The following is a 144,179-nucleotide window of genomic DNA, read 5'->3' as shown; positions in this document are numbered from 1 at the left end:
TTCCACAGAAATAAGGCTAGCAAAGAGATCCACGAAATACAGATGTAACTCTGTGAGATGAATTAACAGAACACTAAGCAGTTTCTCAGAAAGCTTCTTTCCAGATTTCATCGGAGGATATTTCCTGTTTCACCATAGCCCTCTATGGGCTTCCAAATATCACTTTGCCAATTCCACAAGAACTGTCTTAGCGAAAGGCTTCCTGAGGGGAAAGCTGTAACTCTGTGAGCTCATTTCACAGAACACAAAGAAGTTTCTCAGAAAGCTTCTTTCTCTTAGTTTTCGGAGGATATTTCCTTTGGCCCTATAGTCTTCAAAGGGATCCGAAATATCTGTTCTCAGATTCCACAGAAATAAGGCTAGCAAAGAGTTCCACGAAATATAGATGTAACTCTGTGAGATGAATTAACAGAACACTAAGCAGTTTCTCAGAAAGCTTCTTTCCAGATTTCATCTGAGGATATTTCCTTTTTCGCCATAGCCCTCTACGGGCTTCCAAATATCACTTTGCCAATTCCACAAGAACTGTCTTAGCGAAAGGCTTCTTGAGGGAAAAGCTGTAACTCTGTGAGCTGATTTGACAGAACACAAAGAAGTTTCTCAGAAAGCTTCTTTCTCTTAGTTTTCGGAAGATATTTCCTTTGGCCCTATAGTCTTCAAAGGGATCCGAAATATCTGTTCTCAGATTCCACAGAAATAAGGCTAGCAAAGAGATCCACGAAATATAGATGTAACTCTGTGAGATGAATTAACAGAACACTAAGCAGTTTCTCAGAAAGCTTCTTTCCAGATTTCATCGGAGGATATTTCCTGTTTCACCATAGCCCTCTATGGGCTTCCAAATATCACTTTGCCAATTCCACAAGAACTGTCTTAGCGAAAGGCTTCTTGAGGGGAAAGCTGTAACTCTGTGAGATGATTTCACAGAACACAAAGAAGTTTCTCAGAAAGCTTCTTTCTCTTAGTTATCGGAGGATATTTCCTTTGGCCCTATAGTCTTCAAAGGGATCCGAAATATCTGTTTTCAGATTCCACAGAAATAAGGCAGGCAAAGAGATCCACGAAATACAGATGTAACTCTGTGAGATGAATTAACAGAACACTAAGCAGTTTCTCAGAAAGCTTCTTTCCAGATTTCATCGGAGGATATTTCCTTTTTCACCATAGCCCTCTACGGGCTTCCAAATATCACTTTGCCAATTCCACAAGAACTGTCTTAGCGAAAGGCTTCTTGAGGGGAAAGCTGTAACTCTGTGAGCTGATTTGACAGAACACAAAGAAGTTTCTCAGAAAGCTTCTTTCTCTTAGTTTTCGGAGGATATTTCCTTTGGCGCTATAGGCTTCAAAGGGATCCGAAATATCTGTTTTCAGATTCCACAGAAATAAGGCAGGCAAAGAGATCCACGAAATACAGATGTAACTCTGTGAGATGAATTAACAGAACACTAAGCAGTTTCTCAGAAAGCTTCTTTCCAGATTTCATCGGAGGATATTTCCTTTTTCACCCTAGCCCTGTATGGGCTTCCAAATATCACTTTGCCAATTCCACAAGAACTGTCTTAGCGAAAGGCTTCTTGAGGGGAAAGCTGTAACTCTGTGAGATGATTTCACAGAACACGAAGAAGTTTCTCAGAAAGCTTCTTTCTCTTGGTTATCGGAGGATATTTCCTTTGGCCCTATAGTCTCCAAAGGGATCCGAAATATCTGTTCTCAGATTCCACAGAAATAAGGCTAGCCAAGTGATCCACGAAATACAGATGTAACTCTGTGAGATGAATTAACAGAACACTAAGCAGTTTCTCAGTAAGCTTCTTTCCAGATTTCATCTGATTATATTGCCTTTTACACCATAGCCCTCTATGGGCTTCCAAATATCACTTTGCCAATTCCACAAGAACTGTCTTAGCGAAAGGCTTCTTGAGGGGAAAGCTGTAACTCTGTGAGTTGATTACATAGAACACAAAGAAATTTCTCACAAAGCTTCTTTCTCTTTGTTATCGGAGGATATTTCCTTTGGCCCTATAGTCTTCAAATGGATCCGAAATATCTGTTCTCAGATTCCACAGAAATAAGGCTAGCCAAGGCATCCACGAAATACAGATGTAACTCTGTGAGATGAATTAACAGAACACTAAGCAGTTTCTCAGAAAGCTTCTTTCCAGATTTCATCTGAGGATATTTCCTTTTTCACCATAGCCCTCTATGGGCTTCCAAATATCACTTTGCCAATTCCACAAGAACTGTCTTAGCGAAAGGCTTCTTGAGGGGAAAGCTGTAACTCTGTCAGCTCATTTCACAGAACACAAAGAAGTTTCTCAGAAAGCTTCTTTCTCTTAGTTTTCGGAGGATATTTAGTTTGGCCCTATAGTCTTCAAAGGGATCCGAAATATCTGTTCTCAGATTCCACAGAAATAAGGCTAGCAAAGAGATCCACGAAATATAGATGTAACTCTGTGAGATGAATTAACAGAACACTAAGCAGTTTCTCAGAAAGCTTCTTTCCAGATTTCATCGGAGGATATTTCCTTTTTCACCATAGCCCTCTATGGGCTTCCAAATATCACTTTGCCAATTCCACAAGAACTGTCTTAGCGAAAGGCTTCTTGAGGGGAAAGCTGTAACTCTGTCAGCTCATTTCACAGAACACAAAGAAGTTTCTCAGAAAGCTTCTTCTCTTAGTTTTCGGAGGATATTTCCTTTGGCCCTATAGTCTTCAAAGGGATCCGAAATATCTGTTCTCACATTCCACAGAAATAAAGCTAGCAAAGAGATCCACGAAATATAGATGTAACTCTGTGAGATGAATTAACAGAACACTAAGCAGTTTCTCAGAAAGCTTCTTTCCAGATTTCATCGGAGGATATTTCCTTTTTCAACATAGCCCTCTAAGGGCTTCCAAATATCACTTTGCCAATTCCACAAGAACTGTCTTAGCGAAAGGCTTCTTGAGGGGAAAGCTGTAACTCTGTGAGCTGATTTGACAGAACACAAAGAAGTTTCTCAGAAAGCTTCTTTCTCTTAGTTATCGGAGGATATTTCCTTTGGCCCTATAGGCTTCAAAGGGATCCGAAATATCTGTTTTCAGATTCCACAGAAATAAGGCAGGCAAAGAGATCCACGAAATACAGATGTAACTCTGTGAGATGAATTAACAGAACACTAAGCAGTTTCTCAGAAAGCTTCTTTCCAGATTTCATCGGAGGATATTTCCTTTTTCACCATAGCCCTCTATGGGCTTCCAAATATCACTTTGCCAATTCCACAAGAACTGTCCTAGCGAAAGGCTTCTTGAGGGGAAAGCTGTAACTCTGTGAGATGATTTCACAGAACACGAAGAAGTTTCTCAGAAAGCTTCTTTCTCTTGGTTATCGGAGGATATTTCCTTTGGCCCTATAGTCTCCAAAGGGATCCGAAATATCTGTTCTCAGATTCCACAGAAATAAGGCTAGCCAAGTGATCCACGAAATACAGATGTAACTCTGTGAGATGAATTAACAGAACACTAAGCAGTTTCTCAGAAAGCTTCTTTCCAGATTTCATCGGAGGATATTTCCTTTTTCACCATAGCCCTCTAGGGGCTTCCAAATATCACTTTGCCAATTCCACAAGAACTGTCTTAGCGAAAGGCTTCTTGAGGGGAAAGCTGTAACTCTGTGAGCTCATTTCACAGAACACAAAGAAGTTTCTCAGAAAGCTTCTTTCTCTTAGTTTTCGGAGGATATTTCCTTTGGCCCTATAGTCTTCAAAGGGATCCGAAATATCTGTTCTCTGATTCCACAGAAATAAGGCTAGCAAAGAGATCCACGATATATAGATGTAATTCTGTGAGATGAATTAACAGAACACTAAGCAGTTTCTCAGAAAGCTTCTTTCCAGATTTCATCGGAGGATATTTCCTTTTTCACCATAGCCCTCTATGGGCTTCCAAATATCACTTTGCCAATTCCACAAGAACAGTCTTAGCGAAAGGCTTCTTGAGGGGAAAGCTGTAACTCTGTGAGATGATTTCACAGAACACAAACAAGTTTCTCAGAAAGCTTCTTTCTCTTAGTTATCGGAGGATATTTCCTTTGGCCCTATAGTCTTCAAAGGGATCCGAAATATCTGTTGTCAGATTCCACAGAAATAAGGCTAGCAAAGAGATCCACGAAATACAGATGTAACTCTGTGAGATGAATTAACAGAACACTAAGCAGTTTCTCAGAAAGCTTCTTTCCAGATTTCATCGGAGGATATTTCCTTTTTCACCCTAGCCCTGTATGGGCTTCCAAATATCACTTTGCCAATTCCACAAGAACTGTCTTAGCGAAAGGCTTCTTGAGGGGAAAGCTGTAACTCTGTGAGATGATTTCACAGAACACAAAGAAGTTTCTCAGAAAGCTTCTTTCTCTTGGTTATCGGAGGATATTTCCTTTGGCCCTATAGTCTACAAAGGGATCCGAAATATCTGTTCTCAGATTCCACAGAAATAAGGCTAGCCAAGTGATCCAAGAAATACAGATGTAACTCTGTGAGATGAATTAACAGAACACTAAGCAGTTTCTCAGAAAGCTTCTTTCCAGATTTCATCTGATTATATTGCCTTTTTCACCATAGCCCTCTATGGGCTTCCAAATATCACTTTGCCAATTCCACAAGAACTGTCTTAGCGAAAGGCTTCTTGAGGGGAAAGCTGTAACTCTGTGAGTTGATTACATAGAACACAAACAAATTTCTCACAAAGCTTCTTTCTCTTTGTTATCGGAGGATATTTCCTTTGGCCCTATAGTCTTCAAAGGGATCCGAAATATCTGTTCTCAGATTCCACAGAAATAAGGCTAGCAAAGGCATCCACGAAATACAGATGTAACCCTGTGAGATGAATTAACAGAACACTAAGCAGTTTCTCAGAAAGCTTCTTTCCAGATTTCATCTGAGGATATTTCCTTTTTCACCATAGCCCTCTATGGGCTTCCAAATATCACTTTGCCAATTCCACAAGAACTGTCTTAGCGAAAGGCTTCTTGAGTTGAAAGCTGTAACTCTGTGAGCTCATTTCACAGAACACAAAGAAGTTTCTCAGAAAGCTTCTTTCTCTTAGTTTTTGGAGGATATTTCCTTTGGCCCTATAGTCTTCAAAGGGATCCGAAATATCTGTTCTCAGATTCCACAGAAATAAGGCTAGCAAAGAGATCCACGAAATATAGATGTAACTCTGTGAGATGAATTAACAGAACACTAAGCAGTTTCTCAGAAACCTTCTTTCCAGATTTCATCGGAGGATATTTCCTTTTTCACCATAGCCCTCTATGGGCTTCCAAATATCACTTTGCCAATTCCACAAGAACTGTCTTAGCGAAAGGCTTCTTGAGGGGAAAGCTGTAACTCTGTCAGCTCATTTCACAGAACACAAAGAAGTTTCTCAGAAAGCTTCTTTCTCTTAGTTTTCGGAGGATATTTAGTTTGGCCCTATAGTCTTCAAAGGGATCCGAAATATCTGTTCTCAGATTCCACAGAAATAAGGCTAGCAAAGAGACCCACGAAATATAGATGTAACTCTGTGAGATGAATTAACAGAACACTAAGCAGTTTCTCAGAAAGCTTCTTTCCAGATTTCATCGGAGGATATTTCCTTTTTCACCATAGCCCTCTATGGGCTTCCAAATATCACTTTGCCAATTCCACAAGAACTGTCTTAGCGAAAGGCTTCTTGAGGGGAAAGCTGTAACTCTGTCAGCTCATTTCACAGAACACAAAGAAGTTTCTCAGAAAGCTTCTTCTCTTAGTTTTCGGAGGATAATTCCTTTGGCCCTATAGTCTTCAAGGGATCCGAAATATCTGTTCTCAGATTCCACAGAAATAAAGCTAGCAAAGAGATCCACGAAATATAGATGTAACTCTGTGAGATGAATTAACAGAACACTAAGCAGTTTCTCAGAAAGCTTCTTTCCAGATTTCATCGGAGGATATTTCCTTTTTCACCATAGCCCTCTATGGGCTTCCAAATATCACTTTGCCAATTCCACAAGAACTGTCTTAGCGAAAGGCTTCTTGAGGGGAAAGCTGTAACTCTGTGAGCTGATTTGACAGAACACAAAGAAGTTTCTCAGAAAGCTTCTTTCTCTTAGTTATCGGAGGATATTTCCTTTGGCCCTCTAGGCTTCAAAGGGATCCGAAATATCTGTTTTCAGATTCCACAGAAATAAGGCAGGCAAAGAGATCCACGAAATACAGATGTAACTCTGTGAGATGAATTAACAGAACACTAAGCAGTTTCTCAGAAAGCTTCTTTCCAGATTTCATCGGAGGATATTTCCTTTTTCACCATAGCCCTCTATGGGCTTCCAAATATCACTTTGCCAATTCCACAAGAACTGTCTTAGCGAAAGGCTTCTTGAGGGGAAAGCTGTAACTCTGTGAGATGATTTCACAGAACACGAAGAAGTTTCTCAGAAAGCTTCTTTCTCTTGGTTATTGGAGGATATTTCCTTTGGCCCTATAGTCTCCAAAGGGATCCGAAATATCTGTTCTCAGATTCCACAGAAATAAGGCTAGCCAAGTGATCCACGAAATACAGATGTAACTCTGTGAGATGAATTAACAGAACACTAAGCAGTTTCTCAGAAAGCTTCTTTCCAGATTTCATCTGATTATATTGCCTTTTTCACCATAGCCCTCTATGGGCTTCCAAATATCACTTTGCCAATTCCACAAGAACTGTCTTAGCGAAAGGCTTCTTGAGGGGAAAGCTGTAACTCTGTGAGTTGATTACATAGAACACAAAGAAATTTCTCACAAAGCTTCTTTCTCTTTGTTATCGGAGGATATTTCCTTTGGCCCTATAGTCTTCAAAGGGATCCGAAATATCTGTTCTCAGATTCCACAGAAATAAGGCTAGCCAAGGCATCCACGAAATACAGATGTAACTCTGTGAGGTGAATTAACAGAACACTAAGCAGTTTCTCAGAAAGCTTCTTTCCAGATTTCATCTGAGGATATTTCCTTTTTCACCATAGCCCTCTAGGGGCTTCCAAATATCACTTTGCCAATTCCACAAGAACTGTCTTAGCGAAAGGCTTCTTGAGGGGAAAGCTGTAACTCTGTGAGCTCATTTCACAGAACACAAAGAAGTTTCTCAGAAAGCTTCTTTCTCTTAGTTTTCGGAGGATATTTCCTTTGGCCCTATAGTCTTCAAAGGGATCCGAAATATCTGTTCTCAGATTCCACAGAAATAAGGCTAGCAAAGAGATCCACGAAATATAGATGTAACTCTGTGAGATGAATTAACAGAACACTAAGCAGTTTCTCAGAAAGCTTCTTTCCAGATTTCATCGGAGGATATTTCCTTTTTCACCATAGCCCTCTATGGGCTTCCAAATATCACTTTGCCAATTCCACAAGAACTGTCTTAGCGAAAGGCTTCTTGAGGGGAAAGCTGTAACTCTGTCAGCTCATTTCACAGAACACAAAGAAGTTTCTCAGAAAGCTTCTTCTCTTAGTTTTCGGAGGATATTTCCTTTGGCCCTATAGTCTTCAAAGGGATCCGAAATATCTGTTCTCACATTCCACAGAAATAAAGCTAGCAAAGAGATCCACGAAATATAGATGAAACTCTGTGAGATGAATTAACAGAACACTAAGCATTTTCTCAGAAAGCTTCTTTCCAGATTTCATCTGAGGATATTTCCTTTTTCACCATAGCCCTCTATGGGCTTCCAAATATCACTTTGCCAATTCCACAAGAACTGTCTTAGCGAAAGGCTTCTTGAGGGGAAAGCTGTAACTCTGTGAGCTCATTTCACAGAACACAAAGAAGTTTCTCAGAAAGCTTCTTTCTCTTAGTTTTCGGAGGATATTTCCTTTGGCCCTATAGTCTTCAAAGGGATCCGAAATATTTGTTCTCAGATTCCACAGAAATTAGGCTAGCAAAGAGATCCACGAAATATAGATGTAACTCTGTGAGATGAATTAACAGAACACTAAGCAGTTTCTCAGAAAGCTTCTTTCCAGATTTCATCTGAGGATATTTCCTTTTTCACCATAGCCCTCTAGGGGCTTCCAAATATCACTTTGCCAATTCCACAAGAACTGTCTTAGCGAAAGGCTTCTTGAGGGGAAAGCTGTAACTCTGTGAGCTCATTTCACAGAACACAAAGAAGTTTCTCAGAAAGCTTCTTTCTCTTAGTTTTCGGAGGATATTTCCTTTGGCCCTATAGTCTTCAAAGGGATCCGAAATATCTGTTCTCTGATTCCACAGAAATAAGGCTAGCAAAGAGATCCACGATATATAGATGTAACTCTGTGAGATGAATTAACAGAACACTAAGCAGTTTCTCAGAAAGCTTCTTTCCAGATTTCATCGGAGGATATTTCCTTTTTCACCATAGCCCTCTATGGGCTTCCAAATATCACTTTGCCAATTCCACAAGAACAGTCTTAGCGAAAGGCTTCTTGAGGGGAAAGCTGTAACTCTGTGAGATGATTTCACAGAACACAAACAAGTTTCTCAGAAAGCTTCTTTCTCTTAGTTATCGGAGGATATTTCCTTTGGCCCTATAGTCTTCAAAGGGATCCGAAATATCTGTTTTCAGATTCCACAGAAATAAGGCTAGCAAAGAGATCCACGAAATACAGATGTAACTCTGTGAGATGAATTAACAGAACACTAAGCAGTTTCTCAGAAAGCTTCTTTCCAGATTTCATCGGAGGATATTTCCTTTTTCACCCTAGCCCTGTATGGGCTTCCAAATATCACTTTGCCAATTCCACAAGAACTGTCTTAGCGAAAGGCTTCTTGAGGGGAAAGCTGTAACTCTGTGAGATGATTTCACAGAACACAAAGAAGTTTCTCAGAAAGCTTCTTTCTCTTGGTTATCGGAGGATATTTCCTTTGGCCCTATAGTCTACAAAGGGATCCGAAATATCTGTTCTCAGATTCCACAGAAATAAGGCTAGCCAAGTGATCCAAGAAATACAGATGTAACTCTGTGAGATGAATTAACAGAACACTAAGCAGTTTCTCAGAAAGCTTCTTTCCAGATTTCATCTGATTATATTGCCTTTTTCACCATAGCCCTGTATGGGCTTCCAAATATCACTTTGCCAATTCCACAAGAACTGTCTTAGCGAAAGGCTTCTTGAGGGGAAAGCTGTAACTCTGTGAGTTGATTACATAGAACACAAACAAATTTCTCACAAAGCTTCTTTCTCTTTGTTATCGGAGGATATTTCCTTTGGCCCTATAGTCTTCAAAGGGATCCGAAATATCTGTTCTCAGATTCCACAGAAATAAGGCTAGCAAAGGCATCCACGAAATACAGATGTAACTCTGTGAGATGAATTAACAGAACACTAAGCAGTTTCTCAGAAACCTTCTTTCCAGATTTCATCGGAGGATATTTCCTTTTTCACCATAGCCCTCTATGGGCTTCCAAATATCACTTTGCCAATTCCACAAGAACTGTCTTAGCGAAAGGCTTCTTGAGGGGAAAGCTGTAACTCTGTCAGCTCATTTCACAGAACACAAAGAAGTTTCTCAGAAAGCTTCTTCTCTTAGTTTTCGGAGGATATTTCCTTTGGCCCTATAGTCTTCAAAGGGATCCGAAATATCTGTTCTCACATTCCACAGAAATAAGGCTAGCAAAGAGATCCACGAAATATAGATGAAACTCTGTGAGATGAATTAACAGAACACTAAGCATTTTCTCAGAAAGCTTCTTTCCAGATTTCATCTGAGGATATTTCCTTTTTCACCATAGCCCTCTATGGGCTTCCAAATATCACTTTGCCAATTCCACAAGAACTGTCTTAGCGAAAGGCTTCTTGAGGGGAAAGCTGTAACTCTGTGAGGTGATTACATAGAACACAAAGAAATTTCTCACAAAGCTTCTTTCTCTTTGTTATCGGAGGATATTTCCTTTGGCCCTATAGTCTTCAAAGGGATCCGAAATATCTGTTCTCAGATTCCACAGAAATAAGGCTAGCAAAGAGAACCACGAAATACAGATGTAACTCTGTGAGATGAATTAACAGAACACTAAGCAGTGTCTCAGAAAGCTTCTTTCCAGATTTCATCGGAGGATATTTCCATTTTCACCATAGCCCCATATGGGCTTCCAAATATCACTTTGCCAATTCCACAAGAACTGTCTTAGCGAAAGGCTTCTTGAGGGGAAAGCTGTAACTCTGTGAGCTCATTTCACAGAACACAAAGAAGTTTCTCAGAAAGCTTCTTTCTCTTAGTTTTCGGAGGATATTTCTTTTGGCCCTATAGTCTTCAAAGGGATCCGAAATATCTGTTCTCAGATTCCACAGAAATAAGGCTAGCAAAGAGATCCACGAAATATAGATGTAACTCTGTGAGATGAATTAACAGAACACTGAGCAGTTTCTCAGAAAGCTTCTTTCCAGATTTCATCTGAGGATATTTCCTTTTTCACCGTAGCCCTCTATGGGCTTCCAAATATCACTTTGCCAATTCCACAAGAACTGTCTTAGCGAAAGGCTTCTTGAGGGGAAAGCTGTAACTCTGTGAGCTCATTTCACAGAACACAAAGAAGTTTCTCAGAAAGCTTCTTTCTCTTAGTTTTCGGAGGATATTTCCTTTGGCCCTATAGTCTTCAAAGGGATCCGAAATATCTGTTCTCAGATTCCACAGAAATAAGGCTAGCAAAGAGATCCACGAAATATAGATGTAACTCTGTGAGATGAATAAGCAGAACACTAAGCAGTTTCTCAGAAAGCTTCTTTCCAGATTTCATCTGAGGATATTTCCTTTTTCACCATAGCCCTCTATGGGCTTCCAAATATCACTTTGCCAATTCCACAAGAACTGTCTTAGCGAAAGGCTTCTTGAGGGGAAAGCTGTAACTCTGTGAGCTGATTTGACAGAACACAAAGAAGTTTCTCAGAAAGCTTCTTTCTCTTAGTTTTCGGAGGATATTTCCTTTGGCCCTATAGTCTTCAAAGGGACCCGAAATATCTGCTCTCAGATTCCACAGAAATAAGGCTAGCAAAGAGATCCAGAAATATAGATGTAACTCTGTGAGATGAATTAACAGAACACTAAGCAGTTTCTCAGAAAGCTTCTTTCCAGATTTCATCGGAGGATATTTCCTTTTTCACCATAGCCCACTATGGGCTTCCAAATATCACTTTGCCAATTCCACAAGAACTGTCTTAGCGAAAGGCTTCTTGAGGGGAAAGCTGTAACTCTGTGAGATGATTTCACAGAACACAAAGAAGTTTCTCAGAAAGCTTCTTTCTCTTAGTTATCGGAGGATATTTCCTTTGGCCCTATAGTCTTCAAAGGGATCCGAAATATCTGTTCTTTGATTCCACAGAAATAAGGCTAGCAAAGAGATCCACGACATACAGATGTAACTCTGTGAGATGAATTAACAGAACACTAAGCAGTTTCTCAGAAAGCTTCTTTCCAGATTTCATCGGAGGATATTTCCTTTTTCACCATAGCCCTCTATGGGCTTCCAAATATCACTTTGCCAATTCCACAAGAACTGTCTTAGCGAAAGGCTTCTTGAGGGGAAAGCTGTAACTCTGTGAGCTCATTTCACATAACACAAAGAAGTTTCTCAGAAAGCTTCTTTCTCTTAGTTTTCGGAGGATATTTCCTTTGGCCCTATAGTCTTCAAAGGGATCCGAAATATCTGTTCTCTGATTCCACAGAAATAAGGCTAGCAAAGAGATCCACGATATATAGATGTAACTCTGTGAGATGAATTAACAGAACACTAAGCAGTTTCTCAGAAAGCTTCTTTCCAGATTTCATCGGAGGATATTTCCTTTTTCACCATAGCCCTCTATGGGCTTCCAAGTATCACTTTGCCAATTCCACAAGAACTGTCTTAGCGAAAGGCTTCTTGAGGGGAAAGCTGTAACTCTGTGAGATGATTTCACAGAACACAAACAAGTTTCTCAGAAAGCTTCTTTCTCTTAGTTATCGGAGGATATTTCCTTTGGCCCTATAGTCTTCAAAGGGATCCGAAATATCTGTTTTCAGATTCCACAGAAATAAGGCTAGCAAAGAGATCCACGAAATACAGATGTAACTCTGTGAGATGAATTAACAGAACACTAAGCAGTTTCTCAGAAAGCTTCTTTCCAGATTTCATCGGAGGATATTTCCTTTTTCACCCTAGCCCTGTATGGGCTTCCAAATATCACTTTGCCAATTCCACAAGAACTGTCTTAGCGAAAGGCTTCTTGAGGGGAAAGCTGTAACTCTGTGAGATGATTTCACAGAACACAAAGAAGTTTCTCAGAAAGCTTCTTTCTCTTGGTTATCGGAGGATATTTCCTTTGGCCCTATAGTCTACAAAGGGATCCGAAATATCTGTTCTCAGATTCCACAGAAATAAGGCTAGCCAAGTGATCCAAGAAATACAGATGTAACTCTGTGAGATGAATTAACAAAACACTAAGCAGTTTCTCAGAAAGCTTCTTTCCAGATTTCATCTGATTATATTGCCTTTTTCACCATAGCCCTCTATAGGCTTCCAAATATCACTTTGCCAATTCCACAAGAACTGTCTTAGAGAAAGGCTTCTTGAGGGGAAAGCTGTAACTCTGTGAGTTGATTACATAGAACACAAACAAATTTCTCACAAAGCTTCTTTCTCTTTGTTATCGGAGGATATTTCCTTTGGCCCTATAGTCTTCAAAGGGATCCGAAATATCTGTTCTCAGATTCCACAGAAATAAGGCTAGCAAAGGCATCCACGAAATACAGATGTAACCCTGTGAGATGAATTAACAGAACACTAAGCAGTTTCTCAGAAAGCTTCTTTCCAGATTTCATCTGAGGATATTTCCTTTTTCACCATAGCCCTCTATGGGCTTCCAAATATCACTTTGCCAATTCCACAAGAACTGTCTTAGCGAAAGGCTTCTTGAGGGGAAAGCTGTAACTCTGTGAGCTCATTTCACAGAACACAAAGAAGTTTCTCAGAAAGGTTCTTTCTCTTAGTTTTCGGAGGATATTTACTTTGGCCCTATAGTCTTCAAAGGGATCCGAAATATCTGTTCTCAGATTCCACAGAAATAAGGCTAGCAAAGAGATCCACGAAATATAGATGTAACTCTGTGAGATGAATTAACAGAACACTAAGCAGTTTCTCAGAAACCTTCTTTCCAGATTTCATCGGAGGATATTTCCTTTTTCACCATAGCCCTCTATGGGCTTCCAAATATCACTTTGCCAATTCCACAAGAACTGTCTTAGCGAAAGGCTTCTTGAGGGGAAAGCTGTAACTCTGTCAGCTCATTTCACAGAACACAAAGAAGTTTCTCAGAAAGCTTCTTCTCTTAGTTTTCGGAGGATATTTCCTTTGGCCCTATAGTCTTCAAAGGGATCCGAAATATCTGTTCTCACATTGCACAGAAATAAGGCTAGCAAAGAGATCCACGAAATATAGATGAAACTCTGTGAGATGAATTAACAGAACACTAAGCATTTTCTCAGAAAGCTTCTTTCCAGATTTCATCTGAGGATATTTCCTTTTTCACCATAGCCCTCTATGGGCTTCCAAATATCACTTTGCCAATTCCACAAGAACTGTCTTAGCGAAAGGCTTCTTGAGGGGAAAGCTGTAACTCTGTGAGGTGATTACATAGAACACAAAGAAATTTCTCACAAAGCTTCTTTCTCTTTGTTATCGGAGGATATTTCCTTTGGCCCTATAGTCTTCAAAGGGATCCGAAATATCTGTTTTCAGATTCCACAGAAATAAGGCTAGCCAAGTGATCCACGATATATAGATGTAACTCTGTGAGATGAATTAACAGAACACTAAGCAGTTTCTCAGAAAGCTTCTTTCCAGATTTCATCGGAGGATATTTCCTTTTTCACCATAGCCCTCTATGGGCTTCCAAATATCACTTTGCCAATTCCACAAGAACAGTCTTAGCGAAAGGCTTCTTGAGGGGAAAGCTGTAACTCTGTGAGATGATTTCACAGAACACAAACAAGTTTCTCAGAAAGCTTCTTTCTCTTAGTTATCGGAGGATATTTCCTTTGGCCCTATAGTCTTCAAAGGGATCCGAAATATCTGTTTTCAGATTCCACAGAAATAAGGCTAGCAAAGAGATCCACGAAATACAGATGTAACTCTCTGAGATGAATTAACAGAACACTAAGCAGTTTCTCAGAAAGCTTCTTTCCAGATTTCAACGGAGGATATTTCCTTTTTCACCCTAGCCCTGTATGGGCTTCCAAATATCACTTTGCCAATTCCACAAGAACTGTCTTAGCGAAAGGCTTCTTGAGGGGAAAGCTGTAACTCTGTGAGATGATTTCACAGAACACAAAGAAGTTTCTCAGAAAGCTTCTTTCTCTTGGTTATCGGAGGATATTTCCTTTGGCCCTATAGTCTACAAAGGGATCCGAAATATCTGTTCTCAGATTCCACAGAAATAAGGCTAGCCAAGTGATCCAAGAAATACAGATGTAACTCTGTGAGATGAATTAACAGAACACTAAGCAGTTTCTCAGAAAGCTTCTTTCCAGATTTCATCTGATTATATTGCCTTTTTCACCATAGCCCTCTATGGGCTTCCAAATATCACTTTGCCAATTCCACAAGAACTGTCTTAGCGAAAGGCTTCTTGAGGGGAAAGCTGTAACTCTGTGAGTTGATTACATAGGACACAAACAAATTTCTCACAAAGCTTCTTTCTCTTTGTTATCGGAGGATATTTCCTTTGGCCCTATAGTCTTCAAAGGGATCCGAAATATCTGTTCTCAGATTCCACAGAAATAAGGCTAGCAAAGGCATCCACGAAATACAGATGTAACCCTGTGAGATGAATTAACAGAACACTAAGCAGTTTCTCAGAAAGCTTCTTTCCAGATTTCATCGGAGGATATTTCCTTTTTCACCATAGCCCTCTAGGGGTTCCAAATATCACTTTGCCAATTCCACAAGAACTGTCTTAGCGAAAGGCTTCTTGAGTTGAAAGCTGTAACTCTGTGAGCTCATTTCACAGAACACAAAGAAGTTTCTCAGAAAGCTTCTTTCTCTTAGTTTTCGGAGGATATTTCCTTTGGCCCTATAGTCTTCAAAGGGATCCGAAATATCTGTTCTCAGATTCCACAGAAATAAGGCTAGCAAAGAGATCCACGAAATATAGATGTAACTCTGTGAGATGAATTAACAGAACACTAAGCAGTTTCTCAGAAACCTTCTTTCCAGATTTCATCGGAGGATATTTCCTTTTTCACCATAGCCCTCTATGGGCTTCCAAATATCACTTTGCCAATTCCACAAGAACTGTCTTAGCGAAAGGCTTCTTGAGGGGAAAGCTGTACCTCTGTCAGCTCATTTCACAGAACACAAAGAAGTTTCTCAGAAAGCTTCTTCTCTTAGTTTTCGGAGGATATTTCCTTTGGCCCTATAGTGTTCAAAGGGATCCGAAATATCTGTTCTCACATTCCACAGAAATAAGGCTAGCAAAGAGATCCACGAAATATAGATGAAACTCTGTGAGATGAATTAACAGAACACTAAGCATTTTCTCAGAAAGCTTCTTTCCAGATTTCATCTGAGGATATTTCCTTTTTCACCATAGCCCTCTATGGGCTTCCAAATATCACTTTGCCAATTCCACAAGAACTGTCTTAGCGAAAGGCTTCTTGAGGGGAAAGCTGTAACTCTGTGAGGTGATTACATAGAACACAAAGAAATTTCTCACAAAGCTTCTTTCTCTTTGTTATCGGAGGATATTTCCTTTGGCCCTATAGTCTTCAAAGGGATCCGAAATATCTGTTTTCAGATTCCATAGAAATAAGGCTAGCGAAGAGATCCACGAAATACAGATGTAACTCTGTGAGATGAATTAACAGAACACTAAGCAGTTTCTCAGAAAGCTTCTTTCCAGATTTCATCTGAGGATATTTCCTTTTTCACCATAGCCCTCTATGGGCTTCCAAATATCACTTTGCCAATTCCACAAGAACTGTCTTAGCGAAAGGCTTTTTGAGTGGAAAGCTGTAACTCTGTGAGATGATTTCACAGAACACAAAAAAGTTTCTCAGAAAGCTTCTTTCTCTTAGTTATCGGAGGATATTTCCTTTGGCCCTATAGTCTACAAAGGGATCCGAAATATCTGTTCTCAGATTCCACAGAAATAAGGCTAGCCAAGTGATCCACGAAATACAGATGTAACTCTGTGAGATGAATTAACAGAACACTAAGCAGTTTGTCAGAAAGCTTCTTTCCAGATTTCATCTGATTATATTGCCTTTTTCACCATAGCCCTCTATGGGATTCCAAATATCACTTTGCCAATTCCACAAGAACTGTCTTAGCGAAAGGCTTCTTGAGGGGAAAGCTGTAACTCTGTGAGATGATTACATAGAACACAAAGAAATTTCTCACAAAGCTTCTTTCTCTTTGTTATCGGAGGATATTTCCTTTGGCCCTATAGTCTTCAAAGGGATCCGAAATATCTGTTCTCAGATTCCACAGAAATAAGGCTAGCAAAGAGATCCACGAAATACAGATGTAACTCTGTGAGATGAATTAACAGAACACTAAGCAGTTTCTCAGAAAGCTTCTTTCCAGATTTCATCGGAGGATATTTCCTGTTTCACCATAGCCCTCTATGGGCTTCCAAATATCACTTTGCCAATTCCACAAGAACTGTCTTAGCGAAAGGCTTCCTGAGGGGAAAGCTGTAACTCTGTGAGCTCATTTCACAGAACACAAAGAAGTTTCTCAGAAAGCTTCTTTCTCTTAGTTTTCGGAGGATATTTCCTTTGGCCCTATAGTCTTCAAAGGGATCCGAAATATCTGTTCTCAGATTCCACAGAAATAAGGCTAGCAAAGAGATCCACGAAATATAGATGTAACTCTGTGAGATGAATTAACAGAACACTAAGCAGTTTCTCAGAAAGCTTCTTTCCAGATTTCATCTGAGGATATTTCCTTTTTCGCCATAGCCCTCTACGGGCTTCCAAATATCACTTTGCCAATTCCACAAGAACTGTCTTAGCGAAAGGCTTCTTGAGGGAAAAGCTGTAACTCTGTGAGCTGATTTGACAGAACACAAAGAAGTTTCTCAGAAAGCTTCTTTCTCTTAGTTTTCGGAAGATATTTCCTTTGGCCCTATAGTCTTCAAAGGGATCCGAAATATCTGTTCTCAGATTCCACAGAAATAAGGCTAGCAAAGAGATCCACGAAATATAGATGTAACTCTGTGAGATGAATTAACAGAACACTAAGCAGTTTCTCAGAAAGCTTCTTTCCAGATTTCATCGGAGGATATTTCCTGTTTCACCATAGCCCTCTATGGGCTTCCAAATATCACTTTGCCAATTCCACAAGAACTGTCTTAGCGAAAGGCTTCTTGAGGGGAAAGCTGTAACTCTGTGAGATGATTTCACAGAACACAAAGAAGTTTCTCAGAAAGCTTCTTTCTCTTAGTTATCGGAGGATATTTCCTTTGGCCCCATAGTCTTCAAAGGGATCCGAAATATCTGTTTTCAGATTCCACAGAAATAAGGCAGACAAAGAGATCCACGAAATACAGATGTAACTCTGTGAGATGAATTAACAGAACACTAAGCAGTTTCTCAGAAAGCTTCTTTCCAGATTTCATCGGAGGATATTTCCTTTTTCACCATAGCCCTCTACGGGCTTCCAAATATCACTTTGCCAATTCCACAAGAACTGTCTTAGCGAAAGGCTTCTAGAGGGGAAAGCTGTAACTCTGTGAGCTGATTTGACAGAACACAAAGAGGTTTCTCAGAAAGCTTCTTTCTCTTAGTTTTCGGAGGATATTTCCTTTGGCGCTATAGGCTTCAAAGGGATCCGAAATATCTGTTTTCAGATTCCACAGAAATAAGGCAGGCAAAGAGATCCACGAAATACAGATGTAACTCTGTGAGATGAATTAACAGAACACTAAGCAGTTTCTCAGAAAGCTTCTTTCCAGATTTCATCGGAGGATATTTCCTTTTTCACCCTAGCCCTGTATGGGCTTCCAAATATCACTTTGCCAATTCCACAAGAACTGTCTTAGCGAAAGGCTTCTTGAGGGGAAAGCTGTAACTCTGTGAGATGATTTCACAGAACACGAAGAAGTTTCTCAGAAAGCTTCTTTCTCTTGGTTATCGGAGGATATTTCCTTTGGCCCTATAGTCTCCAAAGGGATCCGAAATATCTGTTCTCAGATTCCACAGAAATAAGGCTAGCCAAGTGATCCACGAAATACAGATGTAACTCTGTGAGATGAATTAACAGAACACTAAGCAGTTTCTCAGTAAGCTTCTTTCCAGATTTCATCTGATTATATTGCCTTTTACACCATAGCCCTCTATGGGCTTCCAAATATCACTTTGCCAATTCCACAAGAACTGTCTTAGCGAAAGGCTTCTTGAGGGGAAAGCTGAAACCTTGTGAGTTGATTACATAGAACACAAAGAAATTTCTCACAAAGCTTCTTTCTCTTTGTTATCGGAGGATATTTCCTTTGGCCCTATAGTCTTCAAATGGATCCGAAATATCTGTTCTCAGATTCCACAGAAATAAGGCTAGCCAAGGCATCCACGAAATACAGATGTAACTCTGTGAGATGAATTAACAGAACACTAAGCAGTTTCTCAGAAAGCTTCTTTCCAGATTTCATCTGAGGATATTTCCTTTTTCACCATAGCCCTCTATGGGCTTCCAAATATCACTTTGCCAATTCCACAAGAACTGTCTTAGCGAAAGGCTTCTTGAGGGGAAAGCTGTAACTCTGTCAGCTCATTTCACAGAACACAAAGAAGTTTCTCAGAAAGCTTCTTTCTCTTAGTTTTCGGAGGATATTTAGTTTGGCCCTATAGTCTTCAAAGGGATCCGAAATATCTGTTCTCAGATTCCACAGAAATAAGGTTAGCAAAGAGATCCACGAAATATAGATGTAACTCTGTGAGATGAATTAACAGAACACTAAGCAGTTTCTCAGAAAGCTTCTTTCCAGATTTCATCGGAGGATATTTCCTTTTTCACCATAGCCCTCTATGGGCTTCCAAATATCACTTTGCCAATTCCACAAGAACTGTCTTAGCGAAAGGCTTCTTGAGGGGAAAGCTGTAACTCTGTCAGCTCATTTCACAGGACACAAAGAAGTTTCTCAGAAAGCTTCTTCTCTTAGTTTTCGGAGGATATTTCCTTTGGCCCTATAGTCTTCAAAGGGATCCGAAATATCTGTTCTCACATTCCACAGAAATAAAGCTAGCAAAGAGATCCACGAAATATAGATGTAACTCTGTGAGATGAATTAACAGAACACTAAGCAGTTTCTCAGAAAGCTTCTTTCCAGATTTCATCGGAGGATATTTCCTTTTTCAACATAGCCCTCTATGGGCTTCCAAATATCACTTTGCCAATTCCACAAGAACTGTCTTAGCGAAAGGCTTCTTGAGGGGAAAGCTGTAACTCTGTGAGCTGATTTGACAGAACACAAAGAAGTTTCTCAGAAAGCTTCTTTCTCTTAGTTATCGGAGGATATTTCCTTTGGCCCTATAGGCTTCAAAGGGATCCGAAATATCTGTTTTCAGATTCCACAGAAATAAGGCAGGCAAAGAGATCCACGAAATACAGATGTAACTCTGTGAGATGAATTAACAGAACACTAAGCAGTTTCTCAGAAAGCTTCTTTCCAGATTTCATCGGAGGATATTTCCTTTTTCACCATAGCCCTCTATGGGCTTCCAAATATCACTTTGCCAATTCCACAAGAACTGTCCTAGCGAAAGGCTTCTTGAGGGGAAAGCTGTAACTCTGTGAGATGATTTCACAGAACACGAAGAAGTTTCTCAGAAAGCTTCTTTCTCTTGGTTATCGGAGGATATTTCCTTTGGCCCTATAGTCTTCAAAGGGATCCGAAATATCTGTTCTCTGATTCCACAGAAATAAGGCTAGCAAAGAGATCCACGATATATAGATGTAACTCTGTGAGATGAATTAACAGAACACTAAGCAGTTTCTCAGAAAGCTTCTTTCCAGATTTCATCGGAGGATATTTCCTTTTTCACCATAGCCCTCTATGGGCTTCCAAATATCACTTTGCCAATTCCACAAGAACAGTCTTAGCGAAAGGCTTCTTGAGGGGAAAGCTGTAACTCTGTGAGATGATTTCACAGAACACAAACAAGTTTCTCAGAAAGCTTCTTTCTCTTAGTTATCGGAGGATATTTCCTTTGGCCCTATAGTCTTCGAAGGGATCCGAAATATCTGTTCTCAGATTCCACAGAAATAAGGCTAGCAAAGAGATCCACGAAATACAGATGTAACTCTGTGAGATGAATTAACAGAACACTAAGCAGTTTCTCAGAAAGCTTCTTTCCAGATTTCATCGGAGGATATTTCCTTTTTCACCCTAGCCCTGTATGGGCTTCCAAATATCACTTTGCCAATTCCACAAGAACTGTCTTAGCGAAAGGCTTCTTGAGGGGAAAGCTGTAACTCTGTGAGATGATTTCACAGAACACAAAGAAGTTTCTCAGAAAGCTTCTTTCTCTTGGTTATCGGAGGATATTTCCTTTGGCCCTATAGTCTACAAAGGGATCCGAAATATCTGTTCTCAGATTCCACAGAAATAAGGCTAGCCAAGTGATCCAAGAAATACAGATGTAACTCTGTGAGATGAATTAACAGAACACTAAGCAGTTTCTCAGAAAGCTTCTTTCCAGATTTCATCTGATTATATTGCCTTTTTCACCATAGCCCTCTATGGGCTTCCAAATATCACTTTGCCAATTCCACAAGAACTGTCTTAGCGAAAGGCTTCTTGAGGGGAAAGCTGTAACTCTGTGAGTTGATTACATAGAACACAAACAAATTTCTCACAAAGCTTCTTTCTCTTTGTTATCGGAGGATATTTTCTTTGGCCCTATAGTCTTCAAAGGGATCCGAAATATCTGTTCTCAGATTCCACAGAAATAAGGCTAGCAAAGGCATCCACGAAATACAGATGTAACTCTGTGAGATGAATTAACAGAACACTAAGCAGTTTCTCAGAAACCTTCTTTCCAGATTTCATCGGAGGATATTTCCTTTTTCACCATAGCCCTCTATGGGCTTCCAAATATCACTTTGCCAATTCCACAAGAACTGTCTTAGCGAAAGGCTTCTTGAGGGGAAAGCTGTAACTCTGTGAGTTGATTACATAGAACACAAAGAAATTTCTCACAAAGCTTCTTTCTCTTTGTTATCGGAGGATATTTCCTTTGGCCCTATAGTCTTCAAAGGGATCCGAAATATCTGTTCTCAGATTCCACAGAAATAAGGCTAGCCAAGGCATCCACGAAATACAGATGTAACTCTGTGAGGTGAATTAACAGAACACTAAGCAGTTTCTCAGAAAGCTTCTTTCCAGATTTCATCTGAGGATATTTCCTTTTTCACCATAGCCCTCTATGGGCTTCCAAATATCACTTTGCCAATTCCACAAGAACTGTCTTAGCGAAAGGCTTCTTGAGGGGAAAGCTGTAACTCTGTGAGCTCATTTCACAGAACACAAAGAAGTTTCTCAGAAAGCTTCTTTCTCTTAGTTTTCGGAGGATATTTCCTTTGGCCCTATAGTCTTCAAAGGGATCCGAAATATCTGTTCTCAGATTCCACAGAAATAAGGCTAGCAAAGAGATCCACGAAATATAGATGTAACTCTGTGAGATGAATTAACAGAACACTAAGCAGTTTCTCAGAAAGCTTCTTTCCAGATTTCATCGGAGGATATTTCCTTTTTCACCATAGCCCTCTAGGGGCTTCCAAATATCACTTTGCCAATTCCACAAGAACTGTCTTAGCGAAAGGCTTCTTGAGGGGAAAGCTGTAACTCTGTGAGCTCATTTCACAGAACACAAAGAAGTTTCTCAGAAAGCTTCTTTCTCTTAGTTTTCGGAGGATATTTCCTTTGGCCCTATAGTCTTCAAAGGGATCCGAAATATCTGTTCTCTGATTCCACAGAAATAAGGCTAGCAAAGAGATCCACGATATATAGATGTAACTCTGTGAGATGAATTAACAGAACACTAAGCAGTTTCTCAGAAAGCTTCTTTCCAGATTTCATCGGAGGATATTTCCTTTTTCACCATAGCCCTCTATGGGCTTCCAAATATCACTTTGCCAATTCCACAAGAACAGTCTTAGCGAAAGGCTTCTTGAGGGGAAAGCTGTAACTCTGTGAGATGATTTCACAGAACACAAACAAGTTTCTCAGAAAGCTTCTTTCTCTTAGTGATCGGAGGATATTTCCTTTGGCCCTATAGTCTTCAAAGGGATCCGAAATATCTGTTTTCAGATTCCACAGAAATAAGGCTAGCAAAGAGATCCACGAAATACAGATGTAACTCTGTGAGATGAATTAACAGAACACTAAGCAGTTTCTCAGAAAGCTTCTTTCCAGATTTCATCGGAGGATATTTCCTTTTTCACCCTAGCCCTGTATGGGCTTCCAAATATCACTTTGCCAATTCCACAAGAACTGTCTTAGCGAAAGGCTTCTTGAGGGGAAAGCTGTAACTCTGTGAGATGATTTCACAGAACACAAAGAAGTTTCTCAGAAAGCTTCTTTCTCTTGGTTATCGGAGGATATTTCCTTTGGCCCTATAGTCTACAAAGGGATCCGAAATATCTGTTCTCAGATTCCACAGAAATAAGGCTAGCCAAGTGATCCAAGAAATACAGATGTAACTCTGTGAGATGAATTAACAGAACACTAAGCAGTTTCTCAGAAAGCTTCTTTCCAGATTTCATCTGATTATATTGCCTTTTTCACCATAGCCCTGTATGGGCTTCCAAATATCACTTTGCCAATTCCACAAGAACTGTCTTAGCGAAAGGCTTCTTGAGGGGAAAGCTGTAACTCTGTGAGTTGATTACATAGAACACAAACAAATTTCTCACAAAGCTTCTTTCTCTTTGTTATCGGAGGATATTTCCTTTGGCCCTATAGTCTTCAAAGGGATCCGAAATATCTGTTCTCAGATTCCACAGAAATAAGGCTAGCAAAGAGATCCACGAAATACAGATGTAACCCTGTGAGATGAATTAACAGAACACTAAGCAGTTTCTCAGAAAGCTTCTTTCCAGATTTCATCTGAGGATATTTCCTTTTTCACCATAGCCCTCTATGGGCTTCCAAATATCACTTTGCCAATTCTACAAGAACTGTCTTAGCGAAAGGCTTCTTGAGTTGAAAGCTGTAACTCTGTGAGCTCATTTCACAGAACACAAAGAAGTTTCTCAGAAAGCTTCTTTCTCTTAGTTTTCGGAGGATATTTCCTTTGGCCCTATAGTCTTCAAAGGGATCCGAAATATCTGTTCTCAGATTCCACAGAAATAAGGCTAGCAAAGAGATCCACGAAATATAGATGTAACTCTGTGAGATGAATTAACAGAACACTAAGCAGTTTCTCAGAAACCTTCTTTCCAGATTTCATCGGAGGATATTTCCTTTTTCACCATAGCCCTCTATGGGCTTCCAAATATCACTTTGCCAATTCCACAAGAACTGTCTTAGCGAAAGGCTTCTTGAGGGGAAAGCTGTAACTCTGTCAGCTCATTTCACAGAACACAAAGAAGTTTCTCAGAAAGCTTCTTCTCTTAGTTTTCGGAGGATATTTCCTTTGGCCCTATAGTCTTCAAAGGGATCCGAAATATCTGTTCTCACATTCCACAGAAATAAGGCTAGCAAAGAGATCCACGAAATATAGATGAAACTCTGTGAGATGAATTAACAGAACACTAAGCATTTTCTCAGAAAGCTTCTTTCCAGATTTCATCTGAGGATATTTCCTTTTTCACCATAGCCCTCTATGGGCTTCCAAATATCACTTTGCCAATTCCACAAGAACTGTCTTAGCGAAAGGCTTCTTGAGGGGAAAGCTGTAACTCTGTGAGGTGATTACATAGAACACAAAGAAATTTCTCACAAAGCTTCTTTCTCTTAGTTATCGGAGGATATTTCCTTTGGCCCTATAGTCTTCAAAGGGATCCGAAATATCTGTTCTCAGATTCCACAGAAATAAGGCTAGCAAAGAGAACCACGAAATACAGATGTAACTCTGTGAGATGAATTAACAGAACACTAAGCAGTGTCTCAGAAAGCTTCTTTCCAGATTTCATCGGAGGATATTTCCATTTTCACCATAGCCCCATATGGGCTTCCAAATATCACTTTGCCAATTCCACAAGAACTGTCTTAGCGAAAGGCTTCTTGAGGGGAAAGCTGTAACTCTGTGAGCTCATTTCACAGAACACAAAGAATTTTCTCAGAAAGCTTCTTTCTCTTAGTTTTCGGAGGATATTTCTTTTGGCCCTATAGTCTTCAAAGGGATCCGAAATATCTGTTCTCAGATTCCACAGAAATAAGGCTAGCAAAGAGATCCACGAAATATAGATGTAACTCTGTGAGATGAATTAACAGAACACTGAGCAGTTTCTCAGAAAGCTTCTTTCCAGATTTCATCTGAGGATATTTCCTTTTTCACCGTAGCCCTCTATGGGCTTCCAAATATCACTTTGCCAATTCCACAAGAACTGTCTTAGCGAAAGGCTTCTTGAGGGGAAAGCTGTAACTCTGTGAGCTCATTTCACAGAACACAAAGAAGTTTCTCAGAAAGCTTCTTTCTCTTAGTTTTCGGAGGATATTTCCTTTGGCCCTATAGTCTTCAAAGGGATCCGAAATATCTGTTCTCAGATTCCACAGAAATAAGGCTAGCAAAGAGATCCACGAAATATAGATGTAACTCTGTGAGATGAATAAGCAGAACACTAAGCAGTTTCTCAGAAAGCTTCTTTCCAGATTTCATCTGAGGATATTTCCTTTTTCACCATAGCCCTCTATGGGCTTCCAAATATCACTTTGCCAATTCCACAAGAACTGTCTTAGCGAAAGGCTTCTTGAGGGGAAAGCTGTAACTCTGTGAGCTGATTTGACAGAACACAAAGAAGTTTCTCAGAAAGCTTCTTTCTCTTAGTTTTCGGAGGATATTTCCTTTGGCCCTATAGTCTTCAAAGGGACCCGAAATATCTGCTCTCAGATTCCACAGAAATAAGGCTAGCAAAGAGATCCAGAAATATAGATGTAACTCTGTGAGATGAATTAACAGAACACTAAGCAGTTTCTCAGAAAGCTTCTTTCCAGATTTCATCGGAGGATATTTCCTTTTTCACCATAGCCCACTATGGGCTTCCAAATATCACTTTGCCAATTCCACAAGAACTGTCTTAGCGAAAGGCTTCTTGAGGGGAAAGCTGTAACTCTGTGAGATGATTTCACAGAACACAAAGAAGTTTCTCAGAAAGCTTCTTTCTCTTAGTTATCGGAGGATATTTCCTTTGGCCCTATAGTCTTCAAAGGGATCCGAAATATCTGTTCTTTGATTCCACAGAAATAAGGCTAGCAAAGAGATCCACGACATACAGATGTAACTCTGTGAGATGAATTAACAGAACACTAAGCAGTTTCTCAGAAAGCTTCTTTCCAGATTTCATCGGAGGATATTTCCTTTTTCACCATAGCCCTCTATGGGCTTCCAAATATCACTTTGCCAATTCCACAAGAACTGTCTTAGCGAAAGGCTTCTTGAGGGGAAAGCTGTAACTCTGTGAGCTCATTTCACATAACACAAAGAAGTTTCTCAGAAAGCTTCTTTCTCTTAGTTTTCGGAGGATATTTCCTTTGGCCCTATAGTCTTCAAAGGGATCCGAAATATCTGTTCTCTGATTCCACAGAAATAAGGCTAGCAAAGAGATCCACGATATATAGATGTAACTCTGTGAGATGAATTAACAGAACACTAAGCAGTTTCTCAGAAAGCTTCTTTCCAGATTTCATCGGAGGATATTTCCTTTTTCACCATAGCCCTCTATGGGCTTCCAAGTATCACTTTGCCAATTCCACAAGAACTGTCTTAGCGAAAGGCTTCTTGAGGGGAAAGCTGTAACTCTGTGAGATGATTTCACAGAACACAAACAAGTTTCTCAGAAAGCTTCTTTCTCTTAGTTATCGGAGGATATTTCCTTTGGCCCTATAGTCTTCAAAGGGATCCGAAATATCTGTTTTCAGATTCCACAGAAATAAGGCTAGCAAAGAGATCCACGAAATACAGATGTAACTCTGTGAGATGAATTAACAGAACACTAAGCAGTTTCTCAGAAAGCTTCTTTCCAGATTTCATCGGAGGATATTTCCTTTTTCACCCTAGCCCTGTATGGGCTTCCAAATATCACTTTGCCAATTCCACAAGAACTGTCTTAGCGAAAGGCTTCTTGAGGGGAAAGCTGTAACTCTGTGAGATGATTTCACAGAACACAAAGAAGTTTCTCAGAAAGCTTCTTTCTCTTGGTTATCGGAGGATATTTCCTTTGGCCCTATAGTCTACAAAGGGATCCGAAATATCTGTTCTCAGATTCCACAGAAATAAGGCTAGCCAAGTGATCCAAGAAATACAGATGTAACTCTGTGAGATGAATTAACAAAACACTAAGCAGTTTCTCAGAAAGCTTCTTTCCAGATTTCATCTGATTATATTGCCTTTTTCACCATAGCCCTCTATAGGCTTCCAAATATCACTTTGCCAATTCCACAAGAACTGTCTTAGAGAAAGGCTTCTTGAGGGGAAAGCTGTAACTCTGTGAGTTGATTACATAGAACACAAACAAATTTCTCACAAAGCTTCTTTCTCTTTGTTATCGGAGGATATTTCCTTTGGCCCTATAGTCTTCAAAGGGATCCGAAATATCTGTTCTCAGATTCCACAGAAATAAGGCTAGCAAAGGCATCCACGAAATACAGATGTAACCCTGTGAGATGAATTAACAGAACACTAAGCAGTTTCTCAGAAAGCTTCTTTCCAGATTTCATCTGAGGATATTTCCTTTTTCACCATAGCCCTCTATGGGCTTCCAAATATCACTTTGCCAATTCCACAAGAACTGTCTTAGCGAAAGGCTTCTTGAGGGGAAAGCTGTAACTCTGTGAGCTCATTTCACAGAACACAAAGAAGTTTCTCAGAAAGGTTCTTTCTCTTAGTTTTCGGAGGATATTTACTTTGGCCCTATAGTCTTCAAAGGGATCCGAAATATCTGTTCTCAGATTCCACAGAAATAAGGCTAGCAAAGAGATCCACGAAATATAGATGTAACTCTGTGAGATGAATTAACAGAACACTAAGCAGTTTCTCAGAAACCTTCTTTCCAGATTTCATCGGAGGATATTTCCTTTTTCAACATAGCCCTCTATGGGCTTCCAAATATCACTTTGCCAATTCCACAAGAACTGTCTTAGCGAAAGGCTTCTTGAGGGGAAAGCTGTAACTCTGTCAGCTCATTTCACAGAACACAAAGAAGTTTCTCAGAAAGCTTCTTCTCTTAGTTTTCGGAGGATATTTCCTTTGGCCCTATAGTCTTCAAAGGGATCCGAAATATCTGTTCTCACATTGCACAGAAATAAGGCTAGCAAAGAGATCCACGAAATATAGATGAAACTCTGTGAGATGAATTAACAGAACACTAAGCATTTTCTCAGAAAGCTTCTTTCCAGATTTCATCTGAGGATATTTCCTTTTTCACCATAGCCCTCTATGGGCTTCCAAATATCACTTTGCCAATTCCACAAGAACTGTCTTAGCGAAAGGCTTCTTGAGGGGAAAGCTGTAACTCTGTGAGGTGATTACATAGAACACAAAGAAATTTCTCACAAAGCTTCTTTCTCTTTGTTATCGGAGGATATTTCCTTTGGCCCTATAGTCTTCAAAGGGATCCGAAATATCTGTTTTCAGATTCCACAGAAATAAGGCTAGCCAAGTGATCCACGATATATAGATGTAACTCTGTGAGATGAATTAACAGAACACTAAGCAGTTTCTCAGAAAGCTTCTTTCCAGATTTCATCGGAGGATATTTCCTTTTTCACCATAGCCCTCTATGGGCTTCCAAATATCACTTTGCCAATTCCACAAGAACAGTCTTAGCGAAAGGCTTCTTGAGGGGAAAGCTGTAACTCTGTGAGATGATTTCACAGAACACAAACAAGTTTCTCAGAAAGCTTCTTTCTCTTAGTTATCGGAGGATATTTCCTTTGGCCCTATAGTCTTCAAAGGGATCCGAAATATCTGTTTTCAGATTCCACAGAAATAAGGCTAGCAAAGAGATCCACGAAATACAGATGTAACTCTCTGAGATGAATTAACAGAACACTAAGCAGTTTCTCAGAAAGCTTCTTTCCAGATTTCAACGGAGGATATTTCCTTTTTCACCCTAGCCCTGTATGGGCTTCCAAATATCACTTTGCCAATTCCACAAGAACTGTCTTAGCGAAAGGCTTCTTGAGGGGAAAGCTGTAACTCTGTGAGATGATTTCACAGAACACAAAGAAGTTTCTCAGAAAGCTTCTTTCTCTTGGTTATCGGAGGATATTTCCTTTGGCCCTATAGTCTACAAAGGGATCCGAAATATCTGTTCTCAGATTCCACAGAAATAAGGCTAGCCAAGTGATCCAAGAAATACAGATGTAACTCTGTGAGATGAATTAACAGAACACTAAGCAGTTTCTCAGAAAGCTTCTTTCCAGATTTCATCTGATTATATTGCCTTTTTCACCATAGCCCTCTATGGGCTTCCAAATATCACTTTGCCAATTCCACAAGAACTGTCTTAGCGAAAGGCTTCTTGAGGGGAAAGCTGTAACTCTGTGAGTTGATTACATAGGACACAAACAAATTTCTCACAAAGCTTCTTTCTCTTTGTTATCGGAGGATATTTCCTTTGGCCCTATAGTCTTCAAAGGGATCCGAAATATCTGTTCTCAGATTCCACAGAAATAAGGCTAGCAAAGGCATCCACGAAATACAGATGTAACCCTGTGAGATGAATTAACAGAACACTAAGCAGTTTCTCAGAAAGCTTCTTTCCAGATTTCATCGGAGGATATTTCCTTTTTCACCATAGCCCTCTAGGGGTTCCAAATATCACTTTGCCAATTCCACAAGAACTGTCTTAGCGAAAGGCTTCTTGAGTTGAAAGCTGTAACTCTGTGAGCTCATTTCACAGAACACAAAGAAGTTTCTCAGAAAGCTTCTTTCTCTTAGTTTTCGGAGGATATTTCCTTTGGCCCTATAGTCTTCAAAGGGATCCGAAATATCTGTTCTCAGATTCCACAGAAATAAGGCTAGCAAAGAGATCCACGAAATATAGATGTAACTCTGTGAGATGAATTAACAGAACACTAAGCAGTTTCTCAGAAACCTTCTTTCCAGATTTCATCGGAGGATATTTCCTTTTTCACCATAGCCCTCTATGGGCTTCCAAATATCACTTTGCCAATTCCACAAGAACTGTCTTAGCGAAAGGCTTCTTGAGGGGAAAGCTGTACCTCTGTCAGCTCATTTCACAGAACACAAAGAAGTTTCTCAGAAAGCTTCTTCTCTTAGTTTTCGGAGGATATTTCCTTTGGCCCTATAGTGTTCAAAGGGATCCGAAATATCTGTTCTCACATTCCACAGAAATAAGGCTAGCAAAGAGATCCACGAAATATAGATGAAACTCTGTGAGATGAATTAACAGAACACTAAGCATTTTCTCAGAAAGCTTCTTTCCAGATTTCATCTGAGGATATTTCCTTTTTCACCATAGCCCTCTATGGGCTTCCAAATATCACTTTGCCAATTCCACAAGAACTGTCTTAGCGAAAGGCTTCTTGAGGGGAAAGCTGTAACTCTGTGAGGTGATTACATAGAACACAAAGAAATTTCTCACAAAGCTTCTTTCTCTTTGTTATCGGAGGATATTTCCTTTGGCCCTATAGTCTTCAAAGGGATCCGAAATATCTGTTTTCAGATTCCATAGAAATAAGGCTAGCGAAGAGATCCACGAAATACAGATGTAACTCTGTGAGATGAATTAACAGAACACTAAGCAGTTTCTCAGAAAGCTTCTTTCCAGATTTCATCTGAGGATATTTCCTTTTTCACCATAGCCCTCTATGGGCTTCCAAATATCACTTTGCCAATTCCACAAGAACTGTCTTAGCGAAAGGCTTTTTGAGTGGAAAGCTGTAACTCTGTGAGATGATTTCACAGAACACAAAAAAGTTTCTCAGAAAGCTTCTTTCTCTTAGTTATCGGAGGATATTTCCTTTGGCCCTATAGTCTACAAAGGGATCCGAAATATCTGTTCGCAGATTCCACAGAAATAAGGCTAGCCAAGTGATCCACGAAATACAGATGTAACTCTGTGAGATGAATTAACAGAACACTAAGCAGTTTGTCAGAAAGCTTCTTTCCAGATTTCATCTGATTATATTGCCTTTTTCACCATAGCCCTCTATGGGATTCCAAATATCACTTTGCCAATTCCACAAGAACTGTCTTAGCGAAAGGCTTCTTGAGGGGAAAGCTGTAACTCTGTGAGATGATTACATAGAACACAAAGAAATTTCTCACAAAGCTTCTTTCTCTTTGTTATCGGAGGATATTTCCTTTGGCCCTATAGTCTTCAAAGGGATCCGAAATATCTGTTCTCAGATTCCACAGAAATAAGGCTAGCAAAGAGATCCACGAAATACAGATGTAACTCTGTGAGATGAATTAACAGAACACTAAGCAGTTTCTCAGAAAGCTTCTTTCCAGATTTCATCGGAGGATATTTCCTGTTTCACCATAGCCCTCTATGGGCTTCCAAATATCACTTTGCCAATTCCACAAGAACTGTCTTAGCGAAAGGCTTCCTGAGGGGAAAGCTGTAACTCTGTGAGCTCATTTCACAGAACACAAAGAAGTTTCTCAGAAAGCTTCTTTCTCTTAGTTTTCGGAGGATATTTCCTTTGGCCCTATAGTCTTCAAAGGGATCCGAAATATCTGTTCTCAGATTCCACAGAAATAAGGCTAGCAAAGAGATCCACGAAATATAGATGTAACTCTGTGAGATGAATTAACAGAACACTAAGCAGTTTCTCAGAAAGCTTCTTTCCAGATTTCATCTGAGGATATTTCCTTTTTCGCCATAGCCCTCTACGGGCTTCCAAATATCACTTTGCCAATTCCACAAGAACTGTCTTAGCGAAAGGCTTCTTGAGGGAAAAGCTGTAACTCTGTGAGCTGATTTGACAGAACACAAAGAAGTTTCTCAGAAAGCTTCTTTCTCTTAGTTTTCGGAAGATATTTCCTTTGGCCCTATAGTCTTCAAAGGGATCCGAAATATCTGTTCTCAGATTCCACAGAAATAAGGCTAGCAAAGAGATCCACGAAATATAGATGTAACTCTGTGAGATGAATTAACAGAACACTAAGCAGTTTCTCAGAAAGCTTCTTTCCAGATTTCATCGGAGGATATTTCCTGTTTCACCATAGCCCTCTATGGGCTTCCAAATATCACTTTGCCAATTCCACAAGAACTGTCTTAGCGAAAGGCTTCTTGAGGGGAAAGCTGTAACTCTGTGAGATGATTTCACAGAACACAAAGAAGTTTCTCAGAAAGCTTCTTTCTCTTAGTTATCGGAGGATATTTCCTTTGGCCCTATAGTCTTCAAAGGGATCCGAAATATCTGTTTTCAGATTCCACAGAAATAAGGCAGACAAAGAGATCCACGAAATACAGATGTAACTCTGTGAGATGAATTAACAGAACACTAAGCAGTTTCTCAGAAAGCTTCTTTCCAGATTTCATCGGAGGATATTTCCTTTTTCACCATAGCCCTCTACGGGCTTCCAAATATCACTTTGCCAATTCCACAAGAACTGTCTTAGCGAAAGGCTTCTAGAGGGGAAAGCTGTAACTCTGTGAGCTGATTTGACAGAACACAAAGAAGTTTCTCAGAAAGCTTCTTTCTCTTAGTTTTCGGAGGATATTTCCTTTGGCGCTATAGGCTTCAAAGGGATCCGAAATATCTGTTTTCAGATTCCACAGAAATAAGGCAGGCAAAGAGATCCACGAAATACAGATGTAACTCTGTGAGATGAATTAACAGAACACTAAGCAGTTTCTCAGAAAGCTTCTTTCCAGATTTCATCGGAGGATATTTCCTTTTTCACCCTAGCCCTGTATGGGCTTCCAAATATCACTTTGCCAATTCCACAAGAACTGTCTTAGCGAAAGGCTTCTTGAGGGGAAAGCTGTAACTCTGTGAGATGATTTCACAGAACACGAAGAAGTTTCTCAGAAAGCTTCTTTCTCTTGGTTATCGGAGGATATTTCCTTTGGCCCTATAGTCTCCAAAGGGATCCGAAATATCTGTTCTCAGATTCCACAGAAATAAGGCTAGCCAAGTGATCCACGAAATACAGATGTAACTCTGTGAGATGAATTAACAGAACACTAAGCAGTTTCTCAGTAAGCTTCTTTCCAGATTTCATCTGATTATATTGCCTTTTACACCATAGCCCTCTATGGGCTTCCAAATATCACTTTGCCAATTCCACAAGAACTGTCTTAGCGAAAGGCTTCTTGAGGGGAAAGCTGAAACTCTGTGAGTTGATTACATAGAACACAAAGAAATTTCTCACAAAGCTTCTTTCTCTTTGTTATCGGAGGATATTTCCTTTGGCCCTATAGTCTTCAAATGGATCCGAAATATCTGTTCTCAGATTCCACAGAAATAAGGCTAGCCAAGGCATCCACGAAATACAGATGTAACTCTGTGAGATGAATTAACAGAACACTAAGCAGTTTCTCAGAAAGCTTCTTTCCAGATTTCATCTGAGGATATTTCCTTTTTCACCATAGCCCTCTATGGGCTTCCAAATATCACTTTGCCAATTCCACAAGAACTGTCTTAGCGAAAGGCTTCTTGAGGGGAAAGCTGTAACTCTGTCAGCTCATTTCACAGAACACAAAGAAGTTTCTCAGAAAGCTTCTTTCTCTTAGTTTTCGGAGGATATTTAGTTTGGCCCTATAGTCTTCAAAGGGATCCGAAATATCTGTTCTCAGATTCCACAGAAATAAGGTTAGCAAAGAGATCCACGAAATATAGATGTAACTCTGTGAGATGAATTAACAGAACACTAAGCAGTTTCTCAGAAAGCTTCTTTCCAGATTTCATCGGAGGATATTTCCTTTTTCACCATAGCCCTCTATGGGCTTCCAAATATCACTTTGCCAATTCCACAAGAACTGTCTTAGCGAAAGGCTTCTTGAGGGGAAAGCTGTAACTCTGTCAGCTCATTTCACAGGACACAAAGAAGTTTCTCAGAAAGCTTCTTCTCTTAGTTTTCGGAGGATATTTCCTTTGGCCCTATAGTCTTCAAAGGGATCCGAAATATCTGTTCTCACATTCCACAGAAATAAAGCTAGCAAAGAGATCCACGAAATATAGATGTAACTCTGTGAGATGAATTAACAGAACACTAAGCAGTTTCTCAGAAAGCTTCTTTCCAGATTTCATCGGAGGATATTTCCTTTTTCAACATAGCCCTCTATGGGCTTCCAAATATCACTTTGCCAATTCCACAAGAACTGTCTTAGCGAAAGGCTTCTTGAGGGGAAAGCTGTAACTCTGTGAGCTGATTTGACAGAACACAAAGAAGTTTCTCAGAAAGCTTCTTTCTCTTAGTTATCGGAGGATATTTCCTTTGGCCCTATAGGCTTCAAAGGGATCCGAAATATCTGTTTTCAGATTCCACAGAAATAAGGCAGGCAAAGAGATCCACGAAATACAGATGTAACTCTGTGAGATGAATTAACAGAACACTAAGCAGTTTCTCAGAAAGCTTCTTTCCAGATTTCATCGGAGGATATTTCCTTTTTCACCATAGCCCTCTATGGGCTTCCAAATATCACTTTGCCAATTCCACAAGAACTGTCCTAGCGAAAGGCTTCTTGAGGGGAAAGCTGTAACTCTGTGAGATGATTTCACAGAACACGAAGAAGTTTCTCAGAAAGCTTCTTTCTCTTGGTTATCGGAGGATATTTCCTTTGGCCCTATAGTCTCCAAAGGGATCCGAAATATCTGTTCTCAGATTCCACAGAAATAAGGCTAGCCAAGTGATCCACGAAATACAGATGTAACTCTGTGAGATGAATTAACAGAACACTAAGCAGTTTCTCAGAAAGCTTCTTTCCAGATTTCATCGGAGGATATTTCCTTTTTCACCATAGCCCTCTAGGGGCTTCCAAATATCACTTTGCCAATTCCACAAGAACTGTCTTAGCGAAAGGCTTCTTGAGGGGAAAGCTGTAACTCTGTGAGCTCATTTCACAGAACACAAAGAAGTTTCTCAGAAAGCTTCTTTCTCTTAGTTTTCGGAGGATATTTCCTTTGGCCCTATAGTCTTCAAAGGGATCCGAAATATCTGTTCTCTGATTCCACAGAAATAAGGCTAGCAAAGAGATCCACGATATATAGATGTAACTCTGTGAGATGAATTAACAGAACACTAAGCAGTTTCTCAGAAAGCTTCTTTCCAGATTTCATCGGAGGATATTTCCTTTTTCACCATAGCCCTCTATGGGCTTCCAAATATCACTTTGCCAATTCCACAAGAACAGTCTTAGCGAAAGGCTTCTTGAGGGGAAAGCTGTAACTCTGTGAGATGATTTCACAGAACACAAACAAGTTTCTCAGAAAGCTTCTTTCTCTTAGTTATCGGAGGATATTTCCTTTGGCCCTATAGTCTTCGAAGGGATCCGAAATATCTGTTCTCAGATTCCACAGAAATAAGGCTAGCAAAGAGATCCACGAAATACAGATGTAACTCTGTGAGATGAATTAACAGAACACTAAGCAGTTTCTCAGAAAGCTTCTTTCCAGATTTCATCGGAGGATATTTCCTTTTTCACCCTAGCCCTGTATGGGCTTCCAAATATCACTTTGCCAATTCCACAAGAACTGTCTTAGCGAAAGGCTTCTTGAGGGGAAAGCTGTAACTCTGTGAGATGATTTCACAGAACACAAAGAAGTTTCTCAGAAAGCTTCTTTCTCTTGGTTATCGGAGGATATTTCCTTTGGCCCTATAGTCTACAAAGGGATCCGAAATATCTGTTCTCAGATTCCACAGAAATAAGGCTAGCCAAGTGATCCAAGAAATACAGATGTAACTCTGTGAGATGAATTAACAGAACACTAAGCAGTTTCTCAGAAAGCTTCTTTCCAGATTTCATCTGATTATATTGCCTTTTTCACCATAGCCCTCTATGGGCTTCCAAATATCACTTTGCCAATTCCACAAGAACTGTCTTAGCGAAAGGCTTCTTGAGGGGAAAGCTGTAACTCTGTGAGTTGATTACATAGAACACAAACAAATTTCTCACAAAGCTTCTTTCTCTTTGTTATCGGAGGATATTTCCTTTGGCCCTATAGTCTTCAAAGGGATCCGAAATATCTGTTCTCAGATTCCACAGAAATAAGGCTAGCAAAAGCATCCACGAAATACAGATGTAACTCTGTGAGATGAATTAACAGAACACTAAGCAGTTTCTCAGAAACCTTCTTTCCAGATTTCATCGGAGGATATTTCCTTTTTCACCATAGCCCTCTATGGGCTTCCAAATATCACTTTGCCAATTCCACAAGAACTGTCTTAGCGAAAGGCTTCTTGAGGGGAAAGCTGTAACTCTGTGAGCTCATTTCACAGAACACAAAGAAGTTTCTCAGAAAGCTTCTTTCTCTTAGTTTTCGGAGGATATTTAGTTTGGCCCTATAGTCTTCAAAGGGATCCGAAATATCTGTTCTCAGATTCCACAGAAATAAGGCTAGCAAAGAGACCCACGAAATATAGATGTAACTCTGTGAGATGAATTAACAGAACACTAAGCAGTTTCTCAGAAAGCTTCTTTCCAGATTTCATCGGAGGATATTTCCTTTTTCACCATAGCCCTCTATGGGCTTCCAAATATCACTTTGCCAATTCCACAAGAACTGTCTTAGCGAAAGGCTTCTTGAGGGGAAAGCTGTAACTCTGTCAGCTCATTTCACAGAACACAAAGAAGTTTCTCAGAAAGCTTCTTCTCTTAGTTTTCGGAGGATATTTCCTTTGGCCCTATAGTCTTCAAGGGATCCGAAATATCTGTTCTCAGATTCCACAGAAATAAAGCTAGCAAAGAGATCCACGAAATATAGATGTAACTCTGTGAGATGAATTAACAGAACACTAAGCAGTTTCTCAGAAAGCTTCTTTCCAGATTTCATCGGAGGATATTTCCTTTTTCAACATAGCCCTCTATGGGCTTCCAAATATCACTTTGCCAATTCCACAAGAACTGTCTTAGCGAAAGGCTTTTTGAGGGGAAAGCTGTAACTCTGTGAGCTGATTTGACAGAACACAAAGAAGTTTCTCAGAAAGCTTCTTTCTCTTAGTAATCGGAGGATATTTCCTTTGGCCCTCTAGGCTTCAAAGGGATCCGAAATATCTGTTTTCAGATTCCACAGAAATAAGGCAGGCAAAGAGATCCACGAAATACAGATGTAACTCTGTGAGATGAATTAACAGAACACTAAGCAGTTTCTCAGAAAGCTTCTTTCCAGATTTCATCGGAGGATATTTCCTTTTTCACCATAGCCCTCTATGGGCTTCCAAATATCACTTTGCCAATTCCACAAGAACTGTCTTAGCGAAAGGCTTCTTGAGGGGAAAGCTGTAACTCTGTGAGATGATTTGACAGAACACAAAGAAGTTTCTCAGAAAGCTTCTTTCTCTTGGTTATCGGAGGATATTTCCTTTGGCCCTATAGTCTACAAAGGGATCCGAAATATCTGTTCTCAGATTCCACAGAAATAAGGCTAGCCAAGTGATCCAAGAAATACAGATGTAACTCTGTGAGATGAATTAACAGAACACTAAGCAGTTTCTCAGAAAGCTTCTTTCCAGATTTCATCTGATTATATTGCCTTTTTCACCATAGCCCTGTATGGGCTTCCAAATATCACTTTGCCAATTCCACAAGAACTGTCTTAGCGAAAGGCTTCTTGAGGGGAATGCTGTAACTCTGTGAGTTGATTACATAGAACACAAACAAATTTCTCACAAAGCTTCTTTCTCTTTGTTATCGGAGGATATTTCCTTTGGCCCTATAGTCTTCAAAGGGATCCGAAATATCTGTTCTCAGATTCCACAGAAATAAGGCTAGCAAAGGCATCCACGAAATACAGATGTAACCCTGTGAGATGAATTAACAGAACACTAAGCAGTTTCTCAGAAAGCTTCTTTCCAGATTTCATCTGAGGATATTTCCTTTTTCACCATAGCCCTCTATGGGCTTCCAAATATCACTTTGCCAATTCCACAAGAACTGTCTTAGCGAAAGGCTTCTTGAGTTGAAAGCTGTAACTCTGTGAGCTCATTTCACAGAACACAAAGAAGTTTCTCAGAAAGCTTCTTTCTCTTAGTTTTCGGAGGATATTTCCTTTGGCCCTATAGTCTTCAAAGGGATCCGAAATATCTGTTCTCAGATTCCACAGAAATAAGGCTAGCAAAGAGATCCACGAAATATAGATGTAACTCTGTGAGATGAATTAACAGAACACTAAGCAGTTTCTCAGAAACCTTCTTTCCAGATTTCATCGGAGGATATTTCCTTTTTCACCATAGCCCTCTATGGGCTTCCAAATATCACTTTGCCAATTCCACAAGAACTGTCTTAGCGAAAGGCTTCTTGAGGGGAAAGCTGTAACTCTGTCAGCTCATTTCACAGAACACAAAGAAGTTTCTCAGAAAGCTTCTTCTCTTAGTTTTCGGAGGATATTTCCTTTGGCCCTATAGTCTTCAAAGGGATCCGAAATATCTGTTCTCACATTCCACAGAAATAAGGCTAGCAAAGAGATCCACGAAATATAGATGAAACTCTGTGAGATGAATTAACAGAACACTAAGCAGTTTCTCAGAAAGCTTCTTTCCAGATTTCATCTGAGGATATTTCCTTTTTCACCATAGCCCTCTATGGGCTTCCAAATATCACTTTGCCAATTCCACAAGAACTGTCTTAGCGAAAGGCTTCTTGAGGGGAAAGCTGTAACTCTGTGAGGTGATTACATAGAACACAAAGAAATTTCTCACAAAGCTTCTTTCTCTTTGTTATCGGAGGATATTTCCTTTGGCCCTATAGTCTTCAAAGGGATCCGAAATATCTGTTCTCAGATTCCACAGAAATAAGGCTAGCAAAGAGATCCACGAAATATAGATGTAACTCTGTGAGATGAATAAGCAGAACACTAAGCAGTTTCTCAGAAAGCTTCTTTCCAGATTTCATCTGAGGATATTTCCTTTTTCACCATAGCCCTCTATGGGCTTCCAAATATCACTTTGCCAATTCCACAAGAACTGTCTTAGCGAAAGGCTTCTTGAGGGGAAAGCTGTAACTCTGTGAGCTGATTTGACAGAACACAAAGAAGTTTCTCAGAAAGCTTCTTTCTCTTAGTTTTCGGAGGATATTTCCTTTGGCCCTATAGTCTTCAAAGGGACCCGAAATATCTGCTCTCAGATTCCACAGAAATAACGCTAGCAAAGAGATCCAGAAATATAGATGTAACTCTGTGAGATGAATTAACAGAACACTAAGCAGTTTCTCAGAAAGCTTCTTTCCAGATTTCATCGGAGGATATTTCCTTTTTCACCATAGCCCTCTATGGGCTTCCAAATATCACTTTGCCAATTCCACAAGAACTGTCTTAGCGAAAGGCTTCTTGAGGGGAAAGCTGTAACTCTGTGAGATGATTTCACAGAACACAAAGAAGTTTCTCAGAAAGCTTCTTTCTCTTAGTTATCGGAGGATATTTCCTTTGGCCCTATAGTCTTCAAAGGGATCCGAAATATCTGTTCTTTGATTCCACAGAAATAAGGCTAGCAAAGAGATCCACGACATACAGATGTAACTCTGTGAGATGAATTAACAGAACACTAAGCAGTTTCTCAGAAAGCTTCTTTCCAGATTTCATCGGAGGATATTTCCTTTTTCACCATAGCCCTCTATGGGCTTCCAAATATCACTTTGCCAATTCCACAAGAACTGTCTTAGCGAAAGGCTTCTTGAGGGGAAAGCTGTAACTCTGTGAGCTCATTTCACAGAACACAAAGAAGTTTCTCAGAAAGCTTCTTTCTCTTAGTTTTCGGAGGATATTTCCTTTGGCCCTATAGTCTTCAAAGGGATCCGAAATATCTGTTCTCTGATTCCACAGAAATAAGGCTAGCAAAGAGATCCACGATATATAGATGTAACTCTGTGAGATGAATTAACAGAACACTAAGCAGTTTCTCAGAAAGCTTCTTTCCAGATTTCATCGGAGGATATTTCCTTTTTCACCATAGCCCTCTATGGGCTTCCAAGTATCACTTTGCCAATTCCACAAGAACTGTCTTAGCGAAAGGCTTCTTGAGGGGAAAGCTGTAACTCTGTGAGATGATTTCACAGAACACAAACAAGTTTCTCAGAAAGCTTCTTTCTCTTAGTTATCGGAGGATATTTCCTTTGGCCCTATAGTCTTCAAAGGGATCCGAAATATCTGTTTTCAGATTCCACAGAAATAAGGCTAGCAAAGAGATCCACGAAATACAGATGTAACTCTGTGAGATGAATTAACAGAACACTAAGCAGTTTCTCAGAAAGCTTCTTTCCAGATTTCATCGGAGGATATTTCCTTTTTCACCCTAGCCCTGTATGGGCTTCCAAATATCACTTTGCCAATTCCACAAGAACTGTCTTAGCGAAAGGCTTCTTGAGGGGAAAGCTGTAACTCTGTGAGATGATTTCACAGAACACAAAGAAGTTTCTCAGAAAGCTTCTTTCTCTTGGTTATCGGAGGATATTTCCTTTGGCCCTATAGTCTACAAAGGGATCCGAAATATCTGTTCTCAGATTCCACAGAAATAAGGCTAGCCAAGTGATCCAAGAAATACAGATGTAACTCTGTGAGATGAATTAACAAAACACTAAGCAGTTTCTCAGAAAGCTTCTTTCCAGATTTCATCTGATTATATTGCCTTTTTCACCATAGCCCTCTATAGGCTTCCAAATATCACTTTGCCAATTCCACAAGAACTGTCTTAGCGAAAGGCTTCTTGAGGGGAAAGCTGTAACTCTGTGAGTTGATTACATAGAACACAAACAAATTTCTCACAAAGGTTCTTTCTCTTTGTTATCGGAGGATATTTCCTTTGGCCCTATAGTCTTCAAAGGGATCCGAAATATCTGTTCTCAGATTCCACAGAAATAAGGCTAGCAAAGGCATCCACGAAATACAGATGTAACCCTGTGAGATGAATTAACAGAACACTAAGCAGTTTCTCAGAAAGCTTCTTTCCAGATTTCATCTGAGGATATTTCCTTTTTCACCATAGCCCTCTATGGGCTTCCAAATATCACTTTGCCAATTCCACAAGAACTGTCTTAGCGAAAGGCTTCTTGAGGGGAAAGCTGTAACTCTGTGAGCTCATTTCACAGAACACAAAGAAGTTTCTCAGAAAGGTTCTTTCTCTTAGTTTTCGGAGGATATTTACTTTGGCCCTATAGTCTTCAAAGGGATCCGAAATATCTGTTCTCAGATTCCACAGAAATAAGGCTAGCAAAGAGATCCACGAAATATAGATGTAACTCTGTGAGATGAATTAACAGAACACTAAGCAGTTTCTCAGAAACCTTCTTTCCAGATTTCATCGGAGGATATTTCCTTTTTCACCATAGCCCTCTATGGGCTTCCAAATATCACTTTGCCAATTCCACAAGAACTGTCTTAGCGAAAGGCTTCTTGAGGGGAAAGCTGTAACTCTGTCAGCTCATTTCACAGAACACAAAGAAGTTTCTCAGAAAGCTTCTTCTCTTAGTTTTCGGAGGATATTTCCTTTGGCCCTATAGTCTTCAAAGGGATCCGAAATATCTGTTCTCACATTCCACAGAAATAAGGCTAGCAAAGAGATCCACGAAATATAGATGAAACTCTGTGAGATGAATTAACAGAACACTAAGCATTTTCTCAGAAAGCTTCTTTCCAGATTTCATCTGAGGATATTTCCTTTTTCACCATAGCCCTCTATGGGCTTCCAAATATCACTTTGCCAATTCCACAAGAACTGTCTTAGCGAAAGGCTTCTTGAGGGGAAAGCTGTAACTCTGTGAGGTGATTACATAGAACACAAAGAAATTTCTCACAAAGCTTCTTTCTCTTTGTTATCGGAGGATATTTCCTTTGGCCCTATAGTCTTCAAAGGGATCCGAAATATCTGTTCTCAGATTCCACAGAAATAAGGCTAGCAAAGAGATCCACGAAATACAGATGTAACTCTGTGAGATGAATTAACAGAACACTAAGCAGTTTCTCAGAAAGCTTCTTTCCAGATTTCATCGGAGGATATTTCCATTTTCACCATAGCCCCATATGGGCTTCCAAATATCACTTTGCCAATTCCACAAGAACTGTCTTAGCGAAAGGCTTCTTGAGGGGAAAGCTGTAACTCTGTGAGCTCTTTTCACAGAACACAAAGAAGTTTCTCAGAAAGCTTCTTCTCTTAGTTTTCGGAGGATATTTCCTTTGGCCCTATAGTCTTCAAAGGGATCCGAAATATCTGTTCTCACATTCCACAGAAATAAGGCTAGCAAAGAGATCCACGAAATATTGATGAAACTCTGTGAGATGAATTAACAGAACACTAAGCATTTTCTCAGAAAGCTTCTTTCCAGATTTCATCTGAGGATATTTCCTTTTTCACCATAGCCCTCTATGGGCTTCCAAATATCACTTTGCCAATTCCACAAGAACTGTCTTAGCGAAAGGCTTCTTGAGGGGAAAGCTGTAACTCTGTGAGGTGATTACATAGAACACAAAGAAATTTCTCACAAAGCTTCTTTCTCTTTGTTATCGGAGGATATTTCCTTTGGCCCTATAGTCTTCAAAGGGATCCGAAATATCTGTTCTCAGATTCCACAGAAATAAGGCTAGCAAAGAGATCCACGAAATACAGATGTAACTCTGTGAGATGAATTAACAGAACACTAAGCAGTTTCTCAGAAAGCTTCTTTCCAGATTTCATCGGAGGATATTTCCATTTTCACCATAGCCCCATATGGGCTTCCAAATATCACTTTGCCAATTCCACAAGAACTGTCTTAGCGAAAGGCTTCTTGAGGGGAAAGCTGTAACTCTGTGAGCTCTTTTCACAGAACACAAAGAAGTTTCTCAGAAAGCTTCTTTCTCTTAGTTATCGGAGGATATTTCCTTTGGCCCTATAGTCTTCAAAGGGATCCGAAATATCTGTTCTCAGATTCCACAGAAATAAGGCTAGCAAAGAGATCCACGAAATATAGATGTAACTCTGTGCGATGAATTAACAGAACACTAAGCAGTTTCTCAGAAAGCTTCTTTCCAGATTTCATCTGAGGATATTTCCTTTTTCACCGTAGCCCTCTATGGGCTTCCAAATATCACTTTGCCAATTCCACAAGAACTGTCTTAGCGAAAGGCTTCTTGAGGGGAAAGCTGTAACTCTGTGAGCTCATTTCACAGAACACAAAGAAGTTTCTCAGAAAGCTTCTTTCTCTTAGTTTTCGGAGGATATTTCCTTTGGCCCTATAGTCTTCAAAGGGATCCGAAATATCTGTTCTCAGATTCCACAGAAATAAGGCTAGCAAAGAGATCCACGAAATATAGATGTAACTCTGTGAGATGAATTAGCAGAACACTAAGCAGTTTCTCAGAAAGCTTCTTTCCAGATTTCATCTGAGGATATTTCCTTTTTCACCATAGCCCTCTATGGGCTTCCAAATATCACTTTGCCAATTCCACAAGAACTGTCTTAGCGAAAGGCTTCTTGAGGGGAAAGCTGTAACTCTGTGAGCTGATTTGACAGAACACAAAGAAGTTTCTCAGAAAGCTTCTTTCTCTTAGTTTTCGGAGGATATTTCCTTTGGCCCTATAGTCTTCAAAGGGACCCGAAATATCTGCTCTCAGATTACACAGAAATAAGGCTAGCAAAGAGATCCAGAAATATAGATGTAACTCTGTGAGATGAATTAACAGAACACTAAGCAGTTTCTCAGAAAGCTTCTTTCCAGATTTCATCGGAGGATATTTCCTTTTTCACCATAGCCCTCTATGGGCTTCCAAATATCACTTTGCCAATTCCACAAGAACTGTCTTAGCGAAAGGCTTCTTGAGGGGAAAGCTGTAACTCTGTGAGATGATTTCACAGAACACAAAGAAGTTTCTCAGAAAGCTTCTTTCTCTTAGTTATCGGAGGATATTTCCTTTGGCCCTATAGTCTTCAAAGGGATCCGAAATATCTGTTCTTTGATTCCACAGAAATAAGGCTAGCAAAGAGATCCACGAAATACAGATGTAACTCTGTGAGATGAATTAACAGAACACTAAGCAGTTTCTCAGAAAGCTTCTTTCCAGATTTCATCGGAGGATATTTCCTTTTTCACCATAGCCCTCTATGGGCTTCCAAATATCACTTTGCCAATTCCACAAGAACTGTCTTAGCGAAAGGCTTCTTGAGGGGAAAGCTGTAACTCTGTGAGATGATTTCACAGAACACAAAGAAGTTTCTCAGAAAGCTTCTTTCTCTTAGTTATCGGAGGATATTTCCTTTGGCCCTATAGTCTTCAAAGGGATCCGAAATATCTGTTCTTTGATTCCACAGAAATAAGGCTAGCAAAGAGATCCACGAAATACAGATGTAACTGTGTGAGATGAATTAACAGAACACTAAGCAGTTTCTCAGAAAGCTTCTTTCCAGATTTCATCGGAGGATATTTCCTTTTTCACCATAGCCCTCTATGGGCTTCCAAATATCACTTTGCCAATTCCACAAGAACTGTCTTAGCGAAAGGCTTCTTGAGGGGAAAGCTGTAACTCTGTCAGCTCATTTCACAGAACACAAAGAAGTTTCTCAGAAAGCTTCTTTCTCTTAGTTTTCGGAGGATATTTCCTTTGGCCCTATAGTCTTCAAAGGGATCCGAAATATCTGTTCTCACATTCCACAGAAATAAAGCTAGCAAAGAGATCCACGAAATATAGATGAAACTCTGTGGGATGAATTAACAGAACACTAAGCATTTTCTCAGAAAGCTTCTTTCCAGATTTCATCTGAGGATATTTCCTTTTTCACCATAGCCCTCTATGGGCTTCCAAATATCACTTTGCCAATTCCACAAGAACTGTCTTAGCGAAAGGCTTCTTGAGGGGAAAGCTGTAACTCTGTGAGCTCATTTCACAGAACACAAAGAAGTTTCTCAGAAAGCTTCTTTCTCTTAGTTTTCGGAGGATATTTCCTTTGGCCCTATAGTCTTCAAAGGGATCCGAAATATCTGTTCTCAGATTCCACAGAAATAAGGCTAGCAAAGAGATCCACGAAATATAGATGTAACTCTGTGAGATGAATTAACAGAACACTAAGCAGTTCCTCAGAAAGCTTCTTTCCAGATTTCATCGGAGGATATTTCCTTTTTCACCATAGCCCTCTATGGGCTTCCAAATATCACTTTGCCAATTCCACAAGAACTGTCTTAGCGAAAGGCTTCTTGAGGGGAAAGCTGTAACTCTGTGAGCTCATTTCACAGAACACAAAGAAGTTTCTCAGAAAGCTTCTTTCTCTTAGTTTTCGGAGGATATTTCCTTTGGCCCTATAGTCTTCAAAGGGATCCGAAATATCTGTTCTCTGATTCCACAGAAATAAGGCTAGCAAAGAGATCCACGATATATAGATGTAACTCTGTGAGATGAATTAACAGAACACTAAGCAGTTTCTCAGAAAGCTTCTTTCCAGATTTCATCGGAGGATATTTCCTTTTTCACCATAGCCCTCTATGGGCTTCCAAATATCACTTTGCCAATTCCACAAGAACAGTCTTAGCGAAAGGCTTCTTGAGGGGAAAGCTGTAACTCTGTGAGATGATTTCACAGAACACAAAGAAGTTTCTCAGAAAGCTTCTTTCTCTTAGTTATCGGAGGATATTTCCTTTGGCCCTATAGTCTTCAAAGGGATCCGAAATATCTGTTTTCAGATTCCACAGAAATAAGGCTAGCAAAGAGATCCACGAAATACAGATGTAACTCTGTGAGATGAATTAACAGAACACTAAGCAGTTTCTCAGAAAGCTTCTTTCCAGATTTCATCGGAGGATATTTCCTTTTTCACCCTAGCCCTGTATGGGCTTCCAAATATCACTTTGCCAATTCCACAAGAACTGTCTTAGCGAAAGGCTTCTTGAGGGGAAAGCTGTAACTCTGTGAGTTGATTACATAGAACACAAACAAATTTCTCACAAAGCTTCTTTCTCTTTGTTATCGGAGGATATTTCCTTTGGCCCTATAGTCTTCAAAGGGATCCGAAATATCTCTTCTCAGATTCCACAGAAATAAGGCTAGCAAAGGCATCCACGAAATACAGATGTAACCCTGTGAGATGAATTAACAGAACACTAAGCAGTTTCTCAGAAAGCTTCTTTCCAGATTTCATCTGAGGATATTTCCTTTTTCACCATAGCCCTCAATGGGCTTCCAAATATCACTTTGCCAATTCCACAAGAACTGTCTTAGCGAAAGGCTTCTTGAGTTGAAAGCTGTAACTCTGTGAGCTCATTTCACAGAACACAAAGAAGTTTCTCAGAAAGCTTCTTTCTCTTAGTTTTCGGAGGATATTTCCTTTGGCCCTATAGTCTTCAAAGGGATCCGAAATATCTGTTCTCAGATTCCACAGAAATAAGGCTAGCAAAGAGATCCACGAAATATAGATGTAACTCTGTGAGATGAATTAACAGAACACTAAGCAGTTTCTCAGAAACCTTCTTTCCAGATTTCATCGGAGGATATTTCCTTTTTCACCATAGCCCTCTATGGGCTTCCAAATATCACTTTGCCAATTCCACAAGAACTGTCTTAGCGAAAGGCTTCTTGAGGGGAAAGCTGTAACTCTGTCAGCTCATTTCACAGAACACAAAGAAGTTTCTCAGAAAGCTTCTTCTCTTAGTTTTCGGAGGATATTTCCTTTGGCCCTATAGTCTTCAAAGGGATCCGAAATATCTGTTTTCAGATTCCACAGAAATAAGGCTAGCAAAGAGATCCACGAAATACAGATGTAACTCTGTGAGATGAATTAACAGAACACTAAGCAGTTTCTCAGAAAGCTTCTTTCCAGATTTCATCGGAGGATATTTCCTTTTTCACCCTAGCCCTGTATGGGCTTCCAAATATCACTTTGCCAATTCCACAAGAACTGTCTTAGCGAAAGGCTTCTTGAGGGGAAAGCTGTAACTCTGTGAGTTGATTACATAGAACACAAACAAATTTCTCACAAAGCTTCTTTCTCTTTGTTATCGGAGGATATTTCCTTTGGCCCTATAGTCTTCAAAGGGATCCGAAATATCTCTTCTCAGATTCCACAGAAATAAGGCTAGCAAAGGCATCCACGAAATACAGATGTAACCCTGTGAGATGAATTAACAGAACACTAAGCAGTTTCTCAGAAAGCTTCTTTCCAGATTTCATCTGAGGATATTTCCTTTTTCACCATAGCCCTCAATGGGCTTCCAAATATCACTTTGCCAATTCCACAAGAACTGTCTTAGCGAAAGGCTTCTTGAGTTGAAAGCTGTAACTCTGTGAGCTCATTTCACAGAACACAAAGAAGTTTCTCAGAAAGCTTCTTTCTCTTAGTTTTCGGAGGATATTTCCTTTGGCCCTATAGTCTTCAAAGGGATCCGAAATATCTGTTCTCAGATTCCACAGAAATAAGGCTAGCAAAGAGATCCACGAAATATAGATGTAACTCTGTGAGATGAATTAACAGAACACTAAGCAGTTTCTCAGAAACCTTCTTTCCAGATTTCATCGGAGGATATTTCCTTTTTCACCATAGCCCTCTATGGGCTTCCAAATATCACTTTGCCAATTCCACAAGAACTGTCTTAGCGAAAGGCTTCTTGAGGGGAAAGCTGTAACTCTGTCAGCTCATTTCACAGAACACAAAGAAGTTTCTCAGAAAGCTTCTTCTCTTAGTTTTCGGAGGATATTTCCTTTGGCCCTATAGTCTTCAAAGGGATCCGAAATATCTGTTCTCAGATTCCACAGAAATAAGGCTAGCAAAGAGATCCACGAAATATAGAAGTAACTCTGTGAGATGAATTAACAGAACACTAAGCGGTTTCTCAGAAAGCTTCTTTCCAGATTTCATCGGAGGATATTTCCTTTTTCACCATAGCCCTCTATGGGCTTCCAAATATCACTTTGCCAGTTACACAAGAAATGTCTTAGCGAAAGGCTTCTTGAGGGGAAAGCTGTAACTCTGTGAGATGATTTCACAGAACACAAAGAAGTTTCTCAGAAAGCTTCTTTCTCTTAGTTATCGGAGGATATTTCCTTTGGCCCTATAGTCTTCAAAGGGATCCGAAATATCTGTTTTCAGATTCCACAGAAATAAGGCTAGCAAAGAGATCCACGAAATACAGATGTAACTCTGTGAGATGAATTAACAGAACACTAAGCAGTTTCTCAGAAAGCTTCTTTCCAGATTTCATCTGAGGATATTTCCTTTTTCACCATAGCCCTCTATGGGCTTCCAAATATCACTTTGCCAATTCCACAAGAACTGTCTTAGCGAAAGGCTTCTTGAGGGGAAAGCTGTAACTCTGTGAGATGATTTCACAGAACACAAAGAAGTTTCTCAGAAAGCTTCTTTCTCTTAGTTATCGTAGGATATTTCCTTTGGCCCTATAGTCTACAAAGGGATCCGAAATATCTGTTCTCAGATTCCACAGAAATAAGGCTAGCAAAGTGATCCACGAAATACAGCTGTAACTCTGTGAGATGAATTAACAGAACACTAAGCAGTTTCTCAGAAAGCTTCTTTCCAGATTTCATCTGATTATATTGCCTTTTTCACCATAGCCCTCTATGGGCTTCCAAATATCACTTTGCCAATTCCACAAGAACTGTCTTAGCGAAAGGCTTCTTGAGGGGAAAGCTATAACTCTGTGAGGTGATTACATAGAACACAAAGAAGTTTCTCAGAAAGCTTCTTTCTCTTGGTTATCGGAGGATATTTCCTTTGGCCCTATAGTCTCCAAAGGGATCCGAAATATCTGTTCTCAGATTCCACAGAAATAAGGCTAGCCAAGTGATCCACGAAATACAGATGTAACTCTGTGAGATGAATTAACAGAACACTAAGCAGTTTCTCAGAAAGCTTCTTTCCAGATTTCATCTGATTATATTGCCTTTTTCACCATAGCCCTCTATGGGCTTCCAAATATCACTTTGCCAATTCCACAAGAACTGTCTTAGCGAAAGGCTTCTTGAGGGGAAAGCTGTAACTCTGTGAGTTGATTACATAGAACACAAAGAAATTTCTCACAAAGCTTCTTTCTCTTTGTTATCGGAGGATATTTCCTTTGGCCCTATAGTCTTCAAAGGGATCCGAAATATCTGTTCTCAGATTCCACAGAAATAAGGCTAGCCAAGGCATCCACGAAATACAGATGTAACTCTGTGAGATGAATTAACAGAACACTAAGCAGTTTCTCAGAAAGCTTCTTTCCAGATTTCATCGGAGGATATTTCCTGTTTCACCATAGCCCTCTATGGGCTTCCAAATATCACTTTGCCAATTACACAAGAAATGTCTTAGCGAAAGGCTTCATGAGGGGAAAGCTGTAACTCTGTGAGATGATTTCACAGAACACAAAGAAGTTTCTCAGAAAGCTTCTTTCTCTTAGTTATCGGAGGATATTTCCTTTGGCCCTATAGTCTTCAAAGGGATCCGAAATATCTGTTTTCAGATTCCACAGAAATAAGGCTAGCAAAGAGATCCACGAAATACAGATGTAACTCTGTGAGATGAATTAACAGAACACTAAGCAGTTTCTCAGAAAGCTTCTTTCCAGATTTCATCTGAGGATATTTCCTTTTTCACCATAGCCCTCTATGGGCTTCCAAATATCACTTTGCCAATTCCACAAGAACTGTCTTAGCGAAAGGCTTCTTGAGGGGAAAGCTGTAACTCTGTAAGATGATTTCACAGAACACAAAGAAGTTTCTCAGAAAGCTTCTTTCTCTTAGTTATCGTAGGATATTTCCTTTGGCCCTATAGTCTACAAAGGGATCCGAAATATCTGTTCTCAGATTCCACAGAAATAAGGCTAGCAAAGTGATCCACGAAATACAGCTGTAACTCTGTGAGATGAATTAACAGAACACTAAGCAGTTTCTCAGAAAGCTTCTTTCCAGATTTCATCTGATTATATTGCCTTTTTCACCATAGCCCTCTATGGGCTTCCAAATATCACTTTGCCAATTCCACAAGAACTGTCTTAGCGAAAGGCTTCTTGAGGGGAAAGCTGTAACTCTGTGAGGTGATTACATAGAACACAAAGAAGTTTCTCAGAAAGCTTCTTTCTCTTGGTTATCGGAGGATATTTCCTTTGGCCCTATAGTCTCCAAAGGGATCCGAAATATCTGTTCTCAGATTCCACAGAAATAAGGCTAGCCAAGTGATCCACGAAATACAGATGTAACTCTGTGAGATGAATTAACAGAACACTAAGCAGTTTCTCAGAAAGCTTCTTTCCAGATTTCATCTGATTATATTGCCTTTTTCACCATAGCCCTCTATGGGCTTCCAAATATCACTTTGCCAATTCCACAAGAACTGTCTTAGCGAAAGGCTTCTTGAGGGGAAAGCTGTAACTCTGTGAGTTGATTACATAGAACACAAAGAAATTTCTCACAAAGCTTCTTTCTCTTTGTTATCGGAGGATATTTCCTTTGGCCCTATAGTCTTCAAAGGGATCCGAAATATCTGTTCTCAGATTCCACAGAAATAAGGCTAGCCAAGGCATCCACGAAATACAGATGTAACTCTGTGAGATGAATTAACAGAACACTAAGCATTTTCTCAGAAAGCTTCTTTCCAGATTTCATCTGAGGATATTTCCTTTTTCACCATAGCCCTCTATGGGCTTCCAAATATCACTTTGCCAATTCCACAAGAACTGTCTTAGCGAAAGGCTTCTTGAGGGGAAAGCTGTAACTCTGTGAGCTCATTTCACAGAACACAAAGAAGTTTCTCAGAAAGCTTCTTTCTCTTAGTTTTCGGAGGATATTTCCTTTGGCCCTATAGTCTTCAAAGGGATCCGAAATATCTGTTCTCAGATTCCACAGAAATAAGGCTAGCAAAGAGATCCACGAAATATAGATGTAACTCTGTGAGATGAATTAACAGAACACTAAGCAGTTTCTCAGAAAGCTTCTTTCCAGATTTCATCGGAGGATATTTCCTTTTTCACCATAGCCCTCTATGGGCTTCCAAATATCACTTTGCCAATTCCACAAGAACTGTCTTAGCGAAAGGCTTCTTGAGGGGAAAGCTGTAACTCTGTGAGCTCATTTCACAGAACACAAAGAAGTTTCTCAGAAAGCTTCTTTCTCTTAGTTTTCGGAGGATATTTCCTTTGGCCCTATAGTCTTCAAAGGGATCCGAAATATCTGTTCTCTGATTCCACAGAAATAAGGCTAGCAAAGAGATCCACGATATATAGATGTAACTCTGTGAGATGAATTAACAGAACACTAAGCAGTTTCTCAGAAAGCTTCTTTCCAGATTTCATCGGAGGATATTTCCTTTTTCACCATAGCCCTCTATGGGCTTCCAAATATCACTTTGCCAATTCCACAAGAACAGTCTTAGCGAAAGGCTTCTTGAGGGGAAAGCTGTAACTCTGTGAGATGATTTCACAGAACACAAAGAAGTTTCTCAGAAAGCTTCTTTCTCTTAGTTATCGGAGGATATTTCCTTTGGCCCTATAGTCTTCAAAGGGATCCGAAATATCTGTTTTCAGATTCCACAGAAATAAGGCTAGCAAAGAGATCCACGAAATACAGATGTAACTCTGTGAGATGAATTAACAGAACACTAAGCAGTTTCTCAGAAAGCTTCTTTCCAGATTTCATCGGAGGATATTTCCTTTTTCACCCTAGCCCTGTATGGGCTTCCAAATATCACTTTGCCAATTCCACAAGAACTGTCTTAGCGAAAGGCTTCTTGAGGGGAAAGCTGTAACTCTGTGAGTTGATTACATAGAACACAAACAAATTTCTCACAAAGCTTCTTTCTCTTTGTTATCGGAGGATATTTCCTTTGGCCCTATAGTCTTCAAAGGGATCCGAAATATCTGTTCTCAGATTCCACAGAAATAAGGCTAGCAAAGGCATCCACGAAATACAGATGTAACCCTGTGAGATGAATTAACAGAACACTAAGCAGTTTCTCAGAAAGCTTCTTTCCAGATTTCATCTGAGGATATTTCCTTTTTCACCATAGCCCTCAATGGGCTTCCAAATATCACTTTGCCAATTCCACAAGAACTGTCTTAGCGAAAGGCTTCTTGAGTTGAAAGCTGTAACTCTGTGAGCTCATTTCACAGAACACAAAGAAGTTTCTCAGAAAGCTTCTTTCTCTTAGTTTTCGGAGGATATTTCCTTTGGCCCTATAGTCTTCAAAGGGATCCGAAATATCTGTTCTCAGATTCCACAGAAATAAGGCTAGCAAAGAGATCCACGAAATATAGATGTAACTCTGTGAGATGAATTAACAGAACACTAAGCAGTTTCTCAGAAACCTTCTTTCCAGATTTCATCGGAGGATATTTCCTTTTTCACCATAGCCCTCTATGGGCTTCCAAATATCACTTTGCCAATTCCACAAGAACTGTCTTAGCGAAAGGCTTCTTGAGGGGAAAGCTGTAACTCTGTCAGCTCATTTCACAGAACACAAAGAAGTTTCTCAGAAAGCTTCTTCTCTTAGTTTTCGGAGGATATTTCCTTTGGCCCTATAGTCTTCAAAGGGATCCGAAATATCTGTTCTCAGATTCCACAGAAATAAGGCTAGCAAAGAGATCCACGAAATATAGAAGTAACTCTGTGAGATGAATTAACAGAACACTAAGCGGTTTCTCAGAAAGCTTCTTTCCAGATTTCATCGGAGGATATTTCCTTTTTCACCATAGCCCTCTATGGGCTTCCAAATATCACTTTGCCAGTTACACAAGAAATGTCTTAGCGAAAGGCTTCTTGAGGGGAAAGCTGTAACTCTGTGAGATGATTTCACAGAACACAAAGAAGTTTCTCAGAAAGCTTCTTTCTCTTAGTTATCGGAGGATATTTCCTTTGGCCCTATAGTCTTCAAAGGGATCCGAAATATCTGTTTTCAGATTCCACAGAAATAAGGCTAGCAAAGAGATCCACGAAATACAGATGTAACTGTGTGAGATGAATTAACAGAACACTAAGCAGTTTCTCAGAAAGCTTCTTTCCAGATTTCATCTGAGGATATTTCCTTTTTCACCATAGCCCTCTATGGGCTTCCAAATATCACTTTGCCAATTCCACAAGAACTGTCTTAGCGAAAGGCTTCTTGAGGGGAAAGCTGTAACTCTGTGAGATGATTTCACAGAACACAAAGAAGTTTCTCAGAAAGCTTCTTTCTCTTAGTTATCGTAGGATATTTCCTTTGGCCCTATAGTCTACAAAGGGATCCGAAATATCTGTTCTCAGATTCCACAGAAATAAGGCTAGCAAAGTGATCCACGAAATACAGCTGTAACTCTGTGAGATGAATTAACAGAACACTAAGCAGTTTCTCAGAAAGCTTCTTTCCAGATTTCATCTGATTATATTGCCTTTTTCACCATAGCCCTCTATGGGCTTCCAAATATCACTTTGCCAATTCCACAAGAACTGTCTTAGCGAAAGGCTTCTTGAGGGGAAAGCTATAACTCTGTGAGGTGATTACATAGAACACAAAGAAGTTTCTCAGAAAGCTTCTTTCTCTTGGTTATCGGAGGATATTTCCTTTGGCCCTATAGTCTCCAAAGGGATCCGAAATATCTGTTCTCAGATTCCACAGAAATAAGGCTAGCCAAGTGATCCACGAAATACAGATGTAACTCTGTGAGATGAATTAACAGAACACTAAGCAGTTTCTCAGAAAGCTTCTTTCCAGATTTCATCTGATTATATTGCCTTTTTCACCATAGCCCTCTATGGGCTTCCAAATATCACTTTGCCATTTCCACAAGAACTGTCTTAGCGAAAGGCTTCTTGAGGGGAAAGCTGTAACTCTGTGAGTTGATTACATAGAACACAAAGAAATTTCTCACAAAGCTTCTTTCTCTTTGTTATCGGAGGATATTTCCTTTGGCCCTATAGTCTTCAAAGGGATCCGAAATATCTGTTCTCAGATTCCACAGAAATAAGGCTAGCCAAGGCATCCACGAAATACAGATGTAACTCTGTGAGATGAATTAACAGAACACTAAGCAGTTTCTCAGAAAGCTTCTTTCCAGATTTCATCTGAGGATATTTCCTTTTTCACCATAGCCCTCTATGGGCTTCCAAATATCACTTTGCCAATTCCACAAGAACTGTCTTAGCGAAAGGCTTCTTGAGGGGAAAGCTGTAACTCTGTGAGCTCATTTCACAGAACACAAAGAAGTTTCTCAGAAAGCTTCTTTCTCTTAGTTTCGGAGGATATTTCCTTTGGCCCTATAGTCTTCAAAGGGATCCGAAATATCTGTTCTCACATTCCACAGAAATAAGGCTAGCAAAGAGATCCACGAAATATAGATGTAACTCTGTGAGATGAATTAACAGAACACTAAGCAGTTTCTCAGAAAGCTTCTTTCCAGATTTCATCGGAGGATATTTCCTTTTTCACCATAGCCCTCTATGGGCTTCCAAATATCACTTTGCCAATTCCACAAGAACTGTCTTAGCGAAAGGCTTCTTGAGGGGAAAGCTGTAACTCTGTCAGCTCATTTCACAGAACACAAAGAAGTTTCTCAGAAAGCTTCTTCTCTTAGTTTTCGGAGGATATTTCCTTTGGCCCTATAGTCTTCAAAGGGATCCGAAATATCTGTTCTCAGATTCCACAGAAATAAGGCTAGCAAAGAGATCCACGAAATATAGATGTAACTCTGTGAGATGAATTAACAGAACACTAAGCAGTTTCTCAGAAAGCTTCTTTCCAGATTTCATCGGAGGATATTTCCTTTTTCACCATAGCCCTCTATGGGCTTCCAAATATCACTTTGCCAATTCCACAAGAACTGTCTTAGCGAAAGGCTTCTTGGGGGGAAAGCTGTAACTCTGTGAGCTCATTTCACAGAACACAAAGAAGTTTCTCAGAAAGCTTCTTTCTCTTAGTTTTCGGAGGATATTTCCTTTGGCCCTATAGTCTTCAAAGGGATCCGAAATATCTGTTCTCAGATTCCACAGAAATAAGGCTAGCAAAGAGATCCACGAAATATAGATGTAACTCTGTGAGATGTGTTAACAGAACACTAAGCAGTTTCTCAGAAAGCTTCTTTCCAGATTTCATCTGAGGATATTTCCTTTTTCACCATAGCCCTCTATGGGCTTCCAAATATCACTTTGCCAATTCCACAAGAACTGTCTCAGCGAAAGGCTTCTTGAGGGGAAAGCTGTAACTCTGTGAGATGATTTCACAGAACACAAAGAAGTTTCTCAGAAAGCTTCTTTCTCTTAGTTATCGGAGGATATTTCCTTTGGCCCTATAGTCTTCAAAGGGATCCGAAATATCTGTTCTTAGATTCCACAGAAAAAAGGCTAGCAAAGAGATCCACGAAATACAGATGTAACTCTGTGAGATGAATTAACAGAACACTGAGCAGTTTCTCAGAAAGCTTCTTTCCAGATTTCATCGGAGGATATTTCCTTTTTCACCATAGCACTCTATGGGCTTCCAAATATCACTTTGCCAATTCCACAAGAACTGTCTTAGCGAAAGGCTTCTTGAGGGGAAAGCTGTAACTCTGTGAGATGATTTCACAGAACACAAAAAAGTTTCTCAGAAAGCTTCTTTCTCTTGGTTATCGGAGGATATTTCCTTTGGCCCTATAGTCTACAAAGGGATCCGAAATATCTGTTCTCAGATTCCACAGAAATAAGGCTAGCCAAGTGATCCACGAAATACAGATGTAACTCTGTGAGATGAATTAACAGAACACTAAGCAGTTTGTCAGAAAGCTTCTTTCCAGATTTCATCTGATTATATTGCCTTTTTCACCATAGCCCTCTATGGGATTCCAAATATCACTTTGCCAATTCCACAAGAACTGTCTTAGCGAAAGGCTTCTTGAGGGGAAAGCTGTAACTCTGTGAGATGATTACATAGAACACAAAGAAATTTCCCACAAAGCTTCTTTCTCTTTGTTATCGGAGGATATTTCCTTTGGCCCTATAGTCTTCAAAGGGATCCGAAATATCTGTTCTCAGATTCCACAGAAATAAGGCTAGCAAAGGCATCCACGAAATACAGATGTAACCCTGTGAGATGAATTAACAGAACACTAAGCAGTTTCTCAGAAAGCTTCTTTCCAGATTTCATCTGAGGATATTTCCTTTTTCACCATAGCCCTCTATGGGCTTCCAAATATCACTTTGCCAATTCCACAAGAACTGTCTTAGCGAAAGGCTTCTTGAGGGGAAAGCTGTAACTCTGTGAGCTCATTTCACAGAACACAAAGAAGTTTCTCAGAAAGCTTCTTTCTCTTAGTTTTCGGAGGATATTTCCTTTGGCCCTATAGTCTTCAAAGGGATCCGAAATATCTGTTCTCAGATTCCACAGAAATAAGGCTAGCAAAGAGATCCACGAAATATAGATGTAACTCTGTGAGATGAATTAACAGAACACTAAGCAGTTTCTCAGAAAGCTTCTTTCCAGATTTCATCGGAGGATATTTCCTTTTTCACCATAGCCCTGTATGGGCTTCCAAATATCACTTTGCCAATTCCACAAGAACTGTCTTAGCGAAAGGCTTCTTGAGGGGAAAGCTGTAACTCTGCCAGCTCATTTCACAGAACACCAAGAAGTTTCTCAGAAAGCTTCTTCTCTTAGTTTTCGGAGGATATTTCCTTTGGCCCTATAGTCTTCAAAGGGATCCGAAATATCTGTTCTCAGATTCCACAGAAATAAGGCTAGCAAAGAGATCCACGAAATATAGATGAAACTCTGTGAGATGAATTAACAGAACACTAAGCATTTTCTCAGAAAGCTTCTTTCCAGATTTCATCTGAGGATATTTCCTTTTTCACCATAGCCCTCTATGGGCTTCCAAATATCACTTTGCCAATTCCACAAGAACTGTCTTAGCGAAAGGCTTCTTGAGGGGAAAGCTGTAACTCTGTGAGGTGATTACATAGAACACAAAGAAATTTCTCACAAAGCTTCTTTCTCTTTGTTATCGGAGGATATTTCCTTTGGCCCTATAGTCTTCAAAGGGATCCGAAATATCTGTTCTCAGATTCCACAGAAATAAGGCTAGCAAAGAGATCCACGAAATACAGATGTAACTCTGTGAGATGAATTAACAGAACACTAAGCAGTTTCTCAGAAAGCTTCTTTCCAGATTTCATCGGAGGATATTTCCATTTTCACCATAGCCCCATATGGGCTTCCAAATATCACTTTGCCAATTCCACAAGAACTGTCTTAGCGAAAGGCTTCTTGAGGGGAAAGCTGTAACTCTGTGAGCTCATTTCACAGAACACAAAGAAGTTTCTCAGAAAGCTTCTTTCTCTTAGTTATCGGAGGATATTTCCTTTGGCCCTATAGTCTTCAAAGGGATCCGAAATATCTGTTCTCAGATTCCACAGAAATAAGGCTAGCAAAGAGATCCACGAAATATAGATGTAACTCTGTGCGATGAATTAACAGAACACTAAGCAGTTTCTCAGAAAGCTTCTTTCCAGATTTCATCTGAGGATATTTCCTTTTTCACCGTAGCCCTCTATGGGCTTCCAAATATCACTTTGCCAATTCCACAAGAACTGTCTTAGCGAAAGGCTTCTTGAGGGGAAAGCTGTAACTCTGTGAGCTCATTTCACAGAACACAAAGAAGTTTCTCAGAAAGCTTCTTTCTCTTAGTTTTCGGAGGATATTTCCTTTGACCCTATAGTCTTCAAAGGGATCCGAAATATCTGTTCTCAGATTCCACAGAAATAAGGCTAGCAAAGAGATCCACGAAATATAGATGTAACTCTGTGAGATGAATTAACAGAACAATAAGCAGTTTCTCAGAAAGCTTCTTTCCAGATTTCATCGGAGGATATTTCCTGTTTCACCATAGCCCTCTATGGGCTTCCAAATATCACTTTGCAAATTCCACAAGAACTGTCTTAGCGAAAGGCTTCTTGAGGGGAAAGCTGTAACTCTGTGAGATGATTTCACAGAACGCAAAGAAGTTTCTCAGAAAGCTTCTTTCTCTTAGTTATCGGAGGATATTTCCTTTGGCCCTATAGTCTTCAAAGGGATCCGAAATATCTGTTCTCAGATTCCACAGAAATAAGGCTAGCAAAGAGATCCACGAAATATAGAAGTAACTCTGTGAGATGAATTAACAGAACACTAAGCGGTTTCTCAGAAAGCTTCTTTCCAGATTTCATCGGAGGATATTTCCTTTTTCACCATAGCCCTCTATGGGCTTCCAAATATCACTTTGCCAATTACACAAGAAATGTCTTAGCGAAAGGCTTCTTGAGGGGAAAGCTGTAACTCTGTCAGCTCATTTCACAGAACACAAAGAAGTTTCTCAGAAAGCTTCTTTCTCTTAGTTTTCGGAGGATATTTCCTTTGGCCCTATAGTCTTCAAAGGGATCCGAAATATCTGTTCTCAGATTCCACAGAAATAAGGCTAGCAAAGAGATCCACGAAATATAGATGTAACTCTGTGAGATGAATTAACAGAACACTAAGCAGTTTCTCAGAAAGCTTCTTTCCAGATTTCATCGGAGGATATTTCCTTTTTCACCATAGCCCTCTATGGGCTTCCAAATATCACTTTGCCAATTCCACAAGAACTGTCTTAGCGAAAGGCTTCTTGGGGGGAAAGCTGTAACTCTGTGAGCTCATTTCACAGAACACAAAGAAGTTTCTCAGAAAGCTTCTTTCTCTTAGTTTTCGGAGGATATTTCCTTTGGCCGTATAGTCTTCAAAGGGATCCGAAATATCTGTTCTCAGATTCCACAGAAATAAGGCTAGCAAAGAGATCCACGAAATATAGATGTAACTCTGTGAGATGTGTTAACAGAACACTAAGCAGTTTCTCAGAAAGCTTCTTTCCAGATTTCATCTGAGGATATTTCCTTTTTCACCATAGCCCTCTATGGGCTTCCAAATATCACTTTGCCAATTCCACAAGAACTGTCTCAGCGAAAGGCTTCTTGAGGGGAAAGCTGTAACTCTGTGAGCTCATTTCACAGAACACAAAGAAGTTTCTCAGAAAGCTTCTTTCTCTTAGTTATCGGAGGATATTTCCTTTGGCCCTATAGTCTTCAAAGGGATCCGAAATATCTGTTCTTAGATTCCACAGAAAAAAGGCTAGCAAAGAGATCCACGAAATACAGATGTAACTCTGTGAGATGAATTAACAGAACACTGAGCAGTTTCTCAGAAAGCTTCTTTCCAGATTTCATCGGAGGATATTTCCTTTTTCACCATAGCCCTCTATGGGCTTCCAAATATCACTTTGCCAATTCCACAAGAACTGTCTTAGCGAAAGGCTTCTTGAGGGGAAAGCTGTAACTCTGTGAGATGATTTCACAGAACACAAAAAAGTTTCTCAGAAAGCTTCTTTCTCTTGGTTATCGGAGGATATTTCCTTTGGCCCTATAGTCTACAAAGGGATCCGAAATATCTGTTCTCAGATTCCACAGAAATAAGGCTAGCCAAGTGATCCACGAAATACAGATGTAACTCTGTGAGATGAATTAACAGAACACTAAGCAGTTTGTCAGAAAGCTTCTTTCCAGATTTCATCTGATTATATTGCCTTTTTCACCATAGCCCTCTATGGGATTCCAAATATCACTTTGCCAATTCCACAAGAACTGTCTTAGCGAAAGGCTTCTTGAGGGGAAAGCTGTAACTCTGTGAGATGATTACATAGAACACAAAGAAATTTCCCACAAAGCTTCTTTCTCTTTGTTATCGGAGGATATTTCCTTTGGCCCTATAGTCTTCAAAGGGATCCGAAATATCTGTTCTCAGATTCCACAGTAATAAGGCTAGCAAAGGCATCCACGAAATACAGATGTAACCCTGTGAGATGAATTAACAGAACACTAAGCAATTTCTCAGAAAGCTTCTTTCCAGATTTCATCTGAGGATATTTCCTTTTTCACCATAGCCCTCTATGGGCTTCCAAATATCACTTTGCCAATTCCACAAGAACTGTCTTAGCGAAAGGCTTCTTGAGGGGAAAGCTGTAACTCTGTGAGCTCATTTCACAGAACACAAAGAAGTTTCTCAGAAAGCTTCTTTCTCTTAGTTATCGGAGGATATTTCCTTTGGCCCTATAGTCTTCAAAGGGATCCGAAATATCTGTTCTCAGATTCCACAGAAATAAGGCTAGCAAAGAGATCCACGAAATATAGATGTAACTCTGTGAGATGAATTAACAGAACACTAAGCAGTTTCTCAGAAAGCTTCTTTCCAGATTTCATCGGAGGATATTTCCTTTTTCACCATAGCCCTGTATGGGCTTCCAAATATCACTTTGCCAATTCCACAAGAACTGTCTTAGCGAAAGGCTTCTTGAGGGGAAAGCTGTAACTCTGCCAGCTCATTTCACAGAACACCAAGAAGTTTCTCAGAAAGCTTCTTCTCTTAGTTTTCGGAGGATATTTCCTTTGGCCCTATAGTCTTCAAAGGGATCCGAAATATCTGTTCTCACATTCCACAGAAATAAGGCTAGCAAAGAGATCCACGAAATATAGATGAAACTCTGTGAGATGAATTAACAGAACACTAAGCATTTTCTCAGAAAGCTTCTTTCCAGATTTCATCTGAGGATATTTCCTTTTTCACCATAGCCCTCTATGGGCTTCCAAATATCACTTTGCCAATTCCACAAGAACTGTCTTAGCGAAAGGCTTCTTGAGGGGAAAGCTGTAACTCTGTGAGGTGATTACATAGAACACAAAGAAATTTCTCACAAAGCTTCTTTCTCTTTGTTATCGGAGGATATTTCCTTTGGCCCTATAGTCTTCAAAGGGATCCGAACTATCTGTTCTCAGATTCCACAGAAATAAGGCTAGCAAAGAGATCCACGAAATACAGATGTAACTCTGTGAGATGAATTAACAGAACACTAAGCAGTTTCTCAGAAAGCTTCTTTCCAGATTTCATCGGAGGATATTTCCTTTTTCACCATAGCCCTCTATGGGCTTCCAAATATCACTTGGCCAATTCCACAAGAACTGTCTTAGCGAAAGGCTTCTTGAGGGGAAAGCTGTAACTCTGTGAGCTCATTTCACAGAACACAAAGAAGTTTCTCAGAAAGCTTCTTTCTCTTAGTTTCGGAGGATATTTCCTTTGGCCCTATAGTCTTCAAAGGGATCCGAAATATCTGTTCTCAGATTCCACAGAAATAAGGCTAGCAAAGAGATCCACGATATATAGATGTAACTCTGTGAGATGAATTAACAGAACACTAAGCAGTTTCTCAGAAAGCTTCTTTCCAGATTTCATCGGAGGATATTTCCTTTTTCACCATAGCCCTCTATGGGCTTCCAAATATCACTTTGCAAATTCCACAAGAACTGTCTTAGCGAAAGGCTTCTTGAGGGGAAAGCTGTAACTCTGTAGCTCATTTCACAGAACACAAAGAAGTTTCTCAGAAAGCTTCTTCTCTTAGTTTTCGGAGGATATTTCCTTTGGCCCTATAGTCTTCAAAGGGATCCGAAATATCTGTTCTCAGATTCCACAGAAATAAAGCTAGCAAAGAGATCCACGAAATATAGATGAAACTCTGTGAGATGAATTAACAGAACACTAAGCATTTTCTCAGAAAGCTTCTTTCCAGATTTCATCTGAGGATATTTCCTTTTTCACCATAGCCCTCTATGGGCTTCCAAATATCACTTTGCCAATTCCACAAGAACTGTCTTAGCGAAAGGCTTCTTGAGGGGAAAGCTGTAACTCTGTCAGCTCATTTCACAGAACACAAAGAAGTTTCTCAGAAAGCTTCTTTCTCTTAGTTTTCGGAGGATATTTCCTTTGGCCCTATAGTCTTCAAAGGGATCCGAAATATCTGTTCTCAGATTCCACAGAAATAAGGCTAGCAAATAGATCCACGAAATATAGATGTAACTCTGTGAGATGAATTAACAGAACACTAAGCAGTTTCTCAGAAAGCTTCTTTCCAGATTTCATCGGAGGATATTTCCTTTTTCACCATAGCCCTCTAGGGGCTTCCAAATATCACTTTGCCAATTCCACAAGAACTGTCTTAGCGAAAGGCTTCTTGAGGGGAAAGCTGTAACTCTGTGAGCTCATTTCACAGAACACAAAGAAGTTTCTCAGAAAGCTTCTTTCTCTTAGTTTTCGGAGGATATTTCCTTTGGCCCTATAGTCTTCAAAGGGATCCGAAATATCTGTTCTCTGATTCCACAGAAATAAGGCTAGCAAAGAGATCCACGATATATAGATGTAACTCTGTGAGATGAATTAACAGAACATTAAGCAGTTTCTCAGAAAGCTTCTTTCCAGATTTCATCGGAGGATATTTCCTTTTTCACCATAGCCCTCTATGGGCTTCCAAATATCACTTTGCCAATTCCACAAGAACAGTCTTAGCGAAAGGCTTCTTGAGGGGAAAGCTGTAACTCTGTGAGATGATTTCACAGAACACAAACAAGTTTCTCAGAAAGCTTCTTTCTCTTAGTTATCGGAGGATATTTCCTTTGGCCCTATAGTCTTCAAAGGGATCCGAAATATCTGTTTTCAGATTCCACAGAAATAAGGCTAGCAAAGAGATCCACGAAATACAGATGTAACTCTGTGAGATGAATTAACAGAACACTAAGCAGTTTCTCAGAAAGCTTCTTTCCAGATTTCATCGGAGGATATTTCCTTTTTCACCCTAGCCCTGTATGGGCTTCCAAATATCACTTTGCCAATTCCACAAGAACTGTCTTAGCGAAAGGCTTCTTGAGGGGAAAGCTGTAACTCTGTGAGATGATTTCACAGAACACAAAGAAGTTTCTCAGAAAGCTTCTTTCTCTTGGTTATCGGAGGATATTTCCTTTGGCCCTATAGTCTTCAAAGGGATCCGAAATATCTGTTTTCAGATTCCACAGAAATAAGGCTAGCAAAGAGATCCACGAAATATAGATGTAACTCTGTGAGATGAATTAACAGAACACTAAGCAGTTTCTCAGAAACCTTCTTTCCAGATTTCATCGGAGGATATTTCCTTTTTCACCATAGCCCTCTATGGGCTTCCAAATATCACTTTGCCAATTCCACAAGAACTGTCTTAGCGAAAGGCTTCTTGAGGGGAAAGCTGTAACTCTGTCAGCTCATTTCACAGAACACAAAGAAGTTTCTCAGAAAGCTTCTTCTCTTAGTTTTCGGAGGATATTTCCTTTGGCCCTATAGTCTTCAAAGGGATCCGAAATATCTGTTCTCAGATTCCACAGAAATAAGGCTAGCAAAGAGATCCACGAAATATAGAAGTAACTCTGTGAGATGAATTAACAGAACACTAAGCGGTTTCTCAGAAAGCTTCTTTCCAGATTTCATCGGAGGATATTTCCTTTTTCACCATAGCCCTCTATGGGCTTCCAAATATCACTTTGCCAATTACACAAGAAATGTCTTAGCGAAAGGCTTCTTGAGGGGAAAGCTGTAACTCTGTGAGATGATTTCACAGAACACAAAGAAGTTTCTCAGAAAGCTTCTTTCTCTTAGTTATCGGAGGATATTTCCTTTGGCCCTATAGTCTTCAAAGGGATCCGAAATATCTGTTTTCAGATTCCACAGAAATAAGGCTAGCAAAGAGATCCACGAAATACAGATGTAACTCTGTGAGATGAATTAACAGAACACTAAGCAGTTTCTCAGAAAGCTTCTTTCCAGATTTCATCTGAGGATATTTCCTTTTTCACCATAGCCCTCTATGGGCTTCCAAATATCACTTTGCCAATTCCACAAGAACTGTCTTAGCGAAAGGCTTCTTGAGGGGAAAGCTGTAACTCTGTGAGATGATTTCACAGAACACAAAGAAGTTTCTCAGAAAGCTTCTTTCTCTTAGTTATCGTAGGATATTTCCTTTGGCCCTATAGTCTACAAAGGGATCCGAAATATCTGTTCTCAGATTCCACAGAAATAAGGCTAGCAAAGTGATCCACGAAATACAGCTGTAACTCTGTGAGATGAATTAACAGAACACTAAGCAGTTTCTCAGAAAGCTTCTTTCCAGATTTCATCTGATTATATTGCCTTTTTCACCATAGCCCTCTATGGGCTTCCAAATATCACTTTGCCAATTCCACAAGAACTGTCTTAGCGAAAGGCTTCTTGAGGGGAAAGGTATAACTCTGTGAGGTGATTACATAGAACACAAAGAAGTTTCTCAGAAAGCTTCTTTCTCTTGGTTATCGGAGGATATTTCCTTTGGCCCTATAGTCTCCAAAGGGATCCGAAATATCTGTTCTCAGATTCCACAGAAATAAGGCTAGCCAAGTGATCCACGAAATACAGATGTAACTCTGTGAGATGAATTAACAGAACACTAAGCAGTTTCTCAGAAAGCTTCTTTCCAGATTTCATCTGATTATATTGCCTTTTTCACCATAGCCCTCTATGGGCTTCCAAATATCACTTTGCCAATTCCACAAGAACTGTCTTAGCGAAAGGCTTCTTGAGGGGAAAGCTGTAACTCTGTGAGCTCATTTCACAGAACACAAAGAAGTTTCTCAGAAAGCTTCTTTCTCTTAGTTTCGGAGGATATTTCCTTTGGCCCTATAGTCTTCAAAGGGATCCGAAATATCTGTTCTCAGATTCCACAGAAATAAGGCTAGCAAAGAGATCCACGAAATATAGATGTAACTCTGTGAGATGAATTAACAGAACACTAAGCAGTTTCTCAGAAAGCTTCTTTCCAGATTTCATCGGAGGATATTTCCTTTTTCACCATAGCCCTCTATGGGCTTCCAAATATCACTTTGCCAATTCCACAAGAACTGTCTTAGCGAAAGGCTTCTTGAGGGGAAAGCTGTAACTCTGTCAGCTCATTTCACAGAACACAAAGAAGTTTCTCAGAAAGCTTCTTCTCTTAGTTTTCGGAGGATATTTCCTTTGGCCCTATAGTCTTCAAAGGGATCCGAAATATCTGTTCTCAGATTCCACAGAAATAAAGCTAGCAAAGAGATCCACGAAATATAGATGAAACTCTGTGAGATGAATTAACAGAACACTAAGCATTTTCTCAGAAAGCTTCTTTCCAGATTTCATCTGAGGATATTTCCTTTTTCACCATAGCCCTCTATGGGCTTCCAAATATCACTTTGCCAATTCCACAAGAACTGTCTTAGCGAAAGGCTTCTTGAGGGGAAAGCTGTAACTCTGTCAGCTCATTTCACAGAACACAAAGAAGTTTCTCAGAAAGCTTCTTTCTCTTAGTTTTCGGAGGATATTTCCTTTGGCCCTATAGTCTTCAAAGGGATCCGAAATATCTGTTCTCAGATTCCACAGAAATAAGGCTAGCAAAGAGATCCACGAAATATAGATGTAACTCTGTGAGATGAATTAACAGAACACTAAGCAGTTTCTCAGAAAGCTTCTTTCCAGATTTCATCGGAGGATATTTCCTTTTTCACCATAGCCCTCTAGGGGCTTCCAAATATCACTTTGCCAATTCCACAAGAACTGTCTTAGCGAAAGGCTTCTTGAGGGGAAAGCTGTAACTCTGTGAGCTCATTTCACAGAACACAAAGAAGTTTCTCAGAAAGCTTCTTTCTCTTAGTTTTCGGAGGATATTTCCTTTGCCCCTATAGTCTTCAAAGGGATCCGAAATATCTGTTCTCTGATTCCACAGAAATAAGGCTAGCAAAGATATCCACGATATATAGATGTAACTCTGTGAGATGAATTAACAGAACATTAAGCAGTTTCTCAGAAAGCTTCTTTCCAGATTTCATCGGAGGATATTTCCTTTTTCACCATAGCCCTCTATGGGCTTCCAAATATCACTTTGCCAATTCCACAAGAACAGTCTTAGCGAAAGGCTTCTTGAGGGGAAAGCTGTAACTCTGTGAGATGATTTCACAGAACACAAACAAGTTTCTCAGAAAGCTTCTTTCTCTTAGTTATCGGAGGATATTTCCTTTGGCCCTATAGTCTTCAAAGGGATCCGAAATATCTGTTTTCAGATTCCACAGAAATAAGGCTAGCAAAGAGATCCTCGAAATACAGATGTAACTCTGTGAGATGAATTAACAGAACACTAAGCAGTTTCTCAGAAAGCTTCTTTCCAGATTTCATCGGAGGATATTTCCTTTTTCACCCTAGCCCTGTATGGGCTTCCAAATATCACTTTGCCAATTCCACAAGAACTGTCTTAGCGAAAGGCTTCTTGAGGGGAAAGCTGTAACTCTGTGAGATGATTTCACAGAACACAAAGAAGTTTCTCAGAAAGCTTCTTTCTCTTGGTTATCGGAGGATATTTCCTTTGGCCCTATAGTCTACAAAGGGATCTGAAATATCTGTTCTCAGATTCCACAGAAATAAGGCTAGCCAAGTGATCCAAGAAATACAGATGTAACTCTGTGAGATGAATTAACAGAACACTAAGCAGTTTCTCAGAAAGCTTCTTTCCAGATTTCATCTGATTATATTGCCTTTTTCACCATAGCCCTCTATGGGCTTCCAAATATCACTTTGCCAATTCCACAAGAACTGTCTTAGCGAAAGGCTTCTTGAGGGGAAAGCTGTAACTCTGTGAGTTGATTACATAGAACACAAACAAATTTCTCACAAAGCTTCTTTCTCTTTGTTATCGGAGGATATTTCCTTTGGCCCTATAGTCTTCAAAGGGATCCGAACTATCTGTTCTCAGATTCCACAGAAATAAGGCTAGCAAAGAGATCCAGAAATACAGATGTAACTCTGTGAGATGAATTAACACAACACTAAGCAGTTTCTCAGAAAGCTTCTTTCCAGATTTCATCAGAGGATATTTCCTTTTTCACCATAGCCCTCTATGGGCTTCCAAATATCACTTTGCCAATTCCACAAGAACTGTCTTAGCGAAAGGCTTCTTGAGGGGAAAGCTGTAACTCTGTGAGATGATTTCACAGAACACAAAGAAGTTTCTCAGAAAGCTTCTTTCTCTTAGTTATCGGAGGATATTTCCTTTGGCCCTATAGTCTTCAAAGGGATCCGAAATATCTGTTCTCTGATTCCACAGAAATAAGGCTAGCAAAGAGATCCACGAAATACAGATGTAACTCTGTGAGATGAATTAACAGAACACTAAGCAGTTTCTCAGAAAGCTTCTTTCCAGATTTCATCGGAGGATATTTCCTTTTTCACCATAGCCCTCTATGGGCTTCCAAATATCACTTTGCCAATTCCACAAGAACTGTCTTAGCGAAAGGCTTCTTGAGGGGAAAGCTGTAACTCTGTGAGATGATTTCACAGAACACAAAGATGTTTCTCAGAAAGCTTCTTTCTCTTAGTTATCGGAGGATATTTCCTTTGGCCCTATAGTCTTCAAAGGGATCCGAAATATCTGTTTTCAGATTCCACAGAAATAAGGCTAGCAAAGAGATCCACGAAATACAGATGTAACTCTGTGAGATGAATTAACAGAACACTAAGCAGTTTCTCAGAAAGCTTCTTTCCAGATTTCATCTGAGGATATTTCCTTTTTCACCATAGCCCTCTATGGGCTTCCAAATATCACTTGGCCAATTCCACAAGAACTGTCTTAGCGAAAGGCTTCTTGAGGGGAAAGCTGTAACTCTGAGAGATGATTTCACAGAACACAAAGAAGTTTCTCAGAAAGCTTCTTTCTCTTTGTTATCGGAGGATATTTCCTTTTGCCCTATAGTCTTCAAAGGGATCCGAAATATCTGTTCTCAGATTCCACAGAAATAAGGCTTGCCAAGTGATCGACGAAATACAGATGTAACTCTGTGAGATGAATTAACAGAACACTGAGCAGTTTCTCAGAAAGCTTCTTTCCAGATTTCATCTGATTATATTGCCTTTTTCAACATAGCCCTCTATGGGATTCCAAATATCACTTTGCCAATTCCACAAGAACTGTCTTAGCGAAAGGCTTCTTGAGGGGAAAGCTGTAACTCTGTGAGATGATTTCACAGAACACAAAGAAGTTTCTGAGAAAGCTTCTTTCTCTTAGTTTTCGGAGGATATTTCCTTTGGCCCTATAGTCTTCAAAGGGATCCGAAATATCTGTTCTCAGATTCCACAGAAATAAGGCTAGCAAAGAGATCCACGAAATATAGATGTAACTCTGTGAGATGAATTAACAGAACACTAAGCAGTTTCTCAGAAAGCTTCTTTCCAGATTTCATCGGAGGATATTTCCTTTTTCACCATAGCCCTCTATGGGCTTCCAAATATCACTTTGCCAATTCCACAAGAACTGTCTCAGCGAAAGGCTTCTTGAGGGGAAAGCTGTAACTCTGTGAGCTCATTTCACAGAACACAAAGAAGTTTCTCAGAAAGCTTCTTTCTCTTAGTTTTCGGAGGATATTTCCTTTGGCCCTATAGTCTTCAAAGGGATCCGAAATATCTGTTCTCTGATTCCACAGAAATAAGGCTAGCAAAGAGATCCACGAAATATAGATGTAACTCTCTGAGATGAATTAACAGAACACTAAGCAGTTTCTCAGAAAGCTTCTTTCCAGATTTCATCGGAGGATATTTCCTTTTTCACCATAGCCCTCTATGGGCTTCCAAATATCACTTTGCCAATTCCACAAGAACTGTCTTAGCGAAAGGCTTCTTGAGGGGAAAGCTGTAACTCTGTGAGATGATTTCACAGAACACAAAGATGTTTCTCAGAAAGCTTCTTTCTCTTAGTTATCGGAGGATATTTCCTTTGGCCCTATAGTCTTCAAAGGGATCCGAAATATCTGTTTTCAGATTCCACAGAAATAAGGCTAGCAAAGAGATCCAGAAATATACATGTAACTCTGTGAGATGAATTAACAGAACACTAAGCAGTTTCTCAGAAAGCTTCTTTCCAGATTTCATCGGAGGATATTTCCTTTTTCACCATAGCCCTCTATGGGCTTCCAAATATCACTTTGCCAATTCCACAAGAACTGTCTTAGCGAAAGGCTTCTTGAGGGGAAAGCTGTAACTCTGAGAGATGATTTCACAGAACACAAAGAAGTTTCTCAGAAAGCTTCTTTCTCTTTGTTATCGGAGGATATTTCCTTTTGCCCTATAGTTTTCAAAGGGATCCGAAATATCTGTTCTCAGATTCCACAGAAATAAGGCTTGCCAAGTGATCCACGAAATACAGATGTAACTCTGTGAGATGAATTAACAGAACACTGAGCAGTTTTTCAGAAAGCTTCTTTCCAGATTTCATCTAATTATATTGCCTTTTTCAACATAGCCCTCTATGGGCTTCCAAATATCACTTTGCCAATTCCACAAGAACTGTCTTAGCGAAAGGCTTCTTGAGGGGAAAGCTGTAACTCTGTGAGATGATTTCACAGAACACAAAGAAGTTTCTCAGAAAGCTTCTTTCTCTTAGTTTTCGGAGGATATTTCCTTTGGCCCTATAGTCTTCAAAGGGATCCCAAATATCTGTTCTCTGATTCCACAGAAATAAGGCTAGCAAAGAGATCCACGAAATATAGATGTAACTCTGTGAGATGAATTAACAGAACACTAAGCAGTTTCTCAGAAAGCTTCTTTCCAGATTTCATCGGAGGATATTTCCTTTTTCACCATAGCCCTCTAGGGGCTTCCAAATATCACTTTGCCAATTCCACAAGAACTGTCTTAGCGAAAGGCTTCTTGAGGGGAAAGCTGTAACTCTGTGAGCTCATTTCACAGAACACAAAGAAGTTTCTCAGAAAGCTTCTTTCTCTTAGTTTTCGGAGGATATTTCCTTTGGCCCTATAGTCTTCAAAGGGACCCGAAATATCTGCTCTCAGATTCCACAGAAATAAGGCTAGCAAAGAGATCCAGAAATATAGATGTAACTCTGTGAGATGAATTAACAGAACACTAAGCAGTTTCTCAGAAAGCTTCTTTCCAGATTTCATCGGAGGATATTTCCTTTTTCACCATAGCCCTCTATGGGCTTCCAAATATCACTTTGCCAATTCCACAAGAACTGTCTTAGCGAAAGGCTTCTTGAGGGGAAAGCTGTAACTCTGTGAGATGATTTCACAGAACACAAAGAAGTTTCTCAGAAAGCTTCTTTCTCTTAGTTATCGGAGGATATTTCCTTTGGCCCTATAGTCTTCAAAGGGATCCGAAATATCTGTTCTTTGATTCCACAGAAATAAGGGTAGCAAAGAGATCCACGAAATACAGATGTAACTCTGTGAGATGAATTAACAGAACACTAAGCAGTTTCTCAGAAAGCTTCTTTCCAGATTTCATCGGAGGATATTTCCTTTTTCACCATAGCCCTCTATGGGCTTCCAAATATCACTTTGCCAATTCCACAAGAACTGTCTTAGCGAAAGGCTTCTTGAGGGGAAAGCTGTAACTCTGTGAGCTCATTTCACGGAACACAAAGAAGTTTCTCAGAAAGCTTCTTTCTCTTAGTTTTCGGAGGATATTTCCTTTGGCCCTATAGTCTTCAAAGGGATCCGAAATATCTGTTCTCTGATTCCACAGAAATAAGGCTAGCAAAGAGATCCACGATATATAGATGTAACTCTGTGAGATGAATTAACAGAACACTAAGCAGTTTATCAGAAAGCTTCTTTCCAGATTTCATCGGAGGATATTTCCTTTTTCACCATAGCCCTCTTGGGCTTCCAAATATCACTTTGCCAATTCCACAAGAACAGTCTTAGCGAAAGGCTTCTTGAGGGGAAAGCTGTAACTCTGTGAGATGATTTCACAGAACACAAACAAGTTTCTCAGAAAGCTTCTTTCTCTTAGTTATCGGAGGATATTTCCTTTGGCCCTCTAGTCTTCAAAGGGATCCGAAATAGCTGTTTTCAGATTCCACAGAAATAAGGCTAGCAAAGAGATCCACGAAATACAGATGTAACTCTGTGAGATGAATTAACAGAACACTAAGCAGTTTCTCAGAAAGCTTCTTTCCAGATTTCATCGGAGGATATTTCCTTTTTCACCATAGCCCTCTATGGGCTTCCAAATATCACTTTGCCAATTCCACAAGAACTGTCTTAGCGAAAGGCTTCTTGAGGGGAAAGCTGTAACTCTGTGAGATGATTTCACAGAACACAAAGAAGTTTCTCAGAAAGCTTCTTTCTCTTTGTTATCGGAGGATATTTCCTTTGGCCCTATAGTCTACAAAGGGATCCGAAATATCTGTTCTCAGATTCCACAGAAATAAGGCTAGCCAAGTGATCCAAGAAATACAGATGTAACTCTGTGAGATGAATTAACAGAACACTAAGCAGTTTCTCAGAAAGCTTCTTTCCAGATTTCATCTGATTATATTGCCTTTTTCACCATAGCCCTCTATGGGCTTCCAAATATCACTTTGCCAATTCCACAAGAACTGTCTTAGCGAAAGGCTTCTTGAGGGGAAAGCTGTAACTCTGTGAGTTGATTACATAGAACACAAACAAATTTCTCACAAAGCTTCTTTCTCTTTGTTATCGGAGGATATTTCCTTTGGCCCTATAGTCTTCAAAGGGATCCGAAATATCTGTTCTCAGATTCCACAGAAATAAGGCTAGCAAAGGCATCCACGAAATACAGATGTAACCCTGTGAGATGAATTAACAGAACACTAAGCAGTTTCTCAGAAAGCTTCTTTCCAGATTTCATCTGAGGATATTTCCTTTTTCACCATAGCCCTCTATGGGCTTCCAAATATCACTTTGCCAATTCCACAAGAACTGTCTTAGCGAAAGGCTTCTTGAGGGGAAAGCTGTAACTCTGTGAGCTCATTTCACAGAACACAAAGAAGTTTCTCAGAAAGCTTCTTTCTCTTAGTTTTCGGAGGATATTTCCTTTGGCCCTATAGTCTTCAAAGGGATCCGAAATATCTGTTCTCAGATTCCACAGAAATAAGGCTAGCAAAGAGATCCACGAAATATAGATGTAACTCTGTGAGATGAATTAACAGAACACTAAGCAGTTTCTCAGAAAGCTTCTTTCCAGATTTCATCGGAGGATATTTCCTTTTTCACCATAGCCCTCTATGGGCTTCCAAATATCACTTTGCCAATTCCACAAGAACTGTCTTAGCGAAAGGCTTCTTGAGGGGAAAGCTGTAACTCTGTGAGGTGATTACATAGAACACAAAGAAATTTCTCACAAAGCTTCTTTCTCTTTGTTATCGGAGGATATTTCCTTTGGCCCTATAGTCTTCAAAGGGATCCGAAATATCTGTTCTCAGATTCCACAGAAATAAGGCTAGCAAAGAGATCCACGAAATACAGATGTAACTGTGTGAGATGAATTAACAGAACACTAAGCAGTTTCTCAGAAAGCTTCTTTCCAGATTTCATCGGAGGATATTTCCAGTTTTACCATAGCCCCATATGGGCTTCCAAATATCACTTTGCCAATTCCACAAGAACTGTCTTAGCGAAAGGCTTCTTGAGGGGAAAGCTGTAACTCTGTGAGCTCATTTCACAGAACACAAAGAAGTTTCTCAGAAAGCTTCTTTCTCTTAGTTTTCGGAGGATATTTCCTTTGGCCCTATAGTCTTCAAAGGGATCCGAAATATCTGTTCTCAGATTCCACAGAAATAAGGCTAGCAAAGAGATCCACGAAATATAGATGTAACTCTGTGAGATGAATTAACAGAACACTAGGCAGTTTCTCAGAAAGCTTCTTTCCAGATTTCATCTGAGGATATTTCCTTTTTCACCGAAGCCCTCTATGGGCTTCCAAATATCACTTTGCCAATTCCACAAGAACTGTCTTAGCGAAAGGCTTCTTGAGGGGAAAGCTGTAACTCTGTGAGATGATTTCACAGAACACAAAGAAGTTTCTCAGAAAGCTTCTTTCTCTTAGTTTTCGGAGGATATTTCCTTTGGCCCTATAGTCTTCAAAGGGATCCGAAATATCTGTTCTCAGATCCCACAGAAATAAGGCTAGCAAAGAGATCCACGAAATATAGATGTAACTCTGTGAGATGAATTAGCAGAACACTAAGCAGTTTCTCAGAAAGCTTCTTTCCAGATTTCATCTGAGGATATTTCCTTTTTCACCATAGCCCTCTATGGGCTTCCAAATATCACTTTGCCAATTCCACAAGAACTGTCTTAGCGAAAGGCTTCTTGAGGGGAAAGCTGTAACTCTGTGAGCTGATTTGACAGAACACAAAGAAGTTTCTCAGAAAGCTTCTTTCTCTTAGTTATCGGAGGATATTTCCTTTGGCCCTATAGTCTTCAAAGGGACCAGAAATATCTGCTCTCAGATTCCACAGAAATAAGGCTAGCAAAAAGATCCAGAAATATAGATGTAACTCTGTGAGATGAATTAACAGAACACTAAGCAGTTTCTCAGAAAGCTTCTTTCCAGATTTCATCGGAGGATATTTCCTTTTTCACCATAGCCCTCTATGGGCTTCCAAATATCACTTTGCCAATTCCACAAGAACTGTCTTAGCGAAAGGCTTCTTGAGGGGAAAGCTGTAACTCTGTGAGATGATTTCACAGAACACAAAGAAGTTTCTCAGAAAGCTTGTTTCTCTTAGTTTTCGGAGGATATTTCCTTTGGCCCTATAGTCTTCAAAGGGATCCGAAATATCTGTTCTTTGATTCCACAGAAATAAGGCTAGCAAAGAGATCCACGAAATACAGATGTAACTCTGTGAGATGAATTAACAGAACACTAAGCAGTTTCTCAGAAAGCTTCTTTCCAGATTTCATCGGAGGATATTTCCTTTTTCACCATAGCCCTCTATGGGCTTCCAAATATCACTTTGCCAATTCCACAAGAACTGTCTTAGCGAAAGGCTTCTTGAGGGGAAAGCTGTAACTCTGTGAGATGATTTCACAGAACACAAAGAAGTTTCTCAGAAAGCTTCTTTCTCTTAGTTATCGGAGGATATTTCCTTTGGCCCTATAGTCTTCAAAGGGATCCGAAATATCTGTTTTCAGATTCCACAGAAATAAGGCTAGCAAAGAGATCCACGAAATACAGATGTAACTCTGTGAGATGAATTAACAGAACACTAAGCAGTTTCTCAGAAAGCTTCTTTCCAGATTTCATCTGAGGATATTTCCTTTTTCACCATAGCCCTCTATGGGCTTCCAAATATCACTTGGCCAATTCCACAAGAACTGTCTTAGCGAAAGGCTTCTTGAGGGGAAAGCTGTAACTCTGAGAGATGATTTCACAGAACACAAAGAAGTTTCTCAGAAAGCTTCTTTCTCTTTGTTATCGGAGGATATTTCCTTTTGCCCTATAGTCTTCAAAGGGATCAGAAATATCTGTTCTCAGATTCCACAGAAATAAGGCTTGCCAAGTGATCCACGAAATACAGATGTAACTCTGTGAGATGAATTAACAGAACACTGAGCAGTTTCTCAGAAAGCTTCTTTCCAGATTTCATCTGATTATATTGCCTTTTTCACCATAGCCCTCTATGGGATTCCAAATATCACTTTGCCAATTCCACAAGAACTGTCTTAGCGAAAGGCTTCTTGAGGGGAAAGCTGTAACTCTGTGAGCTCATTTCACAGAACACAAAGAAGTTTCTGAGAAAGCTTCTTTCTCTTAGTTTTCGGAGGATATTTCCTTTGGCCCTATAGTCTTCAAAGGGATCCGAAATATCTGTTCTCAGATTCCACAGAAATAAGGCTAGCAAAGAGATCCACGAAATATAGATGTAACTCTGTGAGATGAATTAACAGAACACTAAGCAGTTTCTCAGAAAGCTTCTTTCCAGATTTCATCGGAGGATATTTCCTTTTTCACCATAGCCCTCTATGGGCTTCCAAATATCACTTTGCCAATTCCACAAGAACTGTCTTAGCGAAAGGCTTCTTGAGGGGAAAGCTGTAACTCTGTGAGCTCATTTCACAGAACACAAAGAAGTTTCTCAGAAAGCTTCTTTCTCTTAGTTTTCGGAGGATATTTCCTTTGGCCCTATAGTCTTCAAAGGGATCCGAAATATCTGTTCTCAGATTCCACAGAAATAAGGCTAGCAAAGAGATCCACGAAATATAGATGTAACTCTGTGAGATGAATTAACAGAACACTAAGCAGTTTCTCAGAAAGCTTCTTTCCAGATTTCATCTGATTATATTGCCTTTTTCACCATAGCCCTCTATGGGCTTCCAAATATCACTTTGCCAATTCCACAAGAACTGTCTTAGCGAAAGGCTTCTTGAGGGGAAAGCTGTATCTCTGTGAGGTGATTACATAGAACACAAAGAAGTTTCTCAGAAAGCTTCTTTCTCTTAGTTATCGGAGGATATTTCCTTTGGCCCTATAGTCTTCAAAGGGATCCGAAATATCTGTTCTCAGATTCCACAGAAATAAGGCTAGCAAAGAGATCCACGAAATACAGATGTAACTCTGTGAGATGAATTAACAGAACACTAAGCAGTTTCTCAGAAAGCTTCTTTCCAGATTTCATCTGAGGATATTTCCTTTTTCACCATAGCCCTCTATGGGCTTCCAAATATCACTTTGCCAATTCCACAAGAACTGTCTTAGCGAAAGGCTTCTTGGGGGGAAAGCTGTAACTCTGTGAGCTCATTTCAGAGAACACAAAGAAGTTTCTCAGAAAGCTTCTTTCTCTTAGTTTTCGGAGGATATTTCCTTTGGCCCTATAGTCTTCAAAGGGATCCGAAATATCTGTTCTCAGATTCCACAGAAATAAGGCTAGCAAAGAGATCCACGAAATATAGATGTAACTCTGTGAGATGAGTTAACAAAACACTAAGCAGTTTCTCAGAAAGCTTCTTTCCAGATTTCATCTGAGGATATTTCCTTTTTCACCATAGCCCTCTATGGGCTTCCAAATATCACTTTGCCAATTCCACAAGAACTGTCTCAGCGAAAGGCTTCTTGAGGGGAAAGCTGTAACTCTGTGAGATGATTTCACAGAACACAAAGAAGTTTCTCAGAAAGCTTCTTTCTCTTAGTTATCGGAGGATATTTCCTTTGGCCCTATAGTCTTCAAAGGGATCCGAAATATCTGTTCTTAGATTCCACAGAAATAAGGCTAGCAAAGAGATCCACGAAATACAGTTGTAACTCTGTGAGATGAATTAACAGAACACTGAGCAGTTTCTCAGAAAGCTTCTTTCCAGATTTCATCGGAGGATATTTCCTTTTTCACCATAGCCCTCTATGGGCTTCCAAATATCACTTTGCGAATTCCACAAGAACTGTCTTAGCGAAAGGCTTCTTGAGGGGAAAGCTGTAACTCTGTGAGATGATTTCACAGAACACAAAAAAGTTTCTCAGAAAGCTTCTTTCTCTTAGTTATCAGAGGATATTTCCTTTGGCCCTATAGTCTACAAAGGGATCCGAAATATCTGTTCTCAGATTCCACAGAAATAAGGCTAGCCAAGTGATCCACGAAATACAGATGTAACTCTGTGAGATGAATTAACAGAACACTAAGCAGTTTGTCAGAAAGCTTCTTTCCAGATTTCATCTGATTATATTGCCTTTTTCACCACAGCCCTCTATGGGATTCCAAATATCACTTTGCCAATTCCACAAGAACTGTCTTAGCGAAAGGCTTCTTGAGGGGAAAGCTGTAACTCTGTGAGATGATTACATAGAACACAAAGAAATTTCTCACAAAGCTTCTTTCTCTTTGTTATCGGAGGATATTTCCTTTGGCCCTATAGTCTTCAAAGGGATCCGAAATATCTGTTCTCAGATTCCACAGAAATAAGGCTAGCAAAGGCATCCACGAAATACAGATGTAACCCTGTGAGATGAATTAACAGAACACTAAGCAGTTTCTCAGAAAGCTTCTTTCCAGATTTCATCTGAGGATATTTCCTTTTTCACCATAGCCCTCTATGGGCTTCCAAATATCACTTTGCCAATTCCACAAGAACTGTCTTAGCGAAAGGCTTCTTGAGGGGAAAGCTGTAACTCTGTGAGCTCATTTCACAGAACACAAAGAAGTTTCTCAGAAAGCTTCTTTCTCTTAGTTTTCGGAGGATATTTCCTTTGGCCCTATAGTCTTCAAAGGGATCCGAAATATCTGTTCTCAGATTCCACAGAAATAAGGCTAGCAAAGAGATCCACGAAATATAGATGTAACTCTGTGAGATGAATTAACAGAACACTAAGCAGTTTCTCAGAAAGCTTCTTTCCAGATTTCATCGGAGGATATTTCCTTTTTCACCATAGCCCTCTATGGGCTTCCAAATATCACTTTGCCAATTCCACAAGAACTGTCTTAGCGAAAGGCTTCTTGAGGGGAAAGCTGTAACTCTGCCAGCTCATTTCACAGAACACCAAGAAGTTTCTCAGAAAGCTTCTTCTCTTAGTTTTCAGAGGATATTTCCTTTGGCCCTATAGTCTTCAAAGGGATCCGAAATATCTGTTCTCACATTCCACAGAAATAAGGCTAGCAAAGAGATCCACGAAATATAGATGAAACTCTGTGAGATGAATTAACAGAACACTAAGCATTTTCTCAGAAAACTTCTTTCCAGATTTCATCTGAGGATATTTCCTTTTTCACCATAGCCCTCTATGGGCTTCCAAATATCACTTTGCCAATTCCACAAGAACTGTCTTAGCGAAAGGCTTCTTGAGGGGAAAGCTGTAACTCTGTGAGGTGATTACATAGAACACAAAGAAATTTCTCACAAAGCTTCTTTCTCTTTGTTATCGGAGGATATTTCCTTTGGCCCTATAGTCTTCAAAGGGATCCGAAATATCTGTTCTCAGATTCCACAGAAATAAGGCAGGAAAGAGATCCACGAAATACAGATGTAACTCTGTGAGATGAATTAACAGAACACTAAGCAGTTTCTCAGAAAGCTTCTTTCCAGATTTCATCGGAGGATATTTCCTTTTTCACCATAGCCCTCTATGGGCTTCCAAATATCACTTTGCCAATTCCACAAGAACTGTCTTAGCGAAAGGCTTCTTGAGGGGAAAGCTGTAACTCTGTGAGCTCATTTCACAGAACACAAAGAAGTTTCTCAGAAAGCTTCTTTCTCTTAGTTTTCGGAGGATATTTCCTTTGGCCCTATAGTCTTCAAAGGGATCCGAAATATCTGTTCTCAGATTCCACAGAAATAAGGCTAGCAAAGAGATCCACGAAATATAGATGTAACTCTGTGAGATGAATTAACAGAACACTAAGCAGTTTCTCAGAAAGCTTCTTTCCAGATTTCATCGGAGGATATTTCCTTTTCACCATAGCCCTCTATGGGCTTCCAAATATCACTTTGCCAATTCCACAAGAACTGTCTTAGCGAAAGGCTTCTTGAGGGGAAAGCTGTAACTCTGTGAGCTCATTTCACAGAACACAAAGAAGTTTCTCAGAAAGCTTCTTTCTCTTAGTTTTCGGAGGATATTTCCTTTGGCCCTATAGTCTTCAAAGGGATCCGAAATATCTGTTCTCAGATTCCACAGAAATAAGGCTAGCAAAGAGATCCACGAAATATAGATGTAACTCTGTGAGATGAATTAACAGAACACTAAGCAGTTTCTCAGAAAGCTTCTTTCCAGATTTCATCGGAGGATATTTCCTGTTTCACCATAGCCCTCTATGGGCTTCCAAATATCACTTTGCAAATTCCACAAGAACTGTCTTAGCGAAAGGCTTCTTGAGGGGAAAGCTGTAACTCTGTGAGATGATTTCACAGAACGCAAAGAAGTTTCTCAGAAAGCTTCTTTCTCTTAGTTATCGGAGGATATTTCCTTTGGCCCTTTAGTCTTCAAAGGGTTCCGAAATATCTGTTCTCAGATTCCACAGAAATAAGGCTAGCAAAGAGATCCACGAAATATAGAAGTAACTCTGTGAGATGAATTAACAGAACACTAAGCGGTTTCTCAGAAAGCTTCTTTCCAGATTTCATCGGAGGATATTTCCTTTTTCACCATAGCCCTCTATGGGCTTCCAAATATCACTTTGCCAATTACACAAGAAATGTCTTAGCGAAAGGCTTCATGAGGGGAAAGCTGTAACTCTGTGAGATGATTTCAAAGAACACAAAGAAGTTTCTCAGAAAGCTTCTTTCTCTTAGTTATCGGAGGATATTTCCTTTGGCCCTATAGTCTTCAAAGGGATCCGAAATATCTGTTTTCAGATTCCACAGAAATAAGGCTAGCAAAGAGATCCACGAAATACAGATGTAACTCTGTGAGATGAATTAACAGAACATTAAGCAGTTTCTCAGAAAGCTTCTTTCCAGATTTCATCGGAGGATATTTCCTTTTTCACCATAGCCCTCTATGGGCTTCCAAATATCACTTTGCCAATTCCACAAGAACTGTCTTAGCGAAAGGCTTCTTGAGGGGAAAGCTGTAACTCTGTGAGATGATTTCACAGAACGCAAAGAAGTTTCTCAGAAAGCTTCTTTCTCTTAGTTATCGTAGGATATTTCCTTTGGCCCTATAGTCTACAAAGGGATCCGAAATATCTGTTCTCAGATTCCACAGAAATAAGGCTAGCAAAGTGATCCACGAAATACAGCTGTAACACTGTGAGATGAATTAACAGAACACTAAGCAGTTTCTCAGAAAGCTTCTTTCCAGATTTCATCTGATTATATTGCCTTTTTCACCATAGCCCTCTATGGGCTTCCAAATATCACTTTGCCAATTCCACAAGAACTGTCTTAGCGAAAGGCTTCTTGAGGGGAAAGCTGTAACTCTGTGAGGTGATTACATAGAACACAAAGAAGTTTCTCAGAAAGCTTCTTTCTCTTAGTTATCGGAAGATATTTCCTTTGGCCCTATAGTCTTCAAAGGGATCCGAAATATCTGTTCTCAGATTCCACAGAAATAAGGCTAGCAAAGAGATCCACGAAATATATATGTAACTCTTTGAGATGAATTAACAGAACAGTAAGCAGTTTCTCAGAAAGCTTCTTTCCAGATTTCATCTGAGGATATTTCCTTTTTCACCATAGCCCTCTATGGGCTTCCAAATATCACTTTGCCAATTCCACAAGAACTGTCTTAGCGAAAGGCTTCTTGGGGGGAAAGCTGTAACTCTGTGAGCTCATTTCACAGAACACAAAGAAGTTTCTCAGAAAGCTTCTTTCTCTTAGTTTTCGGAGGATATTTCCTTTGGCCCTATAGTCTTCAAAGGGATCCGAAATATCTGTTCTCAGATTCCACAGAAATAAGGCTAGCAAAGAGATCCACGAAATATAGATGTAACTCTGTGAGATGAGTTAACAGAACACTAAGCAGTTTCTCAGAAAGCTTCTTTCCAGATTTCATCTGAGGATATTTCCTTTTTCACCATAGCCCTCTATGGGCTTCCAAATATCACTTTGCCAATTCCACAAGAACTGTCTCAGCGAAAGGCTTCTTGAGGGGAAAGCTGTAACTCTGTGAGATGATTTCACAGAACACAAAGAAGTTTCTCAGAAAGCTTCTTTCTCTTAGTTATCGGAGGATATTTCCTTTGGCCCTATAGTCTTCAAAGGGATCCGAAATATCTGTTATTAGATTCCACAGAAATAGGGCTAGCAAAGAGATCCACGAAATACAGATGTAACTCTGTGAGATGAATTAACAGAACACTGAGCAGTCTCTCAGAAAGCTTCTTTCCAGATTTCATCTGAGGATATTTCCTTTTTCACCATAGCCCTCTATGGGCTTCCAAATATCACTTTCCCAATTCCAGAAGAACTGTCTTAGCGAAAGGCTTCTTGAGGGGAAAGCTGTAACTCTGTGAGATGATTTCACAGAACACAAAGAAGTTTCTCAGAAAGCTTCTTTCTCTTAGTTATCGGAGGATATTTCCTTTGGCCCAATAGTCTTCAAAGGGATCCGAAATATCTGTTCTTTGATTCCACAGAAATAAGGCTAGCAAAGAGATCCACGAAATACAGATGTAACTCTGTGAGATGAATTAACAGAACACTAAGCAGTTTCTCAGAAAGCTTCTTTCCAGATTTCATCGGAGGATATTTCCTTTTTCACCATACCCCTCTATGGGCTTCCAAATATCACTTTGCCAATTCCACAAGAACTGTCTTAGCGAAAGGCTTCTTGAGGGGAAAGCTGTAACTCTGTGAGATGATTTCACAGAACACAAAGAAGTTTCTCAGAAAGCTTCTTTCTCTTAGTTATCGGAGGATATTTACTTTGGCCCTATAGTCTTCAAAGGGATCCGAAATATCTGTTCTCAGATTCCTCAGAAATAAGGCTAGAAAAGAGATCCACGAAATACAGATGCAACTCTGTGAGATGAATTAACAGAACACTAAGCAGTTTCTCAGAAAGCTTCTTTCCAGATTTCATCTGAGGATATTTCCTTTTTCACCATACCCCTTTATGGGCTTCCAAATATCACTTGGCCAATTCCACAAGAACTGTCTTAGCGAAAGGCTTCTTGAGGGGAAAGCTGTAACTCTGAGAGATGATTTCACAGAACACAAAGAAGTTTCTCAGAAAGCTTCCTTCTCTTTGTTATCGGAGGATATTTCCTTTTGCCCTATAGTCTTCAAAGGGATCAGAAATATCTGTTCTCAGATTCCACAGAAATAAGGCTTGCCAAGTGATCCACGAAATACAGATGTAACTCTGTGAGATGAATTAACAGAACACTAAGTAGTTTCTCAGAAAGCTTCTTTCCAGATTTCATCTGATTATATTTCCTTTTTCACCATAGCCCTCTAGGGGATTCCAAATATCACTTTGCCAATTCCACAAGAACTGTCTTAGCGAAAGGCTTCTTGAGGGGAAAGCTGTAACTCTGTGAGATGATTTCACAGAACACAAAGAAGTTTCTGAGAAAGCTTCTTTCTCTTAGTTTTCGGAGGATATTTCCTTTGGCCCTATAGTCTTCAAAGGGATCCGAAATATCTGTTCTCAGATTCCACAGAAATAAGGCTAGCAAAGAGATCCACGAAATATAGATGTAACTCTGTGAGATGAATTAACAGAACACTAAGCAGTTTCTCAGAAAGCTTCTTTCCAGATTTCATCGGAGGATATTTCCTTTTCACCATAGCCCTCTATGGGCTTCCAAATATCACTTTGCCAATTCCACAAGAACTGTCTTAGCGAAAGGATTCTTGAGGGGAAAGCTGTAACTCTGTGAGCTCATTTCACAGAACACAAAGAAGTTTCTCAGAAAGCTTCTTTCTCTTAGTTTTCGGAGGATATTTCCTTTGGCCCTATAGTCTTCAAAGGGATCCGAAATATCTGTTCTCAGATTCCACAGAAATAAGGCTAGCAAAGAGATCCACGAAATATAGATGTAACTCTGTGAGATGAATTAACAGAACACTAAGCAGTTTCTCAGAAAGCTTCTTTCCAGATTTCATCGGAGGATATTTCCTGTTTCACCATAGCCCTCTATGGGCTTCCAAATATCACTTTTCAAATTCCACAAGAACTGTCTTAGCGAAAGGCTTCTTGAGGGGAAAGCTGTAACTCTGTGAGATGATTTCACAGAACACAAAGAAGTTTCTCAGAAAGCTTCTTTCTCTTAGTTTTCGGAGGATATTTCCTTTGGCCCTATAGTCTTCAAAGGGATCCGAAATATCTGTTCTCAGATTCCACAGAAATAAGGCTAGCAAAGAGATCCACGAAATATAGAAGTAACTCTGTGAGATGAATTAACAGAACACTAAGCGGTTTCTCAGAAAGCTTCTTTCCAGATTTCATCGGAGGATATTTCCTTTTTCACCATAGCCCTCTATGGGCTTCCAAATATCACTTTGCCAATTCCACAAGAAATGTCTTAGCGAAAGGCTTCATGAGGGGAAAGCTGTAACTCTGTGAGATGATTTCACAGAACACAAAGAAGTTTCTCAGAAAGCTTCTTTCTCTTAGTTATCGGAGGATATTTCCTTTGGCCCTATAGTCTTCAAAGGGATCCGAAATATCTGTTTTCAGATTCCACAGAAATAAGGCTAGCAAAGAGATCCACGAAATACAGATGTAACTCTGTGAGATGAATTAACAGAACACTAAGCAGTTTCTCAGAAAGCTTCTTTCCAGATTTCATCTGAGGATATTTCCTTTTTCACCATAGCCCTCTATGGGCTTCCAAATATCACTTTGCCAATTCCACAAGAACTGTCTTAGCGAAAGGCTTCTTGAGGGGAAAGCTGTAACTCTGAGAGATGATTTCACAGAACACAAAGAAGTTTCTCAGAAAGCTTCCTTCTCTTTGTTATCGGAGGATATTTCCTTTTGCCCTATAGTCTTCAAAGGGATCAGAAATATCTGTTCTCAGATTCCACAGAAATAAGGCTTGCCAAGTGATCCACGAAATACAGATGTAACTCTGTGAGATGAATTAACAGAACACTAAGCAGTTTCTCAGAAAGCTTCTTTCCAGATTTCATCTGATTATATTGCCTTTTTCACCATAGCCCTCTAGGGGATTCCAAATATCACTTTGCCAATTCCACAAGAACTGTCTTAGCGAAAGGCTTCTTGAGGGGAAAGCTGTAACTCTGTGAGATGATTTCACAGAACACAAAGAAGTTTCTGAGAAAGCTTCTTTCTCTTAGTTTTCGGAGGATATTTCCTTTGGCCCTATAGTCTTCAAAGGGATCCGAAATATCTGTTCTCAGATTCCACAGAAATAAGGCTAGCAAAGAGATCCACGAAATATAGATGTAACTCTGTGAGATGAATTAACAGAACACTAAGCAGTTTCTCAGAAAGCTTCTTTCCAGATTTCATCGGAGGATATTTCCTTTTCACCATAGCCCTCTATGGGCTTCCAAATATCACTTTGCCAATTCCACAAGAACTGTCTTAGCGAAAGGATTCTTGAGGGGAAAGCTGTAACTCTGTGAGCTCATTTCACAGAACACAAAGAAGTTTCTCAGAAAGCTTCTTTCTCTTAGTTTTCGGAGGATATTTCCTTTGGCCCTATAGTCTTCAAAGGGATCCGAAATATCTGTTCTCAGATTCCACAGAAATAAGGCTAGCAAAGAGATCCACGAAATATAGATGTAACTCTGTGAGATGAATTAACAGAACACTAAGCAGTTTCTCAGAAAGCTTCTTTCCAGATTTCATCGGAGGATATTTCCTTTTCACCATAGCCCTCTATGGGCTTCCAAATATCACTTTGCCAATTCCACAAGAACTGTCTTAGCGAAAGGCTTCTTGAGGGGAAAGCTGTAACTCTGTGAGCTCATTTCACAGAACACAAAGAAGTTTCTCAGAAAGCTTCTTTCTCTTAGTTTTCGGAGGATATTTCCTTTGGCCCTATAGTCTTCAAAGGGATCCGAAATATCTGTTCTCAGATTCCACAGAAATAAGGCTAGCAAAGAGATCCACGAAATATAGATGTAACTCTGTGAGATGAATTAACAGAACACTAAGCAGTTTCTCAGAAAGCTTCTTTCCAGATTTCATCGGAGGATATTTCCTGTTTCACCATAGCCCTCTATGGGCTTCCAAATATCACTTTGCAAATTCCACAAGAACTGTCTTAGCGAAAGGCTTCTTGAGGGGAAAGCTGTAACTCTGTGAGATGATTTCACAGAACGCAAAGAAGTTTCTCAGAAAGCTTCTTTCTCTTAGTTATCGGAGGATATTTCCTTTGGCCCTATAGTCTTCAAAGGGATCCGAAATATCTGTTCTCAGATTCCACAGAAATAAGGCTAGCAAAGAGATCCACGAAATATAGAAGTAACTCTGTGAGATGAATTAACAGAACACTAAGCGGTTTCTCAGAAAGCTTCTTTCCAGATTTCATCGGAGGATATTTCCTTTTTCACCATAGCCCTCTATGGGCTTCCAAATATCACTTTGCCAATTACACAAGAAATGTCTTAGCGAAAGGCTTCATGAGGGGAAAGCTGTAACTCTGTGAGATGATTTCAAAGAACACAAAGAAGTTTCTCAGAAAGCTTCTTTCTCTTAGTTATCGGAGGATATTTCCTTTGGCCCTATAGTCTTCAAAGGGATCCGAAATATCTGTTTTCAGATTCCACAGAAATAAGGCTAGCAAAGAGATCCACGAAATACAGATGTAACTCTGTGAGATGAATTAACAGAACACTAAGCAGTTTCTCAGAAAGCTTCTTTCCAGATTTCATCTGAGGATATTTCCTTTTTCACCATAGCCCTCTATGGGCTTCCAAATATCACTTTGCCAATTCCACAAGAACTGTCTTAGCGAAAGGCTTCTTGAGGGGAAAGCTGTAACTCTGTGAGATGATTTCACAGAACGCAAAGAAGTTTCTCAGAAAGCTTCTTTCTCTTAGTTATCGTAGGATATTTCCTTTGGCCCTATAGTCTACAAAGGGATCCGAAATATCTGTTCTCAGATTCCACAGAAATAAGGCTAGCAAAGTGATCCACGAAATACAGCTGTAACACTGTGAGATGAATTAACAGAACACTAAGCAGTTTCTCAGAAAGCTTCTTTCCAGATTTCATCTGATTATATTGCCTTTTTCACCATAGCCCTCTATGGGCTTCCAAATATCACTTTGCCAATTACACAAGAAATGTCTTAGCGAAAGTCTTCTTGAGGGGAAAGCTGTAACTCTGTGAGATGATTTCACAGAACGCAAAGAAGTTTCTCAGAAAGCTTCTTTCTCTTAGTTATCGGAAGATATTTCCTTTGGCCCTATAGTCTTCAAAGGGATCCGAAATATCTGTTCTCAGATTCCACAGAAATAAGGCTAGCAAAGAGATCCACGAAATATATATGTAACTCTTTGAGATGAATTAACAGAACACTAAGCAGTTTCTCAGAAAGCTTCTTTCCAGATTTCATCTGAGGATACTTCCTTTTTCACCATAGCCCTCTATGGGCTTCCAAATATCACTTTGCCAATTCCACAAGAACTGTCTTAGCGAAAGGCTTCTTGGGGGCAAAGCTGTAACTCTGTGAGCTCATTTCACAGAACACAAAGAAGTTTCTCAGAAAGCTTCTTTCTCTTAGTTTTCGGAGGATATTTCCTTTGGCCCTATAGTCTTCAAAGGGATCCGAAATATCTGTTCTCAGATTCCACAGAAATAAGGCTAGCAAAGAGATCCACGAAATATAGATGTAACTCTGTGAGATGAGTTAACAGAACACTAAGCAGTTTCTCAGAAAGCTTCTTTCCAGATTTCATCTGAGGATATTTCCTTTTTCACCATAGCCCTCTATGGGCTTCCAAATATCACTTTGCCAATTCCACAAGAACTGTCTCAGCGAAAGGCTTCTTGAGGGGAAAGCTGTAACTCTGTGAGATGATTTCACAGAACACAAAGAAGTTTCTCAGAAAGCTTCTTTCTCTTAGTTATCGGAGGATATTTCCTTTGTCCCTATAGTCTTCAAAGGAATCCGAAATATCTGTTTTCAGATTCCACAGAAATAAGGCTAGCAAAGAGATCCACGAAATACAGATGTAACTCTGTGAGATGAATTAACAGAACACTATGCAGTTTCTCAGAAAGCTTCTTTCCAGATTTCATCTGAGGATATTTCCTTTTTCACCATAGCCCTCTATGGGCTTCCAAATATCACTTTGCCAATTCCACAAGAACTGTCTTAGCGAAAGGCTTCTTGAGGGGAAAGCTGTAACTCTGTGAGATGATTTCACAGAACACAAAGAAGTTTCTCAGAAAGCTTCTTTCTCTTTGTTATCGGAGGATATTTCCTTTGGCCCTATAGTCTTCAAAGGGATCCGAAATATCTGTTCTCAGATTCCACAGAAATAACGCTAGCAAAGAGATCCACGAAATATAGAAGTAACTCTGTGAGATGAATTAACAGAACACTAAGCAGTTTCTCAGAAAGCTTCTTTCCAGATTTCATCGGAGGATATTTCCTTTTTCAACATAGCCCTCTATGGGCTTCCAAATATCACTTTGCCAATTACACAAGAAATGTCTTAGCGAAAGTCTTCTTGAGGGGAAAGCTGTAACTCTGTGAGATGATTTCACAGAACACAAAGAAGTTCCTCAGAAAGCTTCTTTCTCTTAGTTATCGGAGGATATTTCCTTTGGCCCTATAGTCTTCAAAGGGATCCGAAATATCTGTTCTCAGATTCCACAGAAATAAGGCTAGCAAAGAGATCCACGAAATACAGATGTAACTCTGTGAGATGAATTAACAGAACACTAAGCAGTTTCTCAGAAAGCTTCTTTCCAGATTTCATCTGAGGATATTTCCTTTTTCACCATAGCCCTCTATGGGTTTCCAAATATCACTTGGCCAATTCCACAAGAACTGTCTTAGCGAAAGGCTTCTTGAGGGGAAAGCTGTAACTCTGTGAGATGATTTCACAGAACACAAAGAAGTTTCTCAGAAAGCTTCTTTCTCTTTGTTATCGGAGGATATTTCCTTTTGCCCTATAGTCTTCAAAGGGATCCGAAATATCTGTTCTCAGATTCCACAGAAATAAGGCTTGCCAAGTGATCCACGAAATACAGATGTAACTCTGTGAGATGAATTAACAGAACACTGAGTAGTTTCTCAGAAAGCTTCTTTCCAGATTTCATCTGAGGATATTTCCTTTTTCACCATAGCCCTCTATGGGCTTCCAAATATCACTTTGCCAATTCCACAAGAACTGTCTCAGCGAAAGGCTTCTTGGGGGGAAAGCTGTAACTCTGTGAGCTCATTTCACAGAACACAAAGAAGTTTCTCAGAAAGCTTCTTTCTCTTAGTTTTCGGAGGATATTTCCTTTGGCCCTATAGTCTTCAAAGGGATCCGAAATATCTGTTCTCAGATTCCACAGAAATAAGGCTAGCAAAGAGATCCACGAAATATAGATGTAACTCTGTGAGATGAGTTAACAGAACACTAAGCAGTTTCTCAGAAAGCTTCTTTCCAGATTTCATCTGAGGATATTTCCTTTTTCACCATAGCCCTCTATGGGCTTCCAAATATCACTTTGCCAATTCCACAAGAACTGTCTCAGCGAAAGGCTTCTTGAGGGGAAAGCTGTAACTCTGTGAGATGATTTCACAGAACACAAAGAAGTTTCTCAGAAAGCTTCTTTCTCTTAGTTATCGGAGGATATTTCCTTTGGCCCTATAGTCTTCAAAGGGATCCGAAATATCTGTTCTTAGATTCCACAGAAATAAGGCTAGCAAAGAGATCCACGAAATACAGATGTAACTCTGTGAGATGAATTAACAGAACACTGAGCAGTTTCTCAGAAAGCTTCTTTCCAGATTTCATCTGAGGATATTTCCTTTTTCACCATAGCCCTCTATGGGCTTCCAAATATCACTTTGCCAATTCCACAAGAACTGTCTTAGCGAAAGGATTCTTGAGGGGAAGGCTGTAACTCTGTGAGATGATTTCACAGAACACAAAGAAGTTTCTCAGAAAGCTTCTTTCTCTTAGTTATCGGAGGATATTTCCTTTGGCCCTATAGTCTTCAAAGGAATCCGAAATATCTGTTTTCAGATTCCACAGAAATAAGGCTAGCAAAGAGATCCACGAAATACAGATGTAACTCTGTGAGATGAATTAACAGAACACTATGCAGTTTCTCAGAAAGCTTCTTTCCAGATTTCATCTGAGGATATTTCCTTTTTCACCATAGCCCTCTATGGGCTTCCAAATATCACTTGGCCAATTCCACAAGAACTGTCTTAGCGAAAGGCTTCTTGAGGGGAAAGCTGTAACTCTGTGAGATGATTCCACAGAACACAAAGAAGTTTCTCAGAAAGCTTCTTTCTCTTTGTTATCGGAGGATATTTCCTTTTGCCCTATAGTCTTCAAAGGGATCCGAAATATCTGTTCTCAGATTCCACAGAAATAAGGCTAGCAAAGAGATCCACGAAATACAGATGTAACTCTGTGAGATGAATTAACAGAACACTAAGCAGTTTCTCAGAAAGCTTCTTTCCAGATTTCATCTGATTATATTGCCTTTTTCACCATAGCCCTCTATGGGCTTCCAAATATCACTTTGCCAATTCCACAAGAACTGTCTTAGCGAAAGGCTTCTTGAGGGGAAAGCTGTAACTCTGTGAAATGATTTCACAGAACACAAAGAAGTTTCTCAGAAAGCTTCTTTCTCTTAGTTTTCGGAGGATATTTCCTTTGGCCCTATAGTCTTCAAAGGGATCCGAAATATCTGTTCTCAGATTCCACAGAAATAAGGCTAGCAAAGAGATCCACGAAATATAGATGTAACTCTGTGAGATGAATTAACAGAACACTAAGCAGTTTCTCAGAAAGCTTCTTTCCAGATTTCATCTGAGGATATTTCCTTTTTCACCATAGCCCTCTATGGGCTTCCAAATATCACTTTGCCAATTCCACAAGAACTGTCTCAGCGAAAGGCTTATTGAGGGGAAAGCTGTAACTCTGTGAGATGATTTCACAGAACACAAAGAAGTTTCTCAGAAAGCTTCTTTCTCTTAGTTATCGGAGGATATTTCCTTTGGCCCTATAGTCTTCAAAGGGATCCGAAATATCTGTTCTTAGATTCCACAGAAATAAGGCTAGCAAAGAGATCCACGAAATACAGATGTAACTCTGTGAGATGAATTAACAGAACACTGAGCAGTTTCTCAGAAAGCTTCTTTCCAGATTTCATCTGAGGATATTTCCTTTTTCACCATAGCCCTCTATGGGCTTCCAAATATCACTTTGCCAATTCCACAAGAACTGTCTTAGCGAAAGGCTTCTTGAGGGGAAAGCTGTAACTCTGTGAGATGATTTCACAGAACACAAAGAAGTTTCTCAGAAAGCTTCTTTCTCTTTGTTATCGGAGGATATTTCCTTTGGCCCTATAGTCTTCAAAGGGATCCGAAATATCTGTTCTCAGATTCCACAGAAATAACGCTAGCAAAGAGATCCACGAAATATAGAAGTAACTCTGTGAGATGAATTAACAGAACACTAAGCAGTTTCTCAGAAAGCTTCTTTCCAGATTTCATCGGAGGATATTTCCTTTTTCAACATAGCCCTCTATGGGCTTCCAAATATCACTTTGCCAATTACACAAGAAATGTCTTAGCGAAAGTCTTCTTGAGGGGAAAGCTGTAACTCTGTGAGATGATTTCACAGAACACAAAGAAGTTCCTCAGAAAGCTTCTTTCTCTTAGTTATCGGAGGATATTTCCTTTGGCCCTATAGTCTTCAAAGGGATCCGAAATATCTGTTCTCAGATTCCACAGAAATAAGGCTAGCAAAGAGATCCACGAAATACAGATGTAACTCTGTGAGATGAATTAACAGAACACTAAGCAGTTTCTCAGAAAGCTTCTTTCCAGATTTCATCTGAGGATATTTCCTTTTTCACCATAGCCCTCTATGGGTTTCCAAATATCACTTGGCCAATTCCACAAGAACTGTCTTAGCGAAAGGCTTCTTGAGGGGAAAGCTGTAACTCTGTGAGATGATTTCACAGAACACAAAGAAGTTTCTCAGAAAGCTTCTTTCTCTTTGTTATCGGAGGATATTTCCTTTTGCCCTATAGTCTTCAAAGGGATCCGAAATATCTGTTCTCAGATTCCACAGAAATAAGGCTTGCCAAGTGATCCACGAAATACAGATGTAACTCTGTGAGATGAATTAACAGAACACTGAGTAGTTTCTCAGAAAGCTTCTTTCCAGATTTCATCTGAGGATATTTCCTTTTTCACCATAGCCCTCTATGGGCTTCCAAATATCACTTTGCCAATTCCACAAGAACTGTCTCAGCGAAAGGCTTCTTGGGGGGAAAGCTGTAACTCTGTGAGCTCATTTCACAGAACACAAAGAAGTTTCTCAGAAAGCTTCTTTCTCTTAGTTTTCGGAGGATATTTCCTTTGGCCCTATAGTCTTCAAAGGGATCCGAAATATCTGTTCTCAGATTCCACAGAAATAAGGCTAGCAAAGAGATCCACGAAATATAGATGTAACTCTGTGAGATGAGTTAACAGAACACTAAGCAGTTTCTCAGAAAGCTTCTTTCCAGATTTCATCTGAGGATATTTCCTTTTTCACCATAGCCCTCTATGGGCTTCCAAATATCACTTTGCCAATTCCACAAGAACTGTCTCAGCGAAAGGCTTCTTGAGGGGAAAGCTGTAACTCTGTGAGATGATTTCACAGAACACAAAGAAGTTTCTCAGAAAGCTTCTTTCTCTTAGTTATCGGAGGATATTTCCTTTGGCCCTATAGTCTTCAAAGGGGTCCGAAATATCTGTTCTTAGATTCCACAGAAATAAGGCTAGCAAAGAGATCCACGAAATACAGATGTAACTCTGTGAGATGAATTAACAGAACACTGAGCAGTTTCTCAGAAAGCTTCTTTCCAGATTTCATCTGAGGATATTTCCTTTTTCACCATAGCCCTCTATGGGCTTCCAAATATCACTTTGCCAATTCCACAAGAACTGTCTTAGCGAAAGGATTCTTGAGGGGAAGGCTGTAACTCTGTGAGATGATTTCACAGAACACAAAGAAGTTTCTCAGAAAGCTTCTTTCTCTTAGTTATCGGAGGATATTTCCTTTGGCCCTATAGTCTTCAAAGGAATCCGAAATATCTGTTTTCAGATTCCACAGAAATAAGGCTAGCAAAGAGATCCACGAAATACAGATGTAACTCTGTGAGATGAATTAACAGAACACTATGCAGTTTCTCAGAAAGCTTCTTTCCAGATTTCATCTGAGGATATTTCCTTTTTCACCATAGCCCTCTATGGGCTTCCAAATATCACTTGGCCAATTCCACAAGAACTGTCTTAGCGAAAGGCTTCTTGAGGGGAAAGCTGTAACTCTGTGAGATGATTTCACAGAACACAAAGAAGTTTCTCAGAAAGCTTCTTTCTCTTTGTTATCGGAGGATATTTCCTTTTGCCCTATAGTCTTCAAAGGGATCCGAAATATCTGTTCTCAGATTCCACAGAAATAAGGCTAGCAAAGAGATCCACGAAATACAGATGTAACTCTGTGAGATGAATTAACAGAACACTAAGCAGTTTCTCAGAAAGCTTCTTTCCAGATTTCATCTGATTATATTGCCTTTTTCACCATAGCCCTCTATGGGCTTCCAAATATCACTTTGCCAATTCCACAAGAACTGTCTTAGCGAAAGGCTTCTTGAGGGGAAAGCTGTAACTCTGTGAAATGATTTCACAGAACACAAAGAAGTTTCTCAGAAAGCTTCTTTCTCTTAGTTTTCGGAGGATATTTCCTTTGGCCCTATAGTCTTCAAAGGGATCCGAAATATCTGTTCTCAGATTCCACAGAAATAAGGCTAGCAAAGAGATCCACGAAATATAGATGTAACTCTGTGAGATGAATTAACAGAACACTAAGCAGTTTCTCAGAAAGCTTCTTTCCAGATTTCATCTGAGGATATTTCCTTTTTCACCATAGCCCTCTATGGGCTTCCAAATATCACTTTGCCAATTCCACAAGAACTGTCTCAGCGAAAGGCTTATTGAGGGGAAAGCTGTAACTCTGTGAGATGATTTCACAGAACACAAAGAAGTTTCTCAGAAAGCTTCTTTCTCTTAGTTATCGGAGGATATTTCCTTTGGCCCTATAGTCTTCAAAGGGATCCGAAATATCTGTTCTTAGATTCCACAGAAATAAGGCTAGCAAAGAGATCCACGAAATACAGATGTAACTCTGTGAGATGAATTAACAGAACACTGAGCAGTTTCTCAGAAAGCTTCTTTCCAGATTTCATCTGAGGATATTTCCTTTTTCACCATAGCCCTCTATGGGCTTCCAAATATCACTTGGCCAATTCCACAAGAACTGTCTTAGCGAAAGGCTTCTTGAGGGGAAATCTGTAACTCTGTGAGATGATTTCACAGAACACAAAGAAGTTTCTCAGAAAGCTTCTTTCTCTTAGTTATCGGAGAATATTTCCTTTGGCCCTATAGTCTACAAAGGGATCCGAAATATCTGTTCTCAGATTCCACAGAAATAAGGCTAGCCAAGTGATCCACGAAATACAGCTGTAACTCTGTGAGATGAATTAACAGAACACTAAGCAGTTTCTCAGAAAGCTTCTTTCCAGATTTCATCTGATTATATTGCCTTTTTCACCATAGCCCTCTATGGGCTTCCAAATATCACTTTGCCAATTCCACAAGAACTGTCTTAGCGAAAGGCTTCTTGAGGGGAAAGCTGTAACTCTGTGAGGTGATTACATAGAACACAAAGAAGTTTCTCAGAAAGCTTCTTTCTCTTAGTTATCGGAGGATATTTCCTTTGGCCCTATAGTCTTCAAAGGAATCCGAAATATCTGTTCTCAGATTCCACAGAAATAAGGCTAGCAAAGAGATCCACGAAATACAGATGTAACTCTGTGAGATGAATTAACAGAACACTAAGCAGTTTCTCAGAAAGCTTCTTTCCAGATTTCATCGGAGGATATTTCCTTTTTCACCATAGCCCTCTATGGGCTTCCAAATATCACTTTGCCAATTCCACAAGAACTGTCTTAGCAAAAGGCTTCTTGAGGGGAAAGCTGTAACTCTGTGAAATGATTTCACAGAACACAAAGAAGTTTCTCAGAAAGCTTCTTTCTCTTAGTTTTCGGAGGATATTTCCTTTGGCCCTATAGTCTTCAAAGGGATCCGAAATATCTGTTCTCAGATTCCACAGAAATAAGGCTAGCAAAGAGATCCACGAAATATAGATGTAACTCTGTGAGATGAATTAACAGAACACTAAGCAGTTTCTCAGAAAGCTTCTTTCCAGATTTCATCGGAGGATATTTCCTTTTTCACCATAGCCCTCTATGGGCTTCCAAATATCACTTGGCCAATTCCACAAGAACTGTCTTAGCGAAAGGCTTCTTGAGGGGAAAGCTGTAACTCTGTGAGATGATTTCACAGAACACAAAGAAGTTTCTCAGAAAGCTTCTTTCTCTTTGTTATCGGAGGATATTTCCTTTGGCCCTATAGTCTTAAAAGGGATCCGAAATATCTGTTCTCAGATTCCACAGAAATAACGCTAGCAAAGAGATCCACGAAATATAGAAGTAACTCTGTGAGATGAATTAACAGAACACTAAGCAGTTTCTCAGAAAGCTTCTTTCCAGATTTCATCGGGGGATATTTCCTTTTTCACCATAGCCCTCTATGGGCTTCCAAATATCACTTTGCCAATTCCACAAGAACTGTCTTAGCGAAAGGCTTCTTGAGGGGAAAGCTGTAACTCTGTGAGATGATTTCACAGAACACAAAGAAGTTTCTCAGAAAGCTTCTTTCTCTTAGTTATCGGAGGATATTTCCTTTGGCCCTATAGTCTACAAAGGGATCCGAAATATCTGTTCTCAGATTCCACAGAAAGAAGGCTAGCCAAGTGATCCACGAAATACAGATGTAACTCTGTGAGATGAATTAACAGAACACTAAGCAGTTTCTCAGAAAGCTTCTTTCCAGATTTCATCTGATTATATTGCCTTTTTCACCATAGCCCTCTATGGGCTTCCAAATATCACTTTGCCAATTCCACAAGAACTGTTAGCGAAAGGCTTCTTGAGGGGAAAGATGTAACTCTGTGAGGTGATTACATAGAACACAAAGAAGTTTCTCAGAAAGCTTCTTTCTCTTAGTTATCGGAGGATATTTCATTTGGCCCTATAGTCTTCAAAGGGATCCGAAATATCTGTTCTCAGATTCCACAGAAATAAGGCTAGCAAAGAGATCCACGAAATACAGATGTAACTCTGTGAGATGAATTAACAGAACACTAAGCAGTTTCTCAGAAAGCTTCTTTCCAGATTTCATCTGAGGATATTTCATTTTTCACCATAGCCCTCTATGGGCTTCCAAATATCACTTTGCCAATTCCACAAGAACTGTCTTAGCGAAAGGCTTCTTGAGGGGAAAGCTGTAACTCTGTGAGATGATTTCACAGAACACAAAGAAGTTTCTCAGAAAGCTTCTTTCTCTTAGTTTTCGGAGGATATTTCCTTTGGCCCTATAGTCTTCAAAGGGATCCGAAATATCTGTTCTCAGATTCCACAGAAATAAGGCTAGCAAAGAGATCCACGAAATATAGATGTAACTCTGTGAGATGAATTAACAGAACACTAAGCAGTTTCTCAGAAAGCTTCTTTCCAGATTTCATCGGAGGATATTTCCTTTTTCACCATAGCCCTCTATGGGCTTCCAAATATCACTTTGCCAATTCCACAAGAACTGTCTTAGCGAAAGGCTCCTTGAGGGGAAAGCTGTAACTCTGTGAGCTCATTTCACAGAACACAAAGAAGTTTCTCAGAAAGCTTCTTTCTCTTAGTTTTCGGAGGATATTTCCTTTGGCCCTATAGTCTTCAAAGGGATCCGAAATATCTGTTCTCAGATTCCACAGAAATAAGGCTAGCAAAGAGATCCACGAAATATAGATGTAACTCTGTGAGATGAATTAACAGAACACTAAGCAGTTTCTCAGAAAGCTTCTTTCCAGATTTCATCTGAGGATATTTCCTTTTTCACCATAGCCCTCTATGGGCTTCCAAATATCACTTTGCCAATTCCACAAGAACTGTCTTAGCGAAAGGCTTCTTGAGGGGAAAGCTGTAACTCTGTGAGATGATTTCACAGAACACAAAGAAGTTTCTCAGAAAGCTTCTTTCTCTTGGTTATCGGAGGATATTTCCTTTGGCCCAATAGTCTTCAAAGGGATACGAAATATCTGTTGTCAGATTCCACAGAAATAAGGCTAGCCAAGTGATCCACGAAATACAGATGTAACTCTGTGAGATGAATTAACAGAACACTAAGGAGTTTCTCAGAAAGCTTCTTTCCAGATTTCATCTGATTATACTGCCTTTTTCACCATAGCCCTCTATGGGCTTCCAAATATCACTTTGCCAATTCCACAAGAACTGTCTTAGCGAAAGGCTTCTTGAGGGGAAAGCTGTAACTCTGTGAGGTGATTACATAGAACACAAAGAAGTTTCTCAGAAAGCTTCTTTCTCTTAGTTTTCGGAGGATATTTCCTTTGGCCCTATAGTCTTCAAAGGGATCCGAAATATCTGTTCTCAGATTCCACAGAAATAAGGCTAGCAAAGAGATCCACGAAATATAGATGTAACTCTGTGAGGTGAATTAACAGAACACTAAGCAGTTTCTCAGAAAGCTTCTTTCCAGATTTCATCTGAGGATATTTCCTTTTTCACCATTGCCCTCTATGGGCTTCCAAATATCACTTTGCCAATTCCACAAGAACTGTCTCAGCGAAAGGCTTCTTGAGGGGAAAGCTGTAACTCTGTGAGATGATTTCACAGAACACAAAGAAGTTTCTCAGAAAGCTTCTTTCTCTTAGTTATCGGAGGATATTTCCTTTGGCCCTATAGTCTTCAAAGGGATCCGAAATATCTGTTCTTAGATTCCACAGAAATAAGGCTAGCAAAGAGATCCACGAAATACAGATGTAACTCTGTGAGATGAATTAACAGAACACTGAGCAGTTTCTCAGAAAGCTTCTTTCCAGATTTCATCTGAGGATATTTCCTTTTTCACCATAGCCCTCTATGGGCTTCCAAATATCACTTTGCCAGTTACACAAGATCTGTCTTAGCGAAAGGATTCTTGAGGGGAAAGCTGTAACTCTGTGAGATGATTTCACAGAACACAAAGAAGTTTCTCAGAAAGCTTCTTTCTCTTAGTTATCGGAGGATATTTCCTTTGGCCCTATAGTCTTCAAAGGTATCCGAAATATCTGTTTTCAGATTCCACAGAAATAAGGCTAGCAAAGAGATCCACGAAATACAGATGTAACTCTGTGAGATGAATTAACAGAACACTATGCAGTTTCTCAGAAAGCTTCTTTCCAGATTTCATCTGAGGATATTTCCTTTTTCACCATAGCCCTCTATGGGCTTCCAAATATCACTTGGCCAATTCCACAAGAACTGTCTTAGCGAAAGGCTTCTTGAGGGGAAAGCTGTAACTCTGTGAGATGATTTCACAGAACACAAAGAAGTTTCTCAGAAAGCTTCTTTCTCTTTGTTATCGGAGGATATTTCCTTTGGCCCTATAGTCTTCAAAGGGATCCGAAATATCTGTTCTCAGATTCCACAGAAATAACGCTAGCAAAGAGATCCATGAAATATAGAAGTAACTCTGTGAGATGAATTAACAGAACACTAAGCAGTTTCTCAGAAAGCTTCTTTCCAGATTTCATCGGAGGATATTTCCTTTTTCAACATAGCCCTCTATGGGCTTCCAAATATCACTTTCCCAATTACACAAGAAATGTCTTAGCGAAAGTCTTCTTGAGGGGAAAGCTGTAACTCTGTGAGATGATTTCACAGAACACAAAGAAGTTTCTCAGAAAGCTTCTTTCTCTTAGTTATCGGAGGATATTTCCTTTGGCCCTATAGTCTTCAAAGGGATCCGAAATATCTGTTCTCAGATTCCACAGAAATAAGGCTAGCAAAGAGATCCACGAAATACAGATGTAACTCTGTGAGATGAATTAACAGAACACTAAGCATTTTCTCAGAAAGCTTCTTTCCAGATTTCATCGGAGGATATTTCCTTTTTCACCATAGCCCTCTATGGGCTTCCAAATATCACTTGCCAATTCCACAAGAACTGTCTTAGCGAAAGGCTTCTTGAGGGGAAAGCTGTAACTCTGTGAGATGATTTCACAGAACACAAAGAAGTTTCTCAGAAAGCTTCTTTCTCTTAGTTATCGGAGGATATTTCCTTTGGCCCAATAGTCTTCAAAGGGATCCGAAATATCTGTTCTCAGATTCCACAGAAATAAGGCTAGCCAAGTGATCCACGAAATACAGATGTAACTCTGTGAGATGAATTAACAGAACACTAAGCAGTTTCTCAGAAATCTTCTTTCCAGATTTCATCTGAGGATATTTCCTTTTTCACCATAGCCCTCTAAGGGCTTCCAAATATCACTTTGCCAATTCCACAAGAACTGTCTTAGCGAAAGGCTTCTTGAGGGGAAATCTTAACTCTGTGAGATGATTACATAGAACACAAAGAAATTTCTCACAAAGCTTCTTTCTCTTTGTTATCTGAGGATATTTCCTTTGGCCCTATAGTCTTCAAAGGGATCCGAAATATCTGTTCTCAGATTCCACAGAAATAAGGCTAGCAAAGAGATCCACGAAATACAGATGTAACTCTGTGAGATGAATTAACAGAACACTAAGCAGTTTCTCAGAAAGCTTCTTTCCAGATTTCATCGGAGGATATTTCCTTTTTCACCATAGACTTCTATGGGCTTCCAAATATCACTTTGCCAATTCCACAAGAACTGTCTTAGCGAAAGGCTTCTTGAGGGGAAAGCTGTAACTCTGTGAGATGATTTCACAGAACATAAAGAAGTTTCTCAGAAAGCTTCTTTCTCTTAGTTATCAGAGGATATTTCCTTTGGCCCTATAGTCTTCAAAGGGATCCGAAATATCTGTTCTCAGATTCCACAGAAATAAGGCTACCAAAGAGATCCACGAAATACAGATGTAACTCTGTGAGATGAATTAACAGAACACTAAGCAGTTTCTCAGAAATCTTCTTTCCAGATTTCATCTGAGGATATTTCCTTTTTCACCATAGCCCTCTATGGGCTTCCAAATATCACTTTGCCAATTCCATAAGAACTGTCTTAGCGAAAGGCTTCTTGAGGGGAAAGCTGTAACTCTGTGAGATGATTTCACAGAACACAAAGAAGTTTCTCAGAAAGCTTCCTTTTCTTTGTTATCCGAGGATATTTCCTTTGGCCCTATAGTCTTCAAAGGGATCCGAAATATCTGTTCTCAGATTCCACAGAAATAAGCCTAGCAAAGAGATCCACGAAATACAGATGTAACTCTGTGAGATGAATTAACAGAACACTGAGCAGTTTCTCAGAAAGCTTCTTTCCAGATTTCATCGGAGGATATTTCCTTTTTCACCATAGCCCTCTATGGGCTTCCAAATATCACTTTGCCAATTCCACAAGAACTGTCTTAGCGAAAGGCTTCTTGAGGGGAAAGCTGTAACTCTGTGAGATGATTTCACAGAACACAAAGAAGTTTCTCAGAAAGCTTCTTTCTCTTAGTTATCGGAGGATATTTCCTTTGGCCCTATAGTCTACAAAGGGATCCGAAATATCTGTTCTCAGATTCCACAGAAATAAGGCTGGCCAAGTGATCCACGAAATACAGATGTAACTCTGTGAGATGAATTAACAGAACACTAAGCAGTTTCTCAGAAAGCTTCTTTCCAGATTTCATCTGATTATATTGCCTTTTTCACCATAGCCCTCTATGGGCTTCCAAATATCACTTTGCCAATTCCACAAGAACTGTCTTAGCGAAAGGCTTCTTGAGGGGAAAGCTGTAACTCTGTGAGGTGATTACATAGAACACAAAGAAGTTTCTCAGAAAGCTTCTTTCTCTTAGTTATCGGAGGATATTTCCTTTGGCCCTATAGTCTTCAAAGGGATCCGAAATATCTGTTCTTAGATTCCACAGAAATAAGGCTAGCAAAGAGATCCACGAAATACAGATGTAACTCTGTGAGATGAATTAACAGAACACTGAGCAGTTTCTCAGAAAGCTTCTTTCCAGATTTCATCGGAGGATATTTCCTTTTTCACCATAGCCCTCTATGGGCTTCCAAATATCACTTTGCCAATTCCACAAGAACTGTCTTAGCGAAAGGATTCTTGAGGGGAAAGCTGTAACTCTGTGAGATGATTTCACAGAACACAAAGAAGTTTCTCAGAAAGCTTCTTTCTCTTAGTTATCGGAGGATATTTCCTTTGGCCCTATAGTCTTCAAAGGGATCCGAAATATCTGTTTTCAGATTCCACAGAAATAAGGCTAACAAAGAGATCCACGAAATACAGATGTAACTCTGTGAGATGAATTAACAGAACACTAAGCAGTTTCTCAGAAAGCTTCTTTCCAGATTTCATCTGAGGATAATTCCTTTTTCACCATAGCCCTCTATGGGCTCCCAAATATCACTTTGCCAATTCCACAAGAACTGTATTAGCGAAAGGCTTCTTGAGGGGAAAGCTGTAACTCTGTGAGATGATTTCACAGAACACAAAGAAGTTTCTGAGAAATCTTCTTTCTCTTATTTATCGGAGGATATTTCCTTTGGCCCAATAGTCTTCAAAGGGATACGAAATATCTGTTGTCAGATTCCACAGAAATAAGGCTAGCCAAGTGATCCACGAAATACAGATGTAACACTGTGAGATGAATTAACAGAACACTAAGCAGTTTCTCAGAAAGCTTCTTTCCAGATTTCATCGGAGGATATTTCCTTTTTCACCATAGCCCTCTATGGGCTTCCAAATATCACTTTGCCAATTCCACAAGAACTGTCTTAGCGAAAGGCTTCTTGAGGGGAAAGCTTAACTCTATGAGATGATTACATAGAACACAAAGAAATTTCTCACAAAGCTTCTTTCTCTTTGTTATCTGAGGATATTTCCTTTGGCCCTATAGTCTTCAAAGGGATCCGAAATATCTGTTCTCAGATTCCACAGAAATAAGGCTAGCAAAGAGATCCACGAAATACAGATGTAACTCTGTGAGATGAATTAACAGAACACTAAGCAGTTTCTCAGAAAGCTTCTTTCCAGATTTCATCGGAGGATATTTCCTTTTTCTCCATAGAACTCTATGGGCTTCCAAATATCACTTTGCCAATTCCACAAGAAATGTCTTAGCGAAAGGCTTCATGAGGGGAAAGCTGTAACTCTGTGAGATGATTTCACAGAACACAAAGAAGTTTCTCAGAAAGCTTCTTTCTCTTAGTTATCGGAGGATATTTCCTTTGGCCCTATAGTCTTCAAAGGGATCCGAAATATCTGTTTTCAGATTCCACAGAAATAAGGCTAGCAAAGAGATCCACGAAATACAGATGTAACTCTGTGAGATGAATTAACAGAACACTAAGCAGTTTCTCAGAAAGCTTCTTTCCAGATTTCATCGGAGGATATTTCCTTTTTCACCATACCCCTCTATGGGCTTCCAAATATCACTTTGCCAATTCCACAAGAACTGTCTTAGCGAAAGGCTTCTTGAGGGGAAAGCTGTAACTCTGTGAGATGATTTCACAGAACACAAAGAAGTTTCTCAGAAAGCTTCCTTTTCTTTGTTATCCGAGGATATTTCCTTTGGCCCAATAGTCTTCAAAGGGATACGAAATATCTGTTGTCAGATTCCACAGAAATAAGGCTAGCCAAGTGATCCACGAAATACAGATGTAACTCTGTGAGATGAATTAACAGAACACTAAGGAGTTTCTCAGAAAGCTTCTTTCCAGATTTCATCTGATTATACTGCCTTTTTCACCATAGCCCTCTATGGGCTTCCAAATATCACTTTGCCAATTCCACAAGAACTGTCTTAGCGAAAGGCTTCTTGAGGGGAAAGCTGTAACTCTGTGAGGTGATTACATAGAACACAAAGAAGTTTCTCAGAAAGCTTCTTTCTCTTAGTTATCGGAGGATATTTCCTTTGGCCCTATAGTCTTCAAAGGGATCCGAAATATCTGTTCTCAGATTCCACAGAAATAAGGGTAGCAAAGAGATCCACGAAATACAGATGTAACTCTGTGAGATGAAGTAACAGAACACTAAGCAGTTTCTCAGAAAGCTTCTTTCCAGATTTCATCTGAGGATATTTCCTTTTTCACCTTAGCCCTCTATGGGCTTCCAAATATCACTTTGCCAATTCCACAAGAACTGTCTTAGCAAAAGGCTTCTTGAGGGGAAAGCTGTAACTCTGTGACATGATTTCACAGAACACAAAGAAGTTTCTCAGAAAGCTTCTTTCTCTTAGTTTTCGGAGGATATTTCCTTTGGCCCTATAGTCTTCAAAGGGATCCGAAATATCTGTTCTCAGATTCCACAGAAATAAGGCTAGCAAAGAGATCCACGAAATATAGATGTAACTCTGTGAGATGAATTAACAGAACACTAAGCAGTTTCTCAGAAAGCTTCTTTCCAGATTTCATCGGAGGATATTTCCTTTTTCACCATAGCCCTCTATGGGCTTCCAAATATCACTTTGCCAATTCCACAAGAACTGTCTTAGCGAAAGGCTTCTTGAGGGGATAACTGTAACTCTGTGAGCTCATTTCACAGAACACAAAGAAGTTTCTCAGAAAGCTTCTTTCTCTTAGTTTTCGGAGGATATTTCCTTTGGCCCTATAGTCTTCAAAGGGATCCGAAATATCTGTTCTCAGATTCCACAGAAATAAGGCTAGCAAAGAGATCCACGAAATATAGATGTAACTCTGTGAGGTGAATTAACAGAACACTAAGCAGTTTCTCAGAAAGCTTCTTTCCAGATTTCATCTGAGGATATTTCCTTTTTCACCATTGCCCTCTATGGACTTCCAAATATCACTTTGCCAATTCCACAAGAACTGTCTCAGCGAAAGGCTTCTTGAGGGGAAAGCTGTAACTCTGTGAGATGATTTCACAGAACACAAAGAAGTTTCTCAGAAAGCTTCTTTCTCTTAGTTATCGGAGGATATTTCCTTTGGCCCTATAGTCTTCAAAGGGATCCGAAATATCTGTTCTTAGATTCCACAGAAATAAGGCTAGCAAAGAGATCCACGAAATACAGATGTAACTCTGTGAGATGAATTAACAGAACACTGAGCAGTTTCTCAGAAAGCTTCTTTCCAGATTTCATCTGAGAATATTTCCTTTTTCACCATAGCCCTCTATGGGCTTCCAAATATCACTTTGCCAATTCCACAAGAACTGTCTTAGCGAAAGGATTCTTGAGGGGAAAGCTGTAACTCTGTGAGATGATTTCACAGAACACAAAGAAGTTTCTCAGAAAGCTTCTTTCTCTTAGTTATCGGAGGATATTTCCTTTGGCCCAATAGTCTTCAAAGGGATACGAAATATCTGTTCTCAGATTCCACAGAAATAAGGCTAGCCAAGTGATCCACGAAATACAGATGTAACTCTGTGAGATGAATTAACAGAACACTAAGCAGTTTCTCAGAAATCTTCTTTCCAGATTTCATCTGAGGATATTTCCTTTTTCACCATAGCCCTCTAAGGGCTTCCAAATATCACTTTGCCAATTCCACAAGAACTGTCTTAGCGAAAGGCTTCTTGAGGGGAAATCTTAACTCTGTGAGATGATTACATAGAACACAAAGAAATTTCTCACAAAGCTTCTTTCTCTTTGTTATCTGAGGATATTTCCTTTGGCCCTATAGTCTTCAAAGGGATCCGAAATATCTGTTCTCAGATTCCACAGAAATAAGGCTAGCAAAGAGATCCACGAAATATAGATGTAACTCTGTGAGATGAATTAACAGAACACTAAGCAGTTTCTCAGAAAGCTTCTTTCCAGATTTCATCGGAGGATATTTCCTTTTTCACCATAGCCCTCTATGGGCTTCCAAATATCACTTTGCCAATTCCACAAGAACTGTCTTAGCGAAAGGCTTCTTGAGGGGATAACTGTAACTCTGTGAGCTCATTTCACAGAACACAAAGAAGTTTCTCAGAAAGCTTCTTTCTCTTAGTTTTCGGAGGATATTTCCTTTGGCCCTATAGTCTTCAAAGGGATCCGAAATATCTGTTCTCAGATTCCACAGAAATAAGGCTAGCAAAGAGATCCACGAAATATAGATGTAACTCTGTGAGGTGAATTAACAGAACACTAAGCAGTTTCTCAGAAAGCTTCTTTCCAGATTTCATCTGAGGATATTTCCTTTTTCACCATTGCCCTCTATGGGCTTCCAAATATCACTTTGCCAATTCCACAAGAACTGTCTCAGCGAAAGGCTTCTTGAGGGGAAAGCTGTAACTCTGTGAGATGATTTCACAGAACACAAAGAAGTTTCTCAGAAAGCTTCTTTCTCTTAGTTATCGGAGGATATTTCCTTTGGCCCTATAGTCTTCAAAGGGATCCGAAATATCTGTTCTTAGATTCCACAGAAATAAGGCTAGCAAAGAGATCCACGAAATACAGATGTAACTCTGTGAGATGAATTAACAGAACACTGAGCAGTTTCTCAGAAAGCTTCTTTCCAGATTTCATCTGAGAATATTTCCTTTTTCACCATAGCCCTCTATGGGCTTCCAAATATCACTTTGCCAATTCCACAAGAACTGTCTTAGCGAAAGGATTCTTGAGGGGAAAGCTGTAATTCTGTGAGATGATTTCACAGAACACAAAGAAGTTTCTCAGAAAGCTTCTTTCTCTTAGTTATCGGAGGATATTTCCTTTGGCCCTATAGTCTTCAAAGGTATCCGAAATATCTGTTTTCAGATTCCACAGAAATAAGGCTAGCAAAGAGATCCACGAAATACAGATGTAACTCTGTGAGATGAATTAACAGAACACTATGCAGTTTCTCAGAAAGCTTCTTTCCAGATTTCATCTGAGGATAATTCCTTTTTCACCATAGCCCTCTATGGGCTTCCAAATATCACTTTGCCAATTCCACAAGAACTGTCTTAGCGAAAGGCTTCTTGAGGGGAAAGCTGTAACTCTGTGAGATGATTTCACAGAACACAAAGAAGTTTCTGAGAAAGCTTCTTTCTCTTATTTATCGGAGGATATTTCCTTTGGCCCAATAGTCTTCAAAGGGATACGAAATATCTGTTGTCAGATTCCACAGAAATAAGGCTAGCCAAGTGATCCACGAAATACAGATGTAACACTGTGAGATGAATTAACAGAACACTAAGCAGTTTCTCAGAAAGCTTCTTTCCAGATTTCATCGGAGGATATTTCCTTTTTCACCATAGCCCTCTATGGGCTTCCAAATATCACTTTGCCAATTCCACAAGAACTGTCTTAGCGAAAGGCTTCTTGAGGGGAAAGCTTAACTCTATGAGATGATTACATAGAACACAAAGAAATTTCTCACAAAGCTTCTTTCTCTTTGTTATCTGAGGATATTTCCTTTGGCCCTATAGTCTTCAAAGGGATCCGAAATATCTGTTCTCAGATTCCACAGAAATAAGGCTAGCAAAGAGATCCACGAAATACAGATGTAACTCTGTGAGATGAATTAACAGAACACTAAGCAGTTTCTCAGAAAGCTTCTTTCCAGATTTCATCGGAGGATATTTCCTTTTTCTCCATAGAACTCTATGGGCTTCCAAATATCACTTTGCCAATTCCACAAGAAATGTCTTAGCGAAAGGCTTCATGAGGGGAAAGCTGTAACTCTGTGAGATGATTTCACAGAACACAAAGAAGTTTCTCAGAAAGCTTCTTTCTCTTAGTTATCGGAGGATATTTCCTTTGGCCCTATAGTCTTCAAAGGGATCCGAAATATCTGTTTTCAGATTCCACAGAAATAAGGCTAGCAAAGAGATCCACGAAATACAGATGTAACTCTGTGAGATGAATTAACAGAACACTAAGCAGTTTCTCAGAAAGCTTCTTTCCAGATTTCATCGGAGGATATTTCCTTTTTCACCATAGCCCTCTATGGGCTTCCAAATATCACTTTGCCAATTCCACAAGAACTGTCTTAGCGAAAGGATTCTTGAGGGGAAAGCTGTAACTCTGTGAGATGATTTCACAGAACACAAAGAAGTTTCTCAGAAAGCTTCCTTTTCTTTGTTATCCGAGGATATTTCCTTTGGCCCAATAGTCTTCAAAGGGATACGAAATATCTGTTCTCAGATTCCACAGAAATAAGGCTAGCCAAGTGATCCACGAAATACAGATGTAACTCTGTGAGATGAATTAACAGAACACTAAGGAGTTTCTCAGAAAGCTTCTTTCCAGATTTCATCTGATTATACTGCCTTTTTCACCATAGCCCTCTATGGGCTTCCAAATATCACTTTGCCAATTCCACAAGAACTGTCTTAGCGAAAGGCTTCTTGAGGGGAAAGCTGTAACTCTGTGAGGTGATTACATAGAACACAAAGAAGTGTCTCAGAAAGCTTCTTTCTCTTAGTTATCGGAGGATATTTCCTTTGGCCCTATAGTCTTCAAAGGGATCCGAAATATCTGTTCTCAGATTCCACAGAAATAAGGGTAGCAAAGAGATCCACGAAATACGGATGTAACTCTGTGAGATGAAGTAACAGAACACTAAGCAGTTTCTCAGAAAGCTTCTTTCCAGATTTCATCTGAGGATATTTCCTTTTTCACCTTAGCCCTCTATGGGCTTCCAAATATCACTTTGCCAATTCCACAAGAACTGTCTTAGCAAAAGGCTTCTTGAGGGGAAAGCTGTAACTCTGTGACATGTTTTCACAGAACACAAAGAAGTTTCTCAGAAAGCTTCTTTCTCTTAGTTTTCGGAGGATATTTCCTTTGGCCCTATAGTCTTCAAAGGGATCCGAAATATCTGTTCTCAGATTCCACAGAAATAAGGCTAGCAAAGAGATCCACGAAATATAGATGTAACTCTGTGAGATGAATTAACAGAACACTAAGCAGTTTCTCAGAAAGCTTCTTTCCAGATTTCATCGGAGGATATTTCCTTTTTCACCATAGCCCTCTATGGGCTTCCAAATATCACTTTGCCAATTCCACAAGAACTGTCTTAGCGAAAGGCTTCTTGAGGGGATAACTGTAACTCTGTGAGCTCATTTCACAGAACACAAAGAAGTTTCTCAGAAAGCTTCTTTCTCTTAGTTTTCGGAGGATATTTCCTTTGGCCCTATAGTCTTCAAAGGGATCCGAAATATCTGTTCTCAGATTCCACAGAAATAAGGCTAGCAAAGAGATCCACGAAATATAGATGTAACTCTGTGAGGTGAATTAACAGAACACTAAGCAGTTTCTCAGAAAGCTTCTTTCCAGATTTCATCTGAGGATATTTCCTTTTTCACCATTGCCCTCTATGGGCTTCCAAATATCACTTTGCCAATTCCACAAGAACTGTCTCAGCGAAAGGCTTCTTGAGGGGAAAGCTGTAACTCTGTGAGATGATTTCACAGAACACAAAGAAGTTTCTCAGAAAGCTTCTTTCTCTTAGTTATCGGAGGATATTTCCTTTGGCCCTATAGTCTTCAAAGGGATCCGAAATATCTGTTCTTAGATTCCACAGAAATAAGGCTAGCAAAGAGATCCACGAAATACAGATGTAACTCTGTGAGATGAATTAACAGAACACTGAGCAGTTTCTCAGAAAGCTTCTTTCCAGATTTCATCTGAGAATATTTCCTTTTTCACCATAGCCCTCTATGGGCTTCCAAATATCACTTTGCCAATTCCACAAGAACTGTCTTAGCGAAAGGATTCTTGAGGGGAAAGCTGTAATTCTGTGAGATGATTTCACAGAACACAAAGAAGTTTCTCAGAAAGCTTCTTTCTCTTAGTTATCGGAGGATATTTCCTTTGGCCCTATAGTCTTCAAAGGTATCCGAAATATCTGTTTTCAGATTCCACAGAAATAAGGCTAGCAAAGAGATCCACGAAATACAGATGTAACTCTGTGAGATGAATTAACAGAACACTATGCAGTTTCTCAGAAAGCTTCTTTCCAGATTTCATCTGAGGATAATTCCTTTTTCACCATAGCCCTCTATGGGCTTCCAAATATCACTTTGCCAATTCCACAAGAACTGTCTTAGCGAAAGGCTTCTTGAGGGGAAAGCTGTAACTCTGTGAGATGATTTCACAGAACACAAAGAAGTTTCTGAGAAAGCTTCTTTCTCTTATTTATCGGAGGATATTTCCTTTGGCCCAATAGTCTTCAAAGGGATACGAAATATCTGTTGTCAGATTCCACAGAAATAAGGCTAGCCAAGTGATCCACGAAATACAGATGTAACACTGTGAGATGAATTAACAGAACACTAAGCAGTTTCTCAGAAAGCTTCTTTCCAGATTTCATCGGAGGATATTTCCTTTTTCACCATAGCCCTCTATGGGCTTCCAAATATCACTTTGCCAATTCCACAAGAACTGTCTTAGCGAAAGGCTTCTTGAGGGGAAAGCTTAACTCTATGAGATGATTACATAGAACACAAAGAAATTTCTCACAAAGCTTCTTTCTCTTTGTTATCTGAGGATATTTCCTTTGGCCCTATAGTCTTCAAAGGGATCCGAAATATCTGTTCTCAGATTCCACAGAAATAAGGCTAGCAAAGAGATCCACGAAATACAGATGTAACTCTGTGAGATGAATTAACAGAACACTAAGCAGTTTCTCAGAAAGCTTCTTTCCAGATTTCATCGGAGGATATTTCCTTTTTCTCCATAGAACTCTATGGGCTTCCAAATATCACTTTGCCAATTCCACAAGAAATGTCTTAGCGAAAGGCTTCATGAGGGGAAAGCTGTAACTCTGTGAGATGATTTCACAGAACACAAAGAAGTTTCTCAGAAAGCTTCTTTCTCTTAGTTATCGGAGGATATTTCCTTTGGCCCTATAGTCTTCAAAGGGATCCGAAATATCTGTTTTCAGATTCCACAGAAATAAGGCTAGCAAAGAGATCCACGAAATACAGATGTAACTCTGTGAGATGAATTAACAGAACACTAAGCAGTTTCTCAGAAAGCTTCTTTCCAGATTTCATCGGAGGATATTTCCTTTTTCACCATAGCCCTCTATGGGCTTCCAAATATCACTTTGCCAATTCCACAAGAACTGTCTTAGCGAAAGGATTCTTGAGGGGAAAGCTGTAACTCTGTGAGATGATTTCACAGAACACAAAGAAGTTTCTCAGAAAGCTTCCTTTTCTTTGTTATCCGAGGATATTTCCTTTGGCCCAATAGTCTTCAAAGGGATACGAAATATCTGTTCTCAGATTCCACAGAAATAAGGCTAGCCAAGTGATCCACGAAATACAGATGTAACTCTGTGAGATGAATTAACAGAACACTAAGGAGTTTCTCAGAAAGCTTCTTTCCAGATTTCATCTGATTATACTGCCTTTTTCACCATAGCCCTCTATGGGCTTCCAAATATCACTTTGCCAATTCCACAAGAACTGTCTTAGCGAAAGGCTTCTTGAGGGGAAAGCTGTAACTCTGTGAGGTGATTACATAGAACACAAAGAAGTTTCTCAGAAAGCTTCTTTCTCTTAGTTATCGGAGGATATTTCCTTTGGCCCTATAGTCTTCAAAGGGATCCGAAATATCTGTTCTCAGATTCCACAGAAATAAGGGTAGCAAAGAGATCCACGAAATACGGATGTAACTCTGTGAGATGAAGTAACAGAACACTAAGCAGTTTCTCAGAAAGCTTCTTTCCAGATTTCATCTGAGGATATTTCCTTTTTCACCTTAGCCCTCTATGGGCTTCCAAATATCACTTTGCCAATTCCACAAGAACTGTCTTAGCAAAAGGCTTCTTGAGGGGAAAGCTGTAACTCTGTGACATGATTTCACAGAACACAAAGAAGTTTCTCAGAAAGCTTCTTTCTCTTAGTTTTCGGAGGATATTTCCTTTGGCCCTATAGTCTTCAAAGGGATCCGAAATATCTGTTCTCAGATTCCACAGAAATAAGGCTAGCAAAGAGATCCACGAAATATAGATGTAACTCTGTGAGATGAATTAACAGAACACTAAGCAGTTTCTCAGAAAGCTTCTTTCCAGATTTCATCGGAGGATATTTCCTTTTTCACCATAGCCCTCTATGGGCTTCCAAATATCACTTTGCCAATTCCACAAGAACTGTCTTAGCGAAAGGCTTCTTGAGGGGATAACTGTAACTCTGTGAGCTCATTTCACAGAACACAAAGAAGTTTCTCAGAAAGCTTCTTTCTCTTAGTTTTCGGAGGATATTTCCTTTGGCCCTATAGTCTTCAAAGGGATCCGAAATATCTGTTCTCAGATTCCACAGAAATAAGGCTAGCAAAGAGATCCACGAAATATAGATGTAACTCTGTGAGGTGAATTAACAGAACACTAAGCAGTTTCTCAGAAAGCTTCTTTCCAGATTTCATCTGAGGATATTTCCTTTTTCACCATTGCCCTCTATGGGCTTCCAAATATCACTTTGCCAATTCCACAAGAACTGTCTCAGCGAAAGGCTTCTTGAGGGGAAAGCTGTAACTCTGTGAGATGATTTCACAGAACACAAAGAAGTTTCTCAGAAAGCTTCTTTCTCTTAGTTATCGGAGGATATTTCCTTTGGCCCTATAGTCTTCAAAGGGATCCGAAATATCTGTTCTTAGATTCCACAGAAATAAGGCTAGCAAAGAGATCCACGAAATACAGATGTAACTCTGTGAGATGAATTAACAGAACACTGAGCAGTTTCTCAGAAAGCTTCTTTCCAGATTTCATCTGAGAATATTTCCTTTTTCACCATAGCCCTCTATGGGCTTCCAAATATCACTTTGCCAATTCCACAAGAACTGTCTTAGCGAAAGGATTCTTGAGGGGAAAGCTGTAATTCTGTGAGATGATTTCACAGAACACAAAGAAGTTTCTCAGAAAGCTTCTTTCTCTTAGTTATCGGAGGATATTTCCTTTGGCCCTATAGTCTTCAAAGGTATCCGAAATATCTGTTTTCAGATTCCACAGAAATAAGGCTAGCAAAGAGATCCACGAAATACAGATGTAACTCTGTGAGATGAATTAACAGAACACTATGCAGTTTCTCAGAAAGCTTCTTTCCAGATTTCATCTGAGGATAATTCCTTTTTCACCATAGCCCTCTATGGGCTTCCAAATATCACTTTGCCAATTCCACAAGAACTGTCTTAGCGAAAGGCTTCTTGAGGGGAAAGCTGTAACTCTGTGAGATGATTTCACAGAACACAAAGAAGTTTCTGAGAAAGCTTCTTTCTCTTATTTATCGGAGGATATTTCCTTTGGCCCAATAGTCTTCAAAGGGATACGAAATATCTGTTGTCAGATTCCACAGAAATAAGGCTAGCCAAGTGATCCACGAAATACAGATGTAACACTGTGAGATGAATTAACAGAACACTAAGCAGTTTCTCAGAAAGCTTCTTTCCAGATTTCATCGGAGGATATTTCCTTTTTCACCATAGCCCTCTATGGGCTTCCAAATATCACTTTGCCAATTCCACAAGAACTGTCTTAGCGAAAGGCTTCTTGAGGGGAAAGCTTAACTCTATGAGATGATTACATAGAACACAAAGAAATTTCTCACAAAGCTTCTTTCTCTTTGTTATCTGAGGATATTTCCTTTGGCCCTATAGTCTTCAAAGGGATCCGAAATATCTGTTCTCAGATTCCACAGAAATAAGGCTAGCAAAGAGATCCACGAAATACAGATGTAACTCTGTGAGATGAATTAACAGAACACTAAGCAGTTTCTCAGAAAGCTTCTTTCCAGATTTCATCGGAGGATATTTCCTTTTTCTCCATAGAACTCTATGGGCTTCCAAATATCACTTTGCCAATTCCACAAGAAATGTCTTAGCGAAAGGCTTCATGAGGGGAAAGCTGTAACTCTGTGAGATGATTTCACAGAACACAAAGAAGTTTCTCAGAAAGCTTCTTTCTCTTAGTTATCGGAGGATATTTCCTTTGGCCCTATAGTCTTCAAAGGGATCCGAAATATCTGTTTTCAGATTCCACAGAAATAAGGCTAGCAAAGAGATCCACGAAATACAGATGTAACTCTGTGAGATGAATTAACAGAACACTAAGCAGTTTCTCAGAAAGCTTCTTTCCAGATTTCATCGGAGGATATTTCCTTTTTCACCATAGCCCTCTATGGGCTTCCAAATATCACTTTGCCAATTCCACAAGAACTGTCTTAGCGAAAGGATTCTTGAGGGGAAAGCTGTAACTCTGTGAGATGATTTCACAGAACACAAAGAAGTTTCTCAGAAAGCTTCCTTTTCTTTGTTATCCGAGGATATTTCCTTTGGCCCAATAGTCTTCAAAGGGATACGAAATATCTGTTCTCAGATTCCACAGAAATAAGGCTAGCCAAGTGATCCACGAAATACAGATGTAACTCTGTGAGATGAATTAACAGAACACTAAGGAGTTTCTCAGAAAGCTTCTTTCCAGATTTCATCTGATTATACTGCCTTTTTCACCATAGCCCTCTATGGGCTTCCAAATATCACTTTGCCAATTCCACAAGAACTGTCTTAGCGAAAGGCTTCTTGAGGGGAAAGCTGTAACTCTGTGAGGTGATTACATAGAACACAAAGAAGTTTCTCAGAAAGCTTCTTTCTCTTAGTTATCGGAGGATATTTCCTTTGGCCCTATAGTCTTCAAAGGGATCCGAAATATCTGTTCTCAGATTCCACAGAAATAAGGGTAGCAAAGAGATCCACGAAATACGGATGTAACTCTGTGAGATGAAGTAACAGAACACTAAGCAGTTTCTCAGAAAGCTTCTTTCCAGATTTCATCTGAGGATATTTCCTTTTTCACCTTAGCCCTCTATGGGCTTCCAAATATCACTTTGCCAATTCCACAAGAACTGTCTTAGCAAAAGGCTTCTTGAGGGGAAAGCTGTAACTCTGTGACATGATTTCACAGAACACAAAGAAGTTTCTCAGAAAGCTTCTTTCTCTTAGTTTTCGGAGGATATTTCCTTTGGCCCTATAGTCTTCAAAGGGATCCGAAATATCTGTTCTCAGATTCCACAGAAATAAGGCTAGCAAAGAGATCCACGAAATATAGATGTAACTCTGTGAGATGAATTAACAGAACACTAAGCAGTTTCTCAGAAAGCTTCTTTCCAGATTTCATCGGAGGATATTTCCTTTTTCACCATAGCCCTCTATGGGCTTCCAAATATCACTTTGCCAATTCCACAAGAACTGTCTTAGCGAAAGGCTTCTTGAGGGGATAACTGTAACTCTGTGAGCTCATTTCACAGAACACAAAGAAGTTTCTCAGAAAGTTTCTTTCTCTTAGTTTTCGGAGGATATTTCCTTTGGCCCTATAGTCTTCAAAGGGATCCGAAATATCTGTTCTCAGATTCCACAGAAATAAGGCTAGCAAAGAGATCCACGAAATATAGATGTAACTCTGTGAGGTGAATTAACAGAACACTAAGCAGTTTCTCAGAAAGCTTCTTTCCAGATTTCATCTGAGGATATTTCCTTTTTCACCATTGCCCTCTATGGGCTTCCAAATATCACTTTGCCAATTCCACAAGAACTGTCTCAGCGAAAGGCTTCTTGAGGGGAAAGCTGTAACTCTGTGAGATGATTTCACAGAACACAAAGAAGTTTCTCAGAAAGCTTCTTTCTCTTAGTTATCGGAGGATATTTCCTTTGGCCCTATAGTCTTCAAAGGGATCCGAAATATCTGTTCTTAGATTCCACAGAAATAAGGCTAGCAAAGAGATCCACGAAATACAGATGTAACTCTGTGAGATGAATTAACAGAACACTGAGCAGTTTCTCAGAAAGCTTCTTTCCAGATTTCATCTGAGAATATTTCCTTTTTCACCATAGCCCTCTATGGGCTTCCAAATATCACTTTGCCAATTCCACAAGAACTGTCTTAGCGAAAGGATTCTTGAGGGGAAAGCTGTAATTCTGTGAGATGATTTCACAGAACACAAAGAAGTTTCTCAGAAAGCTTCTTTCTCTTAGTTATCGGAGGATATTTCCTTTGGCCCTATAGTCTTCAAAGGTATCCGAAATATCTGTTTTCAGATTCCACAGAAATAAGGCTAGCAAAGAGATCCACGAAATACAGATGTAACTCTGTGAGATGAATTAACAGAACACTATGCAGTTTCTCAGAAAGCTTCTTTCCAGATTTCATCTGAGGATATTTCCTTTTTCACCATAGCCCTCTATGGGCTTCCAAATATCACTTGGCCAATTCCACAAGAACTGTCTTAGCGAAAGGCTTCTTGAGGGGAAAGCTGTAACTCTGTGAGATGATTTCACAGAACACAAAGAAGTTTCTCAGAAAGCTTCTTTCTCTTTGTTATCGGAGGATATTTCCTTTGGCCCTATAGTCTTCAAAGGGATCCGAAATATCTGTTCTCAGATTCCACAGAAATAACGCTAGCAAAGAGATCCATGAAATATAGAAGTAACTCTGTGAGATGAATTAACAGAACACTAAGCAGTTTCTCAGAAAGCTTCTTTCCAGATTTCATCGGAGGATATTTCCTTTTTCAACATAGCCCTCTATGGGCTTCCAAATATCACTTTCCCAATTACACAAGAAATGTCTTAGCGAAAGTCTTCTTGAAGGGAAAGCTGTAACTCTGTGAGATGATTTCACAGAACACAAAGAAGTTTCTCAGAAAGCTTCTTTCTCTTAGTTATCGGAGGATATTTCCTTTGGCCCTATAGTCTTCAAAGGGATCCGAAATATCTGTTCTCAGATTCCACAGAAATAAGGCTAGCAAAGAGATCCACGAAATACAGATGTAACTCTGTGAGATGAATTAACAGAACACTAAGCATTTTCTCAGAAAGCTTCTTTCCAGATTTCATCTGAGGATATTTCCTTTTTCACCATAGCCCTCTATGGGCTTCCAAATATCACTTGCCAATTCCACAAGAACTGTCTTAGCGAAAGGCTTCTTGAGGGGAAAGCTGTAACTCTGTGAGATGATTTCACAGAACACAAAGAAGTTTCTCAGAAAGCTTCTTTCTCTTAGTTATCGGAGGATATTTCCTTTGGCCCAATAGTCTTCAAAGGGATACGAAATATCTGTTCTCAGATTCCACAGAAATAAGGCTAGCCAAGTGATCCACGAAATACAGATGTAACTCTGTGAGATGAATTAACAGAACACTAAGCAGTTTCTCAGAAATCTTCTTTCCAGATTTCATCTGAGGATATTTCCTTTTTCACCATAGCCCTCTAAGGGCTTCCAAATATCACTTTGCCAATTCCACAAGAACTGTCTTAGCGAAAGGCTTCTTGAGGGGAAATCTTAACTCTGTGAGATGATTACATAGAACACACAGAAATTTCTCACAAAGCTTCTTTCTCTTTGTTATCTGAGGATATTTCCTTTGGCCCTATAGTCTTCAAAGGGATCCGAAATATCTGTTCTCAGATTCCACAGAAATAAGGCTAGCAAAGAGATCCACGAAATACAGATGTAACTCTGTGAGATGAATTAACAGAACACTAAGCAGTTTCTCAGAAAGCTTCTTTCCAGATTTCATCGGAGGATATTTCCTTTTTCACCATAGCCTTCTATGGGCTTCCAAATATCACTTTGCCAATTCCACAAGAACTGTCTTAGCGAAAGGCTTCTTGAGGGGAAAGCTGTAACTCTGTGAGATGATTTCACAGAACATAAAGAAGTTTCTCAGAAAGCTTCTTTCTCTTAGTTATCAGAGGATATTTCCTTTGGCCCTATAGTCTTCAAAGGGATCCGAAATATCTGTTCTCAGATTCCACAGAAATAAGGCTACCAAAGAGATCCACGAAATACAGATGTAACTCTGTGAGATGAATTAACAGAACACTAAGCAGTTTCTCAGAAAGCTTCTTTCCAGATTTCATCTGAGGATATTTCCTTTTTCACCATAGCCCTCTATGGGCTTCCAAATATCACTTTGCCAATTCCATAAGAACTGTCTTAGCGAAAGGCTTCTTGAGGGGAAAGCTGTAACTCTGTGAGATGATTTCACAGAACACAAAGAAGTTTCTCAGAAAGCTTCCTTTTCTTTGTTATCCGAGGATATTTCCTTTGGCCCTATAGTCTTCAAAGGGATCCGAAATATCTGTTCTCAGATTCCACAGAAATAAGCCTAGCAAAGAGATCCACGAAATACAGATGTAACTCTGTGAGATGAATTAACAGAACACTGAGCAGTTTCTCAGAAAGCTTCTTTCCAGATTTCATCGGAGGATATTTCCTTTTTCACCATAGCCCTCTATGGGCTTCCAAATATCACTTTGCCAATTCCACAAGAACTGTCTTAGCGAAAGGCTTCTTGAGGGGAAAGCTGTAACTCTGTGAGATGATTTCACAGAACACAAAGAAGTTTCTCAGAAAGCTTCTTTCTCTTAGTTATCGGAGGATATTTCCTTTGGCCCTATAGTCTACAAAGGGATCCGAAATATCTGTTCTCAGATTCCACAGAAATAAGGCTGGCCAAGTGATCCACGAAATACAGATGTAACTCTGTGAGATGAATTAACAGAACACTAAGCAGTTTCTCAGAAAGCTTCTTTCCAGATTTCATCTGATTATATTGCCTTTTTCACCATAGCCCTCTATGGGCTTCCAAATATCACTTTGCCAATTCCACAAGAACTGTCTTAGCGAAAGGCTTCTTGAGGGGAAAGCTGTTACTCTGTGAGGTGATTACATAGAACACAAAGAAGTTTCTCAGAAAGCTTCTTTCTCTTAGTTATCGGAGGATATTTCCTTTGGCCCTATAGTCTTCAAAGGGATCCGAAATATCTGTTCTTAGATTCCACAGAAATAAGGCTAGCAAAGAGATCCACGAAATACAGATGTAACTCTGTGAGATGAATTAACAGAACACTGAGCAGTTTCTCAGAAAGCTTCTTTCCAGATTTCATCGGAGGATATTTCCTTTTTCACCATAGCCCTCTATGGGCTTCCAAATATCACTTTGCCAATTCCACAAGAACTGTCTTAGCGAAAGGATTCTTGAGGGGAAAGCTGTAACTCTGTGAGATGATTTCACAGAACACAAAGAAGTTTCTCAGAAAGCTTCTTTCTCTTAGTTATCGGAGGATATTTCCTTTGGCCCTATAGTCTTCAAAGGGATCCGAAATATCTGTTTTCAGATTCCACAGAAATAAGGCTAGCAAAGAGATCCACGAAATACAGATGTAACTCTGTGAGATGAATTAACAGAACACTAAGCAGTTTCTCAGAAAGCTTCTTTCCAGATTTCATCTGAGGATAATTCCTTTTTCACCATAGCCCTCTATAGGCTTCCAAATATCACTTTGCCAATTCCACAAGAACTGTCTTAGCGAAAGGCTTCTTGAGGGGAAAGCTGTAACTCTGTGAGATGATTTCACAGAACACAAAGAAGTTTCTGAGAAAGCTTCTTTCTCTTATTTATCGGAGGATATTTCCTTTGGCCCAATAGTCTTCAAAGGGATACGAAATATCTGTTGTCAGATTCCACAGAAATAAGGCTAGCCAAGTGATCCACGAAATACAGATGTAACACTGTGAGATGAATTAACAGAACACTAAGCAGTTTCTCAGAAAGCTTCTTTCCAGATTTCATCGGAGGATATTTCCTTTTTCACCATAGCCCTCTATGGGCTTCCAAATATCACTTTGCCAATTCCACAAGAACTGTCTTAGCGAAAGGCTTCTTGAGGGGAAAGCTTAACTCTATGAGATGATTACATAGAACACAAAGAAATTTCTCACAAAGCTTCTTTCTCTTTGTTATCTGAGGATATTTCCTTTGGCCCTATAGTCTTCAAAGGGATCCGAAATATCTGTTCTCAGATTCCACAGAAATAAGGCTAGCAAAGAGATCCACGAAATACAGATGTAACTCTGTGAGATGAATTAACAGAACACTAAGCAGTTTCTCAGAAAGCTTCTTTCCAGATTTCATCGGAGGATATTTCCTTTTTCTCCATAGAACTCTATGGGCTTCCAAATATCACTTTGCCAATTCCACAAGAAATGTCTTAGCGAAAGGCTTCATGAGGGGAAAGCTGTAACTCTGTGAGATGATTTCACAGAACACAAAGAAGTTTCTCAGAAAGCTTCTTTCTCTTAGTTATCGGAGGATATTTCCTTTGGCCCTATAGTCTTCAAAGGGATCCGAAATATCTGTTTTCAGATTCCACAGAAATAAGGCTAGCAAAGAGATCCACGAAATACAGATGTAACTCTGTGAGATGAATTAACAGAACACTAAGCAGTTTCTCAGAAAGCTTCTTTCCAGATTTCATCGGAGGATATTTCCTTTTTCACCATAGCCCTCTATGGGCTTCCAAATATCACTTTGCCAATTCCACAAGAACTGTCTTAGCGAAAGGATTCTTGAGGGGAAAGCTGTAACTCTGTGAGATGATTTCACAGAACACAAAGAAGTTTCTCAGAAAGCTTCCTTTTCTTTGTTATCCGAGGATATTTCCTTTGGCCCAATAGTCTTCAAAGGGATACGAAATATCTGTTGTCAGATTCCACAGAAATAAGGCTAGCCAAGTGATCCACGAAATACAGATGTAACTCTGTGAGATGAATTAACAGAACACTAAGGAGTTTCTCAGAAAGCTTCTTTCCAGATTTCATCTGATTATACTGCCTTTTTCACCATAGCCCTCTATGGGCTTCCAAATATCACTTTGCCAATTCCACAAGAACTGTCTTAGCGAAAGGCTTCTTGAGGGGAAAGCTGTAACTCTGTGAGGTGATTACATAGAACACAAAGAAGTTTCTCAGAAAGCTTCTTTCTCTTAGTTATCGGAGGATATTTCCTTTGGCCCTATAGTCTTCAAAGGGATCCGAAATATCTGTTCTCAGATTCCACAGAAATAAGGGTAGCAAAGAGATCCACGAAATACGGATGTAACTCTGTGAGATGAAGTAACAGAACACTAAGCAGTTTCTCCGAAAGCTTCTTTCCAGATTTCATCTGAGGATATTTCCTTTTTCACCTTAGCCCTCTATGGGCTTCCAAATATCACTTTGCCAATTCCACAAGAACTGTCTTAGCAAAAGGCTTCTTGAGGGGAAAGCTGTAACTCTGTGACATGATTTCACAGAACACAAAGAAGTTTCTCAGAAAGCTTCTTTCTCTTAGTTTTCGGAGGATATTTCCTTTGGCCCTATAGTCTTCAAAGGGATCCGAAATATCTGTTCTCAGATTCCACAGAAATAAGGCTAGCAAAGAGATCCACGAAATATAGATGTAACTCTGTGAGGTGAATTAACAGAACACTAAGCAGTTTCTCAGAAAGCTTCTTTCCAGATTTCATCTGAGGATATTTCCTTTTTCACCATTGCCCTCTATGGGCTTCCAAATATCACTTTGCCAATTCCACAAGAACTGTCTCAGCGAAAGGCTTCTTGAGGGGAAAGCTGTAACTCTGTGAGATGATTTCACAGAACACAAAGAAGTTTCTCAGAAAGCTTCTTTCTCTTAGTTATCGGAGGATATTTCCTTTGGCCCTATAGTCTTCAAAGGGATCCGAAATATCTGTTCTTAGATTCCACAGAAATAAGGCTAGCAAAGAGATCCACGAAATACAGATGTAACTCTGTGAGATGAATTAACAGAACACTGAGCAGTTTCTCAGAAAGCTTCTTTCCAGATTTCATCTGAGAATATTTCCTTTTTCACCATAGCCCTCTATGGGCTTCCAAATATCACTTTGCCAATTCCACAAGAACTGTCTTAGCGAAAGGATTCTTGAGGGGAAAGCTGTAATTCTGTGAGATGATTTCACAGAACACAAAGAAGTTTCTCAGAAAGCTTCTTTCTCTTAGTTATCGGAGGATATTTCCTTTGGCCCTATAGTCTTCAAAGGTATCCGAAATATCTGTTTTCAGATTCCAAAGAAATAAGGCTAGCAAAGAGATCCACGAAATACAGATGTAACTCTGTGAGATGAATTAACAGAACACTATGCAGTTTCTCAGAAAGCTTCTTTCCAGATTTCATCTGAGGATATTTCCTTTTTCACCATAGCCCTCTATGGGCTTCCAAATATCACTTGGCCAATTCCACAAGAACTGTCTTAGCGAAAGGCTTCTTGAGGGGAAAGCTGTAACTCTGTGAGATGATTTCACAGAACACAAAGAAGTTTCTCAGAAAGCTTCTTTCTCTTAGTTATCGGAGGATATTTCCTTTGGCCCTATAGTCTTCAAAGGGATCCGAAATATCTGTTCTCAGATTCCACAGAAATAAGGCTAGCAAAGAGATCCACGAAATACAGATGTAACTCTGTGAGATGAATTAACAGAACACTAAGCATTTTCTCAGAAAGCTTCTTTCCAGATTTCATCTGAGGATATTTCCTTTTTCACCATAGCCCTCTATGGGCTTCCAAATATCACTTGCCAATTCCACAAGAACTGTCTTAGCGAAAGACTTCTTGAGGGGAAAGCTGTAACTCTGTGAGATGATTTCACAGAACACAAAGAAGTTTCTCAGAAAGCTTCTTTCTCTTAGTTATCGGAGGATATTTCCTTTGGCCCAATAGTCTTCAAAGGGATACGAAATATCTGTTCTCAGATTCCACAGAAATAAGGCTAGCCAAGTGATCCACGAAATACAGATGTAACTCTGTGAGATGAATTAACAGAACACTAAGCAGTTTCTCAGAAATCTTCTTTCCAGATTTCATCTGAGGATATTTCCTTTTTCACCATAGCCCTCTAAGGGCTTCCAAATATCACTTTGCCAATTCCACAAGAACTGTCTTAGCGAAAGGCTTCTTGAGGGGAAATCTTAACTCTGTGAGATGATTACATAGAACACAAAGAAATTTCTCACAAAGCTTCTTTCTCTTTGTTATCTGAGGATATTTCCTTTGGCCCTATAGTCTTCAAAGGGATCCGAAATATCTGTTCTCAGATTCCACAGAAATAAGGCTAGCAAAGAGATCCACGAAATACAGATGTAACTCTGTGAGATGAATTAACAGAACACTAAGCAGTTTCTCAGAAAGCTTCTTTCCAGATTTCATCGGAGGATATTTCCTTTTTCACCATAGCCTTCTATGGGCTTCCAAATATCACTTTGCCAATTCCACAAGAACTGTCTTAGCGAAAGGCTTCTTGAGGGGAAAGCTGTAACTCTGTGAGATGATTTCACAGAACATAAAGAAGTTTCTCAGAAAGCTTCTTTCTCTTAGTTATCAGAGGATATTTCCTTTGGCCCTATAGTCTTCAAAGGGATCCGAAATATCTGTTCTCAGATTCCACAGAAATAAGGCTACCAAAGAGATCCACGAAATACAGATGTAACTCTGTGAGATGAATTAACAGAACACTAAGCAGTTTCTCAGAAAGCTTCTTTCCAGATTTCATCTGAGGATATTTCCTTTTTCACCATAGCCCTCTATGGGCTTCCAAATATCACTTTGCCAATTCCATAAGAACTGTCTTAGCGAAAGGCTTCTTGAGGGGAAAGCTGTAACTCTGTGAGATGATTTCACAGAACACAAAGAAGTTTCTCAGAAAGCTTCCTTTTCTTTGTTATCCGAGGATATTTCCTTTGGCCCTATAGTCTTCAAAGGGATCCGAAATATCTGTTCTCAGATTCCACAGAAATAAGCCTAGCAAAGAGATCCACGAAATACAGATGTAACTCTGTGAGATGAATTAACAGAACACTGAGCAGTTTCTCAGAAAGCTTCTTTCCAGATTTCATCGGAGGATATTTCCTTTTTCACCATAGCCCTCTATGGGCTTCCAAATATCACTTTGCCAATTCCACAAGAACTGTCTTAGCGAAAGGCTTCTTGAGGGGAAAGCTGTAACTCTGTGAGATGATTTCACAGAACACAAAGAAGTTTCTCAGAAAGCTTCTTTCTCTTAGTTATCGGAGGATATTTCCTTTGGCCCTATAGTCTACAAAGGGATCCGAAATATCTGTTCTCAGATTCCACAGAAATAAGGCTGGCCAAGTGATCCACGAAATACAGATGTAACTCTGTGAGATGAATTAACAGAACACTAAGCAGTTTCTCAGAAAGCTTCTTTCCAGATTTCATCTGATTATATTGCCTTTTTCACCATAGCCCTCTATGGGCTTCCAAATATCACTTTGCCAATTCCACAAGAACTGTCTTAGCGAAAGGCTTCTTGAGGGGAAAGCTGTAACTCTGTGAGGTGATTACATAGAACACAAAGAAGTTTCTCAGAAAGCTTCTTTCTCTTAGTTATCGGAGGATATTTCCTTTGGCCCTATAGTCTTCAAAGGGATCCGAAATATCTGTTCTTAGATTCCACAGAAATAAGGCTAGCAAAGAGATCCACGAAATACAGATGTAACTCTGTGAGATGAATTAACAGAACACTGAGCAGTTTCTCAGAAAGCTTCTTTCCAGATTTCATCGGAGGATATTTCCTTTTTCACCATAGCCCTCTATGGGCTTCCAAATATCACTTTGCCAATTCCACAAGAACTGTCTTAGCGAAAGGATTCTTGAGGGGAAAGCTGTAACTCTGTGAGATGATTTCACAGAACACAAAGAAGTTTCTCAGAAAGCTTCTTTCTCTTAGTTATCGGAGGATATTTCCTTTGGCCCTATAGTCTTCAAAGGGATCCGAAATATCTGTTTTCAGATTCCACAGAAATAAGGCTAGCAAAGAGATCCACGAAATACAGATGTAACTCTGTGAGATGAATTAACAGAACACTAAGCAGTTTCTCAGAAAGCTTCTTTCCAGATTTCATCTGAGGATAATTCCTTTTTCACCATAGCCCTCTATGGGCTTCCAAATATCACTTTGCCAATTCCACAAGAACTGTCTTAGCGAAAGGCTTCTTGAGGGGAAAGCTGTAACTCTGTGAGATGATTTCACAGAACACAAAGAAGTTTCTGAGAAAGCTTCTTTCTCTTATTTATCGGAGGATATTTCCTTTGGCCCAATAGTCTTCAAAGGGATACGAAATATCTGTTGTCAGATTCCACAGAAATAAGGCTAGCCAAGTGATCCACGAAATACAGATGTAACACTGTGAGATGAATTAACAGAACACTAAGCAGTTTCTCAGAAAGCTTCTTTCCAGATTTCATCGGAGGATATTTCCTTTTTCACCATAGCCCTCTATGGGCTTCCAAATATCACTTTGCCAATTCCACAAGAACTGTCTTAGCGAAAGGCTTCTTGAGGGGAAAGCTTAACTCTATGAGATGATTACATAGAACACAAAGAAATTTCTCACAAAGCTTCTTTCTCTTTGTTATCTGAGGATATTTCCTTTGGCCCTATAGTCTTCAAAGGGATCCGAAATATCTGTTCTCAGATTCCACAGAAATAAGGCTAGCAAAGAGATCCACGAAATACAGATGTAACTCTGTGAGATGAATTAACAGAACACTAAGCAGTTTCTCAGAAAGCTTCTTTCCAGATTTCATCGGAGGATATTTCCTTTTTCTCCATAGAACTCTATGGGCTTCCAAATATCACTTTGCCAATTCCACAAGAAATGTCTTAGCGAAAGGCTTCATGAGGGGAAAGCTGTAACTCTGTGAGATGATTTCACAGAACACAAAGAAGTTTCTCAGAAAGCTTCTTTCTCTTAGTTATCGGAGGATATTTCCTTTGGCCCTATAGTCTTCAAAGGGATCCGAAATATCTGTTTTCAGATTCCACAGAAATAAGGCTAGCAAAGAGATCCACGAAATACAGATGTAACTCTGTGAGATGAATTAACAGAACACTAAGCAGTTTCTCAGAAAGCTTCTTTCCAGATTTCATCGGAGGATATTTCCTTTTTCACCATAGCCCTCTATGGGCTTCCAAATATCACTTTGCCAATTCCACAAGAACTGTCTTAGCGAAAGGATTCTTGAGGGGAAAGCTGTAACTCTGTGAGATGATTTCACAGAACACAAAGAAGTTTCTCAGAAAGCTTCCTTTTCTTTGTTATCCGAGGATATTTCCTTTGGCCCAATAGTCTTCAAAGGGATACGAAATATCTGTTGTCAGATTCCACAGAAATAAGGCTAGCCAAGTGATCCACGAAATACAGATGTAACTCTGTGAGATGAATTAACAGAACACTAAGGAGTTTCTCAGAAAGCTTCTTTCCAGATTTCATCTGATTATACTGCCTTTTTCACCATAGCCCTCTATGGGCTTCCAAATATCACTTTGCCAATTCCACAAGAGCTGTCTTAGCGAAAGGCTTCTTGAGGGGAAAGCTGTAACTCTGTGAGGTGATTACATAGAACACAAAGAAGTTTCTCAGAAAGCTTCTTTCTCTTAGTTATCGGAGGATATTTCCTTTGGCCCTATAGTCTTCAAAGGGATCCGAAATATCTGTTCTCAGATTCCACAGAAATAAGGGTAGCAAAGAGATCCACGAAATACGGATGTAACTCTGTGAGATGAAGTAACAGAACACTAAGCAGTTTCTCAGAAAGCTTCTTTCCAGATTTCATCTGAGGATATTTCCTTTTTCACCTTAGCCCTCTATGGGCTTCTAAATATCACTTTGCCAATTCCACAAGAACTGTCTTAGCAAAAGGCTTCTTGAGGGGAAAGCTGTAACTCTGTGACATGATTTCACAGAACACAAAGAAGTTTCTCAGAAAGCTTCTTTCTCTTAGTTTTCGGAGGATATTTCCTTTGGCCCTATAGTCTTCAAAGGGATCCGAAATATCTGTTCTCAGATTCCACAGAAATAAGGCTAGCAAAGAGATCCACGAAATATAGATGTAACTCTGTGAGATGAATTAACAGAACACTAAGCAGTTTCTCAGAAAGCTTCTTTCCAGATTTCATCGGAGGATATTTCCTTTTTCACCATAGCCCTCTATGGGCTTCCAAATATCACTTTGCCAATTCCACAAGAACTGTCTTAGCGAAAGGCTTCTTGAGGGGATAACTGTAACTCTGTGAGCTCATTTCACAGAACACAAAGAAGTTTCTCAGAAAGCTTCTTTCTCTTAGTTTTCGGAGGATATTTCCTTTGGCCCTATAGTCTTCAAAGGGATCCGAAATATCTGTTCTCAGATTCCACAGAAATAAGGCTAGCAAAGAGATCCACGAAATATAGATGTAACTCTGTGAGGTGAATTAACAGAACACTAAGCAGTTTCTCAGAAAGCTTCTTTCCAGATTTCATCTGAGGATATTTCCTTTTTCACCATTGCCCTCTATGGGCTTCCAAATATCACTTTGCCAATTCCACAAGAACTGTCTCAGCGAAAGGCTTCTTGAGGGGAAAGCTGTAACTCTGTGAGATGATTTCACAGAACACAAAGAAGTTTCTCAGAAAGCTTCTTTCTCTTAGTTATCGGAGGATATTTCCTTTGGCCCTATAGTCTTCAAAGGGATCCGAAATATCTGTTCTTAGATTCCACAGAAATAAGGCTAGCAAAGAGATCCACGAAATACAGATGTAACTCTGTGAGATGAATTAACAGAACACTGAGCAGTTTCTCAGAAAGCTTCTTTCCAGATTTCATCTGAGAATATTTCCTTTTTCACCATAGCCCTCTATGGGCTTCCAAATATCACTTTGCCAATTCCACAAGAACTGTCTTAGCGAAAGGATTCTTGAGGGGAAAGCTGTAATTCTGTGAGATGATTTCACAGAACACAAAGAAGTTTCTCAGAAAGCTTCTTTCTCTTAGTTATCGGAGGATATTTCCTTTGGCCCTATAGTCTTCAAAGGTATCCGAAATATCTGTTTTCAGATTCCACAGAAATAAGGCTAGCAAAGAGATCCACGAAATACAGATGTAACTCTGTGAGATGAATTAACAGAACACTATGCAGTTTCTCAGAAAGCTTCTTTCCAGATTTCATCTGAGGATATTTCCTTTTTCACCATAGCCCTCTATGGGCTTCCAAATATCACTTGGCCAATTCCACAAGAACTGTCTTAGCGAAAGGCTTCTTGAGGGGAAAGCTGTAACTCTGTGAGATGATTTCACAGAACACAAAGAAGTTTCTCAGAAAGCTTCTTTCTCTTAGTTATCGGAGGATATTTCCTTTGGCCCTATAGTCTTCAAAGGGATCCGAAATATCTGTTCTCAGATTCCACAGAAATAAGGCTAGCAAAGAGATCCACGAAATACAGATGTAACTCTGTGAGATGAATTAACAGAACACTAAGCATTTTCTCAGAAAGCTTCTTTCCAGATTTCATCTGAGGATATTTCCTTTTTCACCATAGCCCTCTATGGGCTTCCAAATATCACTTGCCAATTCCACAAGAACTGTCTTAGCGAAAGGCTTCTTGAGGGGAAAGCTGTAACTCTGTGAGATGATTTCACAGAACACAAAGAAGTTTCTCAGAAAGCTTCTTTCTCTTAGTTATCGGAGGATATTTCCTTTGGCCCAATAGTCTTCAAAGGGATACGAAATATCTGTTCTCAGATTCCACAGAAATAAGGCTAGCCAAGTGATCCACGAAATACAGATGTAACTCTGTGAGATGAATTAACAGAACACTAAGCAGTTTCTCAGAAATCTTCTTTCCAGATTTCATCTGAGGATATTTCCTTTTTCACCATAGCCCTCTAAGGGCTTCCAAATATCACTTTGCCAATTCCACAAGAACTGTCTTAGCGAAAGGCTTCTTGAGGGGAAATCTTAACTCTGTGAGATGATTACATAGAACACAAAGAAATTTCTCACAAAGCTTCTTTCTCTTTGTTATCTGAGGATATTTCCTTTGGCCCTATAGTCTTCAAAGGGATCCGAAATATCTGTTCTCAGATTCCACAGAAATAAGGCTAGCAAAGAGATCCACGAAATACAGATGTAACTCTGTGAGATGAATTAACAGAACACTAAGCAGTTTCTCAGAAAGCTTCTTTCCAGATTTCATCGGAGGATATTTCCTTTTTCACCATAGCCTTCTATGGGCTTCCAAATATCACTTTGCCAATTCCACAAGAACTGTCTTAGCGAAAGGCTTCTTGAGGGGAAAGCTGTAACTCTGTGAGATGATTTCACAGAACATAAAGAAGTTTCTCAGAAAGCTTCTTTCTCTTAGTTATCAGAGGATATTTCCTTTGGCCCTATAGTCTTCAAAGGGATCCGAAATATCTGTTCTCAGATTCCACAGAAATAAGGCTACCAAAGAGATCCACGAAATACAGATGTAACTCTGTGAGATGAATTAACAGAACACTAAGCAGTTTCTCAGAAAGCTTCTTTCCAGATTTCATCTGAGGATATTTCCTTTTTCACCATAGCCCTCTATGGGCTTCCAAATATCACTTTGCCAATTCCATAAGAACTGTCTTAGCGAAAGGCTTCTTGAGGGGAAAGCTGTAACTCTGTGAGATGATTTCACAGAACACAAAGAAGTTTCTCAGAAAGCTTCCTTTTCTTTGTTATCCGAGGATATTTCCTTTGGCCCTATAGTCTTCAAAGGGATCCGAAATATCTGTTCTCAGATTCCACAGAAATAAGCCTAGCAAAGAGATCCACGAAATACAGATGTAACTCTGTGAGATGAATTAACAGAACACTGAGCAGTTTCTCAGAAAGCTTCTTTCCAGATTTCATCGGAGGATATTTCCTTTTTCACCATAGCCCTCTATGGGCTTCCAAATATCACTTTGCCAATTCCACAAGAACTGTCTTAGCGAAAGGCTTCTTGAGGGGAAAGCTGTAACTCTGTGAGATGATTTCACAGAACACAAAGAAGTTTCTCAGAAAGCTTCTTTCTCTTAGTTATCGGAGGATATTTCCTTTGGCCCTATAGTCTACAAAGGGATCCGAAATATCTGTTCTCAGATTCCACAGAAATAAGGCTGGCCAAGTGATCCACGAAATACAGATGTAACTCTGTGAGATGAATTAACAGAACACTAAGCAGTTTCTCAGAAAGCTTCTTTCCAGATTTCATCTGATTATATTGCCTTTTTCACCATAGCCCTCTATGGGCTTCCAAATATCACTTTGCCAATTCCACAAGAACTGTCTTAGCGAAAGGCTTCTTGAGGGGAAAGCTGTAACTCTGTGAGGTGATTACATAGAACACAAAGAAGTTTCTCAGAAAGCTTCTTTCTCTTAGTTATCGGAGGATATTTCCTTTGGCCCTATAGTCTTCAAAGGGATCCGAAATATCTGTTCTTAGATTCCACAGAAATAAGGCTAGCAAAGAGATCCACGAAATACAGATGTAACTCTGTGAGATGAATTAACAGAACACTGAGCAGTTTCACAGAAAGCTTCTTTCCAGATTTCATCGGAGGATATTTCCTTTTTCACCATAGCCCTCTATGGGCTTCCAAATATCACTTTGCCAATTCCACAAGAACTGTCTTAGCGAAAGGATTCTTGAGGGGAAAGCTGTAACTCTGTGAGATGATTTCACAGAACACAAAGAAGTTTCTCAGAAAGCTTCTTTCTCTTAGTTATCGGAGGATATTTCCTTTGGCCCTATAGTCTTCAAAGGGATCCGAAATATCTGTTTTCAGATTCCACAGAAATAAGGCTAGCAAAGAGATCCACGAAATACAGATGTAACTCTGTGAGATGAATTAACAGAACACTAAGCAGTTTCTCAGAAAGCTTCTTTCCAGATTTCATCTGAGGATAATTCCTTTTTCACCATAGCCCTCTATGGGCTTCCAAATATCACTTTGCCAATTCCACAAGAACTGTCTTAGCGAAAGGCTTCTTGAGGGGAAAGCTGTAACTCTGTGAGATGATTTCACAGAACACAAAGAAGTTTCTGAGAAAGCTTCTTTCTCTTATTTATCGGAGGATATTTCCTTTGGCCCAATAGTCTTCAAAGGGATCCGAAATATCTGTTGTCAGATTCCACAGAAATAAGGCTAGCCAAGTGATCCACGAAATACAGATGTAACACTGTGAGATGAATTAACAGAACACTAAGCAGTTTCTCAGAAAGCTTCTTTCCAGATTTCATCGGAGGATATTTCCTTTTTCACCATAGCCCTCTATGGGCTTCCAAATATCACTTTGCCAATTCCACAAGAACTGTCTTAGCGAAAGGCTTCTTGAGGGGAAAGCTTAACTCTATGAGATGATTACATAGAACACAAAGAAATTTCTCACAAAGCTTCTTTCTCTTTGTTATCTGAGGATATTTCCTTTGGCCCTATAGTCTTCAAAGGGATCCGAAATATCTGTTCTCAGATTCCACAGAAATAAGGCTAGCAAAGAGATCCACGAAATACAGATGTAACTCTGTGAGATGAATTAACAGAACACTAAGCAGTTTCTCAGAAAGCTTCTTTCCAGATTTCATCGGAGGATATTTCCTTTTTCTCCATAGAACTCTATGGGCTTCCAAATATCACTTTGCCAATTCCACAAGAACTGTCTTAGCGAAAGGCTTCTTGAGGGGAAAGCTGTAACTCTGTGAGATGATTTCACAGAACACAAAGAAGTTTCTCAGAAAGCTTCTTTCTCTTAGTTATCGGAGGATATTTCCTTTGGCCCTATAGTCTACAAAGGGATCCGAAATATCTGTTCTCAGATTCCACAGAAATAAGGCTGGCCAAGTGATCCACGAAATACAGATGTAACTCTGTGAGATGAATTAACAGAACACTAAGCAGTTTCTCAGAAAGCTTCTTTCCAGATTTCATCTGAGGATATTTCCTTTTTCACCATAGCCCTCTATGGGCTTCCAAATATCACTTTGCCAATTCCACAAGAACTGTCTTAGCGAAAGGCTTCTTGAGGGGAAAGCTGTAACTCTGTGATCTCATTTCACAGAACACAAAGAAGTTTCTCAGAAAGCTTCTTTCTCTTAGTTTTCGGAGGATATTTCCTTTGGCCCTATAGTCTTCAAAGGGATCCGAAATATCTGTTCTCAGATTCCACAGAAATAAGGCTAGCAAAGAGATCCACGAAATATAGATGTAACTCTGTGAGATGAATTAACAGAACACTAAGCAGTTTCTCAGAAAGCTTCTTTCCAGATTTCATCTGAGGATATTTCCTTTTTCACCATAGCCCTCTATGGGCTTCCAAATATCACTTTGCCAATTCCACAAGAACTGTCTTAGCGAAAGGCTTCTTGAGGGGAAAGCTGTAACTCTGTGAGCTGATTTGACAGAACACAAAGAAGTTTCTCAGAAAGCTTCTTTCTCTTAGTTTTCGGAGGATATTTCCTTTGGCCCTATAGTCTTCAAAGGGATCCGAAATATCTGTTCTCAGATTCCACAGAAATAACGCTAGCAAAGAGATCCAGAAATATAGATGTAACTCTGAGAGATGAATTAACAGAACGCTAAGCAGTTTCTCAGAAAGCTTCTTTCCAGATTTCATCGGAGGATATTTCCTTTTTCACCATAGCCCTCTAAGGGCTTCCAAATATCACTTTGCCAATTACACAAGAAATGTCTTAGCGAAAGGCTTCTTGAGGAGAAAGCTGTAACTCTGTGAGATGATTTCACAGAACACAAAGAAGTTTCTCAGAAAGCTTCTTTCTCTTAGTTATCGGAGGATATTTCCTTTGGCCCTATAGTCTTCAAAGGGATCCGAAATATCTGTTCTTAGATTCCACAGAAATAAGGCTAGCAAAGAGATCCACGAAATACAGATGTAACTCTGTGAGATGAATTAACAGAACACTGAGCAGTTTCTCAGAAAGCTTCTTTCCAGATTTCATCGGAGGATATTTCCTTTTTCACCATAGCCCTCTATGGGCTTCCAAATATCACTTTGCCAATTCCACAAGAACTGTCTTAGCGAAAGGATTCTTGAGGGGAAAGCTGTAACTCTGTGAGATGATTTCACAGAACACAAAGAAGTTTCTCAGAAAGCTTCTTTCTCTTAGTTATCGGAGGATATTTCCTTTGGCCCTATAGTCTTCAAAGGGATCCGAAATATCTGTTTTCAGATTCCACAGAAATAAGGCTAGCAAAGAGATCCACGAAATACAGATGTAACTCTGTGAGATGAATTAACAGAACACTAAGCAGTTTCTCAGAAAGCTTCTTTCCAGATTTCATCTGAGGATAATTCCTTTTTCACCATAGCCCTCTATGGGCTTCCAAATATCACTTTGCCAATTCCACAAGAACTGTCTTAGCGAAAGGCTTCTTGAGGGGAAAGCTGTAACTCTGTGAGATGATTTCACAGAACACAAAGAAGTTTCTGAGAAAGCTTCTTTCTCTTATTTATCGGAGGATATTTCCTTTGGCCCAATAGTCTTCAAAGGGATACGAAATATCTGTTGTCAGATTCCACAGAAAAAAGGCTAGCCAAGTGATCCACGAAATACAGATGTAACACTGTGAGATGAATTAACAGAACACTAAGCAGTTTCTCAGAAAGCTTCTTTCCAGATTTCATCGGAGGATATTTCCTTTTTCACCATAGCCCTCTATGGGCTTCCAAATATCACTTTGCCAATTCCACAAGAACTGTCTTAGCGAAAGGCTTCTTGAGGGGAAAGCTTAACTCTATGAGATGATTACATAGAACACAAAGAAATTTCTCACAAAGCTTCTTTCTCTTTGTTATCTGAGGATATTTCCTTTGGCCCTATAGTCTTCAAAGGGATCCGAAATATCTGTTCTCAGATTCCACAGAAATAAGGCTAGCAAAGAGATCCACGAAATACAGATGTAACTCTGTGAGATGAATTAACAGAACACTAAGCAGTTTCTCAGAAAGCTTCTTTCCAGATTTCATCGGAGGATATTTCCTTTTTCACCATAGCCCTCTATGGGCTTCCAAATATCACTTTGCCAATTCCACAAGAACTGTCTTAGCAAAAGGCTTCTTGAGGGGAAAGCTGTAACTCTGTGAGCTCATTTCACAGAACACAAAGAAGTTTCTCAGAAAGCTTCTTTCTCTTAGTTTTCGGAGGATATTTCCCTTGGCCCTATAGTCTTCAAAGGGATCCGAAATATCTGTTCTCAGATTCCACAGAAATAATGCTAGCAAAGAGATCCACGAAATATAGATGTAACTCTGTGAGATGAATTAACAGAACACTAAGCAGTTTCTCAGAAAGCTTCTTTCCAGATTTCATCGGAGGATATTTCCTTTTTCACCATAGCCCTCTATGGGCTTCCAAATATCACTTTGCCAATTCCACAAGAACTGCCTTAGCGAAAGGATTCTAGAGGGGAAAGCTGTAACTCTGTGAGATGATTTCACAGAACACAAAGAAGTTTCTCAGAAAGCTTCTTTCTCTTAGTTATCGGAGGATATTTCCTTTGGCCCTATAGTCTTCAAAGGGATCCGAAATATCTGTTCTCAGATTCCACAGAAATAAGGCTAGCAAAGAGATCCACGAAATATAGAAGTAACTCTGTGAGATGAATTAACAGAACACTAAGCGGTTTCTCAGAAAGCTTCTTTCCAGATTTCATCGGAGGATATTTCCTTTTTCTCCATAGAACTCTATGGGCTTCCAAATATCACTTTGCCAATTCCACAAGAAATGTCTTAGCGAAAGGCTTCATGAGGGGAAAGCTGTAACTCTGTGAGATGATTTCACAGAACACAAAGAAGTTTCTCAGAAAGCTTCTTTCTCTTAGTTATCGGAGGATATTTCCTTTGGCCCTATAGTCTTCAAAGGGATCCGAAATATCTGTTTTCAGATTCCACAGAAATAAGGCTAGCAAAGAGATCCACGAAATACAGATGTAACTCTGTGAGATGAATTAACAGAACACTAAGCAGTTTCTCAGAAAGCTTCTTTCCAGATTTCATCGGAGGATATTTCCTTTTTCACCATAGCCCTCTATGGGCTTCCAAATATCACTTTGCCAATTCCACAAGAACTGTCTTAGCGAAAGGATTCTTGAGGGGAAAGCTGTAACTCTGTGAGATGATTTCACAGAACACAAAGAAGTTTCTCAGTAAGCTTCCTTTTCTTTGTTATCCGAGGATATTACCTTTGGCCCTATATTCTTCAAAGGGATCCGAAATATCTGTTCTCAGATTCCACAGAAATAAGCCTAGCAAAGAGATCCACGAAATACAGATGTAACTCTGTGAGATGAATTAACAGAACACTGAGCAGTTTCTCAGAAAGCTTCTTTCCAGATTTCATCGGAGGATATTTCCTTTTTCACCATAGCCCTCTATGGGCTTCCAAATATCACTTTGCCAATTCCACAAGAACTGTCTTAGCGAAAGGCTTCTTGAGGGGAAAGCTGTAACTCTGTGAGATGATTTCACAGAACACAAAGAAGTTTCTCAGAAAGCTTCTTTCTCTTAGTTATCGGAGGATATTTCCTTTGGCCCTATAGTCTACAAAGGGATCCGAAATATCTGTTCTCAGATTCCACAGAAATAAGGCTAGCCAAGTGATCCACGAAATACAGATGTAACTCTGTGAGATGAATTAACAGAACACTAAGCAGTTTCTCAGAAAGCTTCTTTCCAGATTTCATCTGAGGATATTTCCTTTTTCACCATAGCCCTCTATGGGCTTCCAAATATCACTTTGCCAATTCCACAAGAACTGTCTTAGCGAAAGGCTTCTTGAGGGGAAAGCTTAACTCTATGAGATGATTACATAGAACACAAAGAAATTTCTCACAAAGCTTCTTTCTCTTTGTTATCTGAGGATATTTCCTTTGGCCCTATAGTCTTCAAAGGGATCCGAAATATCTGTTCTCAGATTCCACAGAAATAAGGCTAGCAAAGAGATCCACGAAATACAGATGTAACTCTGTGAGATGAATTAACAGAACACTAAGCAGTTTCTCAGAAAGCTTCTTTCCAGATTTCATCGGAGGATATTTCCTTTTTCACCATAGCCCTCTATGGGCTTCCAAATATCACTTTGCCAATTCCACAAGAACTGTCTTAGCAAAAGGCTTCTTGAGGGGAAAGCTGTAACTCTGTGAGCTCATTTCACAGAACACAAAGAAGTTTCTCAGAAAGCTTCTTTCTCTTAGTTTTCGGAGGATATTTCCCTTGGCCCTATAGTCTTCAAAGGGATCCGAAATATCTGTTCTCAGATTCCACAGAAATAATGCTGGCAAAGAGATCCACGAAATATAGATGTAACTCTGTGAGATGAATTAACAGAACACTAAGCAGTTTCTCAGAAATCTTCTTTCCAGATTTCATCGGAGGATATTTCCTTTTTCACCATAGCCCTCTATGGGCTTCCAAATATCACTTTGCCAATTCCACAAGAACTGCCTTAGCGAAAGGATTCTAGAGGGGAAAGCTGTAACTCTGTGAGATGATTTCACAGAACACAAAGAAGTTTCTCAGAAAGCTTCTTTCTCTTAGTTATCGGAGGATATTTCCTTTGGCCCTATAGTCTTCAAAGGGATCCGAAATATCTGTTCTCAGATTCCACAGAAATAAGGCTAGCAAAGAGATCCACGAAATATAGAAGTAACTCTGTGAGATGAATTAACAGAACACTAAGCGGTTTCTCAGAAAGCTTCTTTCCAGATTTCATCGGAGGATATTTCCTTTTTCTCCATAGAACTCTATGGGTTTCCAAATATCACTTTGCCAATTCCACAAGAAATGTCTTAGCGAAAGGCTTCATGAGGGGAAAGCTGTAACTCTGTGAGATGATTTCACAGAACACAAAGAAGTTTCTCAGAAAGCTTCTTTCTCTTAGTTATCGGAGGATATTTCCTTTGGCCCTATAGTCTTCAAAGGGATCCGAAATATCTGTTTTCAGATTCCACAGAAATAAGGCTAGCAAAGAGATCCACGAAATACAGATGTAACTCTGTGAGATGAATTAACAGAACACTAAGCAGTTTCTCAGAAAGCTTCTTTCCAGATTTCATCGGAGGATATTTCCTTTTTCACCATAGCCCTCTATGGGCTTCCAAATATCACTTTGCCAATTCCACAAGAACTGTCTTAGCGAAAGGATTCTAGAGGGGAAAGCTGTAACTCTGTGAGATGATTTCACAGAACACAAAGAAGTTTCTCAGAAAGCTTCCTTTTCTTTGTTATCCGAGGATATTTCCTTTGGCCCTATATTCTTCAAAGGGATCCGAAATATCTGTTCTCAGATTCCACAGAAATAAGCCTAGCAAAGAGATCCACGAAATACAGATGTAACTCTGTGAGATGAATTAACAGAACACTGAGCAGTTTCTCAGAAAGCTTCTTTCCAGATTTCATCGGAGGATATTTCCTTTTTCACCATAGCCCTCTATGGGCTTCCAAATATCACTTTGCCAATTCCACAAGAACTGTCTTAGCGAAAGGCTTCTTGAGGCGAAAGCTGTAACTCTGTGAGATGATTTCACAGAACACAAAGAAGTTTCTCAGAAAGCTTCTTTCTCTTAGTTATCGGAGGATATTTCCTTTGGCCCTATAGTCTACAAAGGGATCCGAAATATCTGTTCTCAGATTCCACAGAAATAAGGCTAGCAAAGAGATCCACGAAATACAGATGTAACTCTCTGAGATGAATTAACAGAACACTAAGCAGTTTCTCAGAAAGCTTCTTTCCAGATTTCATCTGATTATATTGCCTTTTTCACCATAGCCCTCTATGGGCTTCCAAATATCACTTTGCCAATTCCACAAGAACTGTCTTAGCGAAAGGCTTCTTGAGGGGAAAGCTGTAACTCTGTGAGGTGATTACATAGAACACAAAGAAGTTTCTCAGAAAGCTTCTTTCTCTTAGTTATCGGAGGATATTTCCTTTGGCCCTATAGTCTTCAAAGGGATCCGAAATATCTGTTCTCAGATTCCACAGAAATAAGGCTAGCAAAGAGATCCACGAAATACAGATGTAACTCTGTGAGATGAATTAACAGAACACTAAGCAGTTTCTCAGAAAGCTTCTTTCCATATTTCATCTGAGGATATTTCCTTTTTCACCATAGCCCTCTATGGGCTTCCAAATATCACTTTGCCAATTCCACAAGAACTGTCTTAGCGAAAGGCTTCTTGAGGGGAAAGCTGTAACTCTGTGAGATGATTTGACAGAACACAAAGAAGTTTCTCAGAAAGCTTCTTTCTCTTAGTTTTCAGAGGATATTTCCTTTGGCCCTAGAGTCTTCAAAGGGATCCGAAATATCTGTTCTCAGATTCCACAGAAATAAGGCTAGCAAAGAGATCCACGAAATATAGATGTAACTCTGTGAGATGAATTAACAGAACACTAAGCAGTTTCTCAGAAAGCTTCTTTCCAGATTTCATCGGAGGATATTTCCTTTTTCACCATAGCCCTCTATGGGCTTCCAAATATCACTTTGCCAATTCCACAAGAACTGTCTTAGCGAAAGGCTTCTTGAGGGGAAAGCTGTAACTCTGTGAGCTCATTTCACAGAACACAAAGAAGATTCTCAGAAAGCTTCTTTCTCTTAGTTTTCGGAGGATATTTCCTTTGGCCCTATAGTCTTCAAAGGGATCCGAAATATCTGTTCTCAGATTCCACAGAAAGAACGCTAGCAAAGAGATCCAGAAATATAGATGTAACTCTGAGAGATGAATTAACAGAACACTAAGCAGTTTCTCAGAAAGCTTCTTTCCAGATTTCATCGGAGGATATTTCCTTTTTCACCATAGCCCTCTAAGGGCTTCCAAATATCACTTTGCCAATTACACAAGAAATGTCTTAGCGAAAGGATTCTAGAGGGGAAAGCTGTAACTCTGTGAGATGATTTCACAGAACACAAAGAAGTTTCTCAGAAAGCTTCTTTCTCTTAGTTATCGGAGGATATTTCCTTTGGTCCTATAGTCTTCAAAGGGATCCGAAATATCTGTTCTTAGATTCCACAGAAATAAGGCTAGCAAAGAGATCCACGAAATACAGATGTAACTCTGTGAGATGAATTAACAGAACACTGAGCAGTTTCTCAGAAAGCTTCTTTCCAGATTTCATCGGAGGATATTTCCTTTTTCACCATAGCCCTCTATGGGCTTCCAAATATCACTTTGCCAATTCCACAAGAACTGACTTAGCGAAAGGATTCTTGAGGGGAAAGCTGTAACTCTGTGAGATGATTTCACAGAACACAAAGAAGTTTCTCAGAAAGCTTCTTTCTCTTAGTTATCGGAGGATATTTCCTTTGGCTTATAGTCTTCAAAGGGATCCGAAATATCTGTTTTCAGATTCCACAGAAATAAGGCTAGCAAAGAGATCCACGAAATACAGATGTAACTCTGTGAGATGAATTAACAGAACACTAAGCAGTTTCTCAGAAAGCTTCTTTCCAGATTTCATCGGAGGATATTTCCTTTTTCACCATAGCCCTCTATGGGCTTCCAAATATCACTTGGCCAATTCCACAAGAACTGTCTTAGCGAAAGGCTTCTTGAGGGGAAAGCTGTAACTCTGTGAGATGATTTCACAGAACACAAAGAAGTTTATCAGAAAGCTTCTTTCTCTTTGTTATCGGAGGATATTTCCTTTGGCCCTATAGTCTTCAAAGGGATCCGAAATATCTGTTCTGAGATTCCACAGAAATAACGCTAGCAAAGAGATCCACGAAATATAGAAGTAACTCTGTGAGACGAATTAACAGAACACTTAGCAGTTTCTCAGAAAGCTTCTTTCCAGATTTCATCGGAGGATATTTCCTTTTTCAACATAGCGCTCTATGGGCTTCCAAATATCTCTTTGGCAATTACACAAGAAATGTCTTAGCGAAAGGCTTCTTGAGGGGAAAGCTGTAACTCTGTGAGATGATTTCACAGAACGCAAAGAAGTTTCTCAGAAAGCTTCTTTCTCTTAGTTATCGGAGGATATTTCCTTTGGCCCTATAGTCTTCAAAGGGATCAGAAATATCTGTTCTCAGATTCCACAGAAATAAGGCTAGCAAAGAGATCCACGAAATACAGATGTAACTCTGTGAGATGAATTAACAGAACACTAAGCAGTTTCTCAGAAAGCTTCTTTCCAGATTTCATCTGAGGATAATTCCTTTTTCACCATAGCCCTCTATGGGCTTCCAAATATCACTTTCCAATTCCACAAGAACTGTCTTAGCAAAAGGCTTCTTCAGGGGAAAGCTGTAACTCTGTGAGCTCATTTCACAGAACACAAAGAAGTTTCTCAGAAAGCTTCTTTCTCTTAGTTATCGGAGGATATTTCCTTTGGCCCTATAGTCTTCAAAGGGATCCGAAATATCTGTTCTTAGATTCCACAGAAATAAGGCTAGCAAAGAGATCCACGAAATACAGATGTAACTCTGTGAGATGAATTAACAGAACACTGAGCAGTTTCTCAGAAAGCTTCTTTCCAGATTTCATCGGAGTATATTTCCTTTTTCACCATAGCCCTCTATGGGCTTCCAAATATCACTTTGCCAATTCCACAAGAACTGTCTTAGCGAAAGGATTCTTGAGGGGAAAGCTGTAACTCTGTGAGATGATTTCACAGAACACAAAGAAGTTTCTCAGAAAGCTTCTTTCTCTTAGTTATCGGAGGATATTTCCTTTGGCCCTATAGTCTTCAAAGGGATCCGAAATATCTGTTTTCAGATTCCACAGAAATAAGGCTAGCAAAGAGATCCACGAAATACAGATGTAACTCTGTGAGATGAATTAACAGAACACTAAGCAGTTTCTCAGAAAGCTTCTTTCCAGATTTCATCTGAGGATAATTCCTTTTTCACCATAGCCCTCTATGGGCTTCCAAATATCACTTTGCCAATTCCACAAGAACTGTCTTAGCGAAAGGCTTCTTGAGGGGAAAGCTGTAACTCTGTGAGATGATTTCACAGAACACAAAGAAGTTTCTGAGAAAGCTTCTTTCTCTTATTTATCGGAGGATATTTCCTTTGGCCCAATAGTCTTCAAAGGGATACGAAATATCTGTTGTCAGATTCCACAGAAATAAGGCTAGCCAAGTGATCCACGAAATACAGATGTAACACTGTGAGATGAATTAACAGAACACTAAGCAGTTTCTCAGAAAGCTTCTTTCCAGATTTCATCTGAGGATATTTCCTTTTTCACCATAGCCCTCTATGGGCTTCCAAATATCACTTGGCCAATTCCACAAGAACAGTCTTAGCGAAAGGCTTCTTGAGGGGAAAGCTGTAACTCTGTGAGATGATTTCACAGAACACAAACAAGTTTCTCAGAAAGCTTCTTTCTCTTAGTTATCGGAGGATATTTCCTTTGGCCCTATAGTCTTCAAAGGGATCCGAAATATCTGTTTTCAGATTCCAAAGAAATAAGGCTAGCAAAGAGATCCACGAAATACAGATGTAACTCTGTGAGATGAATTAACAGACCACTAAGCAGTTTCTCAGAAAGCTTCTTTCCAGATTTCATCGGAGGATATTTCCTTTTTCACCATAGCCCTCTAAGGGCTTCCAAATATCACTTTGCCAATTCCACAAGAACTGTCTTAGCGAAAGGATTCTTGAGGGGAAAGCTGTAACTCTGTGAGATGATTTCACAGAACACAAAGAAGTTTCTCAGAAAGCTTCCTTTTCTTTGTTATCCGAGGATATTTCCTTTGGCCCTATATTCTTCAAAGGGATCCGAAATATCTGTTCTCAGATTCCACAGAAATAAGCCTAGCAAAGAGATCCACGAAATACAGATGTAACTCTGTGAGATGAATTAACAGAACACTGAGCAGTTTCTCAGAAAGCTTCTTTCCAGATTTCATCGGAGGATATTTCCTTTTTCACCATAGCCCTCTATGGGCTTCCAAATATCACTTTGCCAATTCCACAAGAACTGTCTTAGCGAAAGGCTTCTTGAGGGGAAAGCTGTAACTCTGTGAGATGATTTCACAGAACACAAAGAAGTTTCTCAGAAAGCTTCTTTCTCTTAGTTATCGGAGGATATTTCCTTTGGCCCTATAGTCTTCAAAGGGATCCGAAATATCTGTTCTCAGATTGCACAGAAATAAGGCTAGCAAAGAGATCCACGAAATACAGATGTAACTCTGTGAGATGAATTAACAGAACACTAAGCAGTTTCTCAGAAAGCTTCTTTCCAGATTTCATCGGAGGATATTTCCTTTTTCACCATAGCCCTCTATGGGCTTCCAAATATCACTTTGCCAATTCCACAAGAACTGTCTTAGCGAAAGGCTTCTTGAGGGGAAAGCTGTAACTCTGTGAGCTCATTTCACAGAACACAAAGAAGTTTCTCAGAAAGCTTCTTTCTCTTAGTTTTCGGAGGATATTTCCTTTGGCCCTATAGTCTTCAAAGGGATCCGAAATATCTGTTCTCAGATTCCACAGAAATAACGCTAGCAAAGAGATCCAGAAATATAGATGTAACTCTGAGAGATGAATTAACAGAACACTAAGCAGTTTCTCAGAAAGCTTCTTTCCAGATTTCATCGGAGGATATTTCCTTTTTCACCATAGCCCTCTAAGGGCTTCCAAATATCACTTTGCCAATTACACAAGAAATGTCTTAGCGAAAGGATTCTAGAGGGGAAAGCTGTAACTCTGTGAGATGATTTCACAGAACACAAAGAAGTTTCTCAGAAAGCTTCTTTCTCTTAGTTATCGGAGGATATTTCCTTTGGCTTATAGTCTTCAAAGGGATCCGAAATATCTGTTTTCAGATTCCACAGAAATAAGGCTAGCAAAGAGATACACGAAATACAGATGTAATTCTGTGAGATGAATTAACAGAACACTAAGCAGTGTCTCAGAAAGCTTCTTTCCAGATTTCATCTGAGGATATTTCCTTTTTCACCATAGCCCTCTATGGGCTTCCAAATATCACTTGGCCAATTCCACAAGAACTGTCTTAGCGAAAGGCTTCTTGAGGGGAAAGCTGTAACTCTGTGAGATGATTTCACAGAACACAAAGAAGTTTCTCAGAAAGCTTCTTTCTCTTTGTTATCGGAGGATATTTCCTTTGGCCCTATAGTCTTCAAAGGGATCCGAAATATCTGTTCTGAGATTCCACAGAAATAACGCTAGCAAAGAGATCCACGAAATATAGAAGTAACTCTGTGAGACGAATTAACAGAACACTTAGCAGTTTCTCAGAAAGCTTCTTTCCAGATTTCATCGGAGGATATTTCCTTTTTCAACATAGCCCTCTATGGGCTTCCAAATATCTCTTTGGCAATTACACAAGAAATGTCTTAGCGAAAGGCTTCTTGAGGGGAAAGCTGTAACTCTGTGAGATGATTTCACAGAACGCAAAGAAGTTTCTCAGAAAGCTTCTTTCTCTTAGTTATCGGAGGATATTTCCTTTGGCCCTATAGTCTTCAAAGGGATCAGAAATATCTGTTCTCAGATTCCACAGAAATAAGGCTAGCAAAGAGATCCACGAAATACAGATGTAACTCTGTGAGATGAATTAACAGAACACTAAGCAGTTTCTCAGAAAGCTTCTTTCCAGATTTCATCTGAGGATAATTCCTTTTTCACCATAGCCCTCTATGGGCTTCCAAATATCACTTTGCCAATTCCACAAGAACTGTCTTAGCAAAAGGCTTCTTCAGGGGAAAGCTGTAACTCTGTGAGCTCATTTCACAGAACATAAAGAAGTTTCTCAGAAAGCTTCTTTCTCTTAGTTTTCGGAGGATATTTCCCTTGGCCCTATAGTCTTCAAAGGGATCCGAAATATCTGTTCTTAGATTCCACAGAAATAATGCTAGCAAAGAGATCCACGAAATATAGATGTAACTCTGTGAGATGAATTAACAGAACGCTAAGCAGTTTCTCAGAAATCTTCTTTCCAGATTTCATCGGAGGATATTTCCTTTTTCACCATAGCCCTCTATGGGCTTCCAAATATCACTTTGCCAATTCCACAAGAACTGTCTTAGCGAAAGGATTCTAGAGGGGAAAGCTGTAACTCTGTGAGATGATTTCACAGAACACAAAGAAGTTTCTCAGAAAGCTTCTTTCTCTTAGTTATCGGAGGATATTTCCTTTGGCCCTATAGTCTTCAATGGGATCCGAAATATCTGTTCTCAGATTCCACAGAAATAAGGCTAGCAAAGAGATCCACGAAATATAGAAGTAACTCTGTGAGATGAATTAACAGAACACTAAGCGGTTTCTCAGAAAGCTTCTTTCCAGATTTCATCGGAGGATATTTCCTTTTTCTCCATAGAACTCTATGGGCTTCCAAATATCACTTTGCCAATTCCACAAGAAATGTCTTAGCGAAAGGCTTCATGAGGGGAAAGCTGTAACTCTGTGAGATGATTTCACAGAACACAAAGAAGTTTCTCAGAAAGCTTCTTTCTCTTAGTTATCGGAGGATATTTCCTTTGGCCCTATAGTCTTCAAAGGGATCCGAAATATCTGTTTTCAGATTCCACAGAAATAAGGCTAGCAAAGAGATCCACGAAATACAGATGTAACTCTGTGAGATGAACTAACAGAACACTAAGCAGTTTCTCAGAAAGCTTCTTTCCAGATTTCATCTGAGGATATTTCCTTTTTCACCATAGCCCTCTATGGGCTTCCAAATATCACTTTGCCAATTCCACAAGAACGGTCTTAGCGAAAGGCTTCTTGAGGGGAAAGCTGTAACTGTGAGCTGATTTCACAGAACACAAAGAAGTTTCTCAGAAAGCTTCTTTCTCTTAGTTATCGGAGGATATTTCCTTTGGCCCTATAGTCTACAAAGGGATCCGAAATATCTGTTCTCAGATTCCACAGAAATAAGGCTAGCCAAGTGATCCACGAAATACAGATGTAACTCTGTGAGATGAATTAACAGAACACTAAGCAGTTTCTCAGAAAGCTTCTTTCCAGATTTCATCGGAGGATATTTCCTTTTTCACCATAGCCCTCTAAGGGCTTCCAAATATCACTTTGCCAATTACACAAGAAATGTCTTAGCGAAAGGCTTTTTGAGGGGAAAGCTGTAACTCTGTGAGATGATTTCACAGAACACAAAGAAGTTTCTCAGAAAGCTTCTTTCTCTTAGTTATCGGAGGATATTTCCTTTGGCTTATAGTCTTCAAAGGGATCCGAAATATCTGTTTTCAGATTCCACAGAAATAAGGCTAGCAAAGAGATCCACGAAATACAGATGTAATTCTGTGAGATGAATTAACAGAACACTAAGCAGTTTCTCAGAAAGCTTCTTTCCAGATTTCATCGGAGGATATTTCCTTTTTCACCATAGCCCTCTATGGGCTTCCAAATATCACTTTGCCAATTCCACAAGAACTGTCTTAGCGAAAGGCTTCTTGAGGGGAAAGCTGTAATTCTGTGAGATGATTTCACAGAACACAAAGAAGTTTCTCAGAAAGCTTCTTTCTCTTTGTTATCGGAGGATATTTCCTTTGGCCCTATAGTCTTCAAAGGGATCCGAAATATCTGTTCTGAGATTCCACAGAAATAACGCTAGCAAAGAGATCCACGAAATATAGAAGTAACTCTGTGAGACGAATTAACAGAACACTTAGCAGTTTCTCAGAAAGCTTCTTTCCAGATTTCATCGGAGGATATTTCCTTTTTCAACATAGCCCTCTATGGGCTTCCAAATATCTCTTTGGCAATTACACAAGAAATGTCTTAGCGAAAGGATTCTAGAGGGGAAAGCTGTAACTCTGTGAGATGATTTCACAGAACACAAAGAAGTTTCTCAGAAAGCTTCTTTCTCTTAGTTATCGGAGGATATTTCCTTTGGCCCTATAGTCTTCAATGGGATCCGAAATATCTGTTCTCAGATTCCACATAAATAAGGCTAGCAAAGAGATCCACGAAATATAGAAGTAACTCTGTGAGATGAATTAACAGAACACTAAGCGGTTTCTCAGAAAGCTTCTTTCCAGATTTCATCGGAGGATATTTCCTTTTTCTCCATAGAACTCTATGGGCTTCCAAATATCACTTTGCCAATTCCACAAGAAATGTCTTAGCGAAAGGCTTCATGAGGGGAAAGCTGTAACTCTGTGAGATGATTTCACAGAACACAAAGAAGTTTCTCAGAAAGCTTCTTTCTCTTAGTTATCGGAGCATATTTCCTTTGGCCCTATGGTCTTCAAAGGGATCCGAAATATCTGTTTTCAGATTCCACAGAAATAAGGCTAGCAAAGAGATCCACGAAATACAGATGTAACTCTGTGAGATGAATTAACAGAACACTAAGCAGTTTCTCAGAAAGCTTCTTTTCAGATTTCATCTGAGGATATTTCCTTTTTCACCATAGCCCTCTATGGGCTGCCAAATATCACTTTGCCAATTCCACAAGAACGGTCTTAGCGAAAGGCTTCTTGAGGGGAAAGCTGTAACTGTGAGCTGATTTCACAGAACACAAAGAAGTTTCTCAGAAAGCTTCTTTCTCTTAGTTATCGGAGGATATTTCCTTTGGCCCTATAGTCTACAAAGGGATCCGAAATATCTGTTCTCAGATTCCACAGAAATAAGGCTAGCCAAGTGATCCACGAAATACAGATGTAACTCTGTGAGATGAATTAACAGAACACTAAGCAGTTTCTCAGAAAGCTTCTTTCCAGATTTCATCTGATTATATTGCCTTTTTCACCATAGCCCTCTATGGGCTTCCAAATATCACTTTGCCAATTCCACAAGAACTGTCTTAGCGACAGGCTTCTTGAGGGGAAAGCTGTAACTCTGTGAGGTGATTACATAGAACACAAAGAAGTTTCTCAGAAAGCTTCTTTCTCTTAGTTATCGGAGGATATTTCCTTTGGCCCTATAGTCTTCAAAGGGATCCGAAATATCTGTTCTCAGATTCCACAGAAATAAGGCTAGCAAAGAGATCCATGAAATACAGATGTAACTCTGTGAGATGAATTAACAGAACACTAAGCAGTTTCTCAGAACGCTTCTTTCCAGATTTCATCGGAGAATATTTCCTTTTTCACCATAGCCCTCTATGGGCTTCCAAATATCACTTTGCCAATTCCACAAGAACTGTCTAAGCGAAAGGCTTCTTGAGGGGAAAGCTGTAACTCTGTGAGATGATTTCACAGAACACAAAGAAGTTTCTCAGAAAGCTTCTTTCTCTTAGTTTTCGGAGGATATTTCCTTTGGCCCTATAGTCTTCAAAGGGATCCGAAATATCTGTTCTCAGATTCCACAGAAATAAGGCTAGCAAAGAGATCCACGAAATATAGATGTAACTCTGTGAGATGAATTAACAGAACACTAAGCAGTTTCTCAGAAAGCTTCTTTCCAGATTTCATCGGAGGATATTTCCTTTTTCACCATAGCCCTCTATGGGCTTCCAAATATCACTTTGCCAATTCCACAAGAACTGTCTTAGCGAAAGGCTTCTTGAGGGGAAAGCTGTAACTCTGTGAGCTCATTTCACAGAACACAAAGAAGTTTCTCAGAAAGCTTCTTTCTCTTAGTTTTCGGAGGATATTTCCTTTGGCCCTATAGTCTTCAAAGGGATCCGAAATATCTGTTCTCAGATTCCACAGAAATAAGGCTAGCAAAGAGATCCATGAAACATAGATGTAACTCTGTGAGATGAATTAACAGAACACTAAGCAGTTTCTCAGAAAGCTTCTTTCCAGATTTCAACTGAGGATATTTCCTTTTTCACCATAGCCCTCTATGGGCTTCCAAATATCACTTTGCCAATTCCACAAGAACTGTCTTAGCGAAAGGCTTCTTGAGGGGAAAGCTGTAACTCTGTGAGCTGATTTGACAGAACACAAAGAAGTTTCTCAGAAAGCTTCTTTCTCTTTGTTTTCTGAGGATATTTCCTTTGGCCCTATAGTCTTCAAAGGGATCCGAAATATCTGTTCTCAGATTCCACAGAAATAACGCTAGCAAAGAGATCCAGAAATATAGATGTAACTCTGTGAGATGAATTAACAGAACACTAAGCAGTTTCTCAGAAAGCTTCTTTCCAGATTTCATCGGAGGATATTTCCTTTTTCACCATAGCCCTCTAAGGGCTTCCAAATATCACTTTGCCAATTACACAAGAAATGTCTTAGCGAAAGG

This window comes from Macaca mulatta, chromosome 6, assembly GCF_049350105.2.
Source record: "Macaca mulatta isolate MMU2019108-1 chromosome 6, T2T-MMU8v2.0, whole genome shotgun sequence".
In the NCBI taxonomy this organism is placed as follows: domain Eukaryota; kingdom Metazoa; phylum Chordata; class Mammalia; order Primates; family Cercopithecidae; genus Macaca; species Macaca mulatta.
The sequence above is the reverse complement of the archived record's forward strand: the minus strand, read 5'-3'. Positions refer to the sequence as shown.